Source organism: Talpa occidentalis, unplaced genomic scaffold, assembly GCF_014898055.3.
Source record: "Talpa occidentalis isolate TD23 unplaced genomic scaffold, MPIMG_talOcc4v2.1 talOcc4.14, whole genome shotgun sequence".
In the NCBI taxonomy this organism is placed as follows: domain Eukaryota; kingdom Metazoa; phylum Chordata; class Mammalia; order Eulipotyphla; family Talpidae; genus Talpa; species Talpa occidentalis.
This window is the reverse complement of record NW_023601433.1, coordinates 20,905,977-21,050,155: the sequence shown is the minus strand read 5'-3', so window position 1 is coordinate 21,050,155 and position 144,179 is coordinate 20,905,977. Positions and strand designations below refer to the sequence as shown.

The 144,179-nt window shown below is 45.7% G+C and overlaps 2 protein-coding genes across 2 annotated transcripts; one reads left to right on the top strand and one right to left on the bottom strand.

Moving 5' to 3' along the window:
• Window positions 1-1,201: 1,201 nt before the first annotated feature.
• Window positions 1,202-1,902, top strand: LOC119245214 (protein canopy homolog 2-like). Its single transcript, XM_037511460.2, has one exon. The coding sequence runs from the start codon at window positions 1,384-1,386 to the stop codon at window positions 1,774-1,776; it is 393 nt and encodes a 130-aa protein (XP_037367357.1). The 5' UTR covers window positions 1,202-1,383; the 3' UTR covers window positions 1,777-1,902.
• Window positions 1,903-54,401: 52,499 nt separating this feature from the next.
• Window positions 54,402-139,142, bottom strand: CNIH3 (cornichon family AMPA receptor auxiliary protein 3). The gene is made up of 6 exons (XM_037510179.2): window positions 138,657-139,142; window positions 106,030-106,098; window positions 101,303-101,350; window positions 64,017-64,129; window positions 59,794-59,937; window positions 54,402-55,861 (listed from the first exon to the last, which is right to left on the bottom strand). Exons 1-6 carry the CDS (start codon window positions 138,735-138,737, stop codon window positions 55,834-55,836), a joined length of 483 nt encoding a protein of 160 aa, XP_037366076.1. The 5' UTR covers window positions 138,738-139,142; the 3' UTR covers window positions 54,402-55,833.
• Window positions 139,143-144,179: the final 5,037 nt, after the last annotated feature.

Genomic DNA, 144,179 nt, shown 5'->3' with positions numbered 1-144,179 from the left:
GGAATATGGCTTCCAAGCTACACAATCTTAAGCATGCACAGGGCTTTTGTTTTCATTCTAATATGCTGTTACAGAGGTAATAATCTATGTTTCTTCTCAACCTAGATTTGCATTCTCTGCCTCAGTCTCTCCATTCACAAAACTGGATAGTCCAGGCTTGCTCCTATTCTGAGAGTCCAGAATAAATGAACGGGTCAGATTCCTACTGACTTTTATGTTCCACATCTCATCTCTAGGTAGGGACATCCCTTCTTACACCAGTTAGAATGGCACATATCAAAAAAACAAGCAACAACAAATGTTGGCGAGGATGCAGTGAAAAAAAGAACTCTCCTACACTGCTGGTGGGAGTGCAAACTGGTCCAGGCACTGTGGAAAGCTGTCTGGAGGTTCCTTCAGTCTACTAAATATGGAGCTACCATACGATCTGGCAATCCCACTCCTAGGGATCTACCCAAAGGACACAAAAACAGTGATTCAAAAGAGCACCTGTACACCTATGTTTATTGCAGCAGAATTTACAATAGGTAAAACCTGGAAACAACCCAAATGCCCAAAAATAGATGACTGGATCAGGAAGATGTGGCATATATACACAATGGAATATTATTCAGCAATCAAAAAAGATAAACTCATGCCATTTGCAGCGACATGGATGGAGCTAGAAGGAATTTGCTCAGTGAAATGAGCCAGAAGGAAAAAGAAAAATATCGGATGGTTTCACTTAAAGCAGGAATATAGGGGAACTAAATAAGACATCAGCGTAAAAAAAAAATAATAATGTACAAAACACAACAAAGCAAAAACACAACTATAAACAGAGACATCCTGCAGGGGAGGAGGAGGGAGAGGGGTGAGAGGGATAGAGGGAGGAGCACAGGGGACTGTGGTGATGGTGCACGGGTGCCTTGGGGAAGGAGAGTCTAAGGGGACTCAATCTGAGGTGGTGGGGTAAATATTGTCTGAAAAATTTTTTTAAATGATAAATGTTAAAAAAAGAAGAAGAAGAAGACTGACGTGGGCGAGCCGCGCCGCCGCCGAGCCCCGCGCGGGCTCCACCTCGCCTCAGGCCACTCCTGTTCCTCGCTGACCCTGGCGGGCACATGCTGCCGCTCACCACGCAAGTCTGGGTCCTTCTGCGAAGCACCCGGGCCCGCCCGGAGTCGCTCCCAAGCTGCCTGTTCCCGCGCGTGTCCGGAGGGGTGGAGCAGCCCCGTTACTCTGGAGATGAAAGGCTGGGGTTGGCTGGCCCCGCTTCTGGGGCCTCTGCTGGGAACTGCCTGGGCTCGGAGGAGCCAGGATCTACACGGTGGAGCCTGCAGGGCGCTGGTGGATGAACTAGAGTGAGAAATTGCCCAGGTGGATCACAAGAAGACCATTCAGATGGGATCTTTTGTCATCAATCCAGATGGCAGCCAATCAGTGGTGGAGGTGCCTTATGCTCGCTCAGAGGCCCACCTCTCCAAGCTGCTAGAAGAAGTATGTGCCCGGATGAAGGAGTATGGGGAACAGATCGGTCCTTCTACCCACCGCAAGAACTACATTCGCGTTGTAGGCCGGAGTGGAGAATCCAATGAACTGGACCTACAGGGCATCCGAATTGATTCAGACATCAGTGGCACGCTCAGATTTGCGTGTGAGAGCATTGTGGAGGAATATAAGGATGAACTCATTGAATTCTTTTCTCAAGAGGCCGACAATGTCAAAGACAAACTTTGTCATAAGCGAACAGATCTGTGTGACCATGCCCTGCACATATCTCATGATGAGCTATGAACCACTGGAGCCCCCCCCAAGACTGACAGACATGATGGATCACCCCCAGGAGGGGAAGGGGGTGGCAATGCCTTTTATATTATGTTTTTGCTGAAATGAACTGAAAAAAATGGAAAAAAAAAAAAGAAGAAGAAAAAAAAGAAAGAAAGACTGTTCTATCAGGCCAAAAAAAAAAAAAAATACATTTGATCTATGTGGGTAGTTTGCATTATAAAATACATTTGTCTCCATCATGCAGTAAAATTTGTTAGCTGGGCACTTATAGCCAACACTTCTGCTTGAACCAGGTGATGTCAGGGTCAGCTCTGATATGTCAAAAGATTTCTATCTGCTGTGTTTATTCCTGTGGGTGAGGAAAAGTGAATGAGGGGGGAAATGAGAGTATGAATCAGAAAACAGAAACATCCTCTGTCAAGTTACAATTTGGAGACAGAAAATGAATCTATCCCCTTTACAACCATCCACACTGAATTAGGGTACAGGCAGACCATTAAATCATTAGGCACTTTAATTAATCACTAGTGAAGGAGAAAACAAATAAATAAAGCAAGTGTCCGACAGCCTCCATTAGTCATCACTCTCAGTGTCCTCTCATCAATTGCAGCACCTAGTGCCTGCTGCTTCTAATGACATTTTAATGGCTCTTTGCTTGGGCTTTTTGTTTGGAACAGTGGGAGAGAGTCAAGATTTGGGCATGCCGACTCAGTAATGAGGTGAGATTCCACTGGGCTCAGAAGGAGGTGAGGGACTGAATATCCCTCAGCGGAGCCCAACCCAGCAGGACATTCAGGCATCCTGCCTGCAGCCCAGAAGCTTCTCATCAATAAACTCATTAGCACTGTTTGCCATGACATTTCATACAGAAAATGAATTTGAACCTTGCTTCTAAGGAGGTGAGGGTAAACGGGCTAGAAAATGGCAGGATCTAGAGTTTTATCTTAGATACCAAGATAAAAGGCATCCCTTAAAGGGCATCCCTTAAAGGGTTCAGTCTTCATCTTATAATGTGATTTCCATGAGCTCATCCACTCTTCCTTCAACCAGTATTAAGGGCTTATTAGAAGATAGGCTACATCAGGATAAGGGAGTGACCCAAGAAATTGGAGATATTGCCTCCAGGATATACATGATCCGGTGTATAAGAGACAAGGGGAGTGCCCTGAATAGAAATAAATGGAGATCCAGGGTACAACTGGCCAAGTAAGTGACTAATTCAAAATGGAGGAGTTAAAGGGGTGGGACTTCTTTAAGATGATGAAGCTGATAGACCACCTAACAACAGACTACATACCGTGTTTGGATTATATTAACAGGTTTAATAACTGGGAGAGATTTTGAGGACAAGTTAGTGATAAGTACCTTAGAAATTAAACAATGACCATTATTTTTTTATTTACCAAGACTTTTTATTTATTTTTTTGTTTTAATTTTTTTTTATTTTTTACATCATTGTTCATTTTTAAACAATATTTGCTTCCCCACCCCCTCAGGTGTAGTCCCCATAGAGTTTCCTTTACCAAGGCACCTGTGCACCATCACCTCAGTCCCCTGTGCTCCTCCCTGCCCCCCTCTGATCCCTCTCCCTTCTCCTCCCCTGCAGGATGAACAACCACCATGATAAATTCTAAAGAAGCCTCTCAAAAAGTTATGCCTCAAAGAAAATGTAAATGGCTCAGCTGCGAATATGGTATACACGGTCCTAATGCAAATTCTGAGTATTGGTCAAATCAAAATTGCCATTTAACTATATTGGGAGTCGTGGAGAAGGGCATCTACTTGAGGAAGAATGAGGAAAGCCTAAATTCTCATTTTTCCACAGAAGGAAATCAATAGATAATGTCTGATACTGAGAAACACACATGGCATTTAGAGAAATAGAGCTAAATCTTCTTCACCAGAAAAAAAAAAATCTATTGAATGAGCTCAAAATAGTTGTTTCTGGTTTCTGAACTGTGGGAAATGAAAGAACGGAAGAACAGTGGCAGAACTATGTTTTCATGGCAAGTCATGTGGAACTATCTGACCTCCTGAACTTTGTGCTTACATAACTTGGATAAAAATAAAATCTTAACTAAACAAAAATAAAGTAACTTTACGGGCCTTAATGTCATGGTTATCATAAGTCAAGTTGCTAGATAAAACATGGAAATCCTAGCTAAATTTGAATTTCAGGAAAGCATCAAGTTTTTGAAAATTTGGCATTTTAGCAATAAAAATTATATTTAAGGCATACAATGTGATACTCTGATATATGGATTCATGGTGAAATGATAGCCACAATCAAGCTAATCAATATATCCATTACCAATCATGGTTACTGTGTGTGTGTATTAGTCATTAAAAGCACAAAGTAAATAATCCAGTCAAAAAATGGGCAGAAGAGGTAAAAAGGAGCTTCTCCAAAGAGGAAATGCAAATGGCCAACAGGCATATGAAAAAATGTTCAGCATCACTTGCAATCAGGGAAATGCAAATCAAAACTACAATGATACCATCTTACACATATTAAGATGGCACATATTAAAAAAACTAGCAACAACAAATGTTGGTGAGGATGTGGACAAAATATACTCTCAACAAATTTTAGGTATATATTACAATATTATTAACTCTAGCTTCCATGCTGTACATCAGATCCTCAGAACTTATTCATCTTCCATAACTGAAACTTTGTACTCTTTGACCAATATCCCCTTCCCACACCTCCCTAATTCTTGGCAGCCACCCTTTAATCTCTGCTTTTTGAAATCTACTTTTTCAGATCCTACATGTAAGTGAGATCATGTTGTAGAAAATAATTTTTAGGATGTCATGTCCAAAATATTGCAGACATACTTATACTAAAAAATTATCTGTTGCTTATCTGAAAGTCCAATTTAACTGGTATTCTGTATTCATATTTGCAAAACTTCTAATGCTAATCATGAGAATATCATATTATCAGATAACTTGTTCACTATGCTACAGAGGCCACTTTATAAAGACCCATAGAAGAGGGCCTCCCCAGTGGTACAGTGGTTGAGCGCTGGGCTGCGAAGCTGCCTGTAGCCTCCGCAGAACTAGTTCAATACCCGGACACCGGTGAGGGTCCCACATGGCGCGCAGACCTCTCCTGCCACACCCACTGCTCCCCTCAGCAGTGTATTTCATCAATCAGTCTGTTCTGCTCCTCGTTCTGGCTCTGGTGAATTCTCTCACCTTTCCGCGCTTCTGACTATACCCAGTGCTTGTATAAATAAATAAATAAATCTTTAAAAATAAATAAATAAATAAAGATCCATAGAAGAAATTAAGATTTCAGTTCCCAAAGTTACATTAACTTCTAATGATTCTGTACCCAATTACAATGCACGTGTGTATGTTGGGGGGCGAGGGGCGGGGAAGGGGGAATTACTTCAACAAGCAATTCTTCAACACCAGCTGGATGTTTTACAGTGTATTTCATTTTTTTTCTTTCTTTTTATTTAAATATTTTATTTTATATAATTCTTACATCTTTTTTCATCTTTGCACAATGTATGCATTTACATTTTGGTTATATTCCCCATACAATTGCACCCCTCCCCCCTTATTCTGACTCTAGTCCTTCCTCTCCCCACCCACCCCCCACCCCGTGTGTCTCTGGTTTATACTTGCTTGTTGATTTTGATTTTTACTTTGTATTGATTAGTCTTTTTCCTGGTCTCTTATTTAGGTTTTCTAAATTCCTGCTATGAGTGAGACCATCCAGTATTTTTCTTTTTCTTTCTGGCTTATTTCGCTGAGCATGATCCCTTCTAGCTCCATCCATGTTGCTGCAAACTGCATGTGTTTATCTTTTTTGATTGCTGAGTAATATTCCATGGTGTATATGTACCACATCTTCTTGATCCAGTCATCTATTTTTGGGCATTTGGGTTGTTTCCATAGCTTAGCTATTGTAAACAGTGCTGCTATAAACATAGGGGTGCAGGTGCCCTTTCTGTGTCATTTGGGTAAAAACCTAGGAGTGGGATTGCTGGATCATATGGAAGCTCTATGTTTAGTAGTTCAAGAAATCTCCACACAGCTCTCCATAGTGGTTAGCCCAGTTTGCACACCCAGCAATGCAGGAGAGTTCCTTTTTCTCCACAACCTCGCCAACATTTGTTGTTGCTAGCTTTTTTAATATGTGCCATTCTTCCTGGTGTTAGATGGTATCTCATGGTAGTTTTGATTTGCATTTCCCTGATTACAAGTGATGTTGAACATTTTTCACATGCCTGTTTGCCATTTGCATTTCTTCTTCAGAGAAGTTTCTTTTTAGCTCTTCTGCCCATTTTTGGACTGGATTATTTTCTTTGTTTTTGTTGAGTCTCATCAGCTCTTTGTAGATTTTTGTGATCAGTCCTTTATCATTAGTGTTGTGTGCAAAAATGTTCTCCCAGTCGGTGGGGTATCTCTTTGTTTTGGTTATTGTCTCTTTTGCTGTGCAGAAGCTCTTTAATTTGATGTAGTCCCAGGTGTTTATCTTTGCCTTCACTATCACTGCTTTGGGTGATGTGTCTGTAGAGATGTCTTTGAGGTGCATATCATGTAGTGTTTCACCTATATTTCCTTCTATATATTTTATGGTTTCAGGTCTTATGTCTAGTTCTTCAATCCATTTTGAGTTGGTTTTGGTGCATGGTGTGAGGTAGTGGTCAAGCTTCATTCTTTTGCATTCAGCAACCCAGTTTTCCCAGCATCATTTATTGAACAAACTTTCTTTGCTCCAATGCGTATTCTTTGCTCCTTTGTCAAAGATTAGTTGACCATAAATCTGTGGGTTTATTTCTGGATTTTTTATTCCATTATGCCTTGAAGTCCCACAAACTTCCCTGGAGGTGGGGCAGCTGGATTGCACTCTGGGTTCCAAAAAAACTGGATCCCCCTCTGGCCTCCAACTTCCTGCCAGGCGGGACCAGGCTTGTGGGGGCCTTCAGCTCACCTCTGACTGCACAGGGAACCTTCCCCCTCTGGCTCCACTGGGAGCCTTCTGCCAGTTTCAAGCCATCTTTATTGAAGACAGGTCCCTGTTCTAAAATGGTGATGCTGGGTACACACTCCTGTGTGCGCCCAGTCTGCCCTGGCCTTGGGTGCTGCTCCCCCTCTGTGCTTGAACTGCTGGCCAGAAGGGGCCTGGTGTGGGCGAACTTCCCAGCTCACCTCTGGCTCCTCCAGGAGCCTTCTGCATTTGGAGTGCTCCTTTAGGGGTGTTGGAAACTGTTTACCAGACTGAGACCAGCACTGGTAGGCCCAAACTCCACCAGGGTATTGATGCTGTGTTGCTGGGCTCTGTCCCTTACAGTTCCCTCCCTCTGTATTTACTCAGTTCCAACAGGGAATCAGCTACTTGGTGATTTAGTTCTGGTCACGAGGTGGCACCAGAGACCCGTACTTAATGACCTGTGCTTTTTCCCAGTGGTTCTCTGAGAAGGGGGGTGGGGCGCAGGGGAGCACCTCAACACAGGGGCTCTTATTCAAGCCAGGTGCTGTGTCTGCCCTGTGTTCACCAGGTGTTGTGCCCGCAGCTGTGTGGATCCCACACCCTGAAGTCTGCACTCTCGGTCTCAGTTCCAGGGCTATCAGATCCAAAACGCTGGCTGTCACCCTGTGCAGTGCCTGCTGCTATGGCACATCCCACACCCCGGATCCTGTGCCTAGCTCTCAGTTCGAGGATGGGGTCTTTCTTCATGCCTTATTTCCCTCCTTACCCCCGTTTGCGTAGTCCACCCTCTCTCAGAGCCTGAGGGTTTTTTTGTGATCCCTGGTTTCCAACTATAGGGTGTTGGTGTTTTTTTCTGGTCGCTAGGTGGCGCCAGAGATCTTTCCTAGTGTCCTTTGGGAACTGTTTTTAACCCCGTGGGTCGGGGGAACAGAGTGGGAGTGGCGTGGAGAGCCTCAACGGCGTGGGGGTGCTGTGTCTGCCTTGTGCCCCACCGTCGTGGGGATCCCATGCCCTGAATTTCATGCCCCAGGTCTCAGTTTCCAAAGCCCTTAGGTCCAGGGCATGGGCTGTAGCCTAGTTCAGTGTCCTCAGAAATGGCGCCTTTTGCACCCCGCTCCCGTGTCCGGGTGCCTGGTTTCTGATTACTCAGTGAGGGACATTCACCTCAATGAGGGCCCGTGCGCATCTCCCCTCAAACCTAGGTCGCAGGCGCAGGGACCTGGGCAGCCCTGATCCACATATGCTTTTCAAGCGCGCTGCTTTTCCGCACAAGCTTACCAGCTGGCTTTGGGCTATTTGTAGGTCTCCTGGGAGTTTTTATTTTTCTCCAGTGGCGCCCAGAGCCATTCGCTCACCTCCGCAGCGAATTTGTTATAGGGCAGGGAGAAGGGCAGCCCAAACCCCGCAAACCTGCCTATTCTAAATGGGTTCTGCCATCCGCCGCATCAACACAAAACATATGAGACTTTAATGGGAAGGAACTTTAATACAACTAGGAAACAATACAGGAAAGGTAAAAAGTCTAGTTTCTAAATGAAGCACCCAAAGCTACCCATCCCCTCTTGGGTAAAAGTCCATTCATATGGGATCAGCCCAAAACAAGGCCCCAAAGCCTGCCACAAGTCTAAAGTATCTTCCAGTGGGGACCCACAGAAAAGGGTCAAAAACAACCAGACAAGCCCAAAAGGAAAAGAGCAAGATCAACATTAAGATAAAAGCTGCCATTGTCACCTCCCCACAGGTCTCACCCACATCTGTGTCACCCAGTCCACAATCAAAAGACAAGCGCAGTTTCTTCATTTGTCTCTAGGCTCCATGTGCCTCCTCCAGGTCTCCTTCTGGCTCCATCCTGCTTCCTTCCTTCCTCAGTCTCCTCTGCAGCTTCTTCTCTCCCTTCTCAGCTCCACCCTCCTTTCGGGTGGGGCAGGGAACCTGAAACCTCCCCCTTTCCTGGGGACCACCCTGTTACAAATCCTGCAGGGTTCTCCACAGTTCCAGTTCACAGGGTGCGGTGGCTAAAATAGTTCCTTTCCACTCACAGTCCCGCTTGATGTGTAGATTGTTCTTGTTGGTTGTTTTAGTTTAGTTTTGTTTTGTTTTTTTCCTTTCTGTTGGTCGGAGAGTGCTGACTTTGTGGGTGGGGGAGGGTAGCAGGGTTCTGAGCTTTCCTCCCTTCTAGTCCTCTTTTATGGCAACTTCCTTCTTTGGGCAGGTTGCCAGAGTCGCCTATTTATCTTCTGTGTCCCAATTCTCTCAGGGAGCTGCCGCTTTTCCTCCCTATTAAATTTTTTTTTTTTATGGGAGGTCTTACTCGCAGCATTTCCTCGCTGCCATGTTGATGACATCTCCTCTTACAGTGTATTTCTGACATTGCATAGCCAGAGATTAAGAGTTGGGCAGCTCAGTCCCACTAGACTGCCCACTCCCTGGCCCTCATCATGTTTGCATTAGAGTTTTGGAAGCTGTAAGTCAGGAACAATAGACCAAGTACATTTCTTATTACACTTCTCAATATCACATCTCCTGAAATTCACTTTGTTTTTCTTCTGAACACTATGAACCATGTAGAAGAACTGATCTGAACTGAAGCCATATTATCAAAAAAAAGTTGACATTCTGAGGAAGTATCCCTATTGGTTTAAATCTGACAAAGCCACCACAAATATAGCAGTATTAGCTGGCTATTGCCATGAGGAAAATGGCCACATAAACAGGAGACAAATTTTATGTAAAAAAAAAAAAATACCAAAAACAAACAAAAATGAAATAAGCAACAACAACAAAAAAACATATCCTCTGATTTTGTTTAAGCCTATCTCCTTCTGATGGTCTCAAAGAAGAATCCAGAGTAGGCTGGGCAGAGATTCTATAGCGCAGGTTGGCTGGACATTTGGGTCTGTGTTTGATGGCCCCAGACACCTGCCTTCAGTTCTCATAAGCCAATAATGGGAAGTTACCTGGGGATAAAGCCTTTCCCTTCCCTCCTCACCACGTGAGCATTAGACATGAAACCCCAGCTGGCCACCCATTGGGATGCCAGATTTTGCTGCTTTCTCTCTGTAGGAAGAGAGCGTCTGTCATTGGGGAGGTGATATCCTCAGCTGCTGGAGAGGGGAATAAATTATCCCTTTCTTGACATCCCCCGCCAGCATGTTAGCATCACTGACAACTACTCAAATGCAGCAGAGCAAGAGAGGTGGGAATGAAATAAGGGGAAAAAGAGTTGCCACTTTTAAGCTCACATTGGACAGGTTGTTATTTAGAGCAATTAATCAACATCAGTTTTGCTCAAAAGTTCTCCTACCCTGAGATTCTGATAGGGCCCCGCAAAAATGAGGCTGGCCACCATTCTAGACATCAGTCACATAAATCCTCTGGTCCGACTACATCTCAATGTGAAACATCAGGAAAGGATGAGATTCCTGAGAAGCACCTTCCAAAAACTAGAGGGCACAGGGCAGAGCTTAAAGCACACTCTCTGGGGGTCAAAGGGCATGGGTCATGAAACCTGACTATATCACTCACTTATTAGTTGGATTTGTCTTGGGCAAAAAAACCCTTTAAGTCTTTTTTCTCAATCATAAAATGGGTATGATGAGACCATTTTCTAAGATTATTGTAAAAAATTAAACAATAAATGGTGCTTGGCATAGAGTAAAAGGCTCTTGCATGTTCTTACCAGCCTGCAAACTCAACGCTATGCACTGTGTAGCCGTCCCGCCCCCCTGCCCCAACCCTTCTTGCCTTCTCAATCCCTCTAAAGGCAGCAGAATGGTCAGTCCTTATACTATGTCCACAGAAGACAGGAGGGAGAAGACTTGCCAAGGAGGGAGTGCTGCTTCCAGGTCTCAGGGCAGCTGGGTCTGGAAGGAAGTTTCTGTGTGAGAAGAACACAGCAGTGGAACCAGCAATAAGCAGGGCATATCTGCCTTCTGGAAAACACCAGAAGGTGGGCCCTTCCTCTCTGTACCAGTGACTGGCTCATGTGACACAACTGAGACAGTAACCTGAGGAACCCCCCGAGAGCTGATGCCAACAGGTTTTCTGGACACCTGATCAGTGGCACTGTTGGGGTGGAAGGGCTGAGGATGATCAGGGAAGAGCATGTTGTACTTCCAATTCCCACTTTGTCAAAAGGGGGGAGGCAAGAAAGGAAAGGCACATTCTTGGGTCCCCTTTTCACTTAGCCTGAGCTCCTGCAGACTGTTTCCTGGTAGCAAGGACTTTACATTTTGTGACAAAGCTGCAATGTGTCCACACTACTCTCCACTTTCCCCTTCTGCCTTAGTGACAGAATCCCTAATTTGCAGCTGTGCACTTGTGTGCCCAAACCAGCTTCCCATTTTCTCTTACATTTAGATGTGGCCATGTGGCTAAGCATGGTCAATTAGAGGAAATCAGAACTGTTGCATAGCAACTACAGAGAAACTCCCTCAACAGATAACTAGCACATGCCCTTTGCCACATTCTCCTTTCTCATTCTTATAAACTAGAATGTATACATGGTGGCTCATTCTTATAAATTAGAATGTATACATGGTGGGAGTTTAAGCAGCCTTCTTGGGTAGAAGCCATATGTAATAGGGAAACCTACGACTAGAATAAGTCTGGAAATCCGAGTCTTCAAGACTCTAACTGTTCACATTTACCATAGCAGCACAGACATCTAATGGTAAAGTTCTGATCTCCTTATATTTACCTCTTGCACATAGTGACAGCATTCCAACCAGTAACTCTTCCTTTTGGCTAAGTCTTTGGTGGGAAAAAGAGTGGAGTGGACATTTGTTTGTTTTCAAGGGAGACACAACATCCCTTACTTAGAATTTGCATCCCAACACCATGTGGCTCTGATAGTCTGGCACCCTCAGTACTCAGGCTTGCTGAGCACAGGACTGGCTTGTGACCCAATCAGAGTGCATCACTCCCTGGAACCCAGTCTGGAAGAGAGACAGATGGGGTGAAGGGCCTCTAGTGTGGCATGCAATTGTAGTGTCTTAGAGAATCTGAGACCACAGGCTCCTGCCTGAGGAGGGCATGCTGCTGCGGCCCCCTGGCTGCCTTTCTGAAACCCAGTTTTTCCTGATAGTCCTGAAAACAGCAGGCTGAGTTGTATTATTATGCCCATTGCTCAGACATAGACACGGGGATTCCACTTCTGTGACAGGTCACTGATACTCCTTATTTGTACTGGAGGTGGCTGCGAAATCGGTCTCGCTGCTTCAAGTCCACACTCTGATGGAGTTGCTGAGAAGAGATCTCATCACTGTAGAGGTCACCTACATGTCACAAACCTTACCTGTCCTAAGGTGCCCTGGCCCTTTACCCACCCATTTCCATATGAACAATTCCTTGGAAGTTCTCCCAGCCTCTCTGGACCTCCCTGAGAGGTCTCACATATGTTCAGAAGCAAGTTGCTTGATTTCTCTGTTTATGGCTCCTCCACTGCTGGGCTTCCAGGAGGATACTAAGACACCCCACAAAGCTCAGACCAAATCTTTCCCTGCCAAAGGCAGAGTTTTCAGTGCATCAGACATGTGCCAGAGTTATGACCAAGTGGAGTCAATGCAGAGTGGAAGGGCGCCAACCCCCCTCTCCAACTATGGGTTGCACTGTTTCTTTGCTCCAAAGAAATGCCAATGGTTCCCTGACATTGACAGTCAGTCAGAAACACTCACCCTTCAGCTTCTGGCCCAACCTCCTCCAGCTCACTGGTTCCCATTTCAGAGCCCTGGCAGTGTTTGTCTGACTGCCCAGGTCTTGTTCGTGTGCTGTACCCAGGCCATGAGAAGGCCAGGACAATTGTCTGGACATCTCTGCTCACCTTGTGGATGCCCCAAATACATGAGAGAGGGTTAAGATGTCAGAAGGTCAGAAAATAAAAAACAAAAATGGTAAATGTTCACCAGCATGTCATGTTAGCCCCTCCATAATCACTTATCTCCAGCTCTTTCCCTAAATCCTTCAAATATTAGATTACATATTTTGCATAATGACATATTATGCATATTTGCTAATTAAATTGCATAATTAATACTTAAGAGGAGACAGGATCCTACATACCAGAGGACTTAAAGTTCCAGTTTTAGTTGTGCCAAGAGACCCTGCCACTCAGGACAATGCGATCCTCCAGGCTAATTCATTAAGGAGGACTGCAGCTCAACATCAAGGGGAGCATAGGAAGGGGGCGGGAAATCAGGGACTGAGATCAAGAGGCTTAGAGTAGACACTTTCCTACAGAAAACCCTTAGGTCCCTAAGGCTTATGAAGGGTTCGTTTTTTTGTCAGGTAACTCAGAATTCAAATTTTGGTTCCACCACTGTGCAATCTTGTACAAATTACTTACTATCCCTTAGCCTAGGTTTTCTCATTTGCAAAATCATGAAAAAATTACTGAAAGCTTTAAATATAATGCATGTAAATTATGCTCACAGATTGCTGCTTAATAAGTGTTCACCTCCCTGTTCCTTTTATGGAATTAAGATAATAAGATTCCTACTGGTATAATAAGCTAGTTTGTATAGATCTGTATGAGTTTACACATTCGTAACTATTTTAAATTTCTCCAATAGTGTGAAAATCATCTATAATTACTTTTAATAAGAGTTTAAAATAAAATTTTATTTTTTATTCTTACTTAATTTTTACTTTAGGAAGAGTTTTTATTCTAAGTAGGAGTTGTAGATTAAAAGTTATCACAGAGTAACCTTTCCACCAAGAATTTAGCTGAGTGTGTAGAATTGGGTATGGAATTCAGTTTGGCATATGGAATGAAACTAAATTCTCTCAAATTCCTAACCACTTAATTCCATGTATTATAGATAATCTCTTTTTTTTTTTTTTACTGTTTTCTGGTGCACTTTATGAACATACTATAATTTTTTTAATGCACAACTGAGTACTTTTTTTCTCATAGCAAATCTGATACCCTCATGTTTTATTTATTTATTAATTTTTTATTTTTATATTCCCCATAATTACAACCACCTTATTTTGACCCCAATCCCTCCCCTCCCTGCCCCCCACCCCCCATAGAGTGTCTCTGGTTCATAGTTGTTTGTTGATTTTGACATTTACTTTCTTATAGTTATTCTTTTTCCTGGTCCCTTATTTAAGTTTTCTAGATTCCTGCTATGAGTGAGACCATCCAGTATTTTTCTTTTTCTTTCTGGCTTATTTCGCTGAGTATGATCCCTTTCAGCGCCATCCATGTTGCTGCAAATTACATGTGTTTATCTTTTCTGAATGCTGAGTAATATTCCATGGTGTACATGTACCACATCTTCTTGATCCAGTCATCTATTTTTGGGCATTTGGGCTGTTTCCAAAGCTTAGCTATTGTAAACAGTGCTGCTATAAACATAGGGGTGCAGGTGCTCTTTGGAATTGATGTTTCTGTGTCCTTTGGGTAAATGCCTAGGAGTGGAATTGCTGGAAGCTCTATGTTTAGTAGGTCAAGAAATCTCCACACAGCTCTCCATAGTGGTTGGACCAGTTTGCACTCCCACCAACAGTGCAGGAGAGTTCCTTTTTCTCCACAACCTTGCCAACATTTGTTGTTGCTGGTTTTTTTAATATGTGCCATTCTCACTGGTGTAAGATGGTATCTCATGGTAGTTTTGATTTGCATTTCCCTGATAACAAGTGATGTTGAACATTTTTTCATGTGCCTGTTGGCCATTTGCATTTCCTCTTCAGAGAAGTTTCTTTTTAGCTCTTCTGCTCATTTTTTGATGATCATTTTCTTTGTTTTTGTTGAGTCTCATCAGCTCTTTGTAGAATTTTGTGATCAGTCCTTTATCATTAGTGTTGTGTGCAAAAATGTTCTCCCAGTCGGTGAGGTATCTCTTTGTTTTGGTTATTGTCTCTTTTGCTGTACAGAGGCTCTTTAATTTGATGTAGTCCCAGGTGTTTATCTTTGCCTTCACTATCACTGCTTTGGGTGATGTGTCTGTAAAGATGTCTTTGAGGTACATGTCATGTAATGTTTCGCCTATATTTCCTTCTATGTATTTTATGGTTTCAGGTCTTATGTCTAGTTCTTTAATCCATTTTCAGTTGGTTTTTGTGCATGGTGTGAGGTAGTGGTCAAGCTTCATTCTTTTGCATGTAGCGACCCAGTTTTCCCAGCACCATTTATTGAACAAACTTTCTTTGCTCCAGTGCATATTCTTTGCTCATTTGTCAAAGATTAGTTGACCATAAATCTGTGGGTTTATTTCTGGATTTTCTATTTGATTCCATTGGTATGCATGTCTGTTCTTGTTCCAATACCATGCAGTTTTGATGATTATGGCTTTGTAGTATAGTTTGAAATCTGGGCATGTGATGCCTCCATTCCCTTCTTTTTTTTTTTTTAAGGAGAGCTTTGGCTATTCGGGGTTTTTGGTGATTCCATATGAATTTTAACAATAATTGTTCTATTTCTTTGAAGAATGTCATTGAAATTTTTATTGGAATAGCATTGAATCTGTATATTGCTATTGGTAGGATGGTCATTTTATTAATGATTATTCTTCCAATCCATGAGCAGGGGATGTCTTTCCATTTCTTTGTGTCTTCTTCTATTTCTTTTAACAGTATTGTATAGTTTTCTTTGTATAGGTCCTTTAACTCTTTTGTTAGATTTATTCCCAAGTATTTGATTTTTTTTTGTTTCGATAATAAAAGGTATGGATTATTTTATTTCTTCTTCTTCAGATTTATTGTTTGTGTAGAGGAAGGCTACTGACTTCTGCGTGTTGATTTTGTATCCTGCCACTTTACTGAACTGATTGATGAGTTGAATTAGTTTTTCTGTGGAGTTTTTGAGGTTCTCTATGTATATTATCATATCATCTGCAAATAGTGACAGTTTAGCTTCCTTTTTTCCTATTTGGATTCCTTGTATGTCTTTTTCTTATCTTATTGCTCTGGCTAGGACTTCCAGTATTATATTGAAAAGCAGTGGTGAGAGTGGACATCCTTGTCTTGTTCTAGATCTTAATGGAAATGCTTTCAGCTTTTCTCCATTGAGAATGATACTGGTTGTTGGCTTGTCATAGATGGCCTTTATGATGTTGAGGTATGTTCCTTGTATCCCAAGAATTTCAAGGGCTTTTATCATGAATGGGTGTTGCACTTTGTCGAAAGCTTTCTCAGCATCTATTAATATTATCATATGGTTTTTATATTTCTTTTTGTTGTTGTGTTGGATAACGTTGATTGATTTTCGGATGTTGAACCATCCTTGTGTCCCTGGAATGAATACGACTTGGTCGTGGTGAATTATATTATGGATACATTGTTGGATTCTGATAGCTAAAATTTTATTGAGGATTTTTGCATCAGTGTTCATTAGGGATATTGACCTGTAGTTTTCTTTTTTTTGTGTTGTCTTTGTTCGGTTTTGGTATTAGTGTAATGTTGGCTTCATAGAACGTGTTTGGTATTATCCCTTCCTTCTCAAGTTTTTGGAAGAGTTTGTGAAGGATAGGCACTAATTCGTCTCTGAACATTTGGTAGAATTCATTTGTAAATCCATCAGGTCCTGGGCTTTTGTTTTTGGGGAGGTTTTTGATTACCATTTCAATTTCGCTGCTTGTAATTGGTCTGTTTAGGTGTTCTATTTCTTCTTTATCTAGCTTTGGGTGATTGTAGAGTTGTAGGAATTTGTCCATCTCCTCTAGATTGTTAAACTTGTTTCCATATAACTGTTCATAGTAGTTACTGATTATTCTTTTGATTTCTGCTATGTCTGTTGTGATTTCTCGTCTTTCATTTATGATCCTGTTTATTTGTGCTTTCTCCCTTTTTCCTTTGTGAGCCTGGCTAGGGGTTTGTCTATTTTATTGATTTTTTCGAAGAACCAGCTCTTGGTTTCATTGATCTTTTGGATTGTTTTTTTAGTTTCGATTTCATTTCTTTCTGCTTTGGTTTTTATTATTTCTTTTCTTCTACTGGTGTTGAGGTTTTTTTATTGTTCTTTTTCTCAATCTTTGAGCTTCGAGATTAGGCTGTTTCTTTGATTTCTTTCTTGCTTCTTGATGTGAGACTCTATTGCTATATATTTTCCTCTTATTACTGCTTTTGCTGCATCCCATACATTTATGAATTGGTGTCCTCCTTGTCATTCAATTCAAAGAATTTTTTTTTATGTTTATTTATTTATTTTTTTTTAAATATTAAATTTTATTTTTATATTCCCCCATACAATTGCAAACGCCCCATTCTGACCCCAATCCTTCCCCTCCCGCCCTCCACCCCCCAAAAAGTGTCTCTGGTTCATAGTTTTTTGTTGATTTTGATTTTCACTTTCTTATATTCATTTTCCTGGTCCCTTATTTAAGTTTTCTAGATTCCTGCTATGAGTGAGACCATCCGGTATTTTTCTTTTTCTTTTTGGCTTATTTCGCTGAGCATGATCCCTTCCAGTGCCATCCATGTTGCTGCAAATTGCATGTGTTTATCTTTTTTGAATACTGAGTAATATTCCATGGTATATATGTACCACATCTTCTTGATCCAGTCATCTATTTTTGGGCATTTGGGTTGTTTCCAAAGCTTAGCTATTGTAAACAGTGCTGCTATAAACATAGGAGTGCAGGTGCTCTTTGGAATTGATGTTTCTGTGTCCTTTGGGTAAATACCTAGGAGTGGAATTGCTGGATCATATGGAAGCTCTATGTTTAGTAGGTCCAGAAATCTCCACACAGCTCTCCATAGTGGTTGGACCAGTTTGCACTCCCACCAACAGTGCACAAGAGTTCCTTTTTCTCCACATCCTCGCCAACATTTGTTGTTGCTAAATTCAAAGAATTTTTTAATTTTTCTTTGATCTCCTCATTAATCCAGTGGTCTTCCAGAAGTGTGGTTTTCAATCTCCATGAGGTAGGAGAGTTTCTTGTCTTCTTTTCATGGTTTATTTCTAGTTTGATGCCTTCATGGTCAGAAAAGATGGTTGGTATGATTTCGATCTTGGTGTACCTGTTGATGTTTGTCTTGTGTCCCAGTATGTGATCGATCCTAGAGAATGATCCGTGTGCACTTGAGAAAAATGTGTACTCAGATTTTTTTGGGTTTTGTGTTCCATAGATATCTGTTAAGCCCAAGCGCTCTAGATCCTTATTTAGAGCTTTAGTATCTTTACTTATTTTTTGTCTGGTTATCTATCCATTGTTGATAGTGGTGTGTTGAAGTCTCCCACTATGTATGTGTTTTCTCTGATGTCTGTTTTCAGAGATGCCAATAGTTGTCTGATATATTTTGGTGCTCCTTCGTTTGGTGAGTATATGTTAATGAGAGTTATTTCTTCTCGAAGTACTGTCCCCTTGATCATAATGTAGTTACAGTTTGGGTCTCTTTTTATCTTTTTGAGTTTGAAATCTGTTTTATCTTATATAAGTATAGCTGTTCCTGCTATCCTTTTGGGTCCATTTGCTAGTAGAATTGTTTTCCATCATTTAACTTTGAGTCTATTTTTATCTTTTGTAGCTAAATGTGTTTCCTGGAGAAAGCAAAAGGTTGGATTTTGTTTCTTAATCCAACCTGGGACTCTGTGTCTTTTTATTGAAGAGATTAGTCCATTTACATTTAAAGTTAACATGATATGTTAACATCTGTATTTGCCATTGTGTTTGACTTTCCTTTGATTTTATTTGTTTACTCTTTTAATAACTATTTTTTTGGCCTTCTTTCATTGTTATTTGTCCCTCTGAGGTTCTGGCTTTAGGACTCCTTGTAGTATTTTTTGGAGTGGGGGTTTAGTCGTAATGAAATTCCAGAGTTTCTGTTTGTCTGGCAAGGTCCTTATTCTTTCTTCATAGAGGAAGGAGAGCTTCGCAGGATAGAGTATTCATGGTTGGCCTCTGTTTTCTTGGAGTCTGTTGACTATGTCCCTCCACTCTCTCCTTGCCCGTAGTGTTTCTTCGGAGAAATCTGATGACAGTCTGATTGGTTTTCCTTTGAACGTTATCTGTTTCTTCCCTCTTGTCAGCTTCATTGTTTTTTCCTTGTCTTGGATTCTTGGGTGCTTTACTATTATGTGTCTTGCTGTATTTTTCCTTTCGTCGTGGAAGTTTGGTGTTCTTCTTGCTTCTTGTATATCAATTTTCAGCTCCTTCTTTACATTTGGGAAGTTCTCTTCAATTATCTCCTTGAATATTTTCTCTGTTCTTACATCTCTCTCCTCTCCTTCTGGGATTCCTATAACTCTTATATTTCCTTTCCTCATGGAGTCAGATATTTCCCAAAGTCTTTCTTCGGTCTTTTTCCTTCGTACTTCTCTTTCCTTTTCTGTTTTGGTTCTTTTTATTTCTGTGTCTTCAAGACTCCTTATTCATTCTTCCATTTCATCTATTCTGCTTTCATTGCTTTTCCCAGTGTTCTTTAGTGCCTCCATTAATTCTTTGATCTCCTGCATTTATTTTACTTCCCTCTTCAGGGACTCAATTTCATTCTTCTGATCGTTGATTATTTTTACCTTATCATTGTTTTCCTTTATGACTTCTGTCAGATTTTTAATCATGGGAATTTTAAATTCTCTTTCTGGAAGGCTCAAAGGTCTTCCAAGTTACTGTCATTGCAATCTGGGTGGTGGTTTTCTTTTTGTGTTGTGCTTTTTTCCTGAGGAGTTGCTGGATTGCATGTGGTTTTTCTACTCCCTACTGTCTGTTTTCTAATTTGCCATATGCATTGGGACACTGTGTTGCTGGTACTGGCCGGCATCTTGGGCGAACTTCCCAGCTCCACCTCTGGCTCTTCCAGGAGCCATCTACTGGTTTCAAGCAGGCTTTACTGAAGAAAGGTCCCTGTTCTAAAAAGGTGATGTGGGTTCGCACTCCTCTGCGTGCCTGGTCTGCCCCGGCGGTGGGTTCCAGCTCCCCCTCTGGGCTCGGGCTGCAGGCCAGAAGGGTCCTGGCGTGGGCAAACTTCTCAGCTCACCTTGGCTCCTCCAGGAGCCTTCTGCCGGTTTCAAGCAGTCTTTACTGAAGAAATGTCCCTGTTCTAAAGTGGTGATGCAGGGACGCACTCCCTGCGCACCTGGTCTGCCCTGGCGGTGGGTTCCTGCTCCCCCTCTGGGCTCAGACTGCAGACCAGAAGGGTTGTAGATAATCTCTTTGCTATTGAAAGATGTTAGATTCTTATATGTAATAAAATGTGTTTCTTTGCTTTCTCTTCTCATGTATTCACTCACTCACTTAGCAAACATATATTTAGTGTCTGCAATATGCCAGACACCATATTAGGTCTTGGGAATACAGCAGGAGAAGATAACAGATTTACAAAGTAATTAAAACAACAATTAATTATAATATGTCTAAATGTTATGAAGGAAATATTGTTGTGATGATTCATAGCAAGAGTACCTTACTTATTCTTACACCAGCATCACGCTTTTAATTATTGAGGTTTTCTGAACTTTAATATTTAGTAATTTAATATTCCCTCCCTAAATCATGCTATTCTTGCCTGCTTACTCTGCCAGGTGAAAGTCAGAATTTTTTTTATACATATGAAAATACCACATTGTACTGTATCAATAACATTAAATGGAGTAATTATATTAGAATGACTTAACATCATGATGATAGACCTTCATTTGAACCAGCATTCCTTCACAATTCTCAATAATGTTTTGGAATTTTCTCCAAAACACATACTCAACTTTCTTGTTAAGGTTATCTATGGGCATCTCATACTTTTTCGGCTCTTATATTCAGGATCCCAGTTTTTAAAAAATACTTTGTAAATTTGCATTTAATGTTATAAAAGGATACTGTTCATTTTATGTGTTTATTACGTATTCTTCTACTCTACTGAACTCATTAACTGATTTTTTTCTACTTTATTCCCTTTTGGTTTTCTATAGTGCATTCCTATCTCCAAATAATAAGGCTGCTACTAGTTCTTGACAATATTTCAGCCTTTTTTTCTATTGTATTTTCATGAAATCAGGCAGAATGTTCAGAAAAATGAATAATTATAGTGATTACGGCTGTCCTTATTTTGTACCCAGTTTGACAAAAGCTCTTCTTTAGTTAACTATCTCGTTCGATGTTGGTTGTTGGTTAAGAATGATACTGTTTAATTGAGTCAACAAAGTATCCCTTTTATTCCTAATCTTTAAAAGAGTTTCATTAGGAACAGGTGTCATATTTTATTATTTCTGTGCTCTCTATGATGTCTTTCCCTAATGATCTCTTTTGTAAGATAATTATGTCTTAGATGATTAGTTGCTGCACTAGTCACATTTGATTTTGCTATTTGGTGATTTTTCTAAAGATGACTCCAGCAATTTGAATCTTTACTAACCTTGGAAAGAGGCTTGGACCTGGACTTAACTCACCTCAAAAATATGGAAACAGTCCTATGAATTCAAGTAAAAGTTTTCCAGGCTCCTAAAGATGAAGAAACCCAAGAAATACTAGACATCAGAGTGAGGACCCCTGCAAAATGTTCTGTAATTTGGGGAACATCCATTTCTCTGAGAGAGTAATGAGTTGATTTGATAATGGAAGGGGCATCCCAGTTATTTAATAATGAAAGGGGCATCCCGTATCTCAACCAATGCTATATGGTATCAATAATTTGGGGACATTCCCTCCTCCTGGCATGTGAAATTGTTAGTTGGCCTTCTCTATGTTTGGTCTGGCAAGTTTGATTGGAGGACTTAGCCAAATATACTTTCAGATGCAAAATAAACTTTGGCCATTTATTCAATTCAATTTAAAGTAGACATTATTTGAAATCATCTCCTGAACAATTTGGTTTTCCAACAGCTGCACCCAAGAGTTTTGAGTTGTTAATTGCCAATTTCATTGTCTATTAATTCAATGAATATTTTCCAAGCACCTCTAAAGTGCCCAGCACTGTTCTTTTTTTTTTTTTTTAAGACTTTTTTTTTTTATACAAGAGCTGGGGTACAGGCCAGAGGTGCGGGAAGGTGAGAGGATTCACCAGAGACAGAGCAGGGAGCAGAACAGGCAGACAACAGAAATATACTGCTGAGGGGAGCAGTGGACACAACAGGAGAAGTCTGCTGCACCATGTGGGATTCTCACTGGCTGGCCAGCATCGAACCCACACTGTAGAAGCTGCGGACAGCTTCACAGCATGGTGCTCAACCCGCTGTGCCACCAGAGAGGCCCCCCAGCACTGTTCTAATGTGTGTTCAAATATATTTCTATTATTATTCAGGTATAGTAAGACCAACAGATCAAGAGGTGGTTGCCACTGAAAAGACAGTCTTTTTCTCCCAGTTCTCACGCACAGGAGCAAGGCATGCCGGCCAGGGCCACCCAAAGAAGCAGGGACAGTCAGGAGTGGGGTAGGGGGAAAAGGAGAGGGAAACGTGAGCAGGAACCTTTTTGTGCTTTCTGTGGGAAGAAACAGGGATGCACAGTGAGCAGTCTTGGGGTCCACTAGTTTGATTTCAGTGGGCTCATGTGTGTAGGGTCTGTGACGATTTATCCAGTATCTGGTAAGGGGGCAACAGCTGCTGAGAATTTAAGAACCCCATAAGAACCAAGGGATTAAGGTCATAGGCTTCTGATCGGTTGGCAGACATGAAAGGTTTGTTTGCAGACGAACCCTGTACTATCTATGGGAATTAGTTAACCCTCCAAGTGGCAGTCTTTTCAGGATCACAAAGTCTATAAAATATAAAAACATAAGAAAATAAAAAGACATGATTAATGTATAGAACTTATAGAAAGGGAGACACAGACAGCCATGAGAAGGGTCAGAGAAAGAACTTCATGGAGATGCTGGGAAAGCCTCCTGGGAAGTCTGTTGATGCCTCTTACTGGCAACAGCAACCGGCCAGGCTGTCAAGTCCTGTGTTAACAGAAAACTAAATAAAAGATGAGTCAGAAAGAGACAGGTTTTCATTCCTCTGATTTTAAACCCTCTTATTCAAAATAAAGAGGATTCCAAGGATAGAGCTGAGGGGCAACACATCTGCAGGAGGAACGACCAGGAGAGTTCATCAACAGGGCCGGATGGGGTGCGGGCACTATTCTGAAACTGGTCCTTCTTCAAGTGGTTTTCTGCAACCCCCACCAGCACCAGCAGCTCTGCTCTCCTGTGTGTTGAGAGAGAGGTGGGGATGATTTCTTTACCCCCTCAGGAGGACTAGAGATGTCAGCTTAGGTCCATTTTCTTTCAGGGATGACATAATCATTCTTGCTGTGAGTTCATCCACTGACCACAGATTCATGATCCCACTCAGTATAGAACTCCAGGAAAGAGAGTTGAGCAAACTTAAGTGTTTATCAGTGAAAGATGGGACCTAGATGCCCAACATTAGGCAAAATAAGAGATCTAACAAAGTCTTAGACTTTATTTTTATATCCATTCTTGTGAAAGTGTGAAAAGAAGAAAGTGTCTGTGATCCTTTTCTGGTTTTTCAAAGGAAAATTCCCAAGTATTTATATTTTGCAGAAAGCATGTTAAAGTAAACATTCTTCCGTTTCCAGAATAATCATTCAGTAAGACAACTATTAACAATTGTAGAATTTTTTTTTACAAATTTCCTTTAGCAAGGATTATGTTACAACACAGAATAGTATCAAGAACCTGAAGAACTCATCTCATTCAAGTTGTTCTCATCAGTCATTGAAAGGGCGCACAGTTTCAAGACAAAGCAATGAAACTCCATGCTTAGCACCTAGGGGGAAAGAGTTAGGCTGAGAATTTGAGAACTTCAGTATGAAAAGAGAAGGTTGGCATAGGCGTATTAACAAATGAATTACAGGGCTTGAGATATTTTTTCTCTATTGATTTAAAAGCAATTCCTATTTTTACTGATGTTCTCAAAGAATATCGCAGAGGATATCGTTCTGAAAGATAACTTAAGTGTGACTCGTTCCTTTGTTCCTTCTCCGTCTTGCTTATTCACCTTGCACATAGTCTCTTTCTATTTCCTTTCCAGCTCATTGCCAACACCTCCTGACGACTTGTTCAGCTGACTCCCAACTCCTCTGGCTCCTCTCCCCCCATCCAACCTCACCCCCACCCCATGCCCCCACCTTGTATGTACTTTCTTCTCTCTCTCTAGATATTAGCTCCCTCTCTGATAGGAGTGCTCTGGCTTCTCCCAACCGATCCTGCAGCCCAGACATTGAGCCCAAGGAAAGAGAGGGGGGAGGGAGACTCAAGACAAAAAAGATGCTATAAATCTCATAATTTCATTTTCTCTTTCTTAATTCTTTCATCAATGTGGCAATATGTTTAGGGTGAAGTGTTAGGGTGTAGGCCTAGAAAAAAATGACCCATAAAACCCACTTATATACTTTTAATTCAAACCACTGATCTTTGGTGTGATGGTTGGGAGGGGGAAGATGCTTTGTGAAAGCTTCTTCAAATTGTATGTGCTACTCCACAGAAATTTTCAACCTTTTTTCTCACCTGAGAATCTCCCTGATTTCTCATTCTTTCAAATGCTGTTCATACTCAGTTATTAGTGAATCCTGTTGACTTTACTTTGGAATACGTCTAGACTCCAACCACTTCTTGACAACTTACTGCCACCACTCTTGTCCATGCCATTCCAACTCCTACTGGGATTATTGTACTAAAAAACCTGCTTTGTTCCTTATTGCCACTGTGACAAATTGCCACAAAGTTAATGGCTTAAAACAACACATATGTATCATCTTAAAGTTCTGGAGGTCAGAAGTCCAGAATGGAGCTCAACAGTAAGGCTGCTTCCCTCCTGGAACCTCCTTTGCCTTTGCCTTTTCCAGTTTTTATAAACTACCTGCACAGCTTGACTTGCAGGCAGGTCTTTCTCATGCCACATTTCTCTCACTGTCCTGCCTATTTCACTTATAAAGAGCCTTGTGATTACACTGGTTTACAAAGATAATCTAGGATAATCTCCCATCTCAGAGTCAGCTGGTTGGTAACCATGATTCCATCTGCAACCTTAATGCCATGTAACACTTCACAGGGTCTGAGATTAGCCTATGGGTATTTTTGTCCATGTTAGTCTGCCCACTGCACGGTTAATTTATCTCTCAGCTTCCACCATTGCCTCACTTCAATCTCTCCACAGCAGCCAAAGTGATCCCATAAAACCATATCCCACTTCCCTCTGCTGAAAAACCTGCTCAAAAATCTTCCCACAGGGCCTCCCCTGGTAGTGCAGGCAGTTGAGCGCAGCACTGTCAGGTTGTCCGCAGCCTCTGCAGCGCGAGTGCACGGGTTCAATCCCCCGGCCAGGGAGTTACCCACATGGCGCAGTAGACCTCTCCTGTCACGCCTGCTGCTCCCCTCAGCAGTGTATTTCAATCAGTCTGCTGTTCTGTTCCCCACTCTATCTCTGGTGAATCCTCTCGCCCTCCTGCACATCTGGCCTGTGCCCCAGTTCTTGTATACATGAATAAACAAATCTTTAAAAAAAAAAAAAAAAAAACACCTTCCCACAGATCCTGTTTTGCAGTCTGAACACCCCTGAACACTCAGCTTTTTATCAGCTCTATTAACATATTTGCTAATACTGAATAAACCTATCATTTCTGGGATCTGCCCCACTGCATTGTGGCGCACAGGGCTGGATCCTACTTGCTAATGTTTTATTTAGAACATCTTCATCCATATTCATAAGTAGGTGGTCCTATTGTTTTCTGGTTTTTTTTAGTTTTGCTTTGTAGAATAGATGGGGTGGGGACTTTGCATCTTCTATACCTCAGAAAAATCATTTCTTCCTTACAAACTTGAAAAATATTAATTTAACTGAGTCAAACATTGAGAAAGCATAACAAACATGAAGTAATAAAGTGAAGAGTCTCACAGAGCAAGAGCTTAAAAAGTATATTAAAGGTATGTTCCAATTTTATCAACCCTCTTCTTTGGTTTCATGTAGCCTTAAATGAGACAGTTTATTGGAAGGTCCTTTAACAACTTTGACTGTAGTTACTGGTAGGTGGTCTCCCCTCCTGCCCAAGAGCTTATTCCTGTGGTCTCAGAGGAGACACTATAATCCTGTGAAGTAAGTAAGGGCGAGCTTTCCAGAGCCTGGGCTCAACAGAACTCAAATGAAAGCGATCATGAACCAGTGCTTCTCAGCTGAAATGAAAATTACTCTTAAGTCAATAAGGTTCCTGGCATTCGCGGTGATGGAAGATGCACTAACCAATTTCAGTTGGGGCTTAAATCTGTATTGTCTGCTGAGCCCTTCAGTCTGTTTTCGTTTGCTCTGCTTCTCTAGTGAATTTCAATCAGGAATTGAAATTTCTGGTTTTTCCCTTTTTCTCTAGCTTCCTTGTTCCTTGCTTTTCCCCTCCTCCTTTTTGCTTGATCTGAGAAACTAGATTTGCTATGAATTACACTTCCTTGGGACTGCAGCATGCTTGTGTTGAGACCAATGCAGCCACCTCTAGTCATAACTGCCATTATAATTAGAAGCTATTATTTGCTAAGCGTGCTTCAAATTTACTAGCAAGGCTTGATTAACTGCTATTCATTATATCTTAAAGCTTCCCATCATGTTAAAGGCCCACTTAATTCCACCCTTCTTCTAAACCAATTAATCCACCAGCAATATGGGCTTACTAGTTTCTGAACAATCATCAAGCTGGCCCAGTCTTTGCTAAACTCATCTGAATTTGGGGCAATCACGCGGGATTCCCAGGGCAGCAGCTCCCACAGATCTCTGTCTCTGGACGTGTTTTCCCTGACATCTTCCTCTCGCTGCATCCTACACAGCAGGTTAACCAAGCCCCCTCCCTCATGTTAACCTTTCTGAAAGTTTGCTCTTTCTAAAAAGTTAAGAGACACAGAAGCATAAATAACCTAACCCTGCAAAAAGTCTTCTTATGCCTAACTCACCAATCTGCTGGAGGAGAGTGAGGGAGGGTTTGATTCAGGTAAGGAATCACCAGCACTGCCTAAAACCCAACTGTAAGCCATCAAGCAGGTGGCGTGAGGTGTGGGGGTGCCGACTGCCCCTTCCTTTACCCGCCGGGGCAGTCTGAGCCCCCTTCGGGTCTCTCCCAGCAGCGTCTTCATCTCTGCCCCATGCTTGCGCTGCATAGCAATTGCCAGCATCCCCACAGGATGCATTTTGGGTCAAAAATACCTTCACAGCTCATTTTTACCAGGAAACAATTCAATGAGTCGACTTAGGCAGTAACCTCTGCATTTTACAAGTAGCAGACATGAGGCTCCAGGAGTTTGAGTGACTCGCCCCAGAAAGACTCAGGCTCTAACGCTACCTGACGTCACTCCTTAGGGGGAACTGCGCTCCCCCTCTGGGGCAACTTCAAGGTTTCTGGACAAACCTCCCCAGAGTGCACTCTGACCCATAGACCTCAATACTGAAAATTCCAAATTAGGGGTGCTTCACTTGATCAGGACATTGAGTTAAGCTAAAATGCACCGCATTTGGAAGGGATAGTTCATAAGCTTCCGTGGGGTACCAACCATACTCTGATTAGACTTCATTCCCAGAATGCTCCTTACAAAGTAAGGTGGCAGTTTCGTTGAGACCAGGAAAGATGGGGTGACGCAGGTAGGCCCCCAGAACCTTGGGACACTGAACATACCCTGGGTCTGGGGCAGGGAGCAAGAAAGTGGACCAGAAGAGGGGCGAGAAAGGAAAGGTCGGTGGCATCAACTACACACTTTAATAAGTTAGCTTCAGGACACCCTATCCCTTAGAACCAAAGTGTCACCTGACTTGAAATTCCTTTTCTGGTCCGTTCTGCATGGTCAAGAATACAGACCCCCTTCAAAGACAAGATGATCGTGCAAGAGCTCCAAATGTGTACTGCACCTCCCCTTCAGTCCAAGGCTGACCTTTCCCCCATGTATGGTGCTAATATCGCTGATGCCAAGAGGCCCCATTGCCTGGTGATGAAAGCCCATAGAATGACCAGGTTGGGTAAGGCAGCGCAAGAAATTTACTGTTTAACAAGCAGTGGAAAAGGAGGAACTTGTGTGCCAAAGCACCTGCCCCCTCAGGAGGGGAGTGAGAACTACTGTTAAAGCTAGCAAGGGAGGGGTTAGGAACAAAGGAAAGGCATGGTCAGGGCAGGGCTTCCTAGCTGTGCAGCTCTAGCTCTTTGTCACAGGCTCACTCCTCCCAGCTAGCTGTGCAGCTCCCAGCTGGCTCTGCTGAGTATGTGGTTTGACCTTTGAATAGCAGCAACTCCTGTGAGAATTCCACCTACAATAGAACAACTGGAACCACACATAGCCTGTGAAATGCAAAGGACAACACTAACAGCAGAAACCTTGACACTGTTGTGAATTGAGAAGTTATGACCCAAGTCATTTCATTGTTAATAAGTTCCATTGCAAAAGGCTGGTATCTTGAACAAGTGGGCCCTCCGCCTTTACCCCCTTCACCTCCTTCCCAATTATAGCATCAATGTAATATTCTGTCGTATTCCCCTTATTCAAGCACAGACTCCGTGGGAAAAGACTTTCTCTTTCATCCTTCTCTTACCACCTCCTTTTTTTTTTTTTTTTTTTAATAGAGGCATGTTTTATTTATTTATTTGTTTGTTTGTTTTTTGTTTTTTGTTTATACATGCACTGGGTACAGTCAGAAGCGCGGGAGGGTGAGAGAATTCACCAGAGCCAGAGCGGGGAGCAGAGCAGGCAGAAGGACCGAAGTACACTGCTGAGGGGAGCAGCGGGCGGCAGGAGAGGTCTGCGTGCCTTGTGGGACCCTCCTCCGGTGGCCGGGGAGCAGCCGGGGATCGAACCGGCGCTGCAGAGGCCGCGGGCAGCTTCGCAACCCAGCGCTCAACCGCTGAGCCACCGGGGAGGCCCCTCTTACCACCTCCTTAACCCAGAATTCCATAGCTAATAAAGTCTGCCCATGTCCTTTAAAAAAAATAAATAACTTGGTTAAACTATATGAACAAAGCTGGAACATGGACAAATAGAAGGAAAATCATTTTTCTTCCCTTACAAAAAAAAAAAAAAAAGAATAAGTTTAAACTCTATTCCCTAACACTGTATACTTGGGTGGTATCTTATGGAGAGTAAGCCTGAGATTCATTCCTCTCTAAATCTGAAACACTGGCACACAGGATGCCAACAAGCAATAAATTCCAGCTAAATATCCATTTAATGCTGATCCTCTGTCCCCATGTCAGGGAACTCTGGATTATGCCACGCCCTTGTGTGCATGTGTTTCAGCCTGGAGGCTCATGCCCATCCCCAACAGGCAGCAATCTCCCCCTATGGTTATAGATCCCAAAAGAACACATAATGGATTTCCTGCAACCAGTCTCCACAGATTTTGCTTGCCACCATCTTGTGCAGAAACCCATTTAGCTCTCACTTAGCAACAGTCTCCAATCTAACCCTTAACCATAATTAAGGCAATATTTTGTGGTCTACATCTACCTTACTCTTTTGCCTTGTTTCTGAATCAGGACCTGGACAAGGAGTGGAGGAGCTATTTATTAAACTGCTTTAAATTCCCAACAGCCATTAAATTCAGGAAATCCATGTAAGGCCAGTGTACAGAGGCAGGCAGGGCACCAAGAATGTCATTATTATATGAACGTCATCTACAGAACAGGAACTCTGCAAGAGCCTGGGGCCCAGGGCAGACAGGGGAGGCCTCCACCACACAAGAGGGAGTTTGATCTCAAGCTTTATCTTTCATAAGCACCCTCACTGCAGGGTACTTTTCAGTCAAGGATCAGGACAAGAATTTCCTGACAATACTCAATAGTGGGCCTCCCTGGTGGCGCAGCGGTGGAGCACTGGGTTGCGAAGCTGCCCGCGGCCTCTGCAGAGCCGGTTCAATCCCCGGCTGCTCCCCGGCCACCGGAGGAGGGTCCCACATGGCGCGCAGACCTCTCCTGCCACCTGCTGCTCCCCTCAGCAGTGTACTTCGGTCCTTCTGCCTGCTCTGCTCCCTGTTCTGGCTCTGGTGAGTTCTCTTGTCCCCCCACCCATGCTTCTGACTGTACCCAGTGCTTGTATAAATAAATAAAAATACAATCTTAAAAAAGGGCAATTTCTTAAAATACACTGATAATCTCATTGTACTGGCCAGTTATTTAGCAGTGGAGTCTAATGAAAATAACACAGGCTTGGACAAGAGTGACCAGTGTCTGATTCCTCTATCACTATCTGCATGACCTTGAATAAGCTACTTAATTTTGCCAATCCTACTTACCCCATCAGTAAAATAGAATAAGAAGAACCTTGCAGAGTTGGTGGGAGGATTAAATAAGATAATGTATGTAAAGCCTGTAGCACAGAACCTGGCTTTCTGCAACTGATATGCATTAGTATTTTTTACATAAAGAGCTTTTAAGCTTCTCAATGTGATAAGTTATGACTGGTGTCTCCTAGCAGATCCATTTACCTCCCACTGTGCCATTTCTAAATAGGGAGGTTATTTACACTTGGGCAGAACAAGGCACAATTTTGGGGTGACTATATAGGGCAGGAGCCATCTAATGAGTGTGACTTATTTTTATTCACCACTTTTGTATTTTAGGCATCGCTATTTTGATACAGGTCAGCCCTGTGGTAAATGATATTACTGCTCACCTGCAAAGGGTGAGTTATATAACACCGCTCGGCCTCAAAGCGCAGAAAACAATCAGTTTCAAATGTGTGAGTCTGGAAGACCAGAGGTCAGGACTGGCAAAGGACAGATGTGTTGACATGGCCAGAATCGGGATCTTTGCTGAGACCTGCCACTCTGGAGATAAAGTCTCCTTGATTCAGTTGCAGCTCTTGAGTCATTTCTCCAAAGCTCATTGCAGGAAAGCAATGTCAGTAATTCAGAGCAATGCTTTACCTCAAGAGGAAGGAATGGCAGGAGAAAATATCAGAGGAATTTGATAAATCAATATTCAAGGCTGCTGTCTCAGAAGACCCACCCCTCCGCCCAACCCTTCGGCATCCTATCTTTCAGGCATCAAGTTAGTAACAGAATCTTTGACTGGGCATTCCACTGTCTGACCCAGTGTGTCCCCATACCTCTGGGCTCCAGCTTTGGAAAAACTAGAAAATAGACCTGGGCAAGGGGCTGAGCAAGACAGGCAAGTGACCCTCCAGAGGAACCCAAAGGAAAAGTTCACCCAACCCACCTACTGGCCCTGCCAGGTGCTCTGGTCTATTTCCTCTCAAGTACCCTGCACACAAAGCCACACCTTGGCAAGTCCAGGAAGCAGGAGGATTTTGCTGTCTTGTGACCAACCTCCTTTCTGCTCTCCTCTTACTGTTATAGGAACCACCCTGTTGCATTACCATCTTTTCAGTTTCTACCCACAAACTGCTCTCAGGAAAAAAGTCTGAAGCATATTTTCTTTCCTGGATGATTTAATGTTCATCCAACTGCAAAATGGAAGCCTTTGTTCATACCAAAAGTCTTCCCACATTGAGAGAAAATAGTGGGGGAGCTCAAGTGCTCCGAGGACTCTGGTAACCCTGAGCCTCCTGAAAGCACAGCCCCAGCCACCCTCACATGGAATTGGCCCCTCTGCTGCCTGAGCAGCCCCTCCCTCCTGATTGTATCCGTGTGTGCCTCAGATGGGACTCTGGGGCAGCACCACCTATGACAATAATTACACTGAGCACTGTGAAGCTAAGAACTTATTAGACATTATTTTATTTAATTCTCACAATGTTGTAGAGCAACCCCGATACAAAACGGGGTGCCTGACTGTGGGTCCTCACCCGCGCGCTTAAAAGGACTTATCAATGCTCTACTGCAGGCACACGTGAAAGGTTCATAAAAGGTTTATTTACAAAGGGAAGGGGAAATGAGGAAATGTACAGCTCTGGGAGAAAAGTGGGAGACAAAGTTTTAAATGAGTCCTACCCGATCCGCCGATTAGGAATCCCAAAATGGCGCTCTGAGAGCTGGCCGCCAGCCAGGAGCGGTGAAGCCAGGAGGCGAGCGATCGCGAGCCAGAGAGAGAGCAAGGCCCACGTGTTTGGTTTTTATATCCAACCTGGCTGCCCAACTCCACCCTCAGGTCCCAGCCACCCTCCCTTGGTGGTGATGGGATTTGTCTTTCCCAGAGTCTTGATGGCTTTGGTCTGGAGTGGGGGTGGGGTCCACAAAGCCTGTATGGGATTAACTCAGGACATCACTTCCCCCTAACTACAACACCCCAATGAAAGTAGGTATTTTTGCTTTCCATCTTACAGGTAAGCAAACCAACACTTGGAGAGAACAAGTAACATACCTAAGTCTTTAGCTAGTAAGTAACAGAGAAAAGATTCAATCTCAGTTCCAGAAGAGTCTGTGCTCTTCACTACCATAAATTCTGTGTAGCTCCAGCTGTTCCTTAACTAAGAGCCAGGGCTTTCTCCAGAGCACTCTCCATAATCCCACCCTTACCTCTCTCAGCCCACACCCCCTCCCCAGGCCACATCTTGCTCACAGCTGTGTGTTTCATTTGTTGATGAGTCTGCTCCCCTCAGGGGAGTGAGGATCTTGTGTGCCCTTGAGAGCAGGGGCTATGACTTACTTGTTTTGCTGTCCTTTTGTAGAACCAGGCCCTAATGGTGCTGAACCTGAAGACTCCTAGGCTTACTCTGTGGCTAGAGCCACCCCTAAGGCCTTGACTGGTACCCAGTTGAGGAAGGAAGTGGGGGCTATGATAGAACCTTGAATCCACTTGCCTGAAGCCGCATCCACCCAGAGGGGGCACCTTCTTTTAATGCTCACAAAGGTGCCGGGGATAACTCGGTCATTCTGAACTGGAAGGTAACTGCTGAGTCCACATCATGCAGCCCGAACACTTCCTACTTAATTATTTTTAGACAATTCAGGTGTTAAGTCTCATCAACTGGGATATGCTATGGACTGAATGTCGTGTCCCCCCAAAATTCCCATGTTGAAATACCCTAATGTGATGGCATTGGGAGGTGGGACTTCTGAGAGATAATTAAAATTAGAGAAGGTCATGAAGGTGGGAGGCTCATGAATGGGATTAGTGTGTCCTTTTCAGAGTCCCACTGTAGGGTAAAGAAAATGTCAGGCTTTTCTGCCCTTCCACCATCAGGATAGATGATGGATCCTTGTCCTGAATGCATGCCTGATGGCGGGCACCTGGAATAGGGTGTGGGCATAGGTAGATGGGATTCAGCTGAGTTAAGACTGTGCTTTTAAGGGCGGCGTCACGGGGGGACGCCAGCAGCCCCAGCCAGCAGCAGCAGAACCCGAAAGAGAAGCCAAGAAGCAGCAGAACGAACGCTAGAGAGCCCAGATAGAGTGAAGACTTGCTGGGGGCTGGGAGGCCTGCCAGCCTGCCAGCCCCCCAGCCAGCACCCCTACCTGCCATATGCCTGGTGAACCCCAAATAAAACACCTGCAAAACTACTGAGGACTCTGACTCCTCCTTTACCCGATCTGCATGGGATCAGAAAACCTGCCTTGTGCCCTGTCCTGCCCCTTACAATTGGCGTATGTCGGCAAGATCCATGCAGACGGGTATTGGAGCCCTCCGAAGACCTGGAGGGACTAAGGAGAACAGACTTTGCCTGTGACGACGCTGGAGGCACCATGGCGGTATAGAAGATGGATACGTCCACGAGCTACAGGATGAGACCTGGCGTGAAGGAGACGCCCGAAAGGACCAGCCAACGACACCGGAAAGGACCAGCCAACGACACCGGATAGGACCAGCCAACGACACCGGAAAGGACCAGCCAATGACCCCTGAGGCAGCAGGCCATTGCTGAAGCAGGGAGAGGCCAATGGACTGATAGACTGATGAACTGATGATTTTGGACTGACAATCCCGCCAGAAGGCGGAGGACCTTAGCAGGTTATGTTTATTTTTTGAGAATCTGGGGGTGGCCAGTGGGCCTAGATGGCCAAAAGCAGCCTGTGTATGCCCAGTGGCCAGGTGGAGGAGAAAAGCCAACTAAGGTGGCAAAAGCTGGTACTGATGCTAAGTTGAGAAGCCCTAAAGCGGCTGTTAAGCAGCCTGGGTATGCTGAAGCCCTGTGAGTCTCGTAAAATCACCTATGGGTGATGCCCTGCTCATTCTTGAGTGAGGGTGAGGAGCTGAGGAGCCCGTCCTTGGGGGACGGGTGGGGAATGTGGCTTGGGGTGGAGCCCAAGCCGAATGCAAAGTTTGGATCCCCAACCCATGTGCTTGTGCAGTGGGTTGGCTTGAGAGCAGGGATCTGTGAGTCGCATGGGTGGCCATGAAGGCCGAGTGTTGGAGCGACTGCAGACAGAAACCCTGAGGGTTGGCGATTACCCCCAACAGAATAAAATTGCCAATCCCAGAGCTAGTGCATCCTGGGGGTGGATGCTGTGTGTGCCTTGTAGCCTAGACTACAGCCGGAGAAGGCCAGGAAGCCTGACGGCTCCTGGTATGTTATAGTAGATGCAGTGAGTGATTCCCCTCCCTTATATGAGCAGTGCCTTCGGCAGCAGATTTGGTGGCTCATCTGCTGGTACCAATAATTGTCTTTTGCACTTGGTTGGTGCCCTGCCTGGACTTAATTGTGTTCTGTTGTATTTTGTTATATTGTATTTTGTTATATTTGATGTATTTGCTTTTGTGGGCCATGGTTGCATTGTTTGTTTGCTTAGAAAATTGTATATACTGTATTGTATAGACTGTATGGCAGAAAACCCTGAGGGGGTGGACTGTAGGGTAAAGAAAATGTCAGGCTTTTCTGCCCTTCCACCATCAGGATAGATGATGGATCCTTGTCCTGAATGCATGCCTGATGGCGGGCACCTGGAATAGGGTGTGGGCATAGGTAGATGGGATTCAGCTGAGTTAAGACTGTGCTTTTAAGGGCGGCGTCACGGGGGGACGCCAGCAGCCCCAGCCAGCAGCAGCAGAACCCGAAAGAGAAGCCAAGAAGCAGCAGAACGAACGCTAGAGAGCCCAGATAGAGTGAAGACTTGCTGGGGGCTGGGAGGCCTGCCAGCCTGCCAGCCCCCCAGCCAGCACCCCTACCTGCCATATGCCTGGTGAACCCCAAATAAAACACCTGCAAAACTACTGAGGACTCTGACTCCTCCTTTACCCGGTCTGCATGGGATCAGAAAACCTGCACTGTGCCCAGTCCTGACTTTACACCCACGAAAACTGGTTGCTCTCTGCTTTTGGCCACATGAGGATACAACAGAAAGTCAGCAGCCTGTCATCAAAAAGGCCCTCACGAGAACCCAGCCATGCTGGCATCCTGTTTTCAGACTGAGCTATGAGAAGCAAAGCCACCCACACTGTGTACTTTGTTACAGCTGTCCAAGCTAAGACAGGATGGAAGCATGTGCCTGGTTTGGCTCAAACCACTAAAAAAATTTCAAGATAAAAGCACTGAACAGGTTGGCCTCATTCCCCCATCCTGGCTGGGGCTTGAGGTTTCAATGAGCAGCGTGTAGTTTCCTGAGTGAGCCACTCAGGGCCTGAATGGCTCTCATTTCCTCTGACAGCCCAAGCTTAGTTTCTTTCAATTATATGCAAGAAAAATAGCATTAAACTGGTAAGGCTTCATCCCAGCATAGTCTTACATTATTCAATACCAGGATAATGAGCCCCTCTTAGGCCACCAGGTCCTTGCCCTTAAAAATGAGAATCAGGGGCCTCCCTGGTGGTGCAAGGGGTTAAGCACCACACTGTGAAGCAATCTGAAGCCTCTGCAGCATGAGTTCGATCTCCGGCCGGCCAGGGAGCAACCCACATGGCGTAGCAGACCTCTCCTGTCTCGCCCGCTGCTCCCCTCAGCAGTATATTTCAGTCAGTCTGCCTGTTCTGTTCCCCACTCTGTCTCTGGTGAATCCTCTCACCCCCTGGATCTCTGGCCTGTACCTCAGCTTTTGTATGCATAAATAAATCTTTTTTAAAAAATGAGAACCATGGGGAATATAAAAATAAAATTTATTAAAAAAAATGAGAACCAGCATCACCACCAACAGAGGCTATTTTTAGGTATTGCAATAGTTTCTGATGAAATTAGCTAAATACTAAGTGTTAATGGTAATTCATTTGATTACTTATGCCAACAAGGAGTGGCAGGTATCTTCTGAATACCAAGATAAAATCCAAAAATCTCCAAATTTCAGTTCCACTAACAGTTCAGCCCAACCACATGCTGCACTTGAGAACGTGGTGTCTGGACCCAAACTTACACCTGGGTCCCCCATTTACCACCGTGTGACCTCACTTCCCTGATCTCATTTTCCTCACCTGCTAATACGGGGAGTGTGATGGCCCCTCACCTATAGGATTATTGTGAGGACTTAGTAAAATAATCCCGGTTAAAGCACTTGGCACTCACATATGGTACCAAGCATACAGACACACTTGCGTGTAATGAAAACCATTCCATTTTTAAAAAATCATTCCTGTTTGAGACAAAAATCAATATTCTTCCACAGAGATTTGCCCCCTTTAAAAGTGAGCTCTGTCGGCACAAATTCGGTCTTCTTCACTGTCGGAAATTGTACCTGACAGCCTCACGGAAGCCAGGAGAATAAATAAGTTCACTTAAGTGAGCATGAGGAAGACAGAGTGAAGTCAGGGGTGCCCCACTTTTTCAGGGCTATTGTCCCTGACTGAGACAATGGAACAGAAGAAACCTGTTGCTTTGTCACATTCCTTGCACCCAACACTCCTGGTTTAGGCCTCACTCAAGCTCTGTTTTTTGTTCCCTGGGTCGTCCTCTGGCCTGGACATGGCACAGAGGATTCAGCTAAGACCAGATTCTCTGACCAACTGGACCATGCAGTCTTGGGTAAACTCCTCTCAGCTCAACTCATCCCTGGGACTGAGTCCTAAGGGTCAGGCTGGGGGTTATGCTCCTGCTACAAGCAGTATTGGAGCGAGGTGGACCTGAGCCTGGGCCAGGGCAGCAGCAGAAAGTGTAAGAACCAAGAGGAGCTACTCTTGCCCCCTCCCCCAGTGTTCCAGGCCCCTCCCAGTGTTAGCACTGAAAGGCCTGGGCAAGCTGGCCTGGCCAGAGGAGAACCCTAGAGGACAGGGATGGCACAGACCTTTAGAATGTTTGGGGTCCTGGGTACCTCTTAGTTTTGCCTAGTATCAGTTTTTGGTTCTCTGACCCAGGACTAAGCCTCCCAGCAGCAACCCCTTGAGGAGGTCCCTAGCTTCTCCCACACGCTCCCCTTCTAGAAATCCACAGTGTTCCCAGAGATTGGGTCCCTGACCTTGAGCCAGCACCTGGCTAAGATTTAAACTCACAGTGCTTAAAGCAGAGTGAGTTTATTGAAGGTCGACAAGCGGGAGGGGAAAAGCCACCCAAATCTGCCATTAAGGTCCCTACTCCATTGTGTGTTTGTGAAAGCACACCTCAAAGAGAAAAGCTTAGATATGTTTTTCTTTTTCCTTTTGTGCTCTTAGAGTTTGAAAGTAACTTTAACCATTTAGGCTGTGTTTCAATTGTACCACAAGATTTCCCGCTGAATGACTGCCTTGTTTTGTTTTTTGCTTGTCTCATGTTAATTGTTTTTTCAATGATATTTCAAGAATTTTAGGAAAAATAAAGCTTGTCTTACTTATGTTACTCCCTTAACTCTATTTTTTTGTGAAACTTCATGGTATCCAGCAGGTTTCAGGGAGCTAAAAAGCTCTCAATAAACCTAATGAGAAGATGATGAATGAATTCTGAGTACACCCCCACCCAGCACACACTTCACACACCAGAACTCAATGGGTGAATGAACACTGCCCTGTCTCAGAAATGGATCCTACTTATCCACTTTCCTCTTATTCACCAGAAACAGAACAGAAATATAAAAAGATGGAATGAGACAAAAATATAACAGTGGGATGAAGTGTTTGGTATTTAAATGATTTCTCTATTTTTATGGGGTAATCCTGGCTCCTTATCCTCTCATTTATTGGCAGAGGAAGCTGGATGTATATTTGAAATACAAATGCACCAGAGCCCCTTCTCTAGGACTTTTAATGTGCCGCATCTCAAAAACAACCTGCTTCTTCAGTCGCTATAAGGCAAGCCACAAGATGGCAAAATCTTAATATGAAAAACAGTAGCAGAAGGCCTCCCCGTTGGCACAGCGGTTGAGCGCTGGGTTGCGAAGCTGCCCACAGCCTCTGCAGCACCGGTTCCATCCCCGGCTGCTCCCCGGCCACGGGAGGAGGGTCCCACATGGCGCGCAGACCTCTCCTGCCACCTGCTGCTCCCCTCAGCAGTGTGCTTCGGTCCTTCTGCCTGCTCTGCTCCCCGCTCTGGCTCTGGTGAATTCTCTCACCCTCCCAGGCTTCTGACTGTACCCAGTGCTTGTATGAATAAATAAATAAATAAATAAATCTTAAAAAAAAAAAGAAAAAAGAAAAACAGTAGCAGACGTTTAAACTGCTGAAATTACAAGAGAAAATCTTTCATGGGACTTTTAATGCTTTTAGCTGCTGTCTGCACACAACACAGGTAGATTTCTATTTCCTAATGGTGGTGATTAAGGCAAAGTTCAAGGTTGAACAGAGTGACTGTTTATTCTAGCAGATATGCTAATCAATTCCCTGCCATGGTTCATTTTTTCACCTCAGAAGGAGCAGCCCTGAACTGTGACGCCCATCTTCCTGGCCACGTATGGAAACCTCACTGACCGGTTCAGTGAGTTTCTGCTTAAAAAAATGTGAAATGAAGGGCAGGTAACCTAGAGCATCACTTGTTCTCTGTCTCCTTGTTTGTAAACAGGCATTCATGCAGCGCCCTCCTCTCCTCATGTCATCCACATGTTCTTGGAAACTGCAACTGTTAGTAGGCATAATGAGGGGTACCCTGGGACTGTAAGGGCAGGACATGGGCACAGGGCAGGTTTTCTATGATCCCATGCACACGGGGTAAAGGAAGAAAGAGTCCTGGAGCCCTCAGTGGCTTTTGCAGGCTTTTATTGGGATTTATCAGGTACACAGCAAGCAGGGTTGCTGGGGTGCCTGGAGGCTGGCGGGCCTCCCAGCCCCCAGCAAGTCTTCACTCTGTCTGGGCTCTGGTGATTTCTGCTGCTCTGCTCTCTCATGGTTCTGCTTCTGCTTTTCTGCTTCTGCTGGCGTCCCCATGATGCCGCCCTTAAAAGCCCAGTCTCAGCCCAGGTGAATCCCATCTACCTATGCCCACACCCTACCGCCATCAGGCATGCATTCGGGACCACAGCGATCCGTCATCTATCCTAATGGCAGGAGGGCAGAAAAGCCTAATACTTTTTACCTTATCCTACAGAGGGGTACCCTGGAACACCCAAAACTGCATGCTCTATATGGGTTCTGCCATTGTAGGGTAAAGAAAATGTCAGGCTTTTCTGCCCTACCGCCATCAGGATAGATGATGGATCCTTATCCTGAATGCATGCCTGATGGCGGGCACCTGGAATAGGGTGTGGGCATAGGTAGATGGGATTCAGCTGAGCTAAGACTGTGCTTTTAAGGGCGGCGTCACGGGGACGCCAGCAGCAGCAGCAGCAGCAGTAGAAGCCAAAGCAGAAGCCAAAAGAGAAGCCGAAAAGCAGCAGAACAAACGCTAGAGAGCCCAGATAGAGTGAAGACTTGCTGGGGGCTGGGAGGCCTGCCAGCCTCCCAGCCCCCCAGCCAGGACCCCTGCCTGCCATATGCCTGGTGAACCCCAATAAAAAACCTGCAAAACTACTGAGGACTCTGACTCCTCCTTTACCCGGTCTGCATGAGATCAGAAAACCTGCACTGTGCCCGTTCCTGCCTTTACAGCCATCCATAGCACAGAGACAAAATACACTTAGTGTTTAAGAGATTCAAAAGAACTTTAATACAATTAGTGTGCAATAGAGAATAGTGTGTGATAGAAGAGAAAGAATATAGTTAAAATAGTTTCCAATTAAACACCCAAATTTACCCACCCACTCTTGCGTAAATGCCCAGCCAAAGAGGGTTGACCCCAATCAGGGCCACTGAGGCCTGAAGCTTACCACAAATCTAAGGTCTCTCTGGTGGGGACCCACAGGAAAGGGGCAGGAGGGGTCAGGCAAGTCTGGGAGGAAAAGAGCAAAGTCAAAATACAAGTCAATATAAAGGCTGCCATCATCAGCCTCCCCAGTCTCTCACCCACTCTGCCTCTTTCAAGTCTCTCCTTCCATGTCCCCCAGGTCCTTGGTACAAGTGCAAGGCCAAAAGGCAAGTGTGGCTTCTTCACATTGTTAGGGGGAAAGGATGTCCTGAATTAATTCCATGCAGGCTTTGTGGACTCCACCCCCACTCCAGACCAAAGCCATCAAGACATTGGGAAAGACAAATCCCGTCACCACCAAAGGACCTGAGGGTGGAGTTAAGCAGCCAGGTTTGGTATAAAAACCAGACACGTGGGCCTTGGGGTGCTCGCTATTGCTCGCCTCCTGGCTATACAGCTCCTGGCTCGCGGCCAGCTCTCAGAGTGCCATTTGGGTATTCCAGATTGGCGGATCGGGTAGGACGCATTTAAAACTTTGTCTCCCACTTTTCTCCCTGAGCTGTACATTTCCTCATTTGCCCTTCCCTTGTAAATAAACCTTTTATTAACCTTTCGCGTGTGCCTGCAGTATTGATAAGTCCTTTTAAGTGCGCGGGTGAGGACCCACAGTCAGGCACCCCGTTTTGTATCGGGGCTGCCCTATAACAACATGTCTCCGCTCCCCATGCCTCCTCCTGATTTTCTCTTCCTTTTCTTCTTTTCTAGCTTCTCCTCCCGGCTCAGCTCCACCCCTCCTTGGGTGGGGCAGGGAGCCTGGAACCTCTCCTTTCCCTGGGGACCACCCTGTTACAGTTTCTATCTCCACAGTTCTGCTTCCACCGGTTTCTTGCTCTCAGGTGTTCATAAAATTGAATCTAGAGCCCTGAAGTGCATGCCCTGCAGTAGCCAGGCTGTGTGATGACCTCTGGCAGCCATGCCCATGTATGGTTCCTCCACCTCCACAACTGGGTTATAGAATATATTCGGGGTCTCCCTCATCTCTGGCTCACTCTGGAGAAATCCATGCATCACCTTGTGAGAAAGAAGAATGGAGGCCTCATGCTAACTAACACCTTGTAGAAGACATCTCAGAGCAGATCTACCCAGTCAAGCCTTGTGGGACCATGGCTCTAGCCAATATCTGATTACAATCTCAGGAGACACTTTGATCCAGAACAACACAACTAAATTGCTCCCAGATTCCTCCTGGCCCCCTACAATATTGTGCTTTATATGAAAAATAATGTATTTGGTCTTCGTCCACAGTTCCTGCTCACAGCTCCCAAGAAACTTAGAATTTCCTAAGTAGTGAGAGTAACGAAGGTGTATCTTGCTACGTTAACAAGGTGTCTTTGGGGAAACACCTGAAGATGGGGGCGGGAAACCAATATGAAGCTGTAAAGGTCAGGACTGGACACAGGGCAGGTTTTCTGATACAGCAGACTGGGTAAAGGAGGAGGCAGAGTCCTCAATGGCTTTTTACAGGTCTTTTATTGGGATTTAGCAGGTACATGGCAGGCAGGGGTGCTGGGGGGCCGGGAGGCTGGCAGTCCTCCCAGCCCCCAGCAAATCTTCACTCTATCTGGGCTCTCTGGCCTTCTCTCTGCTTCTGCTTCTCCTTAAGCTTCTTTCTCTGCTTCTCTCTCAGCTTCTCCTCAGCTTCTTGGCTTCTGCTGGCGTCCTCGTGACGCTGCCCTTAAAAAGCACAGTCTTAGCCCAGGTGAATCATATCTACCTATGCCCACACCCTACTCCAGGTGCCCGCCATCAGGCATGCATTCAGGACGGCAAGGATCCATCATCTATCCTGATGGCGGGAGGGCAGAAATGCCTGACATTTTTCCTTACCCTACAGTCCACTCCCTCAGGGTTTTCTACCAGTCTTCATATATACAATTTTCTTAGCAAACATAAACAATGCAGCCATGGCCCACAAAATCAAATACATCACAATATAACAACAAACTACAACAGAACATAAATAAGTCCACGCAGGACCCCAACCTAGTGGCAAAAGACAATTATTGGTACCAGCAGATGAGCCACCACATCTGCTGCCGAAGGCACTGCTCATGCGAGGGAGGGGAACCACTCACGGCATCTACTGTAACACACTAGGAGCCGTCAGGCTTCCTGGCCTTCTCTGGCTGTAGTCTCAGCTACAAGCCACACACAGCATCCACCCCCAAGATGCACTCACTCTGGCATTGGCAATTCTATTCTGTTGGGGGTCATCGCCCACCCTCAGGGTTTCTGTCTGCAGTGGCTCCAACACTCGGCTTTCATAGCCACCCATGCGACTCACAGACCCCTGCACTCAGGCCAGCCCACTGCACAAGCACATGGGTCGATGATCCAAACTCTACATGCGGCCTCTCTCGGGTCCCCTCTTCGGCTTGGGCTCCACCCCAAGCCACGTTCCCCACCCATCCCCCAAGGACGGATTCCTCAGCTCCTCACCCTCACTCGACAACGAGCAGGGCATCACCCACAGGTGATTTTACGAGACTCACTGGCCTTCGGCATACTCAGGCTGCTTAACAGCCACTCAGAGCTTCCCAAACTTAGCATCAGTACCAGCTTCTTGCCTTCTCAGTTGGCTTTTCTCCTCCACCTGGCTGCTGGGCATGCACAGGCTGCTTTTGGCCATCAAGGCCCACTGGCCACCCCCAGATTCCCATCTCCTGGGGTGTACAAACAATAGCATTTTCCCCCAGGGTCCCAAAACAACATTATCCTGCAAGGTCCTCTGCCTTCTGGCAGGATTGTCAGTCCAACTCCATTAGTCCAAGTCCATCAGGCCTCTCCCTGCATCAGCAATGGCGAGCTCCGAATTATGGTCCTCTTTCCCCGATGATTCTGCTGCCTCTGGGATCATTGGCTGGTCCTCTCGGGCATCTCCTCCTCCAGAAGCTCCCGGACGGTGTCCACCTTCTGTGCCGCCATGGCGCCTCCAGCGTCATCACAGGCAAACACAGTCTGTTACTCCTTAGTCCCTCCAGGTCTTCGGAGGGCTCCATACCCATCTGCATGGATCATTTTGCCGACTTACGCCAATTGTAAAGGTCAGGACTGGACACAGTGCAGGTTTTCTGATCCAGCAGACCGGGTAAAGGAGGAGTCAGAGTCCTCAGTGGCTTTTGCAGGTTTTTTATTGGGATTTAGCGGGTACATGGCAGGCAGGAGTGCTGGGGGGGCGGGAGGCTGGCAGGACTCCCAGCCCCCAGCAAATCTTCACTCTCTCTGGGCTCTCTGGCGTTCTCTGCTTCTGCTTCTTTGCTTCTCTCTCGGCTTCTCTTCTGCTGCTTTTTGGCTTCTGCTGGTGTCCCCGTGATGCCAACCTTATAAGCCCAGTCTCAGCCCAGGTGAATCCCATCTACCTATGCCCACACCCTATTCCAGGTGCCCGCCATCAGGCATGCATTCAGGACCACAAGGATCCATCATCTATCCTGATGGCGGGAGGGCAGAAAAGCCTGACATTTTCTTTACCCTACAGAAGTATACTTACCATAAAGTAATGCTTTACTGCTCACAAAAGATGTAATATTTGCTTCTGGTCCACCAGACAACCATTTATGGCCTAACTTCATTTGGAGGCAGTGGAGTGGGAGAAGAGATTGTGGAATAGATGTAACCAGCTAATGCAGCAATTCATCTCCAGCCTGGGCAGAGCAGGAGTTATTACTAATGATCTGGTTTATTCTGATAAATGTATTCTGACTCCCTTTCTTTGGTTTTGCAGGATTCTGGAACTGAACATGCCATTTCTCTCTAAAAATCTGTGTTACTCTCTCATCACTGGCTCAATGTGGAGCCCTCAGCCGATGAAGTTCTCAATTAGCCACAAGGACTCTGCCATCTCCACATGCACCCACATATTAGCTCTATTGGCCTGTACTGGAGTGAAATGGGTCAGCTGGCTATTGCAGATTAATTTAATTAAGCTGTCTTTTTTTTCCTAATCACACAGAGAATTGCAAAAAAAAAAAAAAAAGATGACTCCAATACTAGCTGTCAGCTCTAGTGCTGTCCTCATAATTATCACCTTGTCAGACCTTGAAATGCTCCTCTATGCTATGTCATAGTTCTGAGTTCATCTAAATTTATGAATTGTTTGCAGAGATAATGAAACCTATCAGATTACCTTTCAACCTCTCTCCAGGGGAAATTAACTGGCAGGGAAACTATAATGGTTTATGTGAAGATTTTCATATCCTTGTAACAGACTGGTTTCCTCTCTCCTGTACCCAATCTGCCAAAATGTCTTCACTCTTCTCTCCAATTAGCCTGCCATTTTCTTTTCCTTCTAATTGGAGACTTAGAAGGGCAGGAGACTAGAGGGCCAGATCATTAAAAGTGTGTGTGTGTGTGTGTGTGTGTGTGTGTGTGTCTAATTCAAAGGGAGTGGTGGTTTTTATTTTCCTGCTCAGTTTCTGTAGGGTAAGGTAAAAGGTATCAGGCTTTTCTGCCCTCCCGCCATTAGGCTAGAAGACGGAACCCTGCGGTCCTAAATGCATGCCTGATGGCAGGCACCTGGAGTAGGGTGTCAGCATAGGTAGATGGGATTCGATTGGGCTTTTAAGGGCAGAGTCACGAGGACACCAACAGAAGCCGAGGAGAAGCCAAGGAGAAGCTGAAAGAGAAGCTGAGAGAGAAGCCAAGAAGCAGAAGCAAAGATCACCGGAGAGCCCAGATAGAGTGAGGATTTGCTGGGGGCTGGGAGGACTGCCAGCCTCCCGGCCCCCAGCACCCTTACCTGCGGTGTACCGGGTAAATCCCAATAAAAGACCTGCAAAAACCACTGAGGACTCTGACTCCTCCTTCACCTGGTCTGCTGGATCATAGAAAACCTGCCCTGTGTCATTCCTGCCCCTACAATTGGCATAAGTCGGCAAGATGATCCATGCAGATGAGTATGGAGCCCTCCGAAGACCTGGAGGGACTAAGGAGTAACAGACTGTGTGTAGGGTCAGGAAGACCACAGCGCAGGTTTTCTTTGATCCTATGCAGACCGGGTAAAGGAGGAGTCAGAGTCCTCAGTGGTTTTGCAGGCTTTTATTGGGATTACCAGGTACACGGCTGGCAGGCCTCCAAGCCCCCAGCAAGTCTTCACTCTATCTGGGCTCTCCGGTGTTCTTTGCTTCTCTCTGGGCTTCTGCTGCTTCTCTTTTGGCTTCTCTTTCGGCTTGTACTGGCATCCCTGTGATGCCGCCCTTAAAAGCAGTCTTAGCCCAGGTGAATCCCATCTACCTATGCCCACACCCTATTCCAGGTGCCCGCCATCAGGCATGCATTCAGGACCTCAAGGATCCATCATCTATCTTGATGGCGGGAGGGCAGAAAAGCCTGACATTTTCTTTACCCTACACTGTGTTTCCCTGTGACGACGCTGGAGGCGTCGATAGTGGCACAGGAGATGGACAAGGTCCGGGAGCTGCGGGATGAGACCTCGCGTGGAAGAGATGCCCGAGAGGACCAGCCAACGACCCCCAAGGCAGCAAGAATCGTCGGAAGAGAGGACCACGGTTCAGAGCTCGCCAGTGCTGATGCAGGGAGAGGCTAACAGACTTGGACTAATAGACTTGGACTTTGGACTGACAATCCCGCCAGAAGGCGAAGGAACTTTGGCAAGTTAATGTTGTCTTGGGACCCTAGGTGTAGGGTAAAGAAAATATCAGGCTTTTCTGCCCTTCCACCATCAGGATAGATGATGGATCCTTGTCCTGAATGCATGCCTGATGGCGGGCACCTGGAGTAGGGTGTGGGCATAGGTAGATGGGATTCACCTGGGCTGAGACTGTGCTTTTAAGGGCGGCATCACGGGGACGCCAGCAGCAGCAGCAGCAGCAACAGCAGCAGCAGTAGAAGCCGAAGCAGAAGCCAAGAAGCAGCAGAACGAACACTAGAGAGCCCAGATAGAGGTCTGCCAGCCTCCCAGCCCCCCAGCCAGCACCCCTGCCTGCCATATGCCTGGTGAACCCCAAATAAAAAACCTGCAAAACTACTGAGGACTCTGACTCTTCCTTTACCCGGTCTGCATGGGATCAGAAAACCTGCACTGTGCCCAGTTCCTGCCCTTTACACTGGGCAAGAATGCTATTGTTTGTACACCCCAGGAGATGGGAATCTGGGGGTGGCCAGTGGGCCTCAGTGACCCAAAGCAGCCTGCGTATGCCCAGCTGCTAAGCAGAGGAAAAAAGCTGACTGAGAAGGCAAAAGCTGGTGCTGATGCTAAGTTTGGGAAGCCCTGAGTGGCTGTTAAGCACTAAGTAAGCTGAGGAAGGCCAGTGAGTCTCGTAAAATCACCTGTGGGTGATGCCCTGCTCGTTGTCGAGTGAGGGTGAGGAGCTGAGGAATCCGTCCTTGGGGGACGGGTGGGGAACATGGCTTGGGGTGGAGCCCAAGCCGAAGAGGGGACCCGAGAGAGGCCGCATGTAGTTTGGATCATCGACCCATGTGCTTGTGCAGTGGGCTGGCCTGAGTGCAGGGGTCTGCGAGTCGCATGGGTGGCTATGAAAGCCGAGTGTTGGAGCCACTGCAGACAGAAACCCTGAGGGTGGGCGATGACCCCCGAAGAGTAGAGAATCCCCAATGCCAGAGCGAGTGCATCCTGGGGGTGGATGCGGTGTGTGGCTTGTAGCCGAGACTACAGCCAGAGAAGGTCAGGAAGCCTGACGGCTCCTGGTGTGTTACAGTAGATGCCATGAGTGATTTCCCCTCCCTCGCATGAGCAGTGCCTTCAGCAGCAGATTGGGTGGCTCATCTGCTGGTACCAATAATTGTCTTTTGCCACTAGGTTGGGGTCCTGCGTGGACTTATTTATGTTCTGTTGTAGTTTGTTGTTATATTGTGATGTATTTGATTTTGTGGGCCATGGCTGCATTGTTTATGTTTGCTAAGAAAATTGTATATATGAAGACTATATGGCAGAAAACCCTGAGGGAGTGGACTGTAGGGTAAGGAAAAATGTCAGGCTTTTCTGCCCTCCTGCCATTAGGATAGAAGATGGATCCTTGCGGTCCAGAATGCATGCCTGATGGCGGGCACCTGGAGTAGGGTGTGGGCATAGGTAGATGGGATTCACCTGGGCTGAGACTGTGCTTTTTAAGGGCAGCGTCATAGGGACACCAGTAGAAGCCGAGAAGAAGCCAAGAAGGGACAGCTGCTGAGAAGCAGAGAACACCGGAGAGCCCAGTTAGAGTGAAGACTTGCTGGGGGCTGGGAGGCCTGCCAGCCTCCCGGCCCCCCAGCACCCCTGCCTGCTGCGTACTAGGTAAATCCTAATAAAAGACCTGCAAAAGCCACCAAGGACTCTGACTCCTCCTTTACCCGGTCTGCATGGGATCAGAAAACCTGCTCAGTGGTCATTCCTGACCTTACAGTGGGTGTGGCTTATTAAATCTCAGCAACGGAATTCAGAAGCAATATACACCAGTTCCAAGACTGACCCCTTCAAAAACCCTGTCATGTCAGCCTCCCTGCTCTTTTCCAATCTAATGACGGAATGGAGAGACGTCTAAAATAGGTGGATCTGTGAGATGAAAGGAATCTGGGTCTGTGTGAGCTCACAGAAGGCTGGCCGCCACCCAGTACGATGACATAAACTTCTGTTGTTCTCAGAGTTTCTCTGTTTGGTTGTCCTGGGATATATTTGGTTGTCCTGGGATGAGGGCCCAAACTCCACCACCCTGACCCTGCCCCACTGCCCAAAATTTGGTTTGCATGTTGAGAGTGATGAGCACATACCTGTCTCAAGAGGGCATGAAGAGATTTATCACTCACATAATGGCTTTCAGGGGAGAGCAGAGCAGACTGTCCAGAAAGTCCAAAAATAGTCTGAGAGAATGAGGGGTGATGACTAGTGTGGGCTTTTATAGTGGTTGAGAAGTGAGCAAGGAGTCCCTCAGATGGGCCAGGTTTTGTGTGGTTTGAACGTCTCCCTGGTGTCAAGGGAAGGAGTGTGCCAACTTTCTCAGCATTCTGCCCAGAAAGGGAGGGAGGATGACGAGGCTTGAAAGTTGTCAGCAATCATTGAACATGGAGCCAGGTGCACTTTTGCGCCCTAGCTAGAATCGCCTGAATTTGCACAACATTGAAACTGAACACTAATCTCCCCCAGACAACTTCACTTGCATTTCCTTTTTTCCTTTCTTGCCCCATCATCTACACAAAATCCATAAACAATGACACCATCCTCAGATCCCTTACCCTGGTCACCAAATCCCATCCGCTCCATCTTCTAGTCATCTCAAAATCCTGCTTTCTTTCCACCTCCTCTTATTGCATCAGGAAACTATCAGAGGCTGATCTATCAGTCCCTGAATCTGCTCTACCTGGGTTTAAAAATAGGATCCATGTCCACCCTTATCTGTTTCACTGATTCAGAGAACAAACCCAAAGAGGGTTTGGCAGAGAAAAACAACAATCTGCAGGTACCCTGTACATGCCTTTGCCTATTTTACTGCTGCTGAACCCAACAAGATGTTTCCAGAATACAGGCTGTGTATGTGAGACCTCGCATTGCTTTAACACTCTCCCTTCCTATAATTCTCATAGATATTGATTCCTACTGACTATAACAGTTATCTCTGCCTCCTGCAGATTCCAAAATGTATATTTACCATGGCCTAATAAGGCACAGCTCTGGAGTTATCAAAACAAGTAACTCTTCAAAGAATTGATAATCAATGATATCCTGAATATAGCCCTTCCTACTTTTTTCTGCATTCAACTTACATGTATTAATTATCATTAGAACTGACTAATAGATTCCTGCTGTGCAGGTTGGAAGGACTGAGCCCTGTAGGTCCTTGGCCACAGGTGGTACTTGACCACAGGACACTCCTGCCACCTGCCACCTCTCCAGAGCCTTCATTGGGAAGCACCCGCTTCCACACCATATCCAGAGATAGAAGTGGGGAAGGCCGCTTTCACCTAGCCCTGTCCCCCTCTCTTCTGGGGGTCTTTGATTCTTTGAAGACAGTCTTCTTAAGCTTTCTTTGCCCAGTCCTATGAAATGAACTCTAGATGCTCTGCTCTGGGGGCTTGAGGTTTTCAGCGACCCTTTTAAAGCAGGTGGCTGCACACTGAACACCATTCTTCATGGAGAGCTGATGGAGTCAAGGACGCTAGGGCTGTTCTATTGCTCCATTCTAGACATTTTATCCTCAGGCCTACCACAATTTTTTAGCAGAAAGTGCTCAGTCATTGGCTTAGTATCAGCTTAGTGTCACTTACAACCCACTGCCCACCACCATCACCACTCCACCCTCGCACCCTAACCCCTTCTAGATTTTGCTGCTGACTTTTTTTTAGCCCAATCTCAAGACCTTCCATTAATGACATTGTGTCTCTAGTGATTCTGAGCTTGTGATTTTTTTTAATCTCCTCTTTCTATCCTGATTTAATCCTTTTCTGCTTTGAACATGCCAGCAGTTGCCTTTGAGCGAAAGTGCTTGATAACATAGCTCAACGTGGAACTCACCCTCCATTTAGCAGTGGGAAAATGAGGACAGCATTGTAAAACCTGCCATATGAAGTTACTGACAAAATTTCTCCAAGCCACTAGGGCTGCCCTATTGTTTTCATCGCTGCAGTCAAAACAGACTGTCCCAGGCATGGGGGCCTGATAGATGTGTTTCATTATAATTAACTGGGGACTGGTATTTAACCAGGCTCTCGGTTCCCTACTTCCCCTACCCTAAAATACCAGAAATATATTCCTACTAGAAAGGGGATGGTTTTCTGATGTGCCAGGTATTTCTGAAAAGGACAGGGTTTACTGCTCAGACCCATTATGATGTTTGAACAAAAATACTGCAATGGCATTTAAGTCTCTCTGCTGACTGTCAGGTAGCCACACTCCAGGAAACGAAACAACCTCCTCAGACTGTTGTGTCTCTAGACCAAAAGGCATGTGTCTTTCCCCTGAGGTACCTGGGCCCATGGAAGAGAGGCTGGCTTGGCTGGAGGACAGAGTGCATGGGGAGGAATCTCGTAGCAGCCAGGCTGGACACGCATACTGTAAACAGCCTGCAAAGATGAGCAGAGGCAAGGAAAGGTGCAGTGGTTACTGAGCTTCTGTCATGCAGAAGCACCACATGGGGCAATTCACAGACATTATGGCAACTATAGCTAAGACCCCTTTATGAGATGGGTAATGTAGCAGAGTGCACCCCAGCCTTCTGACAAGAGGCATGGATGCAGGTGCATGAAGACTTTGGAAGCCTCCTGAAAAGGAATTCGTCCTACAGGAAGAATGGCGACCATCAAATTAATTCAAGGCAGTGGGGCTAGGGCCAAAGTATCAAGGTATTTTCATGCTCAGCAAATCATTAACTCTAAGCCACACCCTCATGACCTACATTGTGTAAAGCTTCAAGGACTCTTCCTATTACCTCTGGGCACAGAAAGTGGGTAAGAGGCAACACCACCAGTGTCACTGCTGTGGGGTAGATGGCCGGTCTGGTCACAAAGGCAGAGGCCCTTTCAGGGGCTTCAAGATTAGCTTGGCACCCATGCTCTCAGAGGCACTGGCCACCTGGCTGCCACCCTGGCATTGCCCCCCAGCAGTGTAGCCACACCACGTGCCGGAGCTGGGAATGGTGTATATCATTAAATGTGAAGGGTGAGGGCCTCCCTGGTGGCATAAAGGTCAAAGTCTCAGCACTATCACCAGCCACTGTAGCATGAGTTCAATCCCCAACCAGGGAACTTACCCACAAAGTGCAGAAGATCTCTCCTGTCTCGCCTGCTGTTTCCCCCAGCAGTGTATTTTAGTTGATCCGCCTGCTATGCTCCCTGCTCAGTCTCTGATGAATCCTCTCAACCCCCTCACCTCTGGCCTGCACCCCTGTTCTTGTATGCATAAACAAATAAAAATAATTCTTTAAAAAGAAAGTGTTGGGTGAGCACAGTACATGTTGGAAGTGGAGGCAATAAGGGAGAGAGACCGAATCTGTAGCATTTGCCAATATCTGTGGTGTAAATACTTGCATGACAATTTCAAGCCACTGGCAGGGCATGACTGAATGAAAGAATGGGAGGCAATGTGCAGCTGCTCCGTGCTGTGGTGTTTCCGCCAGAATACAATAGACATGACCCCAAGAGCACAGCTAATAGTAAAATATAGTGAAATAATTAGGAGGTAATGAGTTTTGACTATATATTCCCTTTATTTTCAATATAAGCTATTTAATTGCAACTTTACATAACCCATTTTTAACAATAACTATTTTTAACAGCTGTTTGGCAGAATCCCTAAAAAATGTCATGATTGGCTCTTGAAAGCCAGTAAGAGCCAGCCCTGGCATGCCACTGACTTGGAAGGAAGAGAATGTGGGCATCCCGTGGTGTGTGAGTGACCCATGCAAAGCCCAGGAAGACACTCGGGGGCATCTAGAGCTGCCTGGGCGGAATTTAACCAGAGCAGAATTGATCACAGAGAGGGTGGGGCAAAGTCTGGGAGGTACTGTTTTGTGGACAAATTGACTCTCTTTCTATTTCTGATCACTGGCAGACACTGAAAACCAAACCAAGGTGTCAGCACTAAGGTCTTTTCCCTCTAAAATGTAGTTATGCAAAATACTTCCGCTCCTAGCAACAGGAAAGACTGCTCCCTGCTCCTCATAGGAACAAAAATAAGACATTTCCCCTTCTTTCCTTACCAACACCTGGCTGTGTCCTGAACCACCACTCCTCTGCTCAGCTCATTCTTCTCTCTGCCAAGGGTGAGGCAAGTCACAGAATGCCTCCTCCAGCACCAGCCATCATAGAGCCTTCTGCCTAAGCCTCGAGGGCACAGGTAGCTGCGAGGTGTGGCAATTCTAGGTTCTTGACTTCATGAACCAGAGCTCAGTTTGGAACAGAACAGCCCAAATCCAGGAAAAGAAAGGGTTATGAAATGAATCTGTGCAATGACACAGCGTGAGTGCAATTAATTGTTGTCAAAGCATTTTGCTGGCTGCATTCATCTCTTATGTAGGAGAACAAAGCTGTCATAACGGTGACAACTTTATTCAACAGTGGTGCAATTACCAAACCTAAAAATAGGAAGCAAAGGGGAGGTTTTCTTGAGAGGGTTGAGCTCTGTTACCCATGTGGCACGCCTGGGACAGTCCACCCCCAGGATTGAGGGAGGAAAGAAAGGAAGTTGAGATTCATTGAATGTTGCCATGTGCTACTATGAGGAGCCTTTTGCTGTTTTAATCTTCCCTTCAGTTCCGTGGAGGGAGGGAGAACGGAGTGGACCACTGAGCACCAAGATTTGCTTTATAAGACAGGCTCTCAGTACTAGCTCGACATACATAATTTACTGTGATTATCACAACCACACTCTAAAGGAGGTGTTATTATTACTATCACCACCCCCTGTTTGCAGATAGGACAGCTGGGTCTCAGAAAGGCTAGAAAGTTTGCACAGGACCCTACACCTCAAATCCTTCTGGTTACAAAATCATTTATACTGTGAGCCATGGGTGGCGAGCAGAGCCACACTTTGGGACAGGACCCCCCCCCCCGGGGTTATTTTTCACCCTCTTTTCTCTGTTTTGGCAGATCCCATCGCCCCTTCTGTACCACAGCACCCCCTTGGAAATGCAAAAATAGTCAATGTCTTGGAGTCCAAAAGACTTGATCTGGAATCTCGGCTCTGTTATTAGTAATTGTGACATTGGTTCACATTTGGGTAGCCTCTGTAAACTTTCGTATTTCAAATATAGAGGACAAGAATAGTTCCCACTTCATTATATTGTGAGCATGTATGAAACGATGTCTGCCAAGTGCATGGTACCCACACATGCAAAGATTTCACACCAGCTGTTATCACAGCTGGTGATAGAACAGCTGGCTAAAGAACACAGCGCTGAAAAGAGCTGACCTCCGCTTGGGATACCACAGATGGGGGTGGGCAGCAGCGGGGCAGCTGGGCCCAGGGACCTTCACCCCATCCCACACGGTCACTCCATGTCCCTTCCTTCAGAGGCCCTTGTGCGGCTGAGCACAGGGCAGAGTAAAGATGGCCAGAAAACTCAACCCCTACAAAGTGTCAGGTCGTGTTCACTATGTATGGGGCACAGTTCTAAGTTCTTTACAAAATGAACTGATTGAATCATTATAGCAAATTAATGCCATGGGTGCGATTATGCACTTTGCTTCACAAAGTGAAAAATCAGCTTAAGGGGCTCTCCCCAGGTCCCACTCTGACCCTCAAGGCACCCCCGTGCCAGGGCTAAGGCGCTGCCTGAGTGGATGGGAACCAGAGTGCCAGCACTGCCAGCATGCGATGCCCCCTGAGACGTGCTCCCCTGGGTGCCCACGCTCATGCTGGGTGGAGTGAGCTCTCTATCACCCAGAGGTAACACTCACTTTGTGATTTATCGAGGGTGCTATTTCCCCTGCTTCACTCTCCTTCCTCCCTTTGGTCCTTTCTATGCAATAAACAAGACAAAGATGTAGGGCATGAAAAATTATGTGAGCAGAGGCAGACCTGAGTTTAAATTCCAGCCATGGCTACACATGCTTACCACTGTGGGCTACTGCCAGAGACTTGTCTTCTGGGAGTTTCATCATCTAGAAAGCAGAGATAATGTGGACTTCGTGGTATTATAATGAAGATCAGCCCAAGACCACAATGTGCATCTACTATTATTTCTCCATTTATCATAGTGTTTCATAGTATTGTGCTCTTCTCTGATTAGTTTACCCAGGGAAGACTCACCTTCCCTCAGTGTGATCTGTAAAGTGGGGTAAGAATAACCAGACTTCTTTTGTAAGGATGGGGGAGATCAGGGCACAAAGCTCCTAACACAGCACCTGGCATGTAACATGGACCCTAACGACTCTGCCAGGTAACCACTGGAATTATTTCCCAGTCACAACTTGTAGGAGGGAAATATTTGGATGTTTCTCTTCCATGAACATAAGTACCCAAGAAGTACTTGCAGTGGTTAAAGCTTTCAGAGGATCACCTTAGAGAAGACCCTCTCACATGAAAGTAAAGCTGAGGCTGGCACAGTAGGAAAAGAAAACCTGACATGCCCTCTAGAGCACTTTCTTTTAAAAGTATTCTTTTCTCCAAAAATTAATGCTAATCAAATATTGCCATACGCTAAAATGGCCCACCAGCTTCCAGATGGGATAGAAAGAACATGGGGTGAAGTCACATCACATAGGTCCAAAGGCAGTCTGGACTGTGGGGGTCAGTCAGTTACCCTCTCTGAGTCTCAGCATTTAGAAAATGGGGGGGGGGGAATAGTATCAACATCATAGGATTGTGAGGAGGGCAAATGTGGATGCCACCTGCAGTGTAATAAAACACGACGTAAATGGGAATGGTTATCACACACTGCTAAGAAAATTATATCAGATTTAATGCTCAATCACAGTAAATTGAGCCCCTCAGGATGGTGGTTATCACTGTAACCTCCTACTTTATAGTCCTGAATTTGCTATTTTGATGTTAACAGCCTTCATGTGCTTGTGTGTGCTATTATAAATCATCTCAAATCTTTTTGAAAAGAGGCAAAGGATAAAAACAAAACAGCTCCTTCATAAGAAGTAAAGATGGACCCTCTCCTTCACATATATTCGTGTGACAGTTGTGGGGTGACACTCGAGGTCTGCAGCCTGGAGCCCAGGGCCGTTTCTCTGGATGAAGGTAAGTGGTCTTTCAGGAATGGAGTCTAAGGTGAGGTGGCCAGCCCTAAAGGTAATGCTCCCCCCACCCCAGCCACAGCTACTCTGCCAAAGCAATGGTGTTGGTGAAGAGGGAGTCTTGGGAGCAATCCATCTGCTCCCCTGCAGCCCCCCAGCTCATCCCATGTCCTCTCAAATTCTCCGGTTTTATATCTTCAGCCTCAAGTCTGCTTTTGTTTTCTGGAGAATTTTTAGAAACAAAATGCCTTTTTGAAAATTTGCTATTTCTACCTACTCACCAACCATACGGAGACAAATCGAGCCTGTAATGGAGTTTAAATGAGACACTCAGGTAGGCGAGACACCCAAGTTGTTGCTGCATTTTAAACATAGCTCACAACGTGTTACACAAACACCATTCATAAACCTGAATCACAGGTTTCAGATGGGAACTGGGTACATGTATAAATAGCCTGTGTATGTCAGAAGAAAAAGAAGGGATGATGGAGGAAAAAGGTCAAAATCAATGTGGCCAACTGAACCATAATAAAAATCTCACCCTTGTCATTATTTACAACCTCCTAGCACAACTACTCAAAAAGGAGAGAATATCAAATGGAAAGTTCTAAATAAATTAACGTCTTTGCATTGAAGTAAACAGTGTGAATGATGCTGCATCGTGAAATGAAGTTGTAATTAAATTGTCTCACTTCTTGGCCACCAGATGTCCACTGCACAGGGCGGTCATGCCAGCATTTCCGGAACTGTTCTGGAAGGTGACCTTGCCCAGTGTTGACCAGTTGATCTGCAGTCACTAACTCTGTGATGGCTTTGGATGGCAACAAAAGAATACAGTTCATGGTGGTGAAAAACTAACACTTGGAATGTGTTGAAAACGTTCTTAAAAATCTTTTTTCACTAGGACTCCCCTCTCCCCAGTTCAGTCCTCCCACCCCGTCATTTTGGACACAACTCATGACCAACATACTGTGCCAAATCCCGTCCATGATGTCACTCAGCCAGGCTGTCACAGAGCAGGGCATGAAACGCCCGTGCAGGCCCAGGGCTGGTGACAGCTAAAGGCCAATCTGCACAACTTCCAGAGCCTTCCCACTGAAGTGAAGGGCATGCCCCTGACTTGAACAACAGTCTCAGATAGCCCACAACATCCTTGGCATCTTTCACGGGCCCCACAGACTCAGCCTCGACTTTGGGGTCACGTTGTTTCTTAGCACGTTCCAACCTCCACCTGAGGTCCAGGAGCCCAGTGTGAACTTGCTGCAGGGACTTGTTCGATGAGGAAGCAGAAATTTCGGCTCAGGAGTGGTTCAGTGTTTCAGCAGCATGTCCCCAGCACACTGCCACCACCTGAGTGTGGGATGTGAATGTCAAAGACTGTGATACACAGGCAACAACATATGTGCACAGTTAGCTTGGGCCACGGGCTAATGTGTGGCTCCAGTTCCCAGTTCCAGGTGTCCACAGCTCGCTCTCTCACATCTCCCCCTCGGGTCTGTCCTTCAATCACCAGCAGAAGTGGATCTCTCCGCCTCCAGCCTCTCCCATCTCAGTCTCCGATGATGTGTGTGGTCTCTGAGTTAAGAGCTCACTAAGGTGTAGATCATGCTAAGAGCAAAATGGAGAAAAGAAGGCATGAGTGGGAGCCTGCAAAGGGCCCAGATTGGCTTTCAGAAGAGGGCTTTTCCCAAAACCAGACCCCTTGGTTTCTTAGCCCACTCACTGGACATCTTGTCTACTCCCCTGTCGCACCCCCAACAGCTTTCTACAACATAGGACCAAATATTTGTTAAAAGAGCATATTGCAACCTTTGGGTAAAAGATGTGATTGTTCTAAGTGTCTATTATCCTCGCCGAGCTGATTATTATGGTTGTTATTCCTCTTTCTTGTGATGTCAGGGTGCAGCTGATTCTTTATCCCTCCCAGCTGCCACATGCTTCTGTGACGGCTCTGTCCATGAGCGCCCCGCTTACACCGGATCATGTGTTACTTGGGGGAAACCATCATCCTCTCTCTTACAAGGACTGATATGTGGACACAGGGCCTCTGGGCACACATGCTACAGTAATTCTTAATTGGGTAATTCCCTGGTCATCCTGATTAAAACAAAATCCAGGATATTAGACATGCATCATGAGCAATGTCTTCAGGTGGCTCCCCAACATAACTGAGGAAGGAGAGTGGTGCATCCCTAATTCTGCAAGGTTAGGGGACATTCTGCATCAAAAGAAATCATTTTGCCTGGCAGAAAGAAAAACAACCATCTTTTCACATTTTATAGATAGAAAGGATAATCCAAAAAACAAAACCAAAGGAAAGAAACTAAAGTATGTTACTTCTAACTCTATCCAGTTGCAAAGACCCAATGAGCTCTTCTCGGCAGCTAAAGTTTTATCTGCAAGAACCTGATATACCTCATGTCCAGAGAACATCATTAGTCAGGATTGGAGCTAGAGGGGTCTTACTGGATGAGGGTCAACAGGAAGTGGATTGCTCCATGTCACGCAGCTAATGAAGGCAAGGTGAGGAACCAGAGTGTGACGCCCAAACCAATGTTCTTTCTGTGATAAAACTGAGCTTCATTGTGAATGCCTTTGATGTCTCGCTTTCAGTCACCCATGCAGTCAATATTCATTGAGGGCCTCCTGCATGCCAGGCACTACTCTGGGTTCTTGGAAACAATGGTGAATGCACAGCCCCGGTCCCTGCCTTGAGGGACTGCACAGTTATGCCGTAACAACAAGGATTGAATGAGCACCTACTGTAGGTCAGGCCCTGACCAGGGCACTGCAGATACAGAGGGAAATGAAATAGACAAGGTCTCTCAAGTAAACCATTAATAACATAATTACAGAATAAGAGAAATAACCATGGGGAAAGCCAAGCATGACCCAAAGCAAGAGAGCAGGAGGGTGGTGCTAATTTATGTGGGTAATGTCGCTGATCAACAGTCTTCATTTGGAAAGATCTTTATCTTAAACAGAGTTCACACTGCACTCACCAGGAGGGATAGTATTAGTGCCAGTGCAAGTGCTGGTCTGTCTTAATGTTAGAGTTAGTGTTAGTATTATCTACCTCCCATCCCATGAAACCTTCAAATGTCTCCTGGTCCACAAGACACTCTGAGAAGGGTGGCGCTGGATGCCACAGTGCTTAGGAAAATAATGGGAAGAGCCCCTGTTTTAGAGCCAGATAGATTGCTACTTGCTAGTACCATGGACACATTTCTTTGCCTCTCCGAGGTCCTCAGAAACCTCAGCTGTAAAATGCCATTCCCACTCATGGGTTCCCAGCTCTGCCACCTGAGTCTCTGTCACCGAGCTCGGCTCCAAGGCAGGTCCCCACGTGTGTCTCCTCCCCTCCCTCTGAGAATGGCCCAGGCTGACAGTCCTATGCGCTCTACCAGCTCCGAATCTGGGGGACCAAGAACTCTTGAGGTGGGTGTAAGGGGTTCTTTGAGAAGCCCTGAAGTGCCCTAACAGGTCAGGTTCAACAAAGATTGTGGAGCCCTGGCTGCTCCCAGTGAGGTGGAGGAGCTGTTGACTCCAATTTTGTTTTGGAAACAAAGCAATTAACGAGTAACATGAAGGCAGTGCCAAAATGAACTAAAGGACTTGAGGACAGATAGTCAAACAGAATGTCTGGAACACAACTGCTTACAAAATGATCACACCCAACTAACGACTGGCAGGAGCTACCAACATCACCCCCACACCATCCGTCCCACCCCCACAGCTCGGCAGATAGAGCTGCTTTGCTCCCTCTCTGTGAATTCACATGCCTTCTTGCCCACAATGTCTTAGGCTCCAGCAGTTACTGCAGCAAAGCTGAATGGAAAGAACTTGACCTGCCTCAGTGTCCACTTGGATGAAGGTGGACCCCAGATTAAAGAAGCAAAAGCCAGGTTCTGCTGACTTTGAGGGGAGGCAGTATACCTCTGAGGACAGGCCACTTGGTCTATGACTGCAGCACGGTCTGTCTGCAGTCCCACCAAGAAAGAGACTGCACACTCTCCACTGAAGAAACCCAACTCCTCGTTAGCCTAAGGTTTACATTGCTAAGCTTGTGAGGACCTGGCCCACACTTTACTGGTTTCCTAATAGGACCAATAAAGAACCACCTGAGTTGCTAGAGAGTTCAGACTTGGAGTGAGAGGCTTAAGTGAACCTGTTGGGCACCTTGGGAATCTCCAGAGAGGCTTCAGGGACCCTCAGACTCCTTGCAAGATAAGCAGATAATGTCCCAGGACACCCCACTAACGAGGAGAAAGAAACAAGTCACCCTGAGCCTGGACCAACACTTGACTCCAAGAAGAGTATGTCACAGAAAAACTGAACCTCCTTCACAGGAAGCCCTACCTCCAGGACTTGCGTGACTTCCGGACACAGGATGCAGAGGGGAGAGGAGGCAGAACCAAGCAGCACCTCCAGAGTGGCAGGTCTCACCCTTTTGGCATGAAATTCTCAATCAGCAGATCTAAGCCCAGGAACCTGCATTCTGAAGGAGCACATGCTCCTCAGCCCCTAATTTCGGTGCAGGATGCCCGAAGACCACATTCTGGTAGACTTTTTTAGGGCTGTCTGAGAGACAGCAGCAGCCTTGGGGATCAGAGTGAGATGGACTCAGACTTGAGACAGAATCAGGAAAACTAACTTCTCAGATTCTATTTCCTTGTTGTGAGTTTGTGGACAGTGACAGCACTTAGCTCAAGATAGGAGCAATACATGTGAAGATCTCAGCCAGAGTCTGGCGCAATTTAAATGTAGCTACTTCCAAGCCTGACCTGAATGAACCCTGTGGCCTTGGTACCTAGCCACCAACTTCCTTTCCTCCCCTAGCCACGGAGAACTGAGCCACTTTGGAGACAGCACCAGGACACTTACAGGTAGTGACAGGAGAGCAAGGTGACCAGCCAGACACCCAGAGAAGAGCCCACAGAGGGATGAGAAGGAGGAGGTATTTTCAGAAAAGGCACTCTCTGGGGTATCAAACCATAAAAGAATCTTTTTATAGCTATCTGCTTACTGGGATGTTTTGAGTAAAAAGATGAAAAGAGGGGAGATTCCTGAAACAATCGCCAAGTCATCGTGCTTCTCTTAATTAAAATGGTGTTATGTAACATTGGGGGGATTGTTAGTGTAAGCGTTTAATGACCCAACCTGCCCCTTGGTGAAACATGGCAACTGCTGGGGGGGGTCTCTGTTCTGGTACCCAAGAATGCTTACACACAGGCTGGGGACAAGGAGCACAAGGCTGTGTAGCTGGGGCCACTGACTGGCCCAGCTGCAGAGTCCCAGAGGCAGGGAACAGAAGCGACAACCTTACAACACCCACCATCTCCCAAGAGGTGTACCAGGACGTGCCCATCAGCAGGCAACGCCTCCTGCTCCCTGAGTTTTTTTTATATAGAAGCCCTTGCTCTGAAACCACTCAGCTGGGGTTAGACCTGCTAGACCACCTGCCAAAGACCAGGAGGCCAATCTAATTTCCTCTCTTTGCTGCAGGCGTCAAACACACCATGGGGGGGGCAGAAACTCACCAGTAAAGGTAGTAGAAGAAGGAGAGGAGATAAAAGGCCAGCTTACACCAGGCCTCCTTCTGACAGTAACTCAAGGTGTCTGCATTCATGACCACAGGCGGGTCATATGCTAGTTCAGAACTATCTGCCGGACAGTGGAAATACCTGTAGAAAAAGAGGACACGGCATCATTGCCTCCAAGTCTCGGAAGGGACATCAGAGGCAGGACTTCCCTCAGGGGAAGCACTGGAAGCTGCTGTCTGCCTCCTGCCCAAATCACAGCCCAGGCACTGCAAGAAGAGACTCCGGCACTATCTTCCAGCAGGTGGTGATCCCCCAGGTACTCAGCTCCAGGGCATTGTGGCGATTTCACCCACATGCAACAGAAGGAAAGATGTTTCTCCCGGTGTTACCAGGGAAGTACCAGGAGGAGACCCCTTCTCCACGGGGGCGGAGGAGCCGACACTGTGTATTAATGGGGAAATGCGGATAGCACAGCACAACCCCGCTGCCTACATGGAATGCCATGATCCTACCTTAATCATGAGCTACTCTGGATTAAATATCAACCTCTACTCACACCCTCATTTGAAATCTTGAACACTCTTGAGTGGGACTTCATATTCCCACTAGAGAGTGGGGTAGTTTACAGATACTTTTCATCTTGATAGAAGGATCCAGAACAGCAAAATGATCACTGGTCATGTCGGGCAGAGAGCACCCCCAAAACAGTGGGCAGAAGACCAGAGGGAGGAGAGGGGCCAAAGCAAACTGTGCCTGCCTCAAAATATCACATCAGCTCACAGGGAACTGGCATGTTCAAAGGACAGAAATTTCCAGCTTGGCGAGACGGTGCAGGAGGCTTAATCCCAGGCGCCCTTAGCCTGGTGAGCTGGTGGAGCAAGGACCTGTCCTCTGACTCAATGGGAGGCCCCTGGGGCCTTGGTCACATCCCCATGTGAGGCTGAGGATGAAATGCGGCTGAAATGGCTCGAAGGCTGCTTTTTTGTCAGATGGTAAAGGAAGAGGAGGCCAGGGGTGCAAATTAATGGTTCCTGCAAGGCTCTGGGACAGGCTGTGGTTCTTGATCATCAACAAGGACCAGGAGAGTGGACTCTGACCAAGGGATTAATCACATTGGCTTTGAAGAGCATTCCTGTAACATAGCAACTCGGGGAACTGGTATTCAGTTTCTTCTTCCGTCCCCCTGAGAGGATCGCACTGACATTATCTGTCATCCACACTGTGCTGAGAGAAAATCACAGGCCAGATTCAATGATATCTGCCAACTCGCAGCCCTCCAGGCCACTCACCTCTCCTCTTCCCAGGGGCAGATTTCAAAACCTATTTGCTTTAGCTGTGGCATTGCTCCCAGATGACCTCATTAAGTGGAGTAGGGAGGCCAAGGGGCTGCTGCTCACCGGCTACCAGGCTGATCTTCCTCGGGTCAGCCACTAACCTCTCTCAGCCTCCACTTTTTCATCTAAGTGGGGATGAAATTGCCCACTCACGGGGCTGCTGTGTGATGGTGTGATGTGGAGGGTGCAAAAATGTGCAAAACACAGGCACTGACAAAGGCAGACAGTTCCCTTCTAAGCAGACAGGGCAGAGAGGGGCTTGATCTGCAGGGGAGAGGTGACTGGACTGACCTGCTGGAAGAGAAGGGAGAGGAAGAAAGAGAGAGTTGGAGGACCCTGATTTTTACAGGACACCTCCCAATATTTTCTTTCATTTTCTGAGCAGCTGCCAACTGCCAAGAACGAGGCTAGACTCTGTCAGGGATTAAAAAAAAAAAAATTACAACATCCCCCCCCACCACCACCAGAAAGACTGCAATGACTCTTCTCATACAGACCCAAATATTCCAAGTGTAAGGACACACCGGCTGGCTCTCCGACTCCTCCTCTTTGGATTAGCAAAAGATACAGTTTTGTGGGGCCTCCCCAGTAGCGCAGCAGGTTGAACACAGCACTGTGAAGCTGTCTGCAGCCTCTGCAGCACCAGTTCGATTCCCACCAGCCAGGGAGATACCCACGTGGCAGAGGAGACCTCTCCTATCTCACCCACTGTTCCCCTCAGCAGTATACTTCGGTCTGTCTGCCTATTCTGTTTCCCGCTCTGTCTCTGGTGAATCCTCTCATGCCCCACACCTCTGGCCTGTACCCCAGCTCTTGCATAAAAATAAATAAATCTTTAAAAAAAAAAGATAAGAGTTTTGCAAATTGATCAAATGTTCAACCCCTTACATTGACATGCACCCTTCGAAGGACCTGGGGATATAGTCCTCTATAAGGACAAGAGCCAGTCCCTGGGGCAGTGTGTAAGCACATGGACTGCCATCCAGGAGAGGACACGGCCCTGCCATGTCCTAGCTGAGCGACTCTGGGCAAGGACTGGAGCTTTGTGAGATGCTGTTCCCCATGTGCAAAATAGACAAAAGCAACTACAACTACCCATTGTGGGTTCTGGACAAGGAAAGTGTGGAAAATCCTTCAGTGGGTACACAACACGTTTCAACACCCCAATGCCTCTATTTGACTTCTCTGAGCTCACATTTCAGTATTTGAATCGTTTTCTCTCATGCCCAAACCTGTGATTTCTTCTGTCTTTCTGGTTTTGGTCAATGGCACCATCACCCTCCCCATCATTTAATAAGGTTCCCTCTCCCTCGCCTCCAGCACCCAGGTATTGGCCAAGGCCTGTCCAGTTTACCTCCATGGCTCCAATCCCCTGTCCATTCCAATTTCCACCACCTAGTTCAAGACTCCATCATCTCTTCACCTGGAATTTCACCATCACCTCCTAAACTGACTCTTCCTCATAATCGTAGCCTTTAATCTACCCCTGGAATTGATGTCAAAGTTATGTTTCTAATAATCACTTCAGGCTAGCTCCTGAGGCTTCCCATTTCCCACAGAACAAATTAATTCCCACTTTCCTCTCCAATCATTTTAGATCATCCGTATCTGACTCCCAGCTGTCTGTCAGCCCCGTTTCTGCTCACTTTCCTCCAAGAATCCTTTATCCAGCCAAACTGAATAACCGCTTTTCTCCAGTTGCTGTCCTCTTACTGTCGGGCTTATGCGTATGCTAGTCCCTCAACCTAAAATGTGCGTTTCTAGATGTTCACAGGTGATTCTCCCAGTCCAATTTAAATGCTTTTTTCTATACACTCCAACATGTATTCGCCAAGTATCTACTAATATACTTCCCTCTGCCAATAGGGTGTATGTTCCTTGAGCAAAGGCTATATGTTACATTGATGCTGGAATCTCATGTCTGGCATTAGCATGTGTTCATAGGCTTAATTCCATATGAAGGAATTAATTCTCCAGGCATAATTAAATATAGGTTATATTTTATGGTAAATGACAATGATGAAATATTTTAGAGGACCAAACTCTGGGATCCAGGGGTGAACACTTCTGTCTTGCCCCTTCCCTGTCTCCTATATACATACAGTGATGATATTTTTATGAAAGCCCAAATCATAAGAACTGATGCGTGGCCTTAACAAGCAATAGAGTGTTTAAAATCAGAACTATCCCAGAAAAATCTAGCCTCTCTGGTAGGTACACTTATTTTATATAAATATAATTCATATATCATAAAATTTACCCTTTCGAAGTATTCAGTGGGTTTTCGTATATGGATAGAGTTGCACAGCCATTTCCAGTTTCTAATTTCATAACATTTTCATCACCCTCAAAAAAGAAAATCCTGCATCCGTGGGAGGTCGCTCCTTTCCAGGCCTGGGCAACCACCAATCTCCTGTCTGTCTCTGTAGATTTGTCTACTGTGGCTATTCATAGAAATGGCCTTTTATGACTGGTTTCTTACACTCATAATGTATTTCAAGGTTGATACACGTTATAGTGTACACCAGCACATCTGTGCTTTGGTTGCCAAATAATATTCTATTTTAAGGATAGACCACATCTTGTTTATTCATTCATCTGTTGATGAACATCTGGGAAGTTTCCATTTGGGGGGCTATTGTGAATAATGTTGTGGCTGCTTTTAATACTGATCTTCCAGAGTTTAGGCTGTGGCTAATGGAGTTAGTGAGAGGAGTCTTCCCTTGTAGGACTTACTGAGAGTAGCTTGGGAAGAAGGCTCTGGAGAGGGTGCCCAAAAGGAAGGGATGACAAGAAGGTGGCTGATCTACTTGGGGCCATTGTCTATGGAAGGCCAGCGAGTTAAGCAGAAAAGAGGATGGGCAGACCAGTGTCAGGCAGACTTACCTCCAGAAGTGATAGAAAAGTAATGGGACATTCAGCCCCAGGGTGAGCCACTCCTGCGCACACAGGAACATGATGCAGAAGAGGCTGTGGATGGAGTATTCTGGCAGCACCAGCTGAAGAAGAAGCAGAGACACAGGCCTGGGTTAGAGGGAGGAAAAGTCACTCCTGCTTGGACACTGACTCTGACAGCTGGTGATATACTGCCACAGCAAAATCACGGTCCCACAAACTGTCATCCATTTCTGGTAGGTTTTCTGCTTCCTAGTACCAGAGCCATGCTTTATACCCAGCCCCAAATGGACATAGGCCTCAGTACCAGCACACCACCTAACAAAATACTGCACTTGCTTCTTGGGGTCACCCATGGATGACACCAGGAAGACTACAAGAGAGGTCCAGACTCTACAATGTCTGAACTGAGGCAGGATCCACTAGGAGAAAAAGTAATAGGGTTTCTAGTGATTCTATACCTGCCTTGATCTTGTTTTTCTAGCCCCATGTTTATCTTTCTATATAGTAAATCACAAATCTAAAGTAAATACATGTGTTTATTCAAATATGGAGGATTGAGAAAAATAACTGAGAAACTACATTTTGCTTGCTGATGGGTGAATCCAGGGGAACCCAGAGAAAGAACATGACATGCAGTGATGGTTGAAGAGGAAAGCATAGCCTTTGGAGAAAGGGGAGAGAAACCAGCCCAGACCAAGAAGAGTACGGTGGTGGAAGTGGACTCACAGGAAGACAAATACCCTCCATTCACCCACACAGATGTCAAAGGGTAAAAAGAGATTGAAATGATAGTGAACACCCTCCCAAACAAGGCTGTTTACAACAGACAGAAATCAGAGTTGTAATAGAAATCAAAGGAAAAAGTTGGTCCCTAGGCAAGCAGTAAGGAAAATCAAAGACAGATGCAAATGCACCATCTTTCTCAGTCACAGAGGGATGTGTGTGTGTGTGTGTGTGTGTGTGTGTGTGTGTGTGTATTACTGTTTGGACCATCATAAATGCTATAGTCCTTCTAGCAAATCTTTCTAGCCATCCTTCAAGGTCCATCTCAAAGGCCTCTGCTCTAATGGCAGCTCTGCCCACCCCTCCCTACCTCACCCCGCTCCACCCTGCAGCTCTGAGGCCTGCACCGCATCGTGCTTCCTGACCCACCCCAGGGCACTGACCACAACTGATCCACAAGTGTCATTCTCCTCGTCCCATGTGCCCCCTCCGCAGATCCACTCCATAGCTCTAATAAGCTGCTTGCTGAGCTCTCATCTCCATCTGCAAAGTGCCTTGCATAATGTCTGGCACTTAGTAGAGATTTAAAACTTAAAATGCACTGACCAAGTGCATTTGTTTGTGCCGTGGCTGACTGGTGGTAGGGATGTGTCCTGTGGCCACAAACCAAGACTTCTCTAGGTGTGAAACCAACTGCCTCAAACTGTCCTATTAGGTAGAGAAGATGATTTTGGTCCCCATTTCTTGCTTCAGTCAGATGTACTAACTACCCCAGATGACAGATCCAGAGGGAGACACGCACTAAAAATCAATATACACTGAGGTGCACATGTAAGAAAGGCATTTCAGAACCAAGGGTCTTTTTTATTCTCAAGTCTGATGAAGAATGAATTCCATTGACCCACACCTTGGAATCATCAACAGAGAATGAGAGAAAGAGCCGTTACTCCAGAGACAGCGATAGTGAGCAAACCTGGCAGCCTGTCCCTTCGAACCTCAACCAACTCAGGGGAGGGGATACGTCTACAGTGCCTCCTCCCAGGACTGAGACATCCTTGCCGACTCCATCTGTGCCTCCCCTGCCTCCTCTCATTTGGACAGAAAGCACATTCTCAGCTCAGGCAGGCAGGCCAGTGTTAAGAGTAGTAGCTGTGACTTCTGCCGTACACGTCTCTATATTTTTAAATCGCCAGTTTCAGCCTGTTAGACTGAGATAATTAACATGTTCAGAGACAGCCACCGAGGGCCTGAATCATCCCTGATAGCACCAACCCCATCGCCAACTCCAGTGACAAATCTCTGACTGATTACAGTCTGAATTCCAGGTCCCGGTATTAATCACCGCTGCTTCCTCCCTCTTTGGGTTTGATTTACAACGCAAGCTGCAACCTTCTGAGCAGGGAGGATTCATCACCATCACCATGTTGAGGAAAAGTGTTCACGGGTGCCAGCTAGTTCCAGAGGTCCCCAGCCTTTTGGATGGGTGCAAGAAAAGCTGAAGGACTCATCTTGCTTTTGGGGTGGCTTCTCCTAATTGCCTCTTAGTGTGACTGAATGGGATCCTCACAAGTGGGGAAGAGCCTCCAACCAGCGGATCCAGAGAGCAGAGTTGCCCTTTTCACACACCTTAGTTCTCTCCTACTTCCCCAAGCCATCGTGGTCTCCATGCAGCGGATACAGGGAATCTACACCTCCTAGACCAGATGAAGATGGGTGAGCCCATCTGCACACAGAGGGGTCATTATTGCTGCCCCGCGCACTCTTCCAGCATCCACCTTAGGGACACGGCAAGGCCGCGTTTCTCAGCGCCCAGCGACTGAGCGGGGCTGATGGGGTGTGAGCAGAAATGATGTGGAGAGAGGGCTGAATCATTGACTAACCAATGTAATGGACTCCAGAGTCTCTTTCTCCCCTCTCTAACATAGCAAAAAGACCTTTGGTTCCAAAATGCATTTCTTACATGTGCACCTCAGTGTGTACTGATTTTTAGTGCGTGTCAGCTTTACACCCTAAAACCATAAGTGAGGACAGGGACCCTGGGGCAACTTATTATGATGGACAAAAATTACGAGCAAGAAAGAAACACATGTGGTTTTAAGCTGCTGAGATTTGGGGGTTGCTTCACAGTATGATTTAACCTGCCTGGTCTGGGACAGATGAGTAATCAGTGGGAAAAGCAAAATGGTGTTCATGATCCTCCCCTGCCCACAGCCAGCCCCTCCTTTCATAAGCTGGGTGCTCAGGAACAGGCCCAAGGACCACCTGGCAGGCATAATCCTCATTCATTCGTTCTGAGCTTGTCCAGTGGGCATATAAACACCACCTCCAAATCTACCAGGCAAACAACAGAAACACAGACTGAAGCATGGACCGACCCCGAGTCATCTTCAGCACTGAGAAACTCTTATGGAAATCATAAAGAGAAGCTGTTAAATGTATAGTCTCATTCCTTCATACAACACACGGGAACTACTTTACTCAGACCATGGCCTATTGAGTTTCTGTGTCTTATTGCCTGCAGTGTTAAATACTAGATAAGTGGTCTCAATACAGGTACTGTGGGTTGTTGAAAGGCCTACAATTCATTCCAACCAGGCGGGCTCACAGAAGGTTTCATGATCAAGGTGGAATCAGGTAACTGGAAAGGATGAGTGAAACCTTATCACACACAGGAAGCCAACGGGCAGCATTCAGGAAGGGGAACTGTGAGAGCAGAAGCAGAGAGAGCTGCAGTCACTGTCCGGGCTGGGTCCTCCACCAGCCCAGCCGGGCCTTTGTCTTTTTTTTTTTTTAATATAAATGAAGATTACTTTCTTTTTTTTAATTAATTAATTTATTTATATAAGCACTGGGTACAGTCAGAAGCGCGAGAGGGTGAGAGAATTCACCAGAGCCAGAGCAGGGAGCAGAACAGGCAGAAGGACCGAAGTACACTGCTGAGGGGAGCAGTGGGCGGCAGGAAAGGTCTGCGGGCCTATTTGTCTTTTTTTTTTTTTTAAAGATTTTATTATTTTTTATTTATTTATTTATACAAGGACTGGGTACAGTCAGAAGCACGGGAGGGTGAGAGAATTCACCAGAGCCAGAGCAGGGAGCAGAACAGGCAGAAGGACCGAAGTACACTGCTGAGGGGAGCAGCGGGCGGCAGGAGAGGTCTGCGCGCCATGTGGGACCCTCCTCCGGTGGCCGGGGAGCAGCCGGGGATCGAACCGGCGCTGCAGAGGTGCGGGCAGCTTCACAACCCAGTGCTCAACCGCTGCGCCACCGGGGAGGCCCCCTATTTGTCTTTTAATGGTATTTAGATCATGCCTGACAAGAGCCAACTGACTGGATAAATGTCCCTTTTATTCCCCTCACACAGGACCCAGCCTTCTCATCACTTGCACTGGAGTCATCTTGTGCCAGCAGCATATGCTGAAGGTCTGGGGATGATGTGACAATAGGATTATAGCAACCTCCCCTCACCCCCACTATGCCCCTGCTCTGATGAACACAGAGGTCAAAGGTCGGGTGAAGTTCTAATAAAACACCAGCAAATTTCACACACTTATAAGCAAAGACCTCAAAGTTTTCACCCCACGTTCTTCCATCACTTCTATGAGAATGGATGCGGCCTCTGCTGAGGACCAGCTGTCCTTATTTCCTACCCAAATTTTAGTCCTCAGTTTCCATTTCCTGGCATACCTTTCCATCCAGATGGTCCACAATTACTCCGTGTTGAAAATTTACACTCCATCCAGTTTACCCAAATTTATCCCCTCAATTTTCAAATTCTGCTAACGGTGACCATCTCTGACTCCTCCACCTCATACATTCCCACACCAGGCTCTTTACACATCTTGCCATTTCTTGTTCACAGCCGCTTCTGTTCATTTTCTTTTTTTTTTTATTTCCACTGTCTGTTACTGATCAGGGTGCCTGCACCTCATCCCACGGCTGGCGCAAGAATCATCAGTAGGTTTTCTGTCCTGTACGCTCACCCTCTCCATCCATAGACCAGCTACCTCCTCCACCGTGTATATGACACAGTCAGCTCAGCTCTAAATCTTCATCCACAGCCTGGTTTTTTCAGGAATTTTACTTATATTCAAAATATTTTATTTCCATTTATGTATCTTTTTATTCATTCGTGTATCACTGCTTAAGTCCACAAATGATTTACAGATGACTGGTAAACTTTATATGTTATGGCAGCATAATGTAATGTGGGGTAATGTGTAAGGTGGGGAGGAATTTCTGAGCAGCTGGTATAAGCCTTCCTGGGAGCAAACATATTAAGAGGTACAGAGGCCACTTGGGGCCACAGATGCTACTCTAAGACCCAGAGTCTCCACTCATTTTTGAATGGATCCTGTCAATTCAGACAACAAACTCTTCCTCTGTGATCACATTGGGCTAAAAATATTAACCCAATATCTCAAAGTGTTATATAAATTCTTACCAGTTACATAATGATCAACTGAGTGATACTGAGAAAGGCAGCAAGCCATGATGACTCTTGTTTTCCTCATCGGTAAAGTGCCAACATTTACAACCTCCAACAGGACTTGCTAGGACACGACATCCTATGAATACTAGGGCTCTCATGGTGAAGGATGATGCCACTGCTGTGATAACTGTGAGCATCTATCGTGACCATCATGTACCAGCTAATCCTCATTTTCAGGTAGGTAACTTGTCACTCTTACCCTGAAAGTCAGTGAAGTGGTACAGAACCAGACTTGGTGCCATCACCCCCTCTCCTGTGACACCCCCTCCTGCATTAAATCCAGAGAAACCAAGAGCTGGCCCTCAAATTATACAAACTACTGACCTTGTCTATTCCAACAATAACCCACTCCCCTGAGTGTTGCTCTGAGGTTTCTCTGCCCCTGGAGCCAGTAAAGGAAAATGTCTCTTATTGGAGTCCCCAGCCCATGCTGAACTGACCCCCAAACAGAGGAGCCCTTCCTGGATGAGTAGGACAGAGACAAATTTCACATAAATGTCTTCTGGGGAGATCTGTTCTCCATTTAACCCCAAATGAATAACCTGCACACGATCACCCAGTGAGATCATGGTGGATTCACATGGGGAACGGAGGGTACAGTGGGAAGGAGGGAAGGATGCATGCTTAGGAACCCAGGATTTTGCTAAATGGGAACACGAGAAAAACACCCCCAAGCACTCTCTAGAACTTAGTCTTAACCCCGTTGTTGCAAGGAGGCCACTTTCTCTTTAATTACCCTGGGGAAAGGAGAGACACACACACACACACACACACACACACAGAGAGAGAGAGAGAGAGAGAGAGAGAGAGAGAGAGAGAGAGAGAGAGAGAGAAAGAGAGAGAGAGAGAAATTAAAGTCCCAGAATCTCAGGTCTGCCTCCCCCAGGGGAATGGCTCCCTGCAGGCCTTTGATCCCTTCATGCCTGGGACTAGTACCCCAACATCTGAAATGTCACAATTAAGCACAACACCTCAATAGCCCAGGACCTGGAGGGTTCTGGGATTAGGCCAACTTAAGCATGGCCTCTTTGATGGTGTCAGTATGTTAAATTACTTGACCTCTTGGATTTTGCACCAATGTTTATCAATATTTTTAATAGATGAGCAGAGAACTACAATACATAAGCCATACACAAATCACTAGTTTAGAATTATAATTTTAAAAGTCACCTAGTCCTGGGTCCCAGTCTTTACTCCTAAACCCCCAAGAGGGCTATGACAGTGCTGGACTCACAGAGCATTACTCACTAACTACTGCCCATGGACTTGAGTCCAGGAAGGGAGCATGTGCAGAAAGAGCAGGAGCTCTTCCATCCACCGGTGCCTGCTCCCTTAGTGCCCGTGGCCACAGTCTCTAATCTTGGATGGTTATCCTGGCATCTACTGGGGACAGAGGTCAGCTCTCCAGTACCCTTCCACCTCCAGAACCCCACTGCCTATGGCTCCAGCAACCTCTGCCTGTCCTCACCTGGTAACCTCTGCCCCCTCCCTCACCAGCTCCTTTCAGCTATCTCTGGCCTTCCTAGTATCTCAATGGTTCTGAGAAGTGACCGGTTCCTTTAAGGATCAAACTTTTGGGCCTGGCCCTCTCTGCCCACACCTCCCAGCCTGCCTTTTATCTCTTGTTTTCATGCAGCTTCAAGACACACTTGAATTTCAAAAGCCTCTCTGCCAGTTTCCTCCACACTTGTTAAATTACTGAATTACCTAAGAACCCACTCAGGGAGGAGGTGAGAATAAAAGCACTCTCCCAAATAATGCCATATTTTTAAAGGGACAAGATTCTCCTACAACTTGCTGGCAATTCAGAGACATCTTAACACTTGTACCTACCCACTCCTTTTCTTCTTTTCTCTGAGCCACAGATGATGGGAGTAATAATCATGCTCAGAATATCAAGAGTGATTAGGCAAAAGTTCAGATTGTTTCAGTGGAGACACACGAACTAAAGGGAATGTTCTAGAATGCGGAAGGCACAGGGTAAGGGTTTAACAAACCTTCTGATGCTAAAGAGCCCCACTTATGAACTCATTCAGCAAATATTTATTGTATGCACTACTAGGTAGTGCATACAAAGCAGTCTGAGGGGAGGAGGAGGACAGAACATAAAAGATCACAACAAATATCAAGCCAAAGTACAGAGAAAGGCAGGTCCAAGCAAGGTGATGCAGGAAGAGAGAAGAAACCATTCATTCAGGATGAGGAAATAGAAGAGGGCCCCTTGGAGGAGAATCGTTTCTGACTTGAGATTTAAAGAATGAGTTGTATGAGAGAGGGCAGGATGTGGAGCTTGAAGGCATCCCCCAGGGATGCTCAGCAGCTACCTTCATTGAGGTGTTGAGTCACTTTTCATTATGTCCTAGTAAGACATCACTTCTACATCTTCCATAGAAATGACAGAGACAGGAAGTCCTTCATAGCAGCCTCTTCTTAAATCTGCGAGACTTTCAGGGAACAGTCATGACAATGTCACTGGACCAGGGAGGACCACAGTGACAGGTACGGGGCCAGGGGCAGAAACAAGTCATCTATCTTTATTTTGTCCACAGACTGGGCTAAAAGTTTTGTGTATGGTGCATGACAATTAGTCCTGATATTGGATTCACCTTCATTAAGTTCCCCAGTGAATTTGGGGGATTTGGGGAACTCTCATTGGGAGAAAGGGTTGCCAAGCCCCAAGGCCACCTCTTCTTAATCCACTGTCCTCCTAAAGTGATGTTTTCCATGTGAGGCTTCTGTTGCCACATCTTTTGTGTAACAGGAAAGGGCTGTATTCAGAGGAGAGAGTTTAAGTCATTGCATCCCAGACTGGGCCTTAATAGAGCAAAGGCTGAGGGAGTCTTGAGCTGCACCAGCTTCCCAAGGAGAGCCCTTTCCACAATAAAAGTAGATGATTATCCTACTTAACAGCTATTAAGTGGTGTTAATTACCTGTTATCTTCAGCAGATTGGAGAAATTTTGCTCAAAACAAGCAACAGAGGGTGAACTGAAGAAGAGAACAAGTATCAGCATTTGTGAAAGAGAAGCAAACTGACATGATCACCACCAGCTCGTAATTATTGAGGAGTGCCGCTGCACATACAGGGAGGTGGGTAGTTTGGTGACCATCGCTATGCAGCACCAAGTGCAAAGGCAAAACTAATGAAGACAGCCTTCCAGACTGCCCAGTGGAGAAGGTGGCCTGATCATGAGCATGCACAAGTGGGTATGTCCAAAGCATGGCTAAGGCCAATGATAGCTGGATGGTGCTCCATCATCTCTCATGGAGACCATGACTGTCTCCTAACTGTTCTCCCTTCCTCTGCCCCAGCTCCACTCCCAATCTACTTTTACCTAGCAGCCAAAGGGATCTTTCTGAAATGCAAATTCGATCATGTCACTTAATCTGCTCAAAGACTTCCCAGTGCTCATAGAGTAAGCCCCAAACTCCTTAGAATGATCTCGAAGGCCCTATTTGATCTGACCCCACACCCACCATTGCTGCCTTGCTCTCTCTACACCAGCTGCCTCAACTCTGTCATTCCTCCTGTGTGTTCGCACCTCAGAGCCTAACACTCCAATGTCAGGATTAAGTTCTGGGGTTCACCGACATCCAAGGAATGAGTAGAGAAAGCAGAGCAGACTGAGATGCCTCTGAAAGCGTGGCCAGAGAAGAGGGAGGAAAACAGAGGCTGTAACTTGGTGGTTAAAGACAGAGAAACAGGCAGCCAGGTTGCTGCAGGAGAGGGCCGTCATGGCAGGAGACAGGCCTAGGGATCAGGAGACACCAAAGTCCCTGCCACTGTACCTGTCTAGAGAAGTATGGTTGTGAAGAGGAGGCTGGTGAAGGGCAGTAGCTAGAGAGACATATGGGAATAACGGCTTTTTAATGTTTTTCTTTGTTTTCAAGAAGGCACACCAGATAAACACAACCTAACGTGGAGGGAGGGCGGTGCTGAGTGACCCTGTTCCTCCCATGAAAGTGACATGAAGCTCTGGATCTGCCTGAAGACTGAACACCTGGTGGAAACCAGGTTTCTATTTCAAATGATCAACTTCCAGGTAAATTTTTGGAATGCAAACAATCCATGTATTAGTTGGGGACAGTCCAGGCTCCTCCTGCAGCCCCTACCACTCAGAGACAGCATTGCCAGGTACCCTGGAGTAGGTGTCCAACAATAACTTAGTCAATGAGCAGATGAATGAAATGACCCTAAGAGCCAATTAATTACTTTTCACTGGATTTAATTTCAGCCAGCTCACTCATACTCCACATTCACTCAACAGGAGTTATTCAGGGCTTAACATGCCCCAGAGCCCTGGGCCAGGCAGAATCTATACAATCCCTATGGGTTCCTATGAGCTGGCTACTCATGGGCAACTGTGACCCACAGTGAACGTGTGGGATGCACAAGCAAGTCACTCAAAACACGTGTTCCTTCTGCCTGGGAAGTGCAAAGCAAGCAGCTCCCCACATGGTTTACAAAGAGAGGGTCCAAGGTGAGTGTTCACCCCCTTGCGGGGAGCAAGGGAAACAGGCCAGCACAGGTGACTCCCTGTCATCTTTCACATTTTTCCTGGTGCCTTTGTTTCAGGAAGGTGATTTTCAGTGAGTTTAAGCAGTGGGTGGTCTTGCAAAAGCATATGCTTTCATGACAGAAAACTCTGGAAATATTAGACTGGAATAAAGGGGTGACGGATACCATCCTGATGTCCAAGCTGGAGGCTGATTTAACTTCAGGAACCCCAGGCCCTATAGAGACTGCTTAGAAGAGACATAACATCTGCGCTGTGTGTTGCAGACCAATCAAAAATTACATTGAAACAGAAGGGATAAAACTCAATCAGGCTAAAGTCCTAAAATAGGTGGACTTCACACTGGATGGAAAATAACTTTGCTTTTCTACTTTCTTCCTATAATGTCAGGCTATGTGCACTGGTAATCATTTTTACAGAGTGGGAAACCGAAGCTCCAAGAAGTCAAAGTAACTTACCCAAAGTCAAAGAGCCCTTCTGTGACTGTAGGGGCAGGAAAGGACACAGTGCAGGTTTTCTATGATCCAGCAGACCGGGTAAAGGAGGAGTCAGCATCCTCAGTGGCTTTTGCAGGTCTTTTATTTAGATTTACCAGGCATATGGCAGGCAGGAGTGCTGGGGGGCCGGGAGGCTGGCAGTCCTCCCAGCCCCCAGCAAATCCTCACTCTCTCTGGGCTCTCTCTGGCATTCTCTCTGCTTCTCTTCTTCTTCTCTCAGCTTCCGTTCGTTCTTGGCTTCTGCTGGCGTCCCCGTGATGGTGCTCTTATAAACTCAGTCTCTCAGCCCAGGTATACCCACTTCAGGTGCCCGCCATCAGGCATGCATTCGGGACCACAGGGTTCCCTCATCTATCCTAATGGAGGGAAGGCAGAAAAGCCTGATACTTTTTCCTTACCCTACAGTGATTCACCCAGCACTGCTGCAGCCCTGACCTCCAGTAGCACGTGTGGGCTTCCAGAAGCAAATAACAGGACCCACACATAGCACATGCACAAAAAGCAAGGCAAGAGCTATGCTGTCCGCAGCACTGCTGGAACCATGCAAAGTCTGAGCCCTGATGAGCAAGACCATGCATACTTCTCAACAGTTCCACAGTTTTTTCCATTTGACTTTTCAGTAAAACCAGAGAGCACGTTCTAGAAGTAGGAAGTACAATAATAATGACTTAATTAAATTACCAGGCTGCAGAGGAATGTCTCCTGGGCAGTGTGCGTGTGATGTCTGGTTAACACACTGAGGAAGATCATATTTCCCTGAAGATGCAGGATTCAACACCAGCAGAAAGAGATAAGCAACAACAATGATGCTAAGAATGCTGGGGTGTTTTGAGAGAGTTTTAGCAGATTTGGTTAATTAATTGAGATCACTTAATGTTAACAAGCCACTGTGAAAAAGCAGTATGGCAACTAGAAAATCCAAGAAGTTTGGAAACTTAAGATAAGTCTTTTTAGAGTTTTCAAGGTGGTTGCCAGAGCAACCTCAGGGACCAGATCCTGGAAGAGCTGAAACATTCTATTTTAAAAATAACCAGTTGATCATCAGAAGCACAGTGAAACAACCAAATAATAAGATACACATTGGAAATTCTTATGAAGAGGAGCATTTTTCTCAAAACCGCAAAAATTCTATCTATGAAGCATACTTGACCCTGGATGCAAACAAATTTCAAAGTGACTCCCCAGAGGTCTGATTATCACCTGCATCTTGCACACAATATTTAAATTGAAAGCTCCTCTTTCCATTTGAATTTCCTCTGAACTCCAACTGCATGTCAAGTTCCTTCTACCTTCAAGTCTTAGCCCTTTAATAAGTTTCTCACGCATGCATACACACATTCATTCAACAAGCACTGGTGCATAATTTATTGTATTATTGTGAGTGATACCTGTCAGGTGATCTAAAGGCAGGATTAAGTTAATGGCAAAGTCCTGCCTTTAGGAAGAGTAAAACCCAGAAGGAGAGATCAGATAGATTCATACTTAGAACTCAAGACAGTATAAGATCCTATCATGTGATTGTAGGATCTCAAAAGTTACTGGTTCCCAAAACTGTTGTACATCAGAATTCTTTGCAGAGTTTTCTTTTCTTCTTTTTTTTAAATTTATTTATTTTTATACAAGAGCTGGGGTACAGGCCAGAGGCGTGGGAGGGTGAGAGGATTCATCAGAGGCAGAGCAGGCAGACGACAGAAATACACTGCTGAGGGGAGCAGCGGGTGAGACAGGAGAGGTCTGCCACGCCATGTGGGATTCTCACCGGCCGGCCAGGATCGAACCAGCACTGCAGAGGCTGCGGACAGCTTCACAGCATGGCGCTCAACCCGCTGCGCCACCAGGGAGGCCCACTTTGCAGAGTTTTCTAAAAATGCAGATACCCAAACTCCACTTCAGAAATTTCAGAGGGTGGAGCCCAGGGATCTGCATTTTAAATGTCTTGCATTTGACTCTGCTGAGCAAGCAGGTTTGAAAACAACTGCTGAAGGTAAGAAGAAGAGAACTTACCCTGACTGCAATGGCAGTGGGTGGACTTTCAGCAAGTCTTTGGACCCTCAAGAAGATATCGCACACAATTGGATTGAGCTTTACGTGGCTGGCCCTAATTTAAGACAGCTTGGACAACAGCTTGGGAAAGGACCCTGGGGAGGGTATTGAAACTTAGAGAGAGGTGTTGGGGCTCCATTAAAAGGTAATGAGGAGGGCCTCCCTGGTGGTGCAAGGGGTTAAGATGCAACCTATGAAGCTGTCTACAGCCGCTGCAGCATGAGTTGATACCCGGCCAGGGACATATCCACATGGTGCAGCAGACCTCTCCTGTCTCACCCACTGCTCCCCTCAGCAGTGTATTTCAGTCAGTCTGCCTGTTCTGCTCCCCACTCTGTCTCTGGTGAATCCCCTCACGCCAAACACCTCTGGCCTGTACCCCAGTTCTTGTATGCATAAATAAATAAATCTTAAAAAAAAAAAAAAAGGTAATGTGGAACCATCACAGGCCTCTAAGCACAGGAATGACATACCCACAGTAATGGTAGCAGAAATAACCTGGAGGAGTCGTGATGGATGGACTGGCAAGAGTTGGCATGTGGTTTTCAGAACCAGAAAGGGGACCTCTGGTTCTGAAAGGTAAAGAGATAAGACTCTAAGATGGTAATAGTAGCGATGAAAAGTAAGAGATGAAGAAATATTATTTAGTATTTTTATATACTGCTTTATTTCAAAATGGATTGTAGGTGGCTCACAAATGTGTTGTTAATTTATCATGACATATTTGTCTCTGTACAGCTATATTTAGTCATACCTAGGATCATACTGAACTTATTTGTGTTTTTAAACACTTCTCTCTGGGTTTGTTCCAGTCCCTGCTCTGGAAAAAATTCCATTTTATAAACTCTCATCAATGGAGGGTGGCCTCATATGTTGTGGGGCAGCATAGGCACTGCCAGCAACTCGAGGCTGAAGAAGACTCAGCGATGGACTCTGGAGGGTTGCAGCCAGGTCAAATAACCAAACACATAGACCAGACATCACTGCATGGGAAGGCCATAAAATATCCAAGAAAATAGAGCAGGCAGCACCTCCCCTGTGGTGCAGGGGTTAAAGTCTCAGCACTATCTAGTGATCAGCAGACACTGCAGCATGAGGTTGATCCCTGGCCAGGGAGCTACCCACATGGTGCTGCAGACCTCTCCTGTCTCACCTGCTGCTCCGCTCAAGCAGTGTATTTCAGTAGATCTGCCTGTTCTGCTCCCCACTCTGTCTCTGGTGGATCCTCTCACCCCCACATCTCTCCCCTACATCACAGTTCTTATATGCATAAATAAAAATAAATCTAAAAAGAAAAAGAGTTTTAATGATCTTAAAAAAAAGGAAATAGAACAGGCAGAGATTATTCCTTTCTTAGTGAATTAGAGAAGGCTGCATGGCAGAGATAACATTTGCATTAAAATGAAAAATATTATTGTAGTCAACAGAAAAGAGCATTCTAGATGATAAAGTTGTGTCAGAAAAGGCACAAAGAAAGGGAGTCTCAGAGCAGAGTCTTACAGATCTCTATTCACAATACATGTGAATGTCACAATCCCTGACACATAGTGGGTCTTCAAAAAATACTAGGTCAGCTAATGAGTGTTAGAAAGGAAAGAGATTTCAATAAGATCAAAAGATAGGTTAGGGGAGAAAACAGAGGTCCTTAGAAGCAATACTAAACAGTTGTTTTTTTCTTTAAAATTGGGATTCAGAGAAACTTCTGGATAAGAAGTAACATGTGACCAAGGGTTACATGGATCATTCCAACAGTGATGTGCAGGGCAAGATGGAGAGGAGGACTAGGGAGCAGACCAAAGATCAGGGAAAAACCACCTAGCAAGTGCTGCTGTGACAGTTCAGGTAAAAGGAGAGGGAATTTAAACACATCACATCAAGCCACACCCAGCCTGGTTACCGCCTTAGGGAATATGGTTCCAATATTGCCAGATCCTTTTCTCACAATTAGGACTTTTGTGTAGAACTTTCAGATTCCTAAACAATTAAATGAGCCAAAAAAACCAAATTTATAGGCCACTTATGTAAATTGCAACTCTTAGTATTTATAAATAGTATATTTATATAAATATATAGCATAAATTAGTATTTATAATTAGATAATTAGTATTATCTTAGTTTTGCAATTCTTAGTATAGAACAAGAGGAAAACAAGCTCAGGGGAGAGAACATAAAACAAAGACCTGTAGTCGGGATGTGAGGAAAGAAAAGGAACCAGAAAGAGACAGAAATGAGTATGCATGAAACAGGAAGAAAATTAAGATGGCCCTGTGCAAGAAACCAAAACGAAGGAGGTGACTGGTAGTGTCACACTCCAGAAAGCTCCGAAAGAAAGTAGAAGTTGCTCTATCCTATTTGGTGATTGAGACTTCACTGGTGACCGTCAAGATGCCAGTTTCAAAGGATGAAAGGCGCATCTGCCGCATTACAAGGGATTCTGAAATGAGTGGGAGTGAGGAAGTGCAGGCAAGGAGTGTCAATGGCTCCAGAACGTGGCTATGTATGAAAGAAGACGTGTGTGGGTTGGTAATATGAAGGGTTACCAAGGTTGATAATATTTTTTAAGACAAGGAAAATTTGATGTGTTTGAAGCTGGGGAAAGGGCTGGATGACAATGAGAGAGAGAAAAAGAAAAGGTAGTCCACTAAAAGGGAGCTAGTTGGATCTGCTCCAGAATGAGTTAGCAGGAGGAAGGGTGAACCTTAAAATGGGGCAGAGAGGGCCCTGTGGTAGAGAGAAGGGATGGAGAGACATGGGTGTAAGCAGAGAGGAAAGAGGTCGGAACCAGCATCAATGCCTGCTGGTGCATAAGCTCAAGTATCCCTGTTGAGAAATAGCAGAATAGGTGGGACACTTAAGGAGTGGAGAGCAGTCAAGAGCAGCTGATGGGGCAGAAGTGGGGGAGGATGATCAAGAGGCCAGCCACACAGAGGAAAGGACCACGATTCAGTAAGAGGGGAGAGACAGCCCCATGAGTACCTGGGCTTCCCTCGCACAGCAAGCCCGGGATGGTGAAGGCAGGGCAGTAGGACAGAATGTTCACTCGGGTTGTAAACTCCTATGAGGCTAGGCACAGTGGTGCCAGTACCTACAGAAGAGCAGTGTAGCCAGTCAGAGGTGTAGCTGCCAGCCAGGGCTTCTGGCCAATCTACTCAAAATAATGAAAGTGGAGATCTCCTGGAGATCTGGCTAGAATACTGATTCTGCAGGTCTGCGTGGACCTGAGATTTTCATTTATAACAGATGATGCCAGTGCAGCCTGCCCAAGTTCTAGAAATCATATTGCTCACTGGCCAATTCCACATGGAGGAGAGAGAAGAAAAACCACTTCCATGAACTTGGTGCATAACACTCCACTGTCCACACCAATAGAGGTCCTGGCGGTGTTCTGACGCAGCACAAGATTCAAGGTTGTGGGTAGCTCGGTGCTGTTTTGTGGTGGTTTTTGCATCCAACAGATTTGCTTTCCTGACTATATCTTGTTTCCCTTCCCTTTCCTGTGGTGAGAAAGGAGAGCAGCCAACCAGAGGCTGAATATTGCAATAGGCAGCCGGAGGACTACCCACCTGTGAATGATGGCAAGTCAGTGGCATTGAGAAATTGGAAGTGAAAAAAAAAAAAATAGCCCAATGGAATAAAGATGAGCATTACCAGAGGGGAAAGGCTTGGACTCAAGGGGAAATAGAAGATGAAACTGGACTTCACTTAGCCATTTGGGGTCACAGAGAGTCTCTACTCCCTGCACTTCAGTTTATCTTCAGTGATGGAGCTGGACCAGAACTCGGGGTCCTTTCTAGCTCTGCTGTTCTAAGAGTCTAACCATGAGAACCATGGCTATCGGGGTCTCCGAAGCGAATCTGGTTCCCTCACCAAACTCTGAACACCACAACGGGCAGGGACCGGGCTAAGTTCTGGAGAACTAGACACACGAGAGCCTCAGCCCACACCTTCAGTCTAGATGGGGAGAGAAACTGCAGGGCTGCCTGGTAAAGCCAGAGTGGGATGCAGTCCAGGGGCTAGGGGGGCCCACAGAAGGCACGGCCCCCAACTCTAGAAGGAAGCAAAGGCCTCCCCGAGTGGTGACATGAGCTGAATTTTAAAGAATGGGTTGATTCAGCAAAAAAAAAATAAGCTGAGGAATAATGAGCAAGAAGGGTACAAGTGAGGTTTATAGTCTGGGGTGACCAGAGTAGGGGGCTGTGGCAGCGGCCAAAGAAACTGTCCCTCTCTGTAGAACATTCTCAACCACCTGCTGCTTCTCTAAGGGGGAGCAGACCATGCTCACCTCTGTGAGGCTGCCTCAGGCAATAAGTATGTGGAGGGCTCACTAATATCAAAGACAAAAAAAAAAAAAAAACCCACAGAGAGTGGGAGCAGGAGATGCTGGAAGAGAGAGCAAGGGAGAAGTATTTCTTAAATCAGTGTTCCTTAAAACTCACCACGTAATTTCAATGTGCAGTCAAGTTTGAAAAAACAATGCTCTACAGAGCAGTTTGCAAATATTAGGTGTCACGGTCTATAATTATGTGGGTCTGCCAAGGATGATGGCCAGCTACTGCTCTAGTACCATTGGTGTCTTCACCAACCTGGTGCCTCTTTCTAGTGTCCCTAACTGGTTCATGAGCTAAGTATAGAATTTCTGAAACAAGTTCTTTCCCAATAGACAGAAGCTCATCTTTTTTCATGCACAAACGTTCCTAGTATTTTCATACATGTGAGTCATCTCCTGGCTCTGCAGGACTCGCTAAGTCCTATCCCCAGCCATTGGCTACGACAGTGCACAGCAGGTATTTAGGCAGACCAAGGTAAGCACCTGCATACATCCACCCCCGCCCCAACGAGGTGTAAAACCCTACCTGCATCACTGTTGGTCTCAAATTTCCCACATCAGCCCGTGATGTGTTCTGACTGCTCTAACGCAGGGTGAACGTTGTTGGCCACGAAGGGCAGTGTAGCAGTCACACCACGAGAGGGGTCAGTTTGGGGGTACTGGACTCAGCATAGGGTCTGTGCACGAGCAGTGGCATAAGAGCTTGGGCTGCGGAGCTGGAGGCAGCAGTGCATTTCAGGTAACAAAGGACAGAGTGCCATGTGGAAGAATGGATGGTCTGCGCCTGCATGACAGGAGCAAGCCACGTCACCTGCTACGCAGGACAGGTACTTCCATGTGTCTCTGGTCATCAGAGGCAAGGGTGCCTACCACTCTCTTGTGGAGTTTGGACAGCACAGGTGAGAAGGTGCTCGCTAGAGCAGTGGCTGCTTGCAGGGTCCTTGCAAGGGACTTTCTGCAAGGACATGAACTCCTAGGAGACTGCTGGCCGAAGGAAAACACCTATAGCTTCCAGTAAAATCCCCGGTGACCTGCAAGGAGAGGTACCCCCCACCGATGGAAGAAGGGAACTAGAAGAAGGGAAGGGAGGTAGGAGGGAAATTAGGGTTATTGTGTCTTTCTCAGAAACTCCTCTCCTTGACAGCTGTTAGAATTTCCTGGGGAGCTTTTGAAAACACCACTGGTCCTGGAGATTGGGCCCTTGAATTTGCATTTTACAAGCTTCCCAAGAGATTCAAATGTGCTGCCCAGACTGAGTCACTGGTAAATGAAAACAACTTCCTAAGCACTCAATTCTGCCCCTGCCCTGGGGGTGGGACACAGGCCAGCCTGCCAGCACCCCAATAATGGCATCCCAATAATACTGAGTCAATGACAATGATGTGGGGAAACAAGCACCCTTTTACATCCTGGCAGGAACACAAATGGCTTCTATCTTTTAGTAAAGGAGTCACAATTTTTAGAAAAGTACAAATTCATATGCTCCTTGACCTGTCCATCACAGTCTGTGGACATGACATGCAAAAGTGGGTAGGGACCAAATAAACTAAACTGAAAGCAAACAGAATGCCCGTAACTATGGCTACGATTGAAGACATTGTGTGTCCAATGGAATATTAGTAAAGTCTGTGTCATTACTTTGAACACTGCTCTAGTGGGGTATCCATGCCATAAAGGTTTATGGGGGGAAACAAGTTACAAAACACTAATGTCTTCCATTATTGGGAAAAATAAACAGACTGAAAAAGCCAATGTTGAATGTATGTAGGAATATATGTTTGTACTTGTGTCTAAATGTGCATGGAGATAAAAGCAAAAGATGGACTCAAGTTTTTTAACAGTAGTAATATCAGAATAAAGATGGATTGGGGGCCTCCCCGGTGGCGCAGTGGTTGAGCGCTGGGTTGCGAAGCTACGCGCGGCCTCTGCGGCGGTGGTTCGATCCCCGGCTGCTCCCGGCCACCGGAGGAGGGTCCCACATGGCGTGCAGACCTCTCCTGCCGCCCGCTGCTCCCCTTAGCAGTGTATTTCGGTCCTTCTGCCTGCTCTGCTCCCCGCTCTGGCTCTGGTGAATTCTCTCACCCTCCTGCGCTTCTGACTGTACCCAGTGCTTGTATAAACAAACAAACAAATAAATAAATAACATGCCTCTATATATAAAAATAAATTAAAAAAAAAAAAAAAAAAAAAAAGAATAAAGATGGATTGGGAAGCTGACTCCTGTTTTCTTCAGGGAAGCTGACTCCTGTTTTCTTCATATCAGCAGCATCATTTTCTAGTCAAACTAGACACACTGCTTTTATAATTAAAACCATTAATAAAGAAAAGTCAAAGAACCAGCTCTGGGGTAAGGTTAACCGGATTTAAATCCTGGCTTCACAGGATTAGATTCCTTAACCCCTTCACCCTCATTATCCTCATCAGTGAAAAGCAGACCATGGTGAAGTCCACCCACAGCAGAGTGAGGACTGAGCAAGATGAGCCGGTCAGCATGACGTGCAATGTCTATGCCACATCCTATGTGCATGCAAAGACTTAATAGATGTTGTTATGTAAAACTCTTCGCCCTAACCACCAAGGACCAATCTTCTAAGTCTAGGTCAGCACACTTCCTCCAGCAAGCAACCAAGCCCCCTGTTAACACTGCAGAGCAGAGAGACAACTGAGTCAGTCTTCCCAGGAGCCAGGCATGTAACGACACTTGTACGGACAGCCCGCCTGGCACTAGGGGAGGCCAGTGTTCTTCATTTCTCCCTCTGCCACACAATGCTCCTGCTGTCCCGCTACCAAGTGACAACTTCTGGGCAAGGAAGTGCCTGGAATCTCCTGGGAAGGGATGGCCTATAAACAAAAGTAGTCATAATAATTATAGCACTTCCACCCATCTCAGCAATTGGCATTGCAGCAGCAGCTCACATCATATACATGGATTTAATCCTGACTCTGCCTTGGGGAGACAGGAACAGAGCTAATTAGAGTGATGAATGATCTGTCCTTGTCCATCATGCACCAAGTCAACTGTCTGGTCTTGGGGGCCCAGCTTTGTGTGCTGCTCCCAGCAAGAGGCGTGGCCTCATGAAGATGCAGGTCAGTCCCTTTTGTTAGGTAGGACCACCTCCTCTAGAGGATGATGGGACGATTCTTCATGGGCTTTGCTCAGAATAAGTTTGCTTTTGATTCAGATAAACAGCCTATAAAATCCAATGGAAAGTATCAAAATCACACCCTCTCTTTCACTGGATTCACCTGTGGATGATGGGAAATGCTAGTAAAATCAAAATCCAGAGGCTCGCTAATCACTTTGTCTGCTATTTACCAACAAGAGTAGGAGTCAAGGTTAAGGTCAATCACTTCTCTTAACCCAGGGGATGTCATTTCCATAAAAAAAAATGTCTAATATCCACAATCATTTGTAATGATGCATTCATTTTCCAGCCCATGTACTCCGCTCAGGGTACCAAGTGGCCAGAGCCTCCCCTAGAGAGAATGTGCAAACTCTACAGACAGTGGCCCAGGCCAGGAATTAATTTTTTCCCTCATCAACAAAACAATGTTGAATGAAACGACATTACTCAAGGATGTGCTTTATTGAAATTCTGTCCCCTAGTCCCCCAGCATGTGACTGCATTTGGAGACAGGGTCTTCAGATTAAGGAGGTCATTAGGATGAGCCCTGACCCAATGTGACTGGGATCCCTGTAAGAGGAGATTAGGACGCAGATACACAGAGCGATGATTTTGTGAGAGAATGCAGCTATTTGCAGCCAAGGAGAGAGACCTCTCACCTTGACCACACCTTGATCTTGAACATCAAGCCTCCAGTACCTGAGGGAATAGATTTCTGCTGTCCTAGCCACCCAGTCTGTGGCCCTTGTCACAGCAGCCCTAGCAGACTAGCACAGCTCCAAGGGGACTAGCATAAGAAGGCCCTTCTCCCAAGTCATTCATGTCCTATCAGTCTCTTGAAATTGAGAAGATGATTTTGGTCCAGATCTCAGGGCCTCTTTCTGATCTGGAGAATGAGAATCTGTTGGGAAGGCACGGCACTGAGACTAGAGAAGCTCACAGCATGCATGTCCCGTGAAGGGGATGCAGAGGGTGCAGAGGGCGGCATCCATATGGCTCTGACCAACTCAAAAGTGTGTAACTACCCTGGGAAAGGCAGGCGAACCCGTGCCTGGTCCCTCGTGTATGGAATCACCCGTACTGCCAGGAAGGCAGGAGCTGGGGAGACAGAGCTGGATTGAAGGCCAAGCCAGCACTTAGTACCCGAGCGACCTGCTGTGGGATGACCGAAGATATGTGCTGGTTTCTGCCCTCCTCCTCCCACCCCACCCGGGCTCCTGGCACAGGGTTCCTGAAACCCTTGCTGTTCCCTATATGATAAGAGTACTGGGCACAAACTTTGTTCTACAGAGGTGACTCTGGATGGGCTTCTGGGTGGGGTCTGGTCACCAGAAAGACCAGGTCTTAATTAGAAATGTAAAATTTTCAGTGTGCCCCCCCCCATTCTCCAAAGAAGGAGAAGGCTCGTAAATGGAGTTAACAATTGCTCATGCCTACATATAAAAGTCTCCATAAGAACCCCAATAGTACAGTTTGGAAAGCTTCCAGGTCAGAACTCATGGGGACAAAATTTACTATGCCTGGGACACTCCCAGACCTCTCCTTATGAATCTCTCCATCTAGTGGTTCATTTGTATCCTTTATCAGATCCATATTATTCTATCAAAGTATTTCCCTGACTTCTGTGAGTCTTTCTAGCAAATTAATGAACCCAAGGAGGAGGTCTTTGGAATCTCCCATCCATAGCCAGATGGCCGGAAACACAGGCGGTACCCTAAGCCTACCACTGGCGTCTGAATGGGGATGGGGTTGTCTTGTGGGACTGAGCCCTTAATCTGTGGGTGTCAGGTTTGAGTTAAATTGTAGGATAACCAAGCAGCTCTCGTCCCAAGACTGCCCACCTATGTCTATGCAGGCATCTCCTAACAAACCTGTCCCTTTCAGAGGCAGCTCTTTCTGCCTGCTTGTATGTGTGCAAGTGTCATTTCCTTTCTTTTTTTATAATAAACCTGTCCTTTTGGAAAATAAATAAATGAAAATTGTAGGATACCCAGCTGATATCTCAGAATTGCTTGATGCAAGGGGGGGGGCACCCCACAAGTCTGGGGAGCAGCCCTGTCAAAGGGGAAGGGTGCTCTGTGAGTAGTGGAGGTCACTCACAGGCAAGAAGGACCCAGTAGGAAAAACTGGGTTCTTCTCTGTATATCCAGGCAAGTGCTGTAGTCCCTTGCCTCTCAGGACCCTATCACCCCCTTACAGAGCCGCATGAGTAAACACTAGTGACGCACAGCCGCAGTTCCACTCACTCATCCATTGTGCTAGCATTGCCCATGCTGTGCTGAATACACTCTGGTTTCAAAGCAGTGAACAGGACACAGAGAGCTGCATTGACCAAGGTGACAGTCCACAGAGGAAAAGAACTTTGTACAAATTATACCTCTGGCTTTCCCCTGCCACACTGGCTTCCTTTAAAAGTTCAGGATATTTGTGCTTGAAACACTTTATCAATAACTTGAAACAACACAACACCCACCACCATTCAGAGTTGACAGCACTACTACCAAAACACTTGCACTGAGAGTCACATACCGATTGTTAAGGTCTAGCTGATGCAGGAGGACTGTGTAGACCCTGTCAGGAGATGAGCTGTGCTGTTTCATCAATGCACCCTGCTGACGTCATCTCCACCATATACCTATATGTACATATATATATTTCCCAAGGGCAGGAACCTTACCCAAGCGACTTCTTTATTGGGTTCCCACCAGGATGCCAGCGGCACTGGCACTACTTTATGCTGATGCATTGAGTGGTAACAGCAATGATGTAACCACTAAAAGGCCACAATAGCAGAGCTGCTGTTGCTGCGTGTTCTCCACCCACTTCCCAGTGCTATAATTGGGGATCATTGTCCTCCCGAATTTCATCATCACTTTGACCATTTGGCAGATACAGAAAGGGAACAGTATGGCTTTTCTATCCCTTCAGAATAATGGCACTTTGCATTTGTATAGCACATTTAACTTATTCAGTGAATTTTCTTGTCTATTGCCTGGTCTTATCCTAATGAAACATAACTCCATGTGTTTTGTAATTGTCTGTGCTATAGAGACAGCTTAGGAATCAGAGCCAGTGAAACTCTGCTGGAAGGGGACCAATGCCCCAAACTGCTTAAAGAATAACAAATCCCACATAAGTCGCAAATGGATCCAGCATGACAACACAGCAATACAGCTATTCCATGGGGAGAGGATACATCTGGAATATACAAATCAATTCAGCACAAGCCAGGAGCCCATAGGCATTCTCATCTGAGTCAAAGGGCCCCTCTGTTGGCCCTGCCTAGGTACAGCTTGGCACCGGCTTTAATTTTAGGGAGAGGCACAGACTTGGTAATACCACGGGAAATAAAAAACTATTAAGATTTGGTAATATCTGCACATTTTGTGGCCTAGAAACATGACCCAGAAATACTTCTTGCTTTTTCAGCAATTTGGAGAAGGCCAAGAATGAGTATCTGGGAAGGTTGGCATTTGGGGAATCAAAAAACAAAATTTTTACTTCTCATTGCATTTTGGATAGGGAGCACCTGGAAAAAAAGTTCCCACCAAAAAAAAAAAAAGCAAGTTGCCCAGGGATTACTGGCAATGAGCCATCCTGCTGCGTTGACCCTCTTGTGAGAAGAAAGAAGTTGGGCACTAAATCCTCAGTCCACTTGGGCACCCATGAGCAAATGATTGCTTTTACTCTCTGATTTAGAAAATTATGGCTCTCTAAATCATACCCTGGGACAATGAGAATGTGGAAATGCCTTTCCCACCTGCATTGCTGAAGCCTGGCTTACCCTCCAACTCAGTGATTTGCAGCATCACTGCACATTAGAATCACCAAGGGGGGTTTTCAAACCCCCATGCACAGGTTGCATTCCAGACCACTGAAATCAGAAACTCTGGGGGTGGGACCCAGGCAACATTATTTCTTAGACTCCCCAGGTGATTCCATTGTGCAGCCAAGGCTGAGAACCATCTCTCTAAACACTTCCATTTCCACACTCCCCCACAGAGCCTTGAAGGATGCTCTGAGGAGATAAGGTGTTGTGCCTGTAAATGGCCTTTCTTTGGTCTCTTCAACTTGTCTTAATCCCATGCTCAGTAGGGAGGATTCTGCCTCACGAATTATGAAAATAACAGGCCAAGCCATTATGTGGTTGCCGAGCTCATGCTCCCTAATCCATTTAGCTAATGAACATGAATTAGACACCATGCTAGGCAATGCAGCAGATACAAAAATTAGGAGGGCATGATACCTACCTTCAAGGATACAACTGAGTAAGATACTGTACAAACAACCTTAATAGAAGGTATTGTGTGATTAGGACTTTGAGAGACTCTCACACAGGAATTTAGAGAAAAAAACAAGATTCCTTTTAGCAGGACTCAGCACGTTTTCACAACTAACACATCTCACACACACACACATACACACACACACACACACCCCTTAGCATATAACAGGGCTACATCCATAGAAGGTACTAGATGGATTCCAACTATATGCCATTGTCTCCCAGTGTCCATGCTCCCTTCTCTCTGGAATAAAATCCCTGCTTCTTGACTGAGCATACAGCGCCCTGAAATAAGACCAAAATGCACATTGACTAATCTTTGACCAATGAGTTAAGTGGAAGTGATGTGTGCAACTTCCAGGACATGTACTTCACAGAAAGGGCCCTTTTCCTCTCCCCTCCTCCACCTGCTGCCTGAGAGGACATCGCCTGGTCCACATGAACCAGGTAGACAAGGAAATACCCAAATAATGAGAGTTCCACAGGGAGGAGAAGACTGGGTCCCCTGAAGATCCTGTGAGGCAGAATGTCCCCCTCATCCTCCACCACCACCACCAATAGCCGGGACATGGACTCCTAGACAAGGCAAGCATCCTCATGTTTCAGCCATAGTCATCTCAGGTCTCTTACTCATAGCAGAGCCATGTTCCAATATGCTTTCCTGTCTCCCACATGTCTTATAATACCTAGAGTTTCTTTTTCTATTAATGAGTGGAGAGGTATTATAGAAAACTAAATTATTTCTGTCAGAATGGTCAAAGATTTGGTGAGTTCTCAAAGCAAAACTGCAAACTCCATAAATCTTTATTGCTTAGAAGTTCAGGCTGTGAGAATCAATTTTGCCAATGCGTGCAATAAGTTAAGTGGCCTACTTTCTCTAGTCCACATGGTCTATGGAGACTACAGGGGAAATTAAGTGATCATCATTCTTGGTTAGTGGCCTGCAGAGATTAGCCTCCAGTACAGGGACAAGCTCTGGAAATATTATGGGAAATTACTGGCTCATATGGATGTAGATAAATGGTAGCGGTCTGGGAAAAAGGAAGTGATCATGGGCTCTGAAACCAGACCCATGAGCTGAGTGACCTTGTGCATGTATTTACTGTCTGGTAAAGGTAGCCAATTTCACCCATCTCACAGGGTTGCTATGAAGATTCAATTAAACAGTGGTCCTAGGGCACCTCTGCAACCTATCAAACCCAAACTTCCCAGGGTTGGGGAGTAGAGGGGTTGTATTGGAGCTCTCCAGGGAAACAGAATTAACAACATAGATATAGATATAATTTGATGTAGCTGTAGAGGTAAATGTAAATATAGCTGTAGCTATAGCTATATCCTACATCATATATATGCATATATCTCTAGAAAGAGAGATTGAGAGATTTTAAGGAATTGCTCACCAGATCATAATGTTTTGTACACTCTGATTTGCACAAAAGTACAACTTTTGCATGAAGGGCCAACGGACTGGAGATACAGGAAGAGCCAACATTTCAGCTGAAGACAAAAGGCCATTTACTGAAGAAACTCTTCTTGCTTAGGGGAGATCAATCTTTGTTCTATCTAGGCCTTTATGTGATTAGATGACACCCACCCATGTTATGGAAGGCACAACATGTTTTAGTCAGAACCCCCCAATTTAAATATTAATCTCATCCAAAAAACCCTCAGGGAAATAGCTATAATAAGCTTTAACCCAAATCAACAAAAAACTATGAACCAGAGACACTTTTTGGGGGGTGGGGGGCGGGAGGGGAAGGATTGGGGTCAGAATGGGGCGTTTGCAATTGTATGGGGGAATATAAAAATAAAATTTAATATTAAAAAAAAAATAAATAAGCTTTAACCGCATACTGGCACAAGATGGTCCAGGCAAATTGACATATGAAATTATCATCACAAGGGCAGGGCATTCAGGACTCTGTACTTTAATAACCTCTCCAGATGTGATATGAGGCACATAATGTACTTTCCCCATAAGACACCCTAAAATCAGGGTTTCCAGGTTCCTCCCTCAACCATTGGACTTCCTCCTTCATGAAGCTTGTTGTGCCAGCCCCACATTTAACTCAGAACCAACCTTCTATCATATTGTGGGTCAATCTGATGTTCCCTCCAAATATAGGACACAGCAAGCTGGGTGATGCTTCCTGAGCATGTTTGCCTGCTGACTCCCCATCTTTCTGGGTCGAATCTCTTCTCCCTTTCTCCTCTCCTTTAGCAGATCCATACCCCAAGGAACCATTTGGAAAATGCTTATGAATCACCAGGGCACCCACCAATCATCCAAGTCATCAAATATTTCCTAAGTGTTTCTCCACCTTGGCCACCCATTTTCAAAATACAGATGACTGGACTCCATAAGACCTCCAAGAACAGAACTTCTAGAAGTTGTTCTTAAGCAGAGTATGTTGGAAAAGCTCCACAGGGGGATTTTGACATGCAAAGTGACATGCAAAATGACAAGCATAAAGAACAATGGACACTAATATTTGCCACTTCCCAAAATTATGTTAACATATGATTTGTCATAATAAAGGCAGCAAATTTTCATTGAAAACTGTAAGTGCTCTCTAGGCAATTACTGAAAACGCCTGCATGTAGAATAATGAGTGAGGAACAAAACCATACTCAACTGAAGGTAATGAAGAGAAAGAAATCAAGAAAATGATCCCATTTGCAGTACCATCAAAAAGCATTAACTACCTAGCAATAAATCCAACAAAGGAGGTGAAAGACCTATTCAATGAAAACTAAAAGACATTGTTAAAAGAAATATAAATGACACAAGGAAATGGAAACATATTCTACACTCCTGGATTGTAAGACTTAACATTATCAAAACTTCCATCTAACCCAAAGCAATATATAGAACCAATACAATTCCTGTCAAAGTTTCAATGGCATTCTTAAAAATATAGAGCAAACATTACTGAAACTTATATGGTACCACAAAACACTCCAAATGGTCAAATCAATCTGACAAAAAAGAGGAAGAATGGAGGTATCACAATCCCAGATTCCAAGCTATACTACAAGGCTACAGCAATCAAAACAGTATGGTATTGGAATAAAAATAGACACACAATTGGAATACAATTGAGAATACAATTGAGAGCCCAGAAATAAACCCACATTTATAGGAACACTTGATCTATGACAAAGGATCCAAGAGTATACAACTTAGAAAGGAAAGTCTTCCACTAACATTGCTGGTGAAACTGGACAGCCACCTACAAAAATATGAAACTAGACCACTCTTACATCATACACAAAAATTAACTCAAAATGGATTAAAGACTTGGATGTTGTGGCCTCCCTGGTGGCGCAAGGGGTTAAGACGCAGCACCGTGAAACTGTCCGCAGCCACCGCAGCACAAGTTCGATCCCGCCGCTTGGGAGGTGACCCACATGGCGCAGCAGACCTCTCCTGACTCTCCTGCTGCTCCCCTCAGCAGTGTATTTCAGTCAATCTGCCTGTTCTGTTCCCCACTCTGTCTCTGATGAATCCTCTCACCCCCCACACCTCTGGCTTGTATCCCAGTTCTTGTATGCATAAATAAATAAATCTTTGGGGGGAAAAAAAGACTTGGATGTAAAACCAGAAACCATGAAATACATAGAAGAAAACATAGACAAAATACTCCACAACACTGGATTCAGGGATGTCTCTGAGACTTGACTCCAATGGCAAGGAAAACCAAAGCAAAAATAAATTGATGAAACTGCTCAAGGTTTAAAAAAAAAACCTCTGTACAACAAAAGAAGCTATCATTACAACAAAAATACTGTACTGAATGATAAAAAATATTTGCACATCATATACCTCAGTCTAGTGAAAATGGCCCATAGATATGTAAAAAAAAAAAAAAAAAAAGCAACAACAATGTTGGCAAAGTGAGTGGGGAGGGGTGGAGAAGAACCCTCGTACTCTGTTGGTAGAAATGTAGACTGGTCTGGCCCTTATAGAAAAAAGTATAAAGGTTTCTCAAAGTATTAAAAATAGATCAGAATATGACCCAGCAATTCCACTCCTAGGTATCTATCCAAAGAATATAAAATCACTAATTGAAAAGATACATTCATTTATGTTCATTGCAGCACTATTTACAACAGCCAAATTATGGAAACAACCTAAAGCCCATCAACAGAGCAGTGGATTAAGATGTAGTATATGTAAGTGATGGAATACTACTCAGCTATTAAAAAAAAAAAGATGAACTCTTGCCATTTGTGACAGTATAAATGAAACTGGAGGAGATTATACTAAGTGAAACGAGAGAGAGAGAAAGACAAATACTGGATAATTTCACTCATGTGGAATGTAGATTAAAAAAAAAAAAACAAAGAATCGGGCCTCCCCAGTGGTGCAGCGGTTGAGCACTGGGTTGCGAAGCTGCCCACAGCCTCTGCAGCGCCAGTTCGATCCCCGGCTGCTCCCCAGCCACCAGAGGAGGGTCCCACATGGTGCGCAGACCTCTCCTGCTGCCCGCTGCTCCCCTCAGCAGTGTACTTTGGTCCTTCTGCCTGCTCAGCTCCCCGCTCTGGTGAGTTCTCTCACCCTCCCGCCCTTCTGACTGTACCCAGTGCTTGTATGTATAAATAAATAAATAAATAAATAAATAAATAAATAAATAAATAAATAAAAGAAATGCTCTACTTAAAAAAAAAAAAAAGAATCTGTGAAACTAAATCAAAATAAACCCTAGAAATATGACTGCAGAATTAGAAGGCTACTAGAGGGTGAACAAGGAAGAGAGGGGTCTAGGGTAAAAGAGTGGGTACTTGGATGGTGGCTGTGGGGTACTACCACACATCTAGAAGGTGTGAACCTATTCCACTACATCATATTACCCCATATCAAAATTACCTCAAATTGGTTCTTTAGCCTACTAAAAATGGAGCTACCATATGACTCAGCAATTCCACTCCTAGGGATCTACCCAAAGGACACAAAAACACTGATACAAAAGACCACCTGTATGGCGCAGCGGTTGAGCGCTGGGTTGCGAAGCTGCCCACAGCCTCTGCAGTGCCGGTTAGATCCCTGGCCACTGGGTGAGGGTCCCACATGACACACAGACCTCTCCTGCCACCCGCTGCTCCCCTCAGCAGTGTACTTCGTCAGTCTGCCTGCCCTGCTCTCCGCTCTGACTCTGGTGAATTCTCTCACCCTCCCGCGCTTCTGACTGTACCCAGTGCTTATATAAATAAATAAATAAATCTTTAAAAAAAAAAAAAAAAAAACACTTGTACCCCTATGTTTATTGCAGCACTATTTACAACAGGTAAAACCTGGAAACAACCCAAATGCCAAAAAATAGATGACTGGATCAAGAAGATGTGGTACATATACACAATGGAATACTACTCAGCAATCAAAAAAGATAAACTCATGCCATTCGCAGCAACGTGGATGGAGCTAGAAGGAATTATGTTCAGTGAAATAAGCCAGAAGGAAAAAGAAAAATATTGGATGGTCTCGCTTAGAGCAGGAATATAGGGGAACCAAATAAAGACATCAGTGTAAAAAAAAATAACAATACAAAACACAACAAAACAAAAACAGACGACTATAACCCAGAGACATCCTGCAGGGGAGGAGGCAGGAAAGGCATCAAAGGGAGGGAAGGAGGAGCACAAGGGACTGAGGTGATGGTGCAAGGGTGCACTGGGGAAGGAAACTCTAAGAGGACTACATCTGAGGGGGTGGGGGAAGCAAATAGTGTTTAAAAATGAACAATGATACAAAAATAACCAAAAAAATTACCTCAATAAAGAAAAAAATAAAAACAATGTTCTTAGCCCTATAGATGGACTGGTGAGCGAGAAAGGTATGAAGCATGGCCCTAGAGAGTTTATAGTTGGGTGGCGTTCTGTCCCTATTCAGTGACCTCAGATTATCAGAGGGGCACTGTGGCCAAGCTGGCTGAGCATCCCATGACACTCTGGTTCTGATGCCACCCATCATTTAGCCAGCCTGCTATGTCTCAACATCCCCATCTGAAATTAATATCCATTCCAGTTCTGTATTTCATCTCCCAATCACATACTGACCAACAATCATATGTTCCACACTGTGATAAACTCTGGGGAATTAAAGATGAACAAGACATTGGGCTACACCTTTGTGTAACTCACATATTCATGGGAAATGCAGATTTTCAGAGATAATAATACAGTGTAGTAAGTGATACAAGAGAGATGGTGGACTCTCCACACACACATCAAAGAGTAATGTTACTATCCTAGAGAAAATCTGCAAAATTCCCAACTCCTGTATCATTATCCCCTTCCACTGATGGGATTTAAGCTACCAGTTAATGGCTTCCCTGTATCCATGCCCTTTGCCTATAACTCTGAGCCCCTTCCACTGTGCTTGGTCATGTGACTCACTTTGGCCAATAGGACACTAGAAGATTTGATGCAAACTGAAGCTGGAAAACTGTGTCTGCATTTCCATTTCGTTTCCTGTTTCTCTGTGACACCATGATAATAAGCCTGAGCTAGTCACTGGAAGAGGAGCTGCAGCGCATAACCAACCAGCCCAGGAGAGGCCATCCTAGATTAGCTAATACTTTGCTGATTGTCAAACAAATGAGTAAGTCTAAGCCAAGTCCAGGACACCCCCTCTTCCCCAATCCTAGTCAAAATCAGTGGACCCAACTTGGGATCCTTGAACTCATGAGAAATATACATCATGGTTGTTGTAAACCAGTATGATGCTCTATTATGGTAACAGTAGAGAATGAAGAAGGATAGGACCGACCAGCTACCCAGATTTGAGCGAGAAACCTGAGCTGTTATGAAGTCCTCTCCTTTGCCTGCAGAGGCCCCAGAGGGGACAGAGTGAACTGAGGACAAAGCTCTTGCTCCAGCTCCCTCCTGCTTCTGGTTCAACAACCCCAAGACAGCACCACTATTTACACAGCAAGGAAAATGTTCCATCTTTCTCTCTATCAAGGAGTTTGCCACAGAAAATGTCTGAAAATTAATTATACATGAGACACAGTTTCTGAACCAGTTGCAAGTTTTGTTCCAGGATATTTTTACTTTTCCTCAAACATTCTCTCCAGGGCAAAGTATCCTACCAAGAAGTTAAGTGGAATTAGAAAAGAGCCTTAAAGGAATCCACTCAGCCCCATCAGTGTGAACCGCGCATATTACAGGGTCCCTGAGGCCCTATGTGACTTTCCGTTCCATATCTTCCTTGCACAATAGCTGAGCAATATTACTATATTGGTGGTCCTTAAGGAGCATTTTTCAAAGAGAACAGATAATTTCCCCTACAATGTAGTGATTAAAAATGTGGACTCTGGTCAGAGGGACTTGCCTTCAAATCCTAGCTGCCAATGCAGGAATGATATTTGACCACTCTAAGTCTTGGTCACCTCATGTGTTCAATGGGGCTATTAATAGTGACTACCTCATAGAGCTGTTGTGGGAATTAAACATTAATCCTTGTAAAGACACAGATAGCCACTCAAGAAATATAAACAGCTATTGTTGTTGTGCTTTAGATGCCCGCCAAGCAATAGAAAAGTCTGCTCTGGAAAACTTCTCTGAGTCAAGGACATTTCCTCTAAGGTATTCCATGCAGCTACCTCTGAGCTTACGTGCCCCTTCTCACTCTATTATGCCTCTCAACTAAAATACACCATTCTCTCCAGAGTCCTGCAGGAAGATGGTCCTAACAGGCTAAAATCACTGGAAATCAAGTCAACCCCTGTGGCATGACTGTCAGAAATTAGATGGGGCAGTACCTCTGCATTCTTTTAAGTAGTTAAAGCATAACAAATATTGTGCTTCAAAGTGACATGGGTCTTTCTCTAGGTTCTAGTACATAAATGCACTTAGTAGCCTCCTCTAAGTCAAAGAAATCAGGACAGAGCTTGAAACTGTCTATTTATAAATTCACAGAGTCAGCAAATGGCTGCTCTCTGGTACAGAATAAAATCACTTTTTCAAAACAGGATTTTCCCCTTTATAGAAGTGGCACATGAGTCACAGTATCAGTTAGCTATGGCCAGAATAATGCTGCATAACAAATGACTTCAAAATTCAGTGCCTTAAAACAACAATCATTAGGCAACAGCATTAGACGTGCTCATGCATCTAAAGCTTAGCTGGAGGTCACCTGCTCTGGCGGGCTTGGCTCCAAGCTACAGCTGCCTCAGGTCTGTATGCCAAGCCTCATGCTCCTCGCACCAGAGAGGTGGACTTGACAACATCAGAGGTACAAGAGAGAGTGAAGCACCGAAGACCCCTAAACCTCGGCACACATTCATTTGCCTTCCCATGGCCAAGTCCAACGTCAGTGGGAAGGGGAATATACTCCGCCTCCAGCGGGAGAAACTGCAAAATTATAGAGCAAAGGGCATGGACACCGGCAGGGTCGACTTAGCTGCACAGACCCCTGTGCTCCAACAGGCCCCACCTTTGGTCAAATGCTTTGATGTTGGTGTCGTAAAATTCTTAACCATTTTTTGGCAATTTTCATTTTCACTTGGCCCTGCATAGTCCATGGCCAGGCATACGCACTGGGAAGGGTAAAGAAATGGGAATAGTGCAATCATTTCACTTAACTGACTATCTCATCTTCATTCCCCATCTCTGCCAACCCCTGCTTTCAGAATCATGTCATAGAACGTCTGCAGTAGATTTAGTAAGCTTCACCACATTCAGCTGCACTTCACATCGTGACTCCTCCCCTAAGACAGAGGTGCAGTTCTGAGTAGCACGAGAGGGGAAGGGGCACGGGTGGCCTTATCATCATCATGTTCTTTCCAGAATTAAACCTGATGCATCTGGCCCCTCCTACCAGCCTGGTTATTCCTTCCCAGTGAACTCAACACCCACCATCCCAACCTCTGCACACTCATCTCCCCCTTCTCTTCCACATCTTATGTGGCTACTCGACGGAGAGAATACACAAAACTAGAGCCTTCTACACGCATAACTGTCAGGAAAACTGCAGTAAGGCTGGACAAACCCAGGAATGAACTGGAGGATCACAGAATTGTCAAGACAGAAGTGACACCCCACACTATGAAACTAAGTGCCCCCTCTCAGGCAGAGTCAGTGTAACTCGAAACCAGCTCAGACATTCTGTTGTCTCACTGGATGCAAGTGAGGTGAACATTTCATAGCGCCTCGGGACAACCACACCAAGGTTTGATGACGGTCACTTTTCCTAGAGTAAAATTAAGGAATTTTTTCTTTATTCTTATACCAATCTCGGAATCTCACTTACGTTCACTGAACTTGGAGATGCAATAGAAGGTCCTAGATTCATCCCCACACATGCCTGAGAGCAGCCATCAAACCACCCTCTACCGTCTGCAATGCTCCCTATCCCAACCCTGCACTTTACAGCAACCCACGGAGCCGATGGCATGCTTGGGGGGCACAGCAAGAAGCAAGTGGCTCTTGCCACAAGGGATGAATCGTAAGCAAAGTCGACATGTGAATCCTGCAGTTCAACCAATTACCCAAAGAACACATTTTCTGATAATTACAGAGCTAAAAATGGTTCTACTTTGAAAATCCCTTCCTTTCTCCTGAGAAAGCTGAGGAGGTGGTTTAACAACAATCAGCTGCTGAGATGCATCACATTCTGGAGTGTTTAGGAGACGAGTTCCAAGAAATTTCTTGGAAGGTACAGTTCCCAGAAGGTGGTGGCAACACTAACTAGACCCCATGAGCTCTCCTCGCCACCCCCAACAGGCACTCACAGCTTGGGAACCTGAGCTCAGAAGCCCATGAAGAGAGACAGGAGGGACGTGACAGGTCAGCCCGCCTCATGACACTGTCCAACCAGCAACACTTAGCTTAGAAATTGGGGGATGGTCACCAGCCAAGGATGACGTCAGCCTGCTTCCCCAAGTGTGTGCCTGGGGATGTTCGTTTTAGGGAGGAGCTCAGGATAGGGCTAATAATAGCATTTAATGTGTGCTGAGCATTTATGAGCTAGATATACTTGCATTATCTCACTGAATTCTCACAAGAACTGGATGAGGAAGGTGCTGTTATTACTCCCCCCCACTGTGGAGTCACCGTGATAATAAATCAGGGCAGAGGCCTGTATACTTGACCACCACACTACACCACCTTTCTGGGGGAAGTGTATACTCCCTACCCCATCCTAAGGAAGGATGGAGCTGGGCAGGAAGGCAAAGCAGGAGAAAGGACTGAGCAAGAAGCAATGAGAAAGAAGCAGAAAGAGGAGGAAGAAGACTGGAGGAGGCAGACGGGGCAGAAAGACATGTAAAGAAGAATCTACTCTTGGCGTGGACGTGTACCAGGGACATGGGGAATGGAAGGAGATACTTGAAAGAAGCAGATTTGGACGAGACACCTATGGGAGGCTGACAACAGCCTTCATCTTGGTTTGATTTTGCTCTTTTCCCTCCAGACTTGCCTGGTCCCTTGTGCCCCTTTCCTTTGGGTCCCCACCAGAAGATGTCTTCAACTCATGGCAAGCTTTTGGGCCTCACCTGCCCCGCTTCAGGTCAACCCTGTTTGGCTGGGCATTTGCCCATGAGGGGATGGGTAACTTTGGGTGCTTGATTTGGAAACTACATTCTGTGTCTTTCTCTTCTCTGTATCGCACACTAATTGTATTAAAGTTCTTTTCCATTGAAGGCCTTACGCAATAGAGTATGTTTTGTCTTGATGCGGCAGATAGCAGAGCCCATTTAGACAGGCAGGTTTGGGTGCCCTAGGGCACCCCTCGCCCTGCTCTATAACAGATTAAACCAGAATTGGCTGAGAGAAGATATAAATAAGGTTATAATACAAACTACAAACAGGTCAGGGGGCATAAACACAAGGAAAGGAATGGGATAGGAGAAAAGGTTAGAGGTCTTCTGGGTCAATACTGAAAACAATATAGAGTTAAATTTGATTTTTAAATATAAGTCTGATGTAAGTCACCCATGTAGTGAAAGATGTGTTTTGTGACATATCACAGACATTATCGAAATGAAGAAATGAAAAGATTATTGATGATCTCAATGCTTCCGAGAAGGACTTAGATTATAGAAGTGTCAGAAAGTTAACCCTCATTTATTAAATTCCTTAATAAATCTTTATTGATCATCTTCAGTAGGCTATGCCCTGTGAAATGAACAGAACAAAGACATTATCCTTCCAGAACTTACATTCTAGTGGAAGAAGAGATCCTCATGCCCAGTATTAAAATGTCTGTGAGAACAGTTACCAAATTAAGCTAAAATGCAAATAATTTGAAATTACATTCAGAAGGAAATCATGTCAACCTCAGTGCAAACAACCTTGGAGTCCAGGACCCAGACACAGACATGAAGAAACCGAAAGAGTGACATGTTGAAAGGAAGATGTGCTCACAGCAAGTGTTCTGGAGCAGGAGTGAAAGCTTCAGGTGGCTTGTTTCTACATTAAGTCAATCAAGGGGTGCCTGTCACCCCAGTGCAGGACCCCGTGGAAGACCAACCATCAGGCTGCAGAAAATGTGATCGGCCAGTTATAACACCTGAAGTCCTCAAGTCAGTGTTTCATGTCCTCTGAGTCTACCTTGCACTTTTCTCCTTGGTGTTTCCCACTGCAATGAATAGCAATTGTGTTTATCTTCACAGAAACAGCAGAGGCAGTACTGTGGTGAATGAAAAGGGCAAAAACCAGAAAAAGGCACTAGGCGTACACTGTGTCGTGGAGTAAAATGCCTCAGTCTACTGTTATAGAAATGCAATGCAAACTATATGCAAATTTGCAAAGGGTGATACAAATCCTTGCACAGTCTACAGATTTTCATATCCTTTGTTTTGACCTTAGAAAAGTCCAGGGCTATGGGCAACAAGACCTTAGCAGGGGCGGCCACAGGTTATTTCCAACTGTCTGGTCAGAAAGTCCATGGTCAAGCAAGGAAGAAGGTTGAGCAAGGCTGCAATGTGATAGATAATAAACTATCAACCTGCCACAAAATTCAGGCTGGTGCTTTCATCACGGAAGGGGAAGGGGTAACTTAGAGATGAAAGACAAAGCTATGTTTTAGTCTTGGTCCATTTTATCCCACCTGGGTGTCAGTCTTAAAGAGCAAGCCAAAGACTATGGAGTTAAAGCTGGAGCAGGTCAGTGGTATCCAAATATTATCTGGGAAAATAATTTATAAATTCATGAATTATCCTTAATGCCAAAAGATTTGTGTTATTAGTCATTCTTTACTCCTTGGATCATAGTATTTTCTTTATCTGAGCACACTTTCCTGCTCTGATACATAAGACGTGGAATTCTAGTACTGCGTTTCTTGGAAAACATGAAAGGACAAGGAACTAGCTGCAAAAATAACTGACTTCTTGATTAAGCTCCCACCCAATGAAATGCATCACTATTGAAAATTTGTTTAAAAATCAAAACTTACAAAATTGTTTCCTTTCTATCCGTGCTGTCATGGCATTCGGTTTCTCTGCTATTCACACAAGGCTCAAAAACTCCTTTGGGGATGACAGGTGGCTTTTGTATGGCTAGTATCCATCTGCTCTGTCCTGAGACCATGGGTGTCCTTTGGCACAAGACTAATGGACACTGCTAATTTAACCTGCAAGTTGCTGTTCTCCACAACTGCTACAGAAAACTCACACTTCCATGCCTGGAGAGTGACAGACTGGTCTCTATGATGGTCTCTATGATGTGCTAAACACCAAGCTGGAGTTGCACGTGCACAGATAAATATGCGTGCATACATGTGCTGCCTGAGTACATTTACAGCAGCTGTGACCTACTGTCCATCCATTCAGAGCCAACTCTCTGAATGCCTGGTTCCCCTTTAATAATACCTCCCCTTCCAACCCTCAGACATTCCCAATTACGCTGTCAATCAAATTGCAAAGTGGAGTGGCAGGCTGCAAGCCTCAAAGGAAACCCAGCCTCCAGTTAAAACTTCCCTAATTGGGGCGGGAGCATTGCTAAGCGCAGCACTGAAGAGAAACAAAGGCTGGGAGGCAACCTTGGTTGTAAATGCCATCCATCATCATGGAAAGATAAAGAACCTCTAAACTCAACCAGAGGGCACTTGCAAATACCCTGTGCTGTCATGACACTTTGATAGATGGCCACCCCTTTTAATTAGCTTCTCTTGTCTCCCCCGGTTTCCAAAGAACTGATAGAAACTTCCCCCTCCCCCACCGCCATTTGCCTTCCCCGGGAGACAGGACTGGAGTGGCCCTGCCCTTGTGCTGTGAGCACACGTGCCCGCGGGATGGTCCACCTCTGGCATGGAGCCTGTGCACTGACCTTTCGCAGAAGGAAGCAGATGCGCTCGATATTCCTCAGCCGTTCCCTCTATCCAGATGCACCAGAAAGAAAGGAGAGGGGAAGTCAGAGGTTTTTCTGAAACAGCTTGAGAAGACCCCACATTCAGCCCCCAACAGTGGAGACAGAATCCCCAGAGATCCCTCCCGCCAGACAGCCTGCATGCTCCCACCTCTGGCTCTTCCTAACAAGAGTTTCTGTTTTTATTCCATCTAGCTTGTCATGGTTATTTGCTCTTAATAGAACTCTCCTGCAATCAGCATGGGAGAGCTACACTCTTGGCCTAACAGAGGCATCAGTTCTTTTTCCTGCAGGCGAAGTCTCTTAGCCTCCGTGTACCAATACGGCAGATGGTCAGACTGTAGAAGGGCACCACGTAGCCACTAAATGTCCCAAAGCTTGCAGTCAGCCCTTCAAGAAAGACTCCCCTCTTGGGCCTCAAAGGGCATATCCACCCTATTAATGTCTCAGGAAGGGAAATTCTCTGCCCGTTGGTTTTGTTTTTCTACCATGAGTGTATGTAGAGGCAGCGATCTCCCCCAGCAATGCCCCCAGGCTAAACTTTTCAAGAACTTAGAAGTCCATCTCCAGGTGCTGAGGGACGATGCCCCATGGCTGGGCAGGTGATGCTGCTCACATCAAACACTGTCGCCTTCCCTTTCCCCAAGCGACTTCTCTGAACGCAGCTGTGGCACCTCCGTGTGCTTCATTACCGAGGCAATTTGTTGTTGCAGGAGTGACAGTAATGAGATTCCTCGTGGATCTGGAGAAGACAGGTGGCTGGGACACTTCAATTTCCCTAATTGCATCATAAATGTAGTGATTCCTGCGCATCCTTTAGGCCCAGAGGAAAAAGCCCACATCAGGACAAATTAGTGTCTGCATGACTAGGAGGACAGACCCCATCCTCCTCAACACATGTGTGTACAACACATGTGTGTGCACACACACAAACACACACCCATCCTCCTCAACACATGTGTGTACAACACATGTGTGTGCACACACACAAACACACACCTAGAGTTGGGCATCAAGGCTGCCTAAGTGGAAAATACTGTGAAAAAGATGTGAGGGGTAGGATAAAAGACTGTGGTACAGGATACACTAGCTGCCTGCCCCCACACCCCCCAGCAAGCCAGGTCCTCAAAAGGACAATATGTCTCATTACTTTAAATTGATGCTGAATCTCCAGCTGCTAAGAGGGAGAAAGAATCAGCAAGAGAAACTAGGAGGAAAGCAGGGCATTACTTCTCCTTCCCCCCTCCCGGAAGCGGGGTCCAGCCAGAGGACCCAGCAATATTTGGAGCTTCAGTGGATCTCAAATCCAAAGAACCAACACACCTAGGGCAAACTTATTTAAAAACGCATCATGCCAATCAGCATTTATTTATAACGTAAGTCCTTCCAGGCTGGACTTATCAACCAATAAAGCAAATTTTTCAAGCCACCTGATCCTGAAATGAAACTTGGGGGTCTCTATGGAGGCCTAAAGAGTTTGAGGATGAGTAAATGAGGCAGCCAAAGCATTTAATTTCCCGCCAGAAAATAACATCATAAAACCTGGGAAAATCTAATGCTCTTTCATTGAGGATTTTTATGGACTTTTTAAATCTGAGAAGACTTCTTTCACTAAGGGCTTCAGTCTATCTGTGAGATTTCTGGGCTTCTCAATAAATTCATTAACTAATTAGCAGTGTAGTCTTACTAAAAGTTGAAACCCAGCTTCTGTACACACCTCACCTTAATATTCATTCATTCTTTCATCAACAAATAGTACTTGAGAGCCTCCCCGGTGGTACAGCTGGTTGAGCACCACTGTGAAACTGTCTGCAGCCTCTGCAGCACAGGTTCGATTCCTGGCCGGCCAGGGAAACCCACATGGCACAGCAGACCTCTCCTGCCTCACCCGCTGCTCCCCTCAACAATGTCTTCGGCCCGATTGCCTGTTCTGCTCCCTGCTCTGTCACTGGTGAATTCTCTCACCCTCCCACGCCGCTGACTGTACCCCAGTTCTTGTATAAATAAATCTTTAAAAAAAATAACAAATAGTATTTGAGCAGGTACTTGAGTAGTGTAAAGGCAGGAACAGGGCACAGTGCAGGTTTTCTGATCCAGCAGACCGGGTAAAGGAGGAGTCAGAGTCCTCAGTGGTTTTTGCAGGCTTTTATTGGGATTTACCCAGCACACAGCAGGCAGGGGTGCTGGGGGGCCGGGAGGCTGGCAGGCCTCCCAGCCCCCAGCAAGTCTGCACTCTATGTGGGCTCTCCGGCCTTCTCTGCTTCTCTCCCGGCTCTGTTCGTTCTCGGCTTCTTGGCTTCTGCTGGCGTCCCCATGACGCCGCCCTTATAAGCACAGTCTTAGCGCAGGTGTACCCACTTCAGGTGCCCGCCATCAGGCATGCATTCTGGATCACAGGGTTCCCTCATCTATCCTGATGGCGGGAGGGCAGAAAATCCTGACATTTTTCCTTACCCTACAAGTAGGTACTGTGTGCAGGTCCTGTTCTTGCACTGACTTTCCCAGAAGTGCCCAGTGGATATTATTAGTGCTTATTTTTCTTGCTGTATCTGAGCTAAGGAGCTTGCTGTGGTGACAGGGAAACAGGTTCACAAAAACATCCCATTTTACTAATCTCCAGTAAACTGGTACTGAGTTTGCATGAAGGAACTTAGTGAGAGAACAAATTTCTTCGCTGACATATACCCTGAGATCATACAAGAAGGTTCTGGCATTCTAAGGGTGCTACTTCCTAGTTTGAACCCAGACAACCAAGGAGGAATGGAAACAAGTTCTGAACTTCCCCAGCATCCAAAACTGGAAGTGTTCTCCCAGACTAGCGCAGCACCTGAAGACATTGACAAGCCAGGTGTGTGATGTTGGTGCCAAAGATAAAAACGTCCAGAAAGATATGAGACCCTGGGTGAAACCTTTTCAGGCCCAGCAGAGTCAAGCTATCACAGGTGGATGGTGAGGCTGACAGATGGAAACAAAATGGATTTTAATAACTTTCACAAAATACAGTTAGTATTTGAGTGTATCTTAGAGATCCTTTCAACTTGCAAGAAAATTCTGCTTCACACAGTTGATGTTGTTTGGCTCTATTTCACAGAATCAAAGTGTGATGCCAAAAGGATGATAAAATCAGGCATTACAAAATCAAGTCTCTTAGAGACAACACAGAGTAGGTGGCGAGAACACGGGCTTTGGTGACAGGCAGAGTTGGCTTCCAATCCTCACCTCACCACTCATGAGTCCATGGATCAGAGCCTCTAAATTGGGTAAACCATGCCTGTCTGGCAGAGTTGTTGTGAGAATTACAGATGACAGATATATAAAGTTCCTGGCATGTAATAAAAATTCAAAAAAAAAATTGCAACTCCAATAATAATCCTCTACAGAAGAGGACACTGAAGCTTGGTCCCGCCAGATGGTCTTCTGGTACCTTCCTATGTGCATATCCTTCAGGGGGCAGGCAGTGAAGAACAGACCTTTGTCCCTGTAACTGAAGAGTGATGGCGAAGCCATTCAGGTTAACATGGCATGGGCGGGGGGGGGACCTCCCTGGTGGCGCAAGGGGTTAAGCACTGCACTATGAAGCAATCCGCAGCCTCTGCAGCACGAGTTCCATCCCCGGCCAGCCAGGGAGCAACCCACATGGCGCAGCAGATCTCTCCTGTCTCACCCGCTGCTCCCCTCAACAGTGTGTTTCAGTCAGTCTGTTCTGTTCCCCACTCTGTCTCTGGTGAATCCTCTCACCCCCCGCATCTCTGGCCTGTACCCCAGCTCTTGTATGCATAAATAAATACATCTTTAAAAAAAAAAAAAACATGGCATCAGGCTGGTAGAGCTTGATGTTCTCTCTACAACTTTTGAATGAAAGTATCAACAGAACTATGCAAATAACAACTTGTCTTAGCAGTGAAATCCATAGTCTGGATGGCACTTCAACTAGACACAGGACCAGTGGATGTAGAAGGAGAGACAAGTGGAATTAATGGTACATGCTCCGTCCTTTGAACACAGCAGAACCTGTTTAGAGTAACTGCAGGAAAAGCTCTGTCCACACACAATTGGCCCCTGGCTCTTGGACTCAACAAAAGTGATGCCCTCCTCCTCTCCCAGCATCAGGCTTCATCTACAGTCAGGGCAGATGGAGGGGCGGCAGGCACCATCTAACAAGCAAAAGGGGGCACCAAGCTTGGAGCAGCATGTTCTGGGGGCAGGGAACCTGTCACCTGTGCAGCCAGACCAAAATCAGCAGACTGTCAGAGTCCCCAGTGGCAGGGAAACTGACCTCAGACACACAGCTCCTCCTGAGAGACGGGAAAGGGGCTAGGAGCTTTGTACATAAATCACCCTGAAAATCTCCCTCAGAGCAAAGCCCAGAACAGGGACGATCACTAACAATGCTCCTTCCAAAATGTTCATCACCATGGAGCCTCTCTCCTTGTTCAAAATAAGTAACAAAACAACAACAACAACAGACAAAGAAAAACCACACTAAAAAGAGGACTTAACAGACACAGCACCTGGATTAATAGGACTATACAGGACTTGCAGACTTTGAGAGGGAGAAGTCTCCTCAATAACCTTGAGTTTGGCATGGGGGTATAGTCGGGGCCCAACATACTCTACTCATTCCTGTCGAAACCATGCCTCACAGACAGCCCTGGGCAGCCCTGCCATCACCAGCACCTTCTACTCACCGCATGAACAGGGTTGCACTGGTCTATGGGGCTCTTAAAGTCCGTCCTTAGTTCATCAAAGGCAATTATCTAAAACAGAAAACACAGAACCAAAATGTTAGTGCAAAGGGGAGTGGACACACCATGTCAAGAGCTTCCTATCAATTTGCTTCAAAATCACAGGCAGTGGGGAGAGGGTATGGAGGACACAGGACTGGCCAGGCACTGGCTGCTGCCGAAGTCAGTAATGGGCACTTGGAGGTAGTTGTGCTCTTCCGGCTACTCCGTGTGCATGCTTTGCAACCCCCCAAATACCACTGTTTAACCATCTTGTGATTTGCAAAGACATCAAACCCTACGGTGGTGAGGGCAGGTTGGGTTTGGATAAAAGGCGCAAAAGTTTGCAACTCCAAACCAGCCCTTCAGTCTTTCTCCTTCCAGGAAGGGATAAAGAATATTTAGATTGTTGTTTCCCATTTTGACAATTAAGAATAAAACTGCATTCAACATTTGCATAATGATTTTTGTCTAAATTTAAGTCTTTAATTCTGTTGGGTAAGCAGGAGAAGGATGGCTTGCTTGTGCGGTAAGTGTATGGTGGGATTTGTAAACCAAGAAACTGTTTTTCCAAACTGACAGGACCATTTTGCATTCCCACAGCGATCTATGAGTGTTCCAGTCACTTCCTGGCCTCCCCAAACTTCATCTCCTTGAATCTTTTTAATTCTAGACATTCCAGAGATGTGTGGCGGCATCTCATTGTGATTTTAGTTTACATTTCTCCAGTAACTAATGATGCTGAGTATCTTTTCACAGACTTAATTGCCATCTGTATATCTTCTTTGGGGAAGCGCATGTTCAAATCATTGGCTCATCTTTTTATTGTTGTTAATTTAGCTGTTTGTTTTGTTACTGATGACTTTTGAGATTTCTTTATATATCTCGGTACATCTTCTTTGTCAGATATGTACTTTGCAAATATTTTCTTCTATTCTACAGCTTAGCTTTTCATTTTTAACAGTATGTTTCTCCAAGGAAATGTTTTCTCTTTCATTCTGACACATCAGTTTATCCAATTTATCAGTTTTTCTTTCATTGATTGTACTTTAGTGTTGGACCTAAGAATCCTTTTGGATCTAAGAATTCCTGAGGTCACAAGATTTTCACGTATGTGTTTTTCTAAAGCCTAGAGTTTTCTTTATGGAAAGTTTTAAACTACAAGTTCAATTTCTTTCAAAGATTTAGGGCAAGAGATGATATCACCAAGACGGTGACAGAAGAGGTTCCTTGCCTCACTCCGAAGAGGAACATCTAACAACCACATTGTGCCACACCCAGAAAGTTCCATAGCTTGGGGTGAGAATGAACACCTCTTACACCTCAGAGACCAGCACGGACTGCACCAGAGGGGACAAAGAAGAAATCTGTGGCTCACTGGACAGGAAGTGGGTGGAGAGAAATGCATGGAAGCTACGGTCCAGGGAGGAGGATACAGAGAGTGGGGCTACTGGCCCAGCCAGGGACTCTGCAGCAGTTTGAGCCCTGTCCCTGCCACCACTAGGCTCAGGCACAATGTCACAGCCAAGCTGACAACAAATAAACCATCACAACCCCCCAAAATCAGGGACTGGCTCTGGGCAGTGCTGGACCCCAGCCACTAGGGCTTGGTTAGAGAACCAAGACAGAGTAATGGTCCACTGGTCCCTTTCTCCGGCAGGAAACCTTCATGAATCTTGGGATCTGTCAATAAGCTCATCTTAGGAAGAAAGCTGCCTTAAAATAATTTGGAAAAGGTGCATGATAGAGTCTTTTCAACTTAGGGATGATGAGCCTAAGGGCCAGAGAAGAAAACAAGACTTGTCCTTATGCTCTCTCCCACGGCACAAACAGGGGAGTTTATCTCCATCACAAGAGTGGTGGAAGCCCTCACCAGGACTGGAGAACCCTGCTGTGGGCTGCCCAAGGGGTCCCACAAAAAGAGGTACTGGGCCAACTTCAAAGCAAATTCTTGAGGCTCAAGAGCCCTTTGGACTCTGCAGGAGAAGGACAATTGGCCAGGGAGAAAATGAACTCCAGTCCTTTGTCAGCCACGGCCTCCACCGTGACTTTCCACCAGCACTCCCAGACCTAGCCCACAATTCCAGATACAATTCCCTATGTCACATCACCCTAAGTCCTTTAATAGCACAGCCCACCAACACCAGCCCCACTGCTCTCATCATACCACCACAAGATGAGCCCCCACTGGCTCTGCACCTCCACACAGTGGGTTCTCTCCACATCCCCCTCATTATAGCAGGTGCTGCTCATTAGAGGGAAGTGTCCTGCACTTGGAGGAGGGCTCAGGTGAGCCTTGGCCCCACTAATTAACTAGCTGTTGTAGTCACTTCTCCAGCTGTGGTTTCTTCATCTATAAAATGGGAATAACAAAGCCCCTACCTCAACTGGTCTAGCTGTGAGTGTGAAATGAGATGATGCAGACTAGAGAACTAGAGAGAAATAAAGACAATGGTGGGTGAGGGGAGGAAACTCCTATTAACGAAGAGGTGGAACATGCATGATGATTGAGCACATGCATGTGAATCAGAATATCTCAATTTAAATCCAAAGTCCACCTTATTGATATCTGTGTAACTGCTAGCAAGTCTTTTAACCTCTCCAAGCCTCAGCAATCTCAAATATAAATAAGGGACAGTAAAGATTCCTAAATCATAATGTTGGGGATTACATGAAAGCACTGGGCATGGAGCCCAGCATGTAGTAACAATCCATACTGTCACCTTTACCACTGTAGTTATTATCACCTTGCAGGTGTCTGGTCCCACCTCTGGTCTCATGACTCTCCTCCCCTCCCTAACCTCCGCACTGTCATTAGCACCCCATAGCCTGAATGCAGTGGAACCCAGCCACTCTGGGGGTGGCAGGAGGTGGCAGAAAAGTAAAAATAGGTGCCAAAGGCAAAGCTGCTCTGAGGACATGGGTGGGTAAGAGAGTAGCAGGGCCCCTCCTGTCACAAGTAGAAGACTGAGCTTCAGGCTGCCAGAAAGGAGGTAGACACCAGCAGGTGAACTGGCAACAGAGGCCTCAGCTCCCCTGACCCAGGCCCTGGACCTGAATGATGAGTACAAATTGGGGAACATAGGACACAGCTTATTTGTGATTGCACCAGAATTTGCAGACATAGCTGGTTCTGACATTGCTTCCCTGGTCCCTGTCTAGTTAACATAAAACAAAGATGCCCCAGAGCCATGCACATCTGGATGGAAGCCAAGTGAGCAGGAGACCAGGCAGGCCAGCCAACCTGCTCCCATTGACACTCAGCAGAGTCACCCGGGCTCCAGCCAGCAGCTATCCCTGCCTGTGTAAAATCCTGAGAAGAGAGAGTGATGAGAAGGTCCAGACACTCTGCTCCCTTGTCACAGGGGAGGCAGCCACTCTGAAGAACACAAGCAGTGAGGAAGGGGTGGAAAGAGGGTTGGCAGCCTGCAGCATTCTGGGACCTTTCTGGTCCCACTCAGTCTGACTAAAGCCCCCTAAGTCAGCTCACCCCCCCCCCCAGCTATGGCCCACCATGTCAAGCAAGCCAGGAACCACAGAGCCTGCCCTAGGTGACTGTCTCCAGAACCTTCCATCTCTGTTCCACTAAACTCATCCTTGCACTAGCATCCTCGGTTCTCAAACATGAGGCTTCAGGGGCAATTTATGGCTCATATTGGTGACCCTCCAGACAACCTTTAGGGCTCTTGACCTTCACTCTCCCGCCTAACTCTTGTAACCGTTCCTTCTTTTGGTTCCAATGTCCTCTGTCCTTTGGAAGCAAGTAACTTCTCCAATCCCTAGGCCTGCCCCACCATCAGGGTCAAGCTCTGGAACTCTGGCGGAAAGCATGCAAGAATGAGCACAGATGTGCAGCAGGAAGGTTCCACACACCAAAGCATCTTCCATGAAGACCCATAATTATTCATGTTAAGGTACTTACTGAGCACCTACCAGGCACTGTTAGGCACTGGAGATACTACAAAAAGCACAGCAGGTGAGAAGCTGGCCTTTACCAATGACAAAGATTCCCCTTCATCCATCTTTAGTCAGACTCCTATAGGAGTTCTTTTCTCAATTTTGCCCCAACTTGGGCTTCCTTGTCCATTCCAGCAGAGCCTAGTTTTAATTGGAATCCTGTTAAGTCGATTTAGAGAGTATTCCCCACCCTTGCTATCTGATAATTCTGGCTTGTCTTCAGCAAGACTCCTTCTTAGTCAATTTAGTAAGAAGCCCCCATCCTTGCGGTCCTCTCTTAGTAATTTTCCATCCAAAAATCCCTTAACCCAGCTCCATGGCTATAAATCCCCACTTATCCCTGTTGAATTCAGAATTGAGCCCTCTCTCTCTCCCATTGCAATAATCTTGAATAAAGTCTTCCTTACCATTTTAACAAGTGTCAGAATAATTGTTTTAACACACCAACCTCTATTCATTCTCTTCATTCTGAAAAAGCAACACCCTCTGGGAGTAGGAGACCATCAAGCAAAGCATTAATTATTCTGAATGTAAATGTGAATCCTTTAATTAAAGGTGGACTGTGTATTTAAAAAGGGGCAGAATTCCCAGCTCTGGACCTAAACTTAAATTTTTTATTTTTTTTAATGTCTACTGAAGTGACATTGATTTTAGGGTATAGATTTATATCTTTACAATGTATGCTATCACACCACACCCACCACCAAAGCAGCAATAATCTCCCACCATAGTCCACCGAGCCTCCTCCCTCTGCCTCCCCTCCGCCCGCTTCCCCTCACACCCCACACACATTCTCTCTTTCCTTCTGGTAACTTCTTTTCTGCAGTCAGATTTCTAGGTTTTGTTTTAGGTTTTGTCTATTTCTTTGTTTTGTTTTCTTATGTTTTTATGTTTTCTTATTAGTATTACTAGTAAAACCATCTTTCTCCTTCTGACCCTTTTCACTTAGCATAATCCCTGCCAGTTCTATCCATATTGCTGCATATGGCAAGATTTCATGTTTTTTCTTTTGCTGAGTAGTGCTCCATTGTATACACATACCACATCTTCTTAGTCCCTTCATCTGTCCTTGGGCATTAAAGCTGTTTCCATAGCTTGGCTATTGTAAATAGTGCTGCAATGAACATAGATGCACATATATCCTTTGAATTAGTGTTTTTGTATACTTGGGTTAGATACCTAGGAATGCTGGATCATATGGTAGAACTATTTTTAATGTTTTGAGGATACTCCATATTGTTTTCCATAGGAGCCGGACCAGTCCACATTCCCACCAACAGTGTATGAGGGCTCTTTCCGCCACACCTTCATCAGTACTTGTGGTTTCTATTCTTATTGATGGAAGGCGTTCTCACCCATGTGAGGTGGCATCTCATCATGGCTTTGATTTGCATTTCCCTGATAATAAGTAGTGATGAGCATTTTTTCATTTGCCTGTTAGCCATCTGTATATCTACTTTGGAGAATGAACTTAAAATGTTAAAAGTCAGTGTACATAGTAGGTTGCTTTTTGTTTGTTTTGAGATCCTCACTGGCAGAGGGTGAATTAACCAAACTATCTAGTTCACAGCACATTATCATCATTGATGTAGGACCTCTCTCATTTATTTTTTCATTTATTTCCTTTTATCTCATTAGCCTTTTCCCTCCATCCTTGGCAAGTATTGGTTCATGTTTAATATGCATCTTTCCCTTTGCCCTGCTCCTACAAAATGGGTACTGCTCTTTGGGTGCATGCATTTTTAACTTACATAACTCCTGTCTCATTCTCTGTCTTGCCTTTTTCACTCAGCCATCTAGCTACAGGGCTCCATAGGGTAGCCCTACATTTGCCTGGCTGTGCTCCAGTGAGACACACACTGATCTGACTCTTGTCACTTCAAATCGCTACAAAAGCTGCATGCATGTTCCCTTAGGGACTGAGGCAGCAATTTCTTTGGAATTGATGCCTAGAAGTGGAACTGCTGGGTCAGGTGGTTTATGCTGTTTTTTTTAATTGGACAAAGTAGTCCCTGACAACCCTTCAAAATAGCTACACTTCCCCACGAGGCTACAGACTCAGAACCCCACATCCCTGTCAACACTGGGCAGCACCCAGATTTCTAGTTTTTGCAGTCTAATTGGTTTAGAGTGATCTTTCTTTGTTGCATTTCTCCAGCAATGTTACATCCTCTCCATACTCTGGCCTTTTGTATTTCTTTTTCTGTAAATCATCTGCTTAGATGCTTTACCCATTTTTCTTTAAGATTATCACTTTTTTTTTTGATTTTTCACTTGTTGCTGGGTTTTAGACATATTGGATACTTTCTCTTACCTGCCACCTGTTCATTAACTCTCTGGTGTCCTTCACTGAATGGATTCAGTCAAGTTTTGCCTCATGTTTTATACTTTTTGAAGTTTAAGAAGTCCTTTCTTATCCCTGAGACCCCAAAATAGATGCTTATATTATGTTCCATTTTCTTTATGAAATTCTAAGACTCTGGTCCTTTCCTGGCCTCCAAAACAGTATCTGGGTTTGTGCCAGACCAGCTCAAGGAACCTGAGATGGTTCACTCACCTAGTATCTAATGGGCACTTACTACGTGTTAGGGACTGCACTTGGAGCTGAACTAGAAGCTAGAACAAGTCTCTCAACTAACGAAAGAAGTGGAACCACAGCTCCATGAAACAGGAAACAAGTGGACAGAGGAAAGGCTAGTCCTAAGTAGATAGAATGAAACTTCAACTTGCAAACTGCCTGGAAGAGGTCTAAGTCAATAGGCAAATGTAAATCATATACAAATCTGGTCAAATGACGATGCAAATATTTGTGTGGTCCAAGAATAGCCCTGAGAAGATTATCCTGGGACCTTTAGGTTTCTTTTCCTAGTCTAGAAGGATTTGGACTCTAATATTAGGCTTTACCACTCAAGTCCTCAAAACCAAATGTGGAAACCACCACAAATTAAAAATTGATCAAATGCACTCAGCTCAGCTTCCATAGTGCACCCAAAGGCAGACTCCTTCTAGTATAGTCATTTTCAGGGAGCCATTTACTCCAAACCTGCACAAACCCATGAATGAGGTTGGTACCCTAAAGTTGAATTGTAGTTCTCTGAGGAAACCCACATGGGCTGCTGAGACGCTGGTAGCAATGCCTGCTGTGACGATCACCTGCAGAGAGTCGTGCCCCAGCACAGGAACACCTACTTACTGTGCCTCTTAAAGTTTTCTTAAACAGCACAGTTGCCTAGATGTCCATTTTCCTTCACTCCAATGTAAGTTGTATTGGAGAGTCTCTGTCTAACCCCCAGCTTCCTCTCCACCCTTCTCTGCCCCTTCTCTACCTGGCTCTGGGCTCAGGGAAGATGACCTCTAAAGAATGTGTCTTCTGTCCTTCCCTCTGGTTCACTCATTATGGGAAACCAATAAGAAGTTTTCCCAGCAGAAAACCACAGGGTCCTAGCCGGGTTCTTACTCCCTAATTCCCTCACTGATAGACTAAGCTTGCCAGGGTGTCTGCACTTCCACATGAGACCACAGCTCCATCAGGAGACACTCCCCCATTGTGGCCTTGAGATGTGGCAACTGCCCCCTCTTTTGCTACACTCTGGTGCTTCACTATCCCAAATCTCCTTGTTGATCTGCTTCAAAACAGACACCATCTGCTTGTTCCCATCGGGTCAAGCCTCCAGCTTTAAGCAACACACAAGGAACAGAAGTCTGGGTGAGGTCATAGGCCAATTATCTGCCCTCCCCCTAAAACCCAGAAATTACAGGTCAAATTTCCAAGCCATGCTACTTCCTGTTCAGCAAGAGCTTCCAACAGGCCAATAAAATTTATCAATGCAGGTTTCCTCACTCTGCCCCTCTTCTGCAAATCGTCCTCTCATTAACTATCCCTGGTTACCCCGCTTTGGATGTGCCTTGTGCCTTCTACTGGGTCCCCAACTCATACAGGAGTCAATGAGAGACCTTCCCAAAAAAAATTTTTAAATAAATATTCAGAACATGATCCAGCACATGAACAGGTGATCATTAATATTCCATACCATAGAGAAAGGACTTATTCTGGTCTGGAAAAATTTTAAAGCAAGTACAACTAGTTACTAGTTGGTCTAGATGCTCTCAGCAGAGATTTGTGTTGTTTTTAAATCTCAGTAATGCGCCTATGGAATATCTGGTCTAACAATACAGCTTCCTAATGAATTCTCCAGGATGAATTATTTGCAAAGTGTGTCCCTAAGCAACTAAAGGAAGTGAGCTGCTATGTGGATTTATTGACTATGACCAATTAAGTCAGCAGGACATCTGCTGATTCTGGTTGAGAACTAGGTTTCAGACAATGGCAAAAATAAGTGTCTATTGAGGTCTCAGCTTATTACCAAAGGAAAAAGGTGGGGGGAGGGTGGGGAATGCAGAAACAGCATATAGAAGCTTATTTAAGAACAAATTCGATAGCAAGGAGGTATAAATGTAGACTATTCAAAGGCAACATCATGTCTTTAAACTTAGATTATAAAAGGAAGAGGGGTTAGAACATAGCTGCTTTACTTTGTTCCCCACTGGAGTCCATACTAACTTGCAATGATATTAGAAAGTAACAGTAACTCAGAGTTTACATTGAATTCATACAGCAATACCATTCACAAAGCAAAAGTTAAAAGAGGTTGCAAGAGTCTTATATTTTCTTTAGCAGATGTCTTCATGAAAGAAGAGTACAAAAGTAATCAATAAAAATGCAGAAATAAAACTCAATAGTTCCTCATATAAAATGCTGATCTGACAAATACAGATGCATTTGAGGGAGAAAAATATGAAATGTAGATGAAGTATTTAACCAACTACAGTTGCTTTTAGTGACTAAGTTCTCCCAGATTGAAACATGATTAGCAAAAAAATGAGTTAGAAGGAAAAAGGAACCTAATCAATAATTTATCTTGGTAGGTCACACAACTGGGCTGGTACAAAATGTTTCCTCTCCTCAGTCTTCCCTCACCATTAGTGAATAAGGAGAGTGAGTTCTGCTTTGGCCTCGATTCCACCACCTTTTCCCTCTTGACCTCTACTCAGAGGTGCTAAGACCCTGCACAGGAAGGCGTGGGCAGTGAACACAAGCCCCGACTCCTGTAGAGCCCTCAGCAGGGACAGGAAGCACATCAGCAGTCCACATCCCCCCAAGCTGGTGCAGACTGAGATTTAGCTTTGCATTCCTGGGCTTAGTTTTTGGAAGACCAGAGAACAACCCCCATGGGACATCTCAACTATCTCTCTAGTGTTCTGTTCCTTGTCAATGTGCTTTGTACAACCAAACTCCAGCCTCAGTCACCCTGCCAAGTATAGGATGTGCTCACTGAAACAAGGACATATCTGTCAGAGACTGTGACACTGCTTAGCCCTAGTCTACTCATCTCCCAGGGGCCTCAGGTCCTTTTTCCTCAACCTACACCTTTTCCTCCCATACCAAGCAATTGGCTGAGTCCAGCTGACTGCAAATTGATTGATTACCTGGATTGGACACTTGAGCCAACCATCCCTTAGTGGGGGATCCTGCCTGTTAAATTCATCTAACCTGGTGGCTCTTGTGTACAGACCACCCAGCAGTCCCTTGGGGACTGTACCCAGCTTATTCCCCCATTCTCTGTATAGTCTCAGTACAGACATGTCAAAGTTACCCCAAATCTCCTTGTTGATCTGCTTCAAAACAGACACCATCTGCTTGTTCCCATCTGGTCAAGCCTCCAGCTTTAAGCAACATACAAGGAAGAGAAGTCTGGGTGAGGTCATAGGCCAATTATCTGCTCTCCCCCTAAAACCCAGAAATTACAGGTCAAATTTCCAAGCCATGCTACTTCCTGTTCAGCAAGAGCTCCCAACAGGCCAATAAAATTTATCAAAGTGTCTCAACCTCACTGATAGGCTAGAGTAGCAGTTGAGGCCTATAAGAGTGAAAAAAAATTAATTGTGATTAAATAAACTGCTGTCAGGGAAACAGAGGAAAAAGGAGCCTCACTGCTGGTGAAAATGTAAATGGACGCAGCCTTTGAAGAGCAATGTGTTAGTACCTACTGTTAGTGGAAACATTCATCTCCTTCACCCAGTGATCCCCGTTCTGGGGATCTAGTTTGTTGAAATAAAGACAGCACTAGATAAGTAGAGATGCTTACGCAATGTTTGAGAAGGAAAACATAAAAACCAGAAATATAGGAAGTACCCATCAAAAAGAATGACTGGTGAGCAGCAATGCATCAATCTGCAGGATATTATGCGGCTGAGTCAGATCTAGACCAGAGTGTACAGACTGCCGTGGGCTGTTATTCAGCACAAAAAGCAGGATGCAGAACAATTTAAAACCAATACCAAGAGACACGTGAGAACAGCATGTGTGTTTATATATGACTGCATGACCATGAAGGAGCTACACCAGGCCACCAACACTGGTGACCCTGTATATGGGAGGTGACAGTGACAAAGTGACAGCCCAAAGGTGAAGGGACTAGTTAAGCAAAAACAGAAACAAATACAAGATTTTTTAAAAACAGAATGCATGGTGTGACTCCACTGATGCAAAATTGTGCAGATGTGTCTCCATAAAGACATATGAAAGTCTAGTCAGAGAAGCATTCACAAGAAAAGTCATCGCTGGGTAGCTTCTTCACACCATTCCTGTACTGTGTGCATTTTTACAAGAAACATGAATTGTTCAAATAATAAGAAAATACCTCCCAAAGCTATTTTACTTTTTTTTAATCCTCCTGTATTTCCTACTCTGTTGTTACCCCAAACTCAGTACTTTTAATAAGCCACATTATTACTTTAACACATTGTCTTTCGTTTGAGTCCATGTTTGATGTGAGGGTTCACTCTTGGGGTTGCACATTCTGTGGCTCTGGACAAATGTATAATTCTATGTATGGAAGTGACACTGGCACAAATGTATAATGACCACCACCATGATATACATTAGCGTTTCTCCACCCTAAAAACCCTGTGCTCCACCTGTTCATCCTTCTCTCCTCACCAAACCCCAGCACCCACTGATCTTTCTATGTCTCCACAATTTTGCTTTCCCAGAACATCATATAGCTGGACCCATGCAGCCTTTTCAATTCCACTGAGTAACACCACTAAAGTTTCCTCCATGTCTTTTCATGACTTGATAGCTTATTCCTTTTCTGTTTTTAATACTCCTAGCTTTTAGAGCTTCACTTTGTCTGAGGGATTCTGCACCCACTCTCTGCTCTGGTTCTGTCACAGACTTTCAGTCTTGTGTAAGAATATCCTACTGCAGCCTTGGCCACACAGCACCCTGTCCCTGCCTATGACTGCCCAGCCAACATCTGCCCGCCCCTAGTGTGCGGGTGGGGAGCCTGGGGGGAGATTGGACATTCCTGCTTCACTGCAACATTCCCTACTCAAAGCTACACTCCATGGAAAGGGCGAGCCAGACTACTTCAGAACTCTGCCAGAGGCATCCTGACCATTTGGACGAATTCCTCCATCTTTCTCCCCCTCTCTACCTGTCAAAATGCTTAGACCCATACAAATGCCACCTCTCCATGATGCCCCGTCAGATGTGGCCTTGATTTGGAACTTCATTGTAGACATCTGCCTTATGTTACAGTTATTACCACCTTAGACTGTAAGATCCCTGAGGACTGGGCCTTTATCTTACTTTTTATATCCCTTCTAAGTCCAGGCACAGTGAGTGACAAATAGCTGTTTAATAATATGAATAAAATTAAATACAACTGGTTTCCCTAAAGAGTTTCTGAGCACAGGACCAAAAATATCCTCCACATTGCCAAGGGCAAGAAATTCTCTGATTTATGAATTAAATATAGTCTATACTTCTCTTTTGCATTTCCCCCATGGCTTCCTACCCACAGGCCAGTTCAGTCCTTATTAATACCTAAGATGGCTAGGGACAGAAAATATGCTGCAACATAAATTTGAGAGTGTGAGGGAGCACTGGGGAGTGGTAGAAATGACTGGATTTTCATGTGCTTTTCTTTTTTTTTTTTTTTAAAGATTTATTTATTTAGGGCCTCCCCGGTGGCACAGCGGTTGAGCGCTGGGCTGCGAAGCTGCCCGCAACCTCTGCAGCACTGGTTCGATCCCCGGGCGAGGGTCCCACATGGCGCACAGACCTCTCCTGCCGCCCGCTGCTCCCCTCAGCAGTGTACTTGGGTCCTTCTGCCTGTTCTGCTCCCCACCCTGGCTCTGATGAATTCTCTCACCCTCCCGCGCTTCTGACTGCACCCAGTGCTTGTATAAATAAATAAATTAATCTTAAAAAAAAGTTTAAAAAAAAAGATTTATTTATTTTTACAAGCACTGGGTACAGTCAGAAGCGCGAGATGGTGAGAGAATTCACCAGAGCCACAGCAGGGAACAGAGCAGGCAGAGTGATGAGATACACTGCTGAGGGGAGCAGCGGGCACAGCAGGAGAGGTCTGCGCGCCATGTGGGACCCTCGCCTGCGGCCAGGGATCGAACTGGTGCTGCAGAGGCTGCGGGCAGCTTCGCAGCCCAGCGCTCAACCGCTGCGCCACCAGTGGAGGCCCCTCATGCGCTTTTCTTTATTTTTTCTTTATTTATGCATACACGAGCTGGGTTTTAGGCCAGAGGTGTGGGGCGAGGGGGAGTTGAGAAGATTCACCAGAGACACAGTGGAGAGCAGAGCAGGCAGGCTGACTGAAACACACTGCTGTGGGGAGCAGCGAGCCAGACAGAAGAGGTCTGCTGCGCCATGTGGGTCAGCAACCTGGGTGAGAAGCAAACTCATGCTGCAGGCTGCAGATGGCTACATAGTGCTGAGAATTAACCCCTGCACCACCAGGGAAGGCCTCATGTGCTTTTCTTTAGATGTTTCTGGTAGGATAGATATAAACATCTGCTGGTCATAGCAGCTGCTATAAGAGAAACTTCCAGACTGAGACAGCTCCATGTGTCATACTCTGAATCAGACTAGGACCTAAACTACACTATCTTTGGAAATAGATACATCGGGAGCACAGAGGCCACATCAGGCATGCATTTATGGGTGAGCTGTATGGCCAAACTTCAAAGCAGTTGAAAACACTTAACATTGATGGCTTTGCATTCTCCATGTTAAGTCCCATTGACAGGCGGGCAATCCTGTCAATCCAGCAGGGCACTGAGCAAGGAGCAGGAGCAAGTGCAAGAGGCCACACCAACACTCTTTGTTGCTTCTTTTTGGGTTTCCCTTCTAGAGATGGGTCAAGCACCTTTGGGGGCCTGAATACTCACAGCAGCACCCAGCAATGACCAGACACCAGACAAAGTGCAAAGCAGAGGCAGGGCAGAGGGAGAAGAGGATGGAAGGAAAGAGAAAAGAATGTAATATACAGGGGAGACAGAAAGTGTCAGTTTTTCCCTGATAAATATCTCACATCCTTCCAAACACTTCTGCTCCTTTAAAATAAAAGAATCCCAGCACTTAAAGGGAAGAATAGTTTCATACTTCACTGCTCACAGTGGTGAGACAACCACTGCCCTTCCCATAAGCTATCCTCACAGACCTTCTAACATGTTCCCATTTGTCCTAGTCAGCCCACAGAGACCTGAGCCACTGTCCACACTGGGTCTGCTAGAAATACAGGTGTAATCACCATTCTCCTGCACCCCCAGCTCAGATGTGCAAGCAGTGGGTTGCAGGTTGCGTATGCGTCTACTGCTTAAGCAAATTTTCAGGACTCTCCAGGTTTCTCAGACCTTTGCACCAGAGGCTGACGCTGAGCTTTGCACAAAACCTCAGCCCTCTAGTGGCCATGCATGAGCATTACGATTCTGCAGAGGGGTTGGGGGGAAAACTGGATCTCCAACTGAAGATAAAGCTGTTTAGATCAATCAAGGACCTCCTGAATCATAAGGAGCAGCAGCCAGGAGAAATCTCACTAAAAATGATGCGAACACAGGGAAGTGTTTAAGGGTTATTAGGATGCTTTTTTCCTCCCTAGAATTGTAGAATTTGTTTCAATTCAACAAATATGTCCTGTATGCCAGGCAAGATGCTAGAGCCAAAGGGTCTTCAGACACCACCAGTTCAGCCTCGCTCTCTCTGGGTTTCTGTACTCCATCTCCATAGCTACCACCCTAGATCTGAAATTTCCCAGGAGAAATATTTAGCGCCTCTTCCACACATTCACTTGCCGAGCACATGTTGAGGGCTTGCTGTGTGCGGGGCCACACTAGCTACTGGGACAATGGATAAAAACAAGGTCGACTGAGATCCTGGTTTCATGGGGCTTTCCACTTAAGAGGTCCCTGGGGTCTCCTAGGCTCTACAATTCAAACAGCCCACAAGATTGACCAGGGTTGCTGCTAACACCCACCTCCTGATATGGAGACACTAGAGTCGCCTGGCCTGGCCTGGGCTCTATCCCCAGGTACCCTGAGGCTGCCCAGCCCTCAGGAAGGCAGGCCTTCCCCTTATTGACCAAACCCCTCACCTGGTCTGGCCTTCAGGACTCACTGTCCTGCCTGCTCACTCCAGTCAAGCTGACAAGTGTGATTACATTTAACATCTTACTGCATGTCCTCCATGCCATAAGTATAGATGAGCCTCCATGCAGATGTAGCTGGAACCAATGTCCAAAAGACACTGCAAATCAGATGCTCTGTGGACACAGTGACCAACACACTGAAGGTAACTGCTTGTGTTACATCCGTTTTCTCCAACAGTCTGCTGTGGCCCTTAGGCAGGCCTTGCTTCGTTCTTCCTTTTAATTCCAAGGCTCAGGATCCTTGGGAGGTCCGGGATCATTGTGGGATAGATGCGTGTAAGGACAGGAAAACAAGAGCTCAAACTAAAGTGCAAACTCCAAATGTACCTTCAGCCACAAGACCACAAGAGGCCTATCGACGTGTCCAAGCTGCCAGGTCACAACTGCTTCACAGTTGGAATCAGGGCCCTTTGGGAGCCTCAGGAGAGGACCACATCTTGACTTTTATGTTCAGCTCCATTAACAAGATGTTATCATACCCAAAAGGTATGACAGAGCAGAGAGGCGAAGCACTCGAGGGTACAGAGCCGTGCTCCGGAGTCAGGCTGCTCTGAATCAGTCCTGCCCAGCCACGGGCTATGAGGTTATTAGTAGTCCCCACCTGCCAGAATTCCTGAAGCTTCCAGACTCCACTTTCCCATCAGAAGTTAATGGCAAGTTAAATAAGTTGTCGTTTGTGAGACTGTGACATGAGCTACCTTCCTGTGCCTCCATTTCCTCATCTGAAAAATGAAGATAATATAGAATCTGCATAATAGGACACTGCAAGGATTACATGAGCTTCTGCAGTTGGAGAAATACCCGCTAGAGTAGGTATTCAATCAGTATGAGCTCTCATCACGTGATGACTACCCTTCACACTCTTACTCAAAAGAGCAATAGAGGTGAAATACTAAGATCTGACAAAAGCCTATGTTCAAAATGAGCATAACTAACCCTCTCAAACCAGAATCCCCCAAAGCTGGAATTAATCTGAACTTTGTGAAAGTTTCCTGGCGATTTCATGCACACAGTTAAGTTTGAGAACCACTTGCCTAGGACGCCTGTAAGGAACATCCTGAAAGGAACAACACAAGATGCAGGAGGAATAAAATTTACAGCTTTTACTAGTGTTACAAATACAACTCAGTTTTCATCTCTCTTCAACTGTCCATCATCAGAGAAGGTGAAGCGCAGGGAGAAGAGAGATGGCGGGGTGCGCTGGCCGCAGTGCTAGCCTCACGTGATGTGCTGCTTCTTAAACTTTCTTGGCAAATCAAAAAGCACCGCCCCGGTGCACCACCAGCAACCTATTTACTTTGCTATAACTACGAATGGGACTGTGGGACAGACACCTTCAGAAATTCTTGGAGATGAGAACAGGCCAATACCCCTATGCTATGAGAGTTGCTAAGGAACCAGAACGCGATAGAGACATGACCAAGGGAAAAGGAAGTGTGGGGTGGGGAGAAGCCGGTAGCTCTGAGAGTTGGCTGTCCTTATTTGAGATAAGCAGAGTGCTCAAAATAGACCCTGAATCCAACTGAGCTGCCTGAGCAGACCACGCCTCTTAGCAACATTTTCCACTCAGACATCATTATATTGATTAGCCACAGGACTGGTGGATCCTGGCTTCCTTGAGCGCCTGAGAATTTGAAGTTCTGGCCTGAGCTGGTATCTGGAAGGGAAAGCAAAGGCCAGAAGTTGCCAACAAGACCCTGATTCTCTACCAAAGGAATTAGGACACATCTATTCTCTCTCTCCTCCTCCTTCTGCAGGTTCTGGTCCTGTCCTGCAGGCAGGGACACATCACCCAAAGCAGTGATAGTGAAGGCAAAGATAAACAGCTGGGATTACATCAAATTAAAGAGCTTCTGCACAGCAAAAGAGACAGTAACAAAAACAAAGAGAAGCCCCACCAACTGGGAGAACATTTTTGCACACAACAGTAATGATAAAGGACTGATCACAAAAATCTGCAAAGAGCTGATGAGACTCAACAACAACAAAGAAAATAATCCAGTCAAAAAATGGGCAGAAGAGCTAAAAAGAAATTTCTCTGAAGAGGAAATGCAAATGGCCAACAGGCATATGAAAAAATGTTCAACATCACTTGTAATCAGGGAAATGCAAATCAAAACTACCATGAGATACCATCTTACACCAGTGAGAATGGCACATATTAAAAAAACTAGCAACAACAAATGTTGGCGAGGGTGTGGAGAAAAAGGAACTCTCCTGCACTGCTGGTGGGAGTGCAAACTGGTCCAACCACTGTGGAGAGCTGTGTGGAGATTTCTGGACCTACTAAACATAGAGCTTCCATATGATCCAGCAATTCCACTCCTAGGTGTTTACCCAAAGGACACAGAAACATCAATTCCAAAGAACACCTGCACTCCTATGTTTATAGCAGCACTATTTACAATAGCTAAGCTTTGGAAACAACCCAAATGCCCAAAAATAGATGACTGGATCAAAAAGATGTGGTACATATACACCATGGAATATTACTCAGCATTCAAAAAAGATAAACACATGCAATTTGCAGCAACATGGATGGCGCTGGAAGGGATCATGCTCAGCAAAATAAGCCAGAAAGAAAAAGAAAAATACCGGATGGTCTCACTCATAGCAGGAATCTAGAAAACTTAAATAAGGGACCAGGAAAATGAATAACTATAAGAAAGTGAAAATCGGGCCTCCCCGGTGGCGCAGCGGTTGAGCGCTGGGTTGCGAAGCTGCCCGCGGCCTCTGCGGCGCCGGTTCGATCTCCGGCTGCTCCCCGGCCACCAGAGGAGGGTCCCACATGGCGCGCAGACCTCTCCTGCCGCCCGCTGCTCCCCTCAGCAGTGTACTTCGGTCCTTCTGCCTGCTCTGCTCCCCGCTCTGGCTCTGGTGAATTCTCTCACCCTCCCGTGCTTCTGACTGTACCCAGTGCATGTATAAACAAAAAACAAACAAATAAACAAATAAATAAATAAATAAAACATGCCTCTATAAAAAAAAAAAAAAAAGAAAGTGAAAATCAAAATCAACAAAAAACTATGAACCAGAGACACTTTTTGGGGGGTTGGGGGGCGGGAGGGGAGGGATTGGGGTCAGAATGGGGGGGGGGTTGCAATTGTATGGGGAATATAAAAATAAAATTTATTATTTAAAAAAAAAACAAAAAAACTTCATGCAACGTTAGATGCCATGGTTCTGGGGTGGTCCCAGGCCCCTCCCCTCCGAGGCTCTGTCACCACCTCACCTCCAAGATGCCATGGTAGAGACTTCAGAGCCCAATTACATAGCAAACGAGCCTCTGAGGCCTTGGGGAATAAAAGCAAATATAGCACATACAAAGCCAAATAATTCAGTGTAATGTCTGCCAATGTCAACTATTTCATGGGAAATGTGTCACCTCCACTGTTCACAATCAAGCTCCACCTTTGGATCAGCTTTCTTCCTCCACCTTTGGAACAGCTGCTTAGAAAATGGCAAACAGTGGCCCTCGCCGCCCCAAACAGCTCCTGCCCTTTCACAACCACTCCTCCATCCCTGGTGTGACCACACAAAGGGGATCTTGGTAGGTGGTGGCTGACGTCCTCCATCAGCACCCAAATCTTGTCCCTGGGCTCCCTGCCACCCCTACTCCACAGATTAAACAGCACAGTGGGTGAGGGGTTTCCATTTCACCTGCTCCTGGTCCCTGCCCACCCTAGGCACAGACACTAACGAGCAGAGAATAGCTAGAAAAGGCAGTGGGGAGGCTGTGGATAAATAAATAATTCAGATGATCACAGGAACCAAGAGACAGAGTGCTGAGAGTCTGAATCACCAGAGCGCACGTGGCTTCCCCAGCCAAACTTGACACTAACATTCTGTGCAAAGGGCTTTTCTAATCAGCCTTTTCCTGACACCTCAAATTGTATCTTGGGCAACTGTTGCTTAAGGGCGCAGAGTAGTGCGGTGGCGTGTGAAGGGGCAGATGGGCTGCTCAGCACAGAGCTGAGAGGGGCTTCAGCTGTCACCATGCCCACCCCCTTGCTTTACAGATGGGAAAAGCACCCCAGGGAGGTGGGCTGAGGCTGGTGAGTAGGGAAGGCAAACACCTTGAGCAAGCACATGCACCGCAGGGGGGTCACAAAGCAAAAGGTGTTCCAGCCTGCTCTCACATGACACAGAGACAGAAAGACACTTCAGGTTACAAGACAGGCAGGAGCTATTGTCCCGTTCAGCTATATCCCACTCCTATTCAGGTCAATAGGACTTGGAGGAGGGAAACAAGGGGCCCTGCATAGGTCTGAATCACAAAATCATCACAAAATGATGAGATTTCCTGTATTTGAAAATATGCCTAAAGGAGAATGCTAGGAAGTGGCTGTCAATTTCCTGTTGAAAACAGAGGTCAAAGATCAACATTATTCACTGAGCTTTCTATCAATTACCCATTTGATTTGCCAAGGTTCATTACTGGGAAGGAAAGTCAGTTGGGAGATTACTTTCTTATGGAGGAAAGAATTCATAAACCAAGCAAATAAGAGAATACGTTTCCTGAGTAAAACAGTAATTATTGCTCATTGTTGTTATGTGTATATACATGTATGTATACATGCATATATGTCCATGTGTGTATAAGCATATGTATATACATGTGTATGCACATATACAAATATGCATAGCATCTTGAAGATATGAGGGAGCCATGAGACAAAAGAGAAAGCAGTGAAGAAGAAACACATCATGGAAAACTGCCTGGAGGAGGAGGAACTGGAAATATGAATTGGTAGGAAGTAGGACTCAAAGGAAATACAACTACAAGTTAGTGAAACAGATGCATGTAAGGACAGGATAAGCTTGAGTGCAAAGGAATAAAAAAGTGATTAACCTTATTTAACATATGGCTTTAGAATAAGATTCAAGAGTAATGGACTGTCAGAATGATCTCCTAACCCAGCAATTCCTGGAGCTTCCTAATATTTGCTCGTGTGTCTGAATCACCTGGGAGTTTTCCCAAACAATCAGGGTCCAGAACCCTAATCAAGACCTTCTGAGAAATACCACCTAAAGGGTGAGGCAGCTGTAGGAACCACTAACCCAACCACTCCTCCTTTACAGAGCAGGAAACTGAGGCACAGAGCATAGATGAAGCTGGTAAAATCAGGAAAGGCAATCTGGAGGACAGTTCTAGAACCCAAATTCAGAAGATGGGACCTGACATGACATGGGAAAAAGAATCCACCTGTCAGGTGGGTGGGGTTCAGAGGGTCTCTGCTGAGGCTCCTGGAGGTTCCAGAGAAAGGCTAATTCCATCCAGCCTACAGACAAGCTAAGACACAGCTCTGTCCCATCCCTTGCTTCTTGAGCCTCTCCCTGTGGCACTTGGGTCTCTGCCTGCATCCTCTGCAAACACTGCTCGCTCCCTCCTTAGAGGGTTCAGCATCTCGAACAGCCTGTCCAGCCTCACAGAGGTGGTGTCTGGAGTCAAAGGTGCACATGAGCCCTGCCAGGTCAACGGGCATCTTGGCATCTTCTTCACAAGCATGGCTGCAATGCCTTCTTCCTGACTCATGGAGTGAGCTTTTTCTTCCCTTTATAGTCTGGACAGGAAATATTACAGTTATACTCAAAAGCAGGGTTTCTATCTTGGAGAAGCGATAAACAGGAAATGCCACTTGCTTCCTTTTTCTTGCTTTCCTATTCATCCATTTGAAAAGCACTGAAACCATAAGCAAATCTGACAGTCCTCTGCTAGGCAGGGGTCACACTTGCCACTGCAGGGAGGGGAACCAAAGAGAGGGACTAAGGATCCAGGTGCAGAGGCAAGACGTCAGCTGGCCAAAGGGATCAAGTGCAAGCTTAAGAGAGGAGGGGTCTGGAAGGGGCCGCCCAGGAACACAGCACCTAGCACAGTCACCACCCACGGAGAGGCTGGTGGGAGTAACTGTGAGCCTCAAAAGCTCAACTGGTCACTTGATAACGAGCCAGCCATGACCTTGCTCATGACCTCATGTCCTTTAGGAGTGTTCTGAGTCAGAGGACAGACCCCATGACAAAGACGGTTTATAAAAACCTTTTAAAGGAATTGCTGGGGCCCGGGCTAACCCGGCCCTAAAGTGGCACCACCATAATGTCTTGAACCGAAGTGTGAAGGCAGGAGAGAAGGGGACCACGGATTCAGAACACTGGTAGGAAGAAAATACCAGTCCCCTTTCTTGTTTGAGAGTTAAAGAAACAGCAGTCCCAAGAGAGATGAGTAGACTTGCCCAGGGTGGTTTGGGGACAGGCACCCAGAGGTGGCATGTTCCTGCCTCACTACTCTGAGTCACGGCTGCAGGTGTGTGCAGGAGCCTCTGTTTACAAGCAAAGAACTCAGTGCTCAAATACAGATAAAGGAAACTAAGATTTTTTAAAACATTTCTAATTCGCATCTTTCTCTGGGCTGCTACGCTTTGTCTTCAATTCGGGGCTTGAACAGATACTCCACATGTGCCTCTTAATTCAATCAACGTCATTCTCTTTAGGCCCTTCTAGAAAACAACCAAATGCACGAAATCCGATTAGTGTTGTGTAGGAAATATGAACGCTTAGTGCGCACAGCTGTGACGACCAAGTAGACGCATGCGCGTTCTTTATTTCAGTTGCTGTAAAACACAGAAGGCTGCTCGATGGAAATCCCTGACACTGGAGCAAGGACTCTGGTCGGGGGATTCAGAAACCTAGAGCTCTGCTCTGGGCTCTGCCGTCAACGGAGCTTGTGGCCTCTCTGGTCACTTGGCCTCTCCAGGATTAAGTTCTCACTTCTAAATGAGAAGACAAACCAGATGATCTTTGGTCCCTTGAAGAACCATCATCCAGGACTATGTGATTATGACTCTTCCTCTTTCATTAATGTAAGTCAAGTTAAAACAAATCAGCAAACAGTAAACCAAACCCACCCAATCCTACCCCATTTCCAGAAGTCAAGTCAGTTAAATGCAGTCAGTGTGGAGCACCCAAAGGCCCCCCAACAGCACAGGCTGCGCCCTTGCCCCCAAATCTTTTACTAGCTTGGGTCTCAGTTTGTTTCTTCTTTAATAAAATTTCCGCTTGATATTTTGACATTAGAAAGGAAAACTGAAGAACTGCAGGAGAACATGAACTAAGAAGTAGCTTCCAACAACCAAATTCTGTGTGGGGGGTTGTCAGGTGCTCCCCTCTCCATGGTGAAGATCCTGTTCCAGGCCCATCAATTTGCTTCCCGGCTCATGGGATTTACTTCTGGAAAAGAGCATGCTGCACCAGCTTTAATATCCTGCCCCGACACTGTTTCTGGATCCTCTCTAACAACCCTAGAATGGTGGAGGAGCTAATTTTAACAGAGGTGCCAGCATGCAACACAGCCCTGAGCCAGCACGTCACCTCTCCCCCAGGGAAACAATTGATGCTGCTTCCCATTTACAGAGCAAAATAACTTCTTCTGCACAGTGGCAGAAATTGCCAACTTTGCTAATTATAAGAGAGTGCGGCCTGCTGGGAAGGCAGAGGGGGGCATATTAAGTGGTACTGACAGGACTTGGGAAGGGGCCCCCGTTTCTGGCTCTGTATAAGAGCAGGGAATTGAAATTGAGCACATCTGCTCTACACAGTCTACATGTCGGGTGAGGAAGGGTTTCTGGGGTAGTGAAGGGAACTTGGGTGTACGATTTGCTTTTCTAAGAGGAAAAGGAAGGACTAAGTCACACTCATCCTCTAGAATCTGAGACTACACCGGCTGGGGGACACCAAGCTGACAAAGTACTACTGTTCTTATACTTGATTCAACAACGGCTGTTTGTTTCTTCTAGGCGAGCAGGTGCTTTGCTAGATTCCTGCAAAGCCCTCATCCAAGTGGATTCTGGGAAGCTGGTAGGCTCAGAAGGACAGGTGTGTGCCATAGAAGCATGTCACATCGCCTCCATTGAACCTTGGCATGATGAGAAGATGGAGACTGATAAAGGGGCAGTGGACAGTCATCACTCTGTGGGGAAACAGTTCAAGGCCACAGTCCAGTAAGTCCAGCATCCTGGCCAGAGCACAGCTGTTCATCAAGCTGAGGATAAAGATAAACAAGACCTTTTTCTCAACCCACACAGAACAACACATCACAGGATCTACTGCAACAAAAAGTTGACCTTTATTTAGAGAAAATTTTGCTTTCTCTGAAACCAGGTGAGGGACAGGAATGAGCATCTGTGATTTTTCATTCACCAAATAGTGATGCCCTTCTGATTTCCTCTGGTGAATTACCTTCCCCCTTCTAGTGCAATCCTGGTGGGAGGATAAAATCCAGGTGACCATCCTTCCTTGAGAGAGACAGGGGGGCTGAAATTCCACCAGACTTTTGCTCCCTGCTTGGGACAACCTGCAGGCAACAATGACCCAAACTGATCCCCTTCATCCCATGGAATAATCAAGGACAGAAGAAAGCGGGACAGTGATCTAAATCTAGGTTATTCTGTTGTTTCAAGTCTTCTTCTTCAGACTTTCTATCCATTCTCCAGGCACTCCAGTTTCTATTCCACAAATCCCTTTTTTAATTAAGGGGGTCAGATCTGATCTCAAAGAATCTTAACTGATATACTCCCTACAGAGAAATCTGATTCCAAATGCTCAGGAAGTCCACTGGAAAAGAAAAACCCTGTCAGGAGAAAGGGCACAGAATGAGATGCAAGTAGCTAGCAGAAGAAGAAACCAGAATTTGGAGTGGGATAGGATCTTGCAGGCCACATGAAAGCAAAAGTTCCAGGGAGACACAGGGACTTTTCTAAAGCCAAGGAGCAGTTTGCTGGAGTGTCACTCAGCAGCAGCAGCCGCATTAGCCACCAGCCCCTTCCCAGGGCATGCCTTTTGGTGCTAAAACTGCCAATCAAAGAGAGAAAAGGATGTCAAGAGCAAACACATATCTCTCCAGGCATTTTCCACAGTCAGCACATATGCCTTGTTGGCCTCAGCTCAATTCCTTCATCACTCTCTAGAACGTCCAAGAGAAATTATCCCAGGCTAAGTCACAGTCCATTTGCAATAAAGTGGCTTGGAGTTTCACAGCATCTGGTTCTGATGCCTGAGTCTAGAAACAACTCACGTGTTCCAGAGACCAGTTCCCCCCACCCGCACCCACTCAGTGCTGCTACCAATCCTTTTCCAGCGTCCCTCCCCTCCATCCTTGCCAAGTGGCAGCTTGATGCCACCACCTTTCAAAAGCCCCATCAGGCAAAGACTTCCAAGCCCCATCCGATAGCCTGCTTAGGAGCTCTGACAACGAGGACAATGCAAATTCTACAATATTTCAGGCAGGCCTAGGGGACTCACTAGCCTGTACCATTTTCCCACAAACAGGGAGGGCAGAGAAGGGAAACAGGACAATCTGTATAGTTCTCAGTGCAGACTTTAGAAAGAGTTGGCACAAATCTGTGCTCTATGGCCTGCCCACCACTGCCCTTGAAGCCCCCAGGTAGGGGTACCTGCAAGAGAACATGGAAGCCAGATATGCAGCTCCACATTCACACATGCTGGACCCCTCTGCCAGTGACACAGGAGTGGATGCAGTACCCTCAGAATCCATCTCCCAAGAGAGGATCCTTCCCACATCCAGGCCTTCTACCCCCCAATTCCTATTTCCCAATCTCTGCCTTCTGGGAGACTAGTTAATCATTTGACTGTCTCCATACCCATGACCCTTGAATGCAGCTGCTAATTCTTTTTCTTAATAAGGTTCACAGAACACATTTAAATACTTTTTATCCAAGATACAAATGTCTGTTATATGAGAGACCATATGGGCCGCTATAGCTAGCCGGTTATGTTGCTATCAACTCTTTTTTTAGGGTTCATGAATCAGTTGCCAATAAGGAAAAAAAAGTAAGAAGTCAACTCCAAGACTCTGCTTTCCTCCCCTGCACTTTTCCCCAGCAGAAGAGCTATAGCCCATCCTCAAAAATGGATGATGTGAACACAGTCAGTACAGATGCCTAAGACTGATGCTCTGGCAAAGTCGCTTCTGGACACATGGGGGAGGGCAGTGGTGTCAGCGAACCTCCAGCCCGTGGGCCCTGCAGGTAGGCTAAATAATATAGTGCATCCTGTGCCGAGCTAGGATACATGCAATAAAAGGAATAAAAAGAAACCAACAACAATAGAAAAAGAAAGGAAGAAGGAAAAAGAAAGAGCAGGTTGTCAAGGCTACTGCCAGGAACTCACCAAACCAAAGACTTCTGAACCCGCTGGCTGGTCAAGAGCATGTGCTGGGACAGTGGCAGGGAGCTAAGCTCTGAGTGCTAAGTGGCAGGTCACAGAAAGGAGACAACATGAGTGGCAAGTTTCTGTCCCTTTGAACTTCATATCAGATACAGTTCTCAGGTCACAAGCCTCAAACATTCTCAAACCTAAACATTTCAGGAAACACAACTAACCTCACTCTGATTAAATCCCCCAAAGAAATGACTGTGGCCATGGAACTACCCATGGGCAAAATCCAAGAACTGTCTCCAGTAAAATCTGTTTAAGGAGTATTTACAGCCTCTGACTACTAGGGTCTAATGCTGCCATGACAAAGTCTTCTGTAACTGTTTTATTCGCCTAAAAGACTTGAGGACTCCAGAGCAATGTAGGAAAAAAGATCAGACATTTAAGCAATGAGTAAATCTGGGATGTTTGGGATACTGCAGTTGGTTCATCCTACCAGAAAGCAGAGAAACCCACAGTGGCCAGAGGGTCATGAAAGAGTAGAGTTTTTCAGCTTGTACAACTTGAGGAGCTACAAAATATTTAACATAGGATTACCATTTGATCCTGTATTTTCACTTCAGTTATATACACAAAAGAATAAATAGCAGAGCTTCAAAGATATTTGCACACACAATTCAGGAGTTAAGTGTGTACTTGAAGTTTTCAGTGACTTTTATGGGAATTAAACAGATCCCAAGTGCCATTAAAAGAAATGCAGGCCAGTCTCAGCTACCTATGTTAGGATGCGGAAACCCTGGCTGTGGAAGATTCCAAATGGTAACCACCTCCAGTCCTGCAGATCTGAGTTTATAACTCATGTATATGAATCAGCACTTGTACCAGGGCTGACTTCAAAGCTCTTCTCTAAACTAACACAGTTCACTTTCTTTTCCTAAGGACTTCCAGCTAGTAAAAAAAGGAAGCAACTCAGAAGCAATGTGCAAACACATCAGCCTAGAATCTAATATCTGCCTGTTCTATGCCATAAAGATGCTAGTTACGTGTGTTTGTCAAGAGCTAGGGGAAGGATATATTTCAGAATAACCCACAATCAAAGTTCAGAACCACAACATGGTACAGTCTGCTTCAAGCATAAAATCAGCACATAACCTGCAAGCCAGCCATGTGCTCTGCCCTGGGGCACATGGGCTACAGCCAGCCTGACAGCCCTTTCCTAGGACAGCAGTTCCTCTTTGGTGGCTACTGTTCAGAGCCTCAGCCCAGTGGGACCTGCTTCACCTTCAACCAGACTCACCTGTCCCCTTTGGTGTCTCCCATCAACTGAGGAGTAACTCTGCTATAACCAGCAAAGTCCAGGAAGCCATTCATTGCACAAGAGTTTGTCAAGCCTGGATTAGCTACAGCAAATTGTCCAGATCCTGAATTTATTCTGCACTCACTCAACTCCAACTACCATGCCACCTCTGAGCTGAGTGCCAAGTGCTGAGGTCAGTTTCCATCTTCACGGGGTTTCTCGTCCAGGCACAGAGACAGACACAACACATGTGTCTAGTGCAGACCAGGGCATGGAGGGACACACTCAGATATCAGGGAGAGAGCAGGGCTTTCCTGAAGACAGAGGGTGGCACAGAGCTAGTCAAGGGAAGATTGTTTCTGGGAGACGGAACAGCCCACTCAGATCACTGCGAAAAGTCGAGAATGGCTGATATACTGAAGAGGTTAAGCAATGAATGGGGTCCTGGTACCGCAGGCCCTTTAAACTTCGTAGGTGAGAGTCCATAAAAATGATTCACAGAGGAATGACAGAATACCCTTCCAGGTGCTAGAAAGGTAACTCTTGGCAGCTATGTTTGGGGAAGAGACTGGGCTGATTATGAATTCAGGTGACGTTTAGCCAAGGAGGCCAGCTTGGGGTCACCATACTCTGAGGAAGAGCAGGTGAGTGCCTGGCTGAGGCAGGGTCATGAGCAGGGGTAACTGAGGGAGATGTTCGGTAACCAAAGGAAGCATGGACAGGATGGGGGCGGGTCCCGCTGGCCTCTGCATCCACTGCGGTTGTGAGGAGGGACAGGTGTTGAATTTGGAACTGACTGTGGGATTTGGGGTAAGATTTGGGAGGATGTGGACAACCAAGTCAAAGCCACAGTCTCTAAAAGCACAAACTGCCACTCAGAGACTGGCCAGCAGGAGGCCGAGAGCAGAGTCCAGAAAGGTAAGGGCACAAAGATACAAATGACTCAAAAAAAAAAAGGTAAAAAACCAACATGGCCCCACGCTAACATTTGCTAATTCCAGATAGTAGATGCAGAAGGCTTTTTCAATTTCTGTATTAAAAAAACTTCTCTGTATGTTTCATGTAATAAAAAAGAGGGAACAGGAAGCAGGGCGTAGGGAGGCCAACTTGTCTGAGAGCAGACAGAATGAGTGGTCCCAGGGCTACCTGGGAACAAAGGGGCTTGGCTGTAAACTTAGAGCTCAGAAACTGTACCTGGAGGCCAGGAGTTGGGGGGGGGGAGGGGACGGGCGGGGTGGACCAGTAAAAGGCAGTTGTTGAGGACACAGGAAGTGGGTAAGGGATGTAGCAATGTCCTCTAGGAAGTAGCGGAGGAGGGATCAGACAGATAGGAGGAGAGACTTTGCTTCCTCTGAGCTGAGAAGGAAAAATTATGGGGACAGAATCAGAGGCATTTGGGAGAGGCAGAATATTGGGGTGTCCCTTTCTCATTGCCTCTCTGCTCTCCATGAGGTGGAGATGAAGTCACCCACTGAGAGGAGGTGGTAATGAATCTTTGGGGAGTTTCAGGGGACTCCAAGAAAATGTCAAAGATGTAGAGCAGTATTGTGGGAGCTGAAAGAACTGGCCAGGATCACACTGATGTGTTCTGAGCAACACGGAGGCCTTCGTCTCAGCCTGAACAGCCCTGAGCCTGGGCTGACAGCACAGACAGAAATGAGTGGATTTCTCAGGAGCCAAAGGTTTCTCGGTGGGAGTCCCAGAACACAGCAGCAGGGAGCAAATGGCGAGAGCAGGTGGAGGACAGGGTTATAAAGGCCCTAACTCAGGGCACAGAGTGCAGGAGGGAGCGCCGGGGGCTCCTGGGGAAAGGCAGTCCCAGTTGTGGGGCTGAAGGAACGGAGTAGCCCTGCAGCGGCAGTGAGATGACCAAAAGCCCCAGGATGAGACAGGATGGGGGGATGTGGCCATGAGCAGATCCCTGGCCTGGGGTGGAGGAGGGGAGGCCAGATGACAGTGACAAGAAGGTGGTGCAGCTAGAAAAAGGAAGGCACCGGAGGACTCTACAAATGTCCTGGGCAGTGAGAAACAGCAGAAAATAAGTCCTGAGAAGGCAGTGGGGGGGGTGGGGGGGACGGGGGGGGGGTGTTTGTGGTTGTAAGGAGAAACACCAGGCAGCCAGAAGGGCGGGAAGCTGGTTAAGTGAGGTCACCAGGAACTGACTTCAGGGCCAATAAATGTGGACACTCCAATTACCTGGTGAAGGCCACATGTAACAGTCGCTGTACATCAGACAGTGTGCCGTCAAAGTCACGCATCGGGCCAGGGCCTGATTGTTTTAGGTCATCTCTGAATTCTGCATCCTTCTCTTCGCTCTTAACACAACTGTGGTAGAAATACAGGAGTGTAAGCCAGCACTGCTCCCCAAGCTGTGCCTCTGCAGGAGAACTAGCCCCTGTCATCCAGAGGGGACTCTGTACCCCACAGCAACGGCCAGTCTTCTTTTGTAACAGCTAGTTTCCAAGGTTTCAAAGTGCCAAGCGAAAGCACAAAGCACATGCACCCATACTGCCCAGGGAGCTGTCCAGGGAAGAAATTAGAAGTGAAATCAGAAGTGAGTTACCACGTCAGCCAGAACTGTGCCAAGCCAGGTGGGAACAAGAATTTATTCTAGGAGCTCTTTATGCCAGGCGATGTTCTAGACTCTGGAGAAACAGTGGTGACTCAGAGAAGGTCGCTGCTCTCTTAGGGCTTCCTCCCACACTGACTGTGAGGCACAGAGGATGAGGGGGAGAGGGATGGAGCAAAGAGAGGGAAGGGAGGATGGCAGTGCACACATCAGAGTGAGATGCCAGAGGAGGGGGGAGTCTCAAAGGGAACAAAAAGTAGGCACCCAGCAAGGCATGACCAATGAACTCAGGCCTCCTCTGAGTAGGCCAAAGTATGGTCTTCAAAGAACATGTATTGTCAAGCCCAGGCATCCGACCATTTCACATAATCCCATTTTTTGTTCCCAGATGGACAGTTTGAGAAACTGAAATGTTCACTCAATTCCCTCTGGCTCAGTCTGTGACAGGCTGGAACTGTCTGAAACTCTGAGATAGTTCATCTAGCAGAATGGCCTCTCTGTAAATATGCTTGTTATCATCTACTGGGCCCCTATAAGATGTTTCAATAGCAAAGGCAGCTGTGAATCTAAAGAAATATTGTTGGGAATTAATTTTATTTGTATGCTGTCCAAACTCAGAGATTTTAAAAGTGATTTTAAAAAATGACTCTATATATTTTTTTAAAACTTCAAAATTCAAAAGTTGGAAATCTGAAATAACTGGTAATGAATCTTTGATCTTTTCAAAGAATGGCTTCATCTGTGTTTATATAAATGAGCCAGTCAGTAGACAGGCTCAACCAAGCTGGAGCTGAGAAGAGTTTGGGGAGTAAACATTGTTCATTTCACACTGACTGGAAATAGACATCAATTCACATCTGAAACCCTTTCATGCACTTTTTTTTTCCCATGGAAGTCTCCATATGCAATTTTTTAAAATATACACATACAGAGTGACTGGAAGAAAAGACATCCAAATCTTCTCTAGAGAAGATTAGTGATTTGTTCCCTCTATTTTCAAAAGTTAGGCAATAACTTGTATCATTTCAAAAGCAGAAAAAAACTGATTTTTTCAAAAATGAAATAGAAATTCCTTTTTTTAAAAAAGGAAATATTGTATGTCACCTTGTTCTTATAACCCTAATCAGAAAGTTTAACTACAAGTATTTTACTGTCATCTTTTCTATAGAAAAGTAATCTTTTCTATAGAAACATTGTCCACTAATCACCAAAGTTAAACAGTCCAAGGATTAGAGTTAGAAACAGGACATAGGCATAAGAATCTCAGCTCAAATCCCAACTCCAATACACACCAGCTGTGCAACCTCAAGCAAGTTTCAGAACCTCTCTGATTCACTTTCCTCATCTGTAAAATATCAACTGGAAGAATTGGATGGGCAGTTAGAGGACATGTACATACAGGCAATAAGAGGCCTATACATATGCAAAGCTACAGAGGAAAAAAGTTGTTTTATCTGTGTCTCCCAAAGGTGACAAGTGTACTCAAAGATAGTGGCAGATGTAACACAAATTATTAATTTGAAATATTTCTTTTGAAAACAAATACAGATAAATTTTCAAAGTAAAAGACAAGACTTAAAATGCTGTGCTTAGGGTCGATCACCTCTAAATTTGCTTCCAGTGGAAAGGGAGATAAACAATAAGAGGCACATCAGAGAGATCCTAAGTGCCTACTATAGATAATAAATAGTAGCTACCAGCATTACCCTCAGTGGGTAAGTACCATAAATAAGAACAATGTGCCAAGGCAGTGGGCAGGCCCTATAACTGCTGTGTACTGTTAAGTGCCCAATTCCTGCTGTAAACTGTGAATATATGCTAAGCAACCAATATGGCTCCCCAGAAATACATAGGAACTATGAGTCTGGAAAGAGGCAAGCACACTCTAACACAGAAGCACCTCTCTTACATTTTGGTTGAAATAATGGCCATCCTCTACCCAACAACCACACATAAAATGCCAGCATTGGAATGGATGCAGCTCAGATTTCCTTTTGTAGTTCTCAGGAGCCAAAGCAATGTGGTGAAGCTCTGGGTTGTCTGGTTTGGAGAGAGGGAAAAGGAAAGAGGAGGGGCTGAACTGAGACATGGGAACTGTTACTGTCATATGAATTAAAGAGCACAAATTCCTTTTTATTAGAAACTGGAATCTTGCCCCTTTCTACTGGAGAGCAGAGGCCAACATGGGATGGCAGCAATGCCTGGTTTTGATTAAAACATCTATATTAGCCAACCAGTTACACAAACCATCCATTCAATTAATCTGCTTTTGAATTATTATCTTCCCCTGAGTGAGAGAAAATTATTCCTTTTGTGGTTACCTGCTCTGCTTCAGGGGCTAGGTCAGAGAACTCCAGCCTGACAGTTTGGTTCATGCAAAAATGTAAAGAAATAGTAAAATGAAGTATTTCTTGGAGAAGGGGAGTCGTTAGCCTTCCAAAATGCAAATAACTCCCCAAATCCAAAGAAGCAGAAAATTCCTTCCAAACACATTAGCAGAGGTCTATTGCACCTTTGGGCTTATCTGTCTGGCACCTCTCTTTCTTTTAATTAGGTGAAGTTTCATTTTGCCTTAACAATTGCTAACAAAGGCTTAATTCTCTGCCATAGATGAGACCCAGCATTCCAGGGCAGAGGGTGCAAAATCACTTCTCACTTGTAGGACTTTTGGTCAGCCTTGAAATTCCTGTATGTGGGACTGATAGCACCTTAGATTTAAGAAAAAACTCAGGGATCATCCAGGGCAATGTTCTCACTTTCCAGATGTGGAAGAAAGTCTAACAAGGGTCTGTTCTCCGGTGATGAGGTTAGAAGTCTTCCTCCTCCCTGCTTCCCGCTCCCCTCTGTGGGACAACCTGGTAAGAACTCTAGCTGTTTTGTTCTATTGCAAGATAAACCCTCTCACTAGAAACCTGCATCTCACCCACACTGCAATTTTCTTCTGGTCTTCATTCGGGTGCTCTATAGGGTACTCCCTAAGATCCCCCAGAACAGCCAGGCCTGGAGAAATTCACCTCATGGTCCTTTCCTGTCACTGGGTCTGGCTGGGCAAGGTAAGGCTATTAACTGTGACAGACAACTCACTGCTGTGCTCCTTCTAAAACCCTTGACCTTGCCATTCTTCCCACCAACTCCCTGATGATGATTGAGGTTAAACAACCTCAGAGAAAGAAGTCTTCAGAGTTCCAGCTCAAGCCGCTGTCAAATGCTGCCATCCTTCCTCCGCCCTGTGTGCTCCTCTTTCTAGTCAGCATTCTGCCCCCATCCCCACACCACACCTGCAGAACTGGGACCCAGCACGACTGCCGCACAACCTGGTGTGGCCTCAGGTAGGGAAGTCAGACAGCTCTTGCCTGCTGGGGATGCTGGGGGCCAGCCACCTGTAGGGGGTGTCTTTCAGGAGTTGGATGGCACTGACCCTGGGGGCGCCCAGGAAATTCACTCTCCTTGGCCTCTGGGGTGTGACTTTCCTCCACAGCCCCATCCAGCCAGGTCCTCTGCAGGCTCCCCGCCCCTCGCTTTTTTCTTTCTCACCGTCCTTTCCTTTCGACCCCCACTACCTGGCTCCCCGCCCGTCTCTCCCTGCTTCCTCTCACAAGGCACTCCCGGCATGTTTCTACTGTGTCTCCAATTATGTCTAAAAGCAACCCACCACAGATGCTGACATTTTAAATGTTTAGTTGTTATAGTTACTTGACTAATTGCCGGGCCCAAAGGCGGCCTCCTTCGCCTCCCGCAGACAGGAGAGAAGGGGACAGAGGGGGTTGGGGGTGAACGAGGTTGTAGCCGTCACTCCCCGGGGCCAGGAGGCACAGCCAAGCCCGGACCCGGGTGTCTTGCCTCGGGGACTCGCGGCGCCTGGGCTTCGGGGGCAGCGGCCGGGGCGCCGAAGGTGTGCCCTGTACCTCCGCCCGCCTCGAGACGCCGCGAACAGTCTTCTGCCCCGGGACAGGGGAGCAGCAGCGGGACCCCGCCGGTGCGCGGAGCCGGTGGAGGAAGACGGGTGGCGTTTTAAATAAACTGGGTACCGGGTGGCCAGGGGCGCGTTCGGGGAGGAAAAAAAAAAAGTTAGAAGCCTCTGCCGGGTACTCACGTGCCAGATGGCGAAGAAGATGAGCGCAGCGCACAGCACCAGGGACAGCATGTAGCAGAAAGCAGCGAAAGTGAAGGCCATGGTCGCAGCCCGCACCCCAATCCCTCCACACACAAGAAGCCCCTGGAAGTCAATGGCCTCTCCAGGACCTCACCCCTCAAAGGGGGCACAAAGGAGCCACGTCTGCACCCTCCCCTCGAAGCCGGTGGCTAGGAGAAGTCACGCCAAGCAGGGACAGACTTGAGGGTCAATGAGCAGGGACAGGATTCCCGCGGCTCCGGCGACCCTGGCGCCAGCCCTCCCGCGAAGACAGGAAAGGGGGTGTCGGGCGTCGTTGGTGGCAACTGTCCCCCAAACGAAGAAGAAACCAAATCAGTAGAGAACTCCTGCAGATTAGTGCCAAGCAGAGAGCCCTGGAGACAAACTCGGCGAGGGGTGCGAGGACTCCAAGGAGGACCGCGCGAGCAGCTCTCGTGCCCCAGGGATCCCAGGGGACGGCCCTCCGCTGTCCGCGCCCACGCGCAGGAGGCGAGGCGAGGGTGCGGCTCGGGCCCCTCCCGCGCCCCCAGGGCGCAAACCGAGAGCCTCGGCGAGGTGCCTGGGAGGAAGGACTCCAAGAGCCTCCCAAATCCCAGAGCCGGCAGCGACTCTTTCCCGAGAGAACAGGCCGTCAGATGGCCCGGGAGGGCCACGTCCCCTTGGCCCCGCGCCCCGGAGGGGGCTTCCAGGGCTCCCGTGCGCTCCCAGGCGCGCCCAGTCCCGGTCCGGGTCCCGCTCCCGGCCCCGGCGGGGATCCCGGGGCGCCGGCCTTGGTCACCCAACTTCCCTGCAAACTAGGAACTGGACCTGGGAGGCCACGGACTCCAGCCCGGGGACCTGCTCCCGCCAGGGTGGCCGCAGTGGCGGATTTCAGGCCGAGCGCCGCTCGCCGCGGAGCTCGCTCCACCTGCTGCTGCCGCCGCCTCTGCCACGGCGAGAAGCCGAGCGGCAAGCGCGGGGTCCCTCCCTCTCGGCGCCCCACCCTCGGCTCCGCGCCGCCGAGCTCGCCCTCCCCGGCGGCGGGAAGGTGGGCGGCGCGACGCCCAGGGGCCCTCGGTCGCCGCTTCCGCAGCCGCGCGCGCCGGGCTCGCCGAGGAAACTTGAGGCCGGCGGCGCGGGCGGGGCCGTGGGGGGGGGGGAAGCAGGGACTCTTTAAGCACGTGCGTCTGGGGGAGGCGGGAAGCTGCGGAAGGGTATGGGGTGTGCCTCGCGCCTAAGGGCGTCAGCCGCCCCTCCCGATGCCCGCAGCGTCGCCGGACTGAATGGAAAATGCGGCGCTGGGGGAGGGGGGCTTGTCCTGTGCTGGCTGGAGCTACGGGACAAGCCCCTGGACCCGGGGTTGCTGTCGTGCCCTTGATGCTCCAGACGCCCCCAGTCCCTGTAAAAATCCCCTTGGGCGTCTTTCCCGGCATCCTCCCCAGGCGTCTGACCTTGGGATTGGGGAACCAGCCTGTGGACGATTCTAGACAGCAGAGGCAGCCGTGGTGGCTCTGTGTGTTTGGTGTTGGTCCAGCGAAACCCTCAAGAGTCTGCGCTTTCGAGTCAAACCCCTTTCTGGCTGCAAGTTTTTTAACCTTTTTAAACCTCGGTTTTCTCATCTGGAAAAAAAATAAAGATGAATACTATCTATAGTTTTTAATTAAATGGAATATAAGAACCGAGTACAGAGTCTCGCACTTCAATAAATGGAAGGGATTACTGAGAGGCGCACCATACTTCCTTTGAAAGAGATTTCTGCTACAGCAGTGAAAGAGGCTCCAGTGATTCCAGACAGAATTTGGGTTTCAGATAAGTCAGGAAAGAGGAAACTAAGCCTGGAAAGTTATTGGAAAATCTAGTGGAAGACTAGAACCACATCATGGTTTGGTGTGATTGCAGAGGGTCTAGTATGTTGTGCAGAGCTGGGCACACAATAGTTGTTGCTGATTCTATCCCTGGTGTGCTGGTTGCACTGTTTACAAATGTGATTCCGATGACTTCAGAGCTGAAAGAAATGAATTGTCAAAAGCTAGTACACAACTAGTTAGTGACAGAAATGAATTAGGGTCTACAGACTCCTAACCCAAGGCTCTTTCCACTACACTCCCACCTTCAGCTGTTGGGCTGCACCTCTAATTTGCAAACTAGATGCCTTTCAGTGGGAAGTGAGGAAACTAGAGCAAGTCTAGCAGCTGCTGACAAAGTGGTCAACAGATCATCATTTAATTGCCTCTGCATCAGGGCTGGCTACATATTTTGCAGGCTCAAGTATAAAATGAAAATGTGGAGCTTCTTGTTTAAAAATAAAAGTATTGGACTCTGACTTTTGCTCCCAGTCCTACAAACACTAAAAAACGGCAACTCAACCTCTCTCTCCACCTCCTCCACGTTAGCAAATGCCTGCAGTGCTCTTCTGACCTCTCTGGATTTGACCCTAGTAATTCTTTACTCTCTTGTTAAATCTTTGATGCTTTAAGAAAAGGCTTTTACACAAATAAACAGGATCATAAATAAAAGAGGAGAAATCACAACGGACACAGCAGAAATCAAAAGAATAATCAGAAACTACTATGAACAGTTAAATGGAAACAAGTTCAACAATCTAGAAGAGATGGACAAATTCCTACAACTCTACAATCACCCAAAGGCTAGATAAAGAAGAAATAGAACACCTAAACAGACCAATTACAAGCAGCGAAATTGAAATGGTAATAAAAAACCTCCCCAAAAACAAAAGCCCAGGACGTGATGGATTTACAAATGAATTCTACCAAACATTCAGAGACGAATTGGTGCCTATCCTTCACAAACTCTTCCAAAAAATTGAGAAGGAAGGGATAATACCAAACACGTTCTATGAAGCCAACATCACACTAATACCAAAACCGAACAAGGACAACGCAAAAAAAGAAAACTACAGGCCAATCTCCCTAATGAACACTGATGCAAAAATCCTCAATAAAATTTTAGCTATCAGAATCCAACAATGCATCCATAAGATAATTCACCACGACCAAGTAGGATTCATTCCAGGGACACAAGGATGGTTTAACATACGAAAATCAATCAACGTTATCCAACACATCAACAAAAAGAAATATAAAAAACCATATGATAATATCAATAGATGCCGAGAAAGCTTTTGACAAAGTGCAACACCCATTCATGATAAAAGCCCTTGAAATTCTTGGGATACAAGGAACATACCTCAACATCATAAAGGCCATCTATGAGAAGCCAACAGCCAGTATCATTCTCAATGGTGAAAAGCTGAAAGCAATTCCATTAAGATCTGGAACAAGACAAGGATGTCCACTCTCACCACTGCTTTTCAATATAACACTGGAAGTCCTAGCCAGAGCAATAAGACAAGAGAAAGACATCCAAGGAATCCAAATAGGAAAACAAGAAGTCAAACTATCACTATTTGCAGATGATATGATAATATACATAGAGAACCCCAAAAACTCCACAGAAAAACTAATTCAACTCATCAATCAGTTCAGTAAAGTGGCAGGATACAAAATCAACATGCAAAAATCAGTAGCCTTCCTATACACCAACAATAAATCTGAAGAAGAAGAAATAAAAAAAAAATCCCTTTTACTATTGAAACAAAAAAAAAATCAAATACTTGGGAATAAATCTAACAAAAGAGGTAAAGGACCTATACAAAGAAAACTATAAAACACTGTTAAAAGAAATAGAAGAAGACACAAAGAAATGGAAAGACATCCCCTGCTCATGGATTGGAAGAATTAACATTATTAAAATGGCCATCCTACCAAAAGCAATATACAGATTCAATGCTATTCCAATCAAAATTTCAATGTCATTCTTCAAAGAAATAGAACAATTATTGATGAAATTCATATGGAACCACAAAAAACCCCAAATAGCCAAAGCTCTCCTGAAAAAAAAAAAGAAGGGAATGGAGGCATCACACTCCCAGAGTTCAAACTTTACTACAAAGCCATAATAATCAAAACTGCATGGTATTGGAACAAGAGCAGACACACAGACCAATGGAATTGAATAGAAAATCCAGAAATAAACCCACATATTTATGGTCAACTAATCTTTGACAAAGGAGCAAAGAATATGCATTGGAGAAAAGAAAGTTTGTTCAATAAACGGTGCTGGGAAAACTGGGTCTCTACATGCAAAAGAATGAAGCTTGACTACTACCTAACACCATGCACAAACACCAACTCAAAATGGATTAAAGAACTAGACATAAGACCTGAAACCATAAAATACATAGAGGGAAATATAGGCAAAACACTACATGATATGCACATCAAAGACATCTTTACAGACACATCACCCAAAGCAGTGATAGTGAAGGCAAAGATCAACAGCTGGGACTACATCAAATTAAAGAGCTTCTGCACAGCAAAAGAGACAATAACCAAAACAAAGAGAAATCTCACCAAATGGGAGAAAATTTTTGCACCAACACTAACGATAAAGGACTGATCACAAAAATCTACTAAGAGCTGATGAGACTCAACAAAAACAAAGAAAATAATCCAGTCAAAAAATGGGCAGAAGAGCTAAAAAGAAATTTCTCTGAAGAGGAAATGCAAATGGCCAACAGGCATATGAAAAAATTTTCAACATCACTTGTAATCAGGGAAATGCAAATCAAAACTACAATGTGAGACCATTACACCAGAGAGAATGGCACATATTAAAAAAACTAGCAACAACAAATGTTGGCGAGGTTGTGGAGAAAAAGGAACTCTCCTGCACTGTTGGTGGGAGTGCAAACTGGTCCAACCACTATGGAGGGCTGTGTGGAGATTTCTTGACCTAGAGCTTCCATATGATCCAGCAATTCCACTCCTAGGTATTTATCCAAAGGACACAGAAACATCAATTCCAAAAAGCACCTGCACACTTATGTTTATAGCAGCACTATTTACAATAGCTAAGATTTGGAAACAGCCCAAATGCCCAAAAATAGATGACTAGACCAAGAAGATGTGGTACATATACACCATGGAATATTACTCAGCATTCAAAAAAGATAAACACATGCAATTTGCAGCAACATGGATGGCGCTGGAAGGAATCATGCTCAGCGAAATAAGCCAGAAAGAAAAAGAAAAATATCGGATGGTCTCACTCATAGCAGGAATCTAGAAAACTTAAATAAGGGACCAGGAAAAAGAATAACTATAAGAAAGAAAATATCGGGCCTCCCAGGTGGTGCAGCAGTTGAGCGCTGGGTTGCAAAGCTGCCCGCGGCCTCTGCGGCGCCGGTTTGATCCTCGGCCGCTCCCCGGCCACCAGAGGAGGGTCCCACATGGCGCGCAGACCTCTCCTGCCGCCCGCTGCTCCCCTCAGCAGTGTACTTCGGTCCTTCTGCCTGTTCTGTTCCCCGCTCTGGCTCTGGTGAATTCTCTCACCCTCCCGCGCTTCTGACTGTACCCAGTGCATGTATAAACAAAACAAACAAACAAACAAATAAATAAATCATAAATAAAGAAAAATACATGC

Excerpts from the sequence above, each read along its gene's own strand:
- LOC119245214 (XM_037511460.2), top strand. The coding sequence starts at position 1,384 with ATGGGATCTTTTGTCATCAATCCAGATGGCAGCCAATCAGTGGTGGAG.
- CNIH3 (XM_037510179.2), bottom strand. The coding sequence starts at position 138,737 with ATGGCCTTCACTTTCGCTGCTTTCTGCTACATGCTGTCCCTGGTGCTG. Across the intron at positions 101,351-106,029 it reads AGTGCAACCCTGTTCATGCG|AGGGAACGGCTGAGGAATAT; the intron begins GTGAGTAGAAGG and ends GCATCTGGATAG. Across the intron at positions 59,938-64,016 it reads CTTTTCTATCACTTCTGGAG|GTATTTCCACTGTCCGGCAG; the intron begins GTAAGTCTGCCT and ends CTTTTTCTACAG.